The following is a 137812-nucleotide window of genomic DNA, read 5'->3' on the forward strand; positions in this document are numbered from 1 at the left end:
ATTACCACGTTACGTCCTATCATCTTCCATCCTTTACACAACGCTGTTACAGCTTCTAGATTACTGGTAAATCCATTTAATGTAAACAATTTTGGATCACAATATCCTTTGTTAAACCGTTGGAAATACTCCTAAGTATGTTGTTACCTGTCAATTTTTGGTTCCTGCTCGTTATGTTTCTGGCTCATAGCATTTCTTATGCTGTTTGGTTCTACTATGTTTCATTTATATTTCAAATTGGTTGAAATAAATATAGTTGCATGTCTTTTGACTGGTTTAGTATCTGTAACTGTCTGTAATTGATTCTACCTGGACACTTTTCCTAATGAATGTTTTAAGATTCGTATTTTATTCTTTGTAAAAAGTAATTCACATTTTTAGAGAAAAAATATGTTTCATTTATGTTAGCTTTATTCATTGATATCTCAAAGAAAATGCTGAGAAGAATCATTCTTACTATTCCAAATCATTTCCAAACTTTTGCTAAAGCATTAAAAAGCCTTAATTAGCATTAATTAGTTTTTAGAAGCATTTGTACTAGCGGGTGGCAGTTAGTGAAAGCTATGGCTAGTTAGAACGATACTATATCGACGGCTAGTTCGAAACGCAGGTCACAGGTCACAGGTCAACAGGTCACAGGTCACAGGTCAACAAAGTGCAGACCAGAAAAACGATAATGAGATCATAACATATACATAACATAACATCAATACATAACGCATTAAATTACAAAAAAGTAATAAAATGACAATTGAATAAAATAACAACCTAGTGACACTTACTTACAAAAATAATGACAAAATCATAAAATATGATGCCTAACAAGACAAAAACACGAAAAATATTTATAATACAGAATGTGATGTTGATAGTGTGAATGGATATAAAACGGCACCAATCAGAAGCTTGTGAGGTCCCTAAGAGAGTGGTTTTAGAAGGATGAAACTAATTAATCATTCAATTGTTATTTTAATGACTTAATGACAATTTTTGACAAAAATGTTGACAGAATCACAAAATATCATGTCTTACAAGAGAAAAACACCAAAAATATTTAGCATACCGAATGTGATGATAACAATATGGCTGATATAAAATTACACCAATCAGAAGCTCGTGAGTTCTCTGAGAAGGTAGTTTTAGAGCGATGAGTTTTATTATATGTAACCATCATATAACATTACAAACATTACAATATGTAATATACCTGTTATACGTATAATATGGTTTTAAATTTTCTGGTCTGCGTTATACACGGCGCAAACTGCGAAAGATCGATAAAAGCACATGGTTAAATTTTGATGTTTGAAATGGTTTTATATGGATGAAATTGCTTGAGAATTATGTTTTTGATAATTCTTTGTGTTTTCCAAACATTTTCCTCTGCAATGACATTGATTAGAGTCAACCTGTCATCACTGACCTGTGACCTGTGACCTGTTGACCTGTGACCTGTGACCTGCGTTTCGAACTAGCCGCTATATCGATTACTTTCTCTGATTTTCGGATGATTCTCTATTCCGATCACTCTACCTAATTCGATTGATTCTCTTTATCGATTACTTTCTCTGATTTTCGAATGATTCTCTATTTTCATCACTCTCTCTAATTCGATTTGTCCTCTATATCTACCACTCTCTCTAATTCGAATGATTTCTATTTGATCACTCTCTTTAATTCGATTTGTTCTCTATATCTACCACTCTCTCTAATTCTAATGATTTTCTATTTCGATCACTCTCCCTAATTCGAATGATTCTCTGTATTGATCACTCTCTTTAATTCGATTTGTTCTCTACATCTACCACTCTCTCTAATTCGAATGATTTTCTATTTCGATCACTCTCTCTAATTCGATTTGTCCTTTATATCTACCACTCTCTCTAATTCGATTGATTCTCTATATTGATTGCTTTCTCTAATTCGAATAATTCTCTGTATTGATCAATCTCTCTAATTCGAACGATACTATATCGATTACTTCCTCTGATTTTCGGATGATTCTCTATTCCGATCACTCTACCTAATTCGATTGATTCTCTTTATCGATTACTTTCTCTGATTTTCGAATGATTCTCTATTTCATCACTCTCTCTAATTCGATTTGTCCTCTATATCTACCACTCTCTCTAATTCGAATGATTCTCTATTTTGATCACTCTCTTTAATTCGATTTGTTCTCTATATCTACCACTCTCTCTAATTCTAATGATTTTCTATTTCGATCACTCTCCCTAATTCGAATGATTCTCTGTATTGATCACTCTCTTAATTCGATTTGTTCTCTACATCTACCACTCTCTCTAATTCGAATGATTTTCTATTTCGATCACTCTCTCTAATTCGATTTGTCCTTTATATCTACCACTCTCTCTAATTCGATTGATTCTCTATATTGATTGCTTTCTCTAATTCGAATAATTCTCTGTATTGATCAATCTCTCTAATTCGAACGATACTATATCGATTACTTCCTCTGATTTTCGGATGATTCTCTATTCCGATCACTCTACCTAATTCGATTGATTCTCTTTATCGATTACTTTCTCTGATTTTCGAATGATTCTCTATTTTCATCACTCTCTCTAATTCGATTTGTCCTCTATATCTACCACTCTCTCTAATTCGAATGATTCTCTATTTTGATCACTCTCTTTAATTCGATTTGTTCTCTATATCTACCACTCTCTCTAATTCTAATGATTTTCTATTTCGATCACTCTCCCTAATTCGAATGATTCTCTGTATTGATCACTCTCTTTAATTCGATTTGTTCTCTACATCTACCACTCTCTCTAATTCGAATGATTTTCTATTTCGATCACTCTCTCTAATTCGATTTGTCCTTTATATCTACCACTCTCTCTAATTCGATTGATTCTCTATATTGATTGCTTTCTCTAATTCGAATAATTCTCTGTATTGATCAATCTCTCTAATTCGAACGATACTATATCGATTACTTCCTCTGATTTTCGGATGATTCTCTATTCCGATCACTCTACCTAATTCGATTGATTCTCTTTATCGATTACTTTCTCTGATTTTCGAATGATTCTCTATTTTCATCACTCTCTCTAATTCGATTTGTCCTCTATATCTACCACTCTCTCTAATTCGAATGATACTCTATTTCGACCACTCTCCCTAATTCGAATGTTACTCTATATTGATTGGAAACAGGTTTTGAGAAATTCAAGAAATAAAACAGAAATGGGTATTTTTTTAAGCTGGAAAGCTCTTTTAAAAAAATTTCTTCATTGAATGAAAACTCATCAAACAACACAGGTTTCTTAAATCAAAGAAATTAATATCACAAAAATTGATAAATTATCCAAGAATCAACAAAAATGTGTTTCGTATAAGTCACGTAAACCGTAAACATAGCAAAGTTTACGGTGATCTTGCAAAAAACATCAAATTTGGGAGAAAAACTGCTACAAAAGTGTGACAAAATGTTCATTGATAATCTTGGATATTTTAAAAATTCGTCGTTCTTTTTTAATGTTACGAAGTAGGCACTTATCCCCCTCTCTAGCCGACAATCGTTTATTCTGAGCCTAAGGACCAAGATCTTGAAAATTGGTCTTTTTTGACCACATTTCACCAAAAAGTCTTGAAATCAATTTTTTCATAAAAAGGCATTTGGATTGGTCAAATCCGTCAAAAGAAAAATTTCGAAAATGGCCGAAAAATTGTGTTTTTGCCAAATTCTGTCAATCTTGCTTAAAGTTAATCATTTCGAGGTTTAATTAATTTTGTTGCTTTTCGTATGACAAAAGAACGGCCAGGAAAAGAGTTGCAGTGGCTTCTTCACTGTCGAGTTTAAACTGTGACGCTGAACGGGTTTTAAAAGCTAGGACTTGGAAACTCGTCAAAAAAATATTTTACAAGTCAAAATCGCGAGTAAAAGCCCATTTTTTACTCAAAATACAAACAAAAATTGAGTTCTAAAGCTTGATAACGATATGACGACGATAAGGTGTTCGATTTAGAACAGGATAGCCATAGCTTCAAAGTGTCAAGTACGGACAACCTCTCAGCCAAATTTCAGTCATTTTAAGTCACTGGAAGTCCAAAAACTACCAGGATTGCTTCGACCCTCATATGGGTAGACGCTTAATAACCACTTGTGGCTATCTGGGGAATCCCAAAACGACCAAAATGAAGAGAAGGGTCCATTTGGACCAACGGGTTAATTTCAGAGAATTTTGCGATTTTTGCGAATGACCTCTAGATTCGCGAAATTAAATAGCCGCTTGATTCGCAAAAATTAATTCCCAAGAAATACAATTTTTAAATTTCCTTGGTAATTTTTTGCTCGTTATAACTTAAAAGCGGGGTTTTTAATTTAGCTTACCAGTATTTTCGCAGGGGAAATACAATTTCGCGAAAAATCTCTGACATTAAAGTAGTGGTTGAATCTGCATTCACGTTTTTTTTTTATTAGAGCACCAAAATTTGGGTTGAGTCTGGGTGTGCTTCTTTTCAGCAAATTCCATGTTTCATTCTCGAATGTTCTTATCGACGTTCATAGATTTTGAGATCAATTCAATCAAAAAATTAAACCTGAACAAATTAAGCCAATATTACTTTGATAAAATTTGAAATATCGCCAAAACTTTGTATGTACAATCGACGCTGAAATATATTGGGTATTTTAACGTTTTTCAAAATTCAAAGATCGGGCGAGAATTGCAGTTTCAGTACTTCCACTTTGTTTCATTGGATTTTTTGAATTGGGAGGGGTTAAGTGACTACCTCACTATATTCGCAACCTTATTGGAACATTTTTGAGCTTTTAGATCCTGAGATCCTAAGGCTCAAAATTTTAAGTCTCATGTTAAAACTCTACTTTCCAACCGTACTGTAAAGCACTTTAAAGCAGCCGGCGAGGCGATCTTTTTTTCCGATGTGTTCTGAGAGCATATTTGCAGCTAGAAGTTTTGATCTGTTCTGATCAGATCTTCGAAAATTTATCAGCTAGAAATAATGATGTGTTCTGACGAGACAGGGGTATAATCAAGGTCATTTAACGTGTTCTTGTTGTCTAGGTAACCCTAAAAAGCTTCAGAAGACATCTTTTAATGACTTTTAAGGAGACAGGGGTATACTTTAAGGGCAGAAACTTTCGCGGGCAGAAACTTTCGCGAGACCGAAAAGTCGCGAAATTTCGCGGATTTAAGTTTCGCGATTTTTACTTTTTGAAGAAAATTTGCAGAGGAAACTTTCGCGGTTTTTTGTGAATGTTCAATTTTAGCAGCAATGACTTTCGCGAGTGGCTGGGAAAATTACTTTAAATCTCATTCTTTTTCTTAGATCGAATGAGTGATATGCTAATAAATGAAAAATAAACTATTTGCACTTGCTTCTTCCTCCCATTCTGAATCCTGGTCACTGCAATAACATCGATAATGTCGACTCTCCTCGGCTTTTAACACTTGGAAAAAACTTTCTCGATTTTTAGGAAAATTTCCATTTTTCGCGAAATTAACTTTCGCGAATTTCTTGGTTAATTTCCTGGCAGAAACTTTTGCAAAAATATGCCAAAAACGCGAAAAACGCGAAAGTTTCTGCCCTTAAAGTATACCGTGAGTATCACAGCTCGAATAAATTAATATTTTCTCTTTGAAAACTTGGCCTCTGATACTCAGGGTAAGGAGTAATGATGTAATCTTGTCACTTAGCTTAGTGACCCTAGAAATTTTCAGATGGTCTGCTAAATGACGTACCATACGTGCCCACGTCCCCACATTTTTTGACGTGCCTTCGTCCTTGCGTGCCTTAAGTGCTAACGTAACGCAACGCAACGTGCTTTACGAGCCCAACGTGCTAACGTAACGTGCCTACATGCACTCCGAAATTCGACGTGCCCAAAATTTCGACGTGCCCAAAATTTTGACGTGCCCTCAAATTTTGACGTGCCCTCAAATTTTAACGTGCCCTCAAATTTTAACGTGCCCTCGAATTTCGACGCACCCTCGAATTTCGACGTGCCCTCGAATTTCGACATGCCCTCAAATTTAGACGTGCCTTGAATTTAGACGTGCCCTCAAATTACGACGTACCCTCAAATTTTGACGTGCCTTCGTATTTAACGTGCCCTCCTTGCACGTGCCTGTGCACGTGCACGTTGGGCACGTCAAATTTTGGAAGGCACGCAAGCACGCGAGCACGTACGCACGTAGGGCACGTCAAAAAAAGGAGGGCACGTGGGCACGTAGGGAACGTCATTTTTAGCAGACTCAAATTTTCAGAACACATCTTTCGTGGAGAAAAAGAAATATCTTACAACTTTATCTTACTTAGCAAGCTTTTTTTTAGCAAGATTTTAGAGCACATATAGTTTAAATAGATAAGTTTAGGAAGACAAAGATCCCGGGGGGGGCACTGACCTTGACGACCGACGGGGACGTGCCGCTGGAGTTTCAAAAGTCGATCCTGTCAGAAATGAAATTTGATGAAAAATAGACCCTGTCAGAAGAAAAATTTGATGAAAAACCTACCCTGTCAGATTCTACTGTGAAAAACCTTACCCTGTCAGATTCTACCCTGAAAAACCTACCCTGTCAGATTCTATGTTAAAAACCTACTCTTTATACACGTTTTTCGTGTTTTTCGTAAAGCATAACGTGATATCAACATTTCCAGGCTAAAAAACTACAGCATTGCATAAACATTAAACCTCGATACCTGGAAAACCGACCAAAAGAATCGACGACGAGAATTATGCTTGAATTGATTTTTTCAGGCGAAAATCTGAATCGAAGTTGATTGGATACTACTCGAATTGAGACATTTTAAAAATAAATCCTCTCTAAATCGAAATCTATTGGAATTAATAGGGTATTTTCTTATTCCTAATGAACTAAGGAAATGTGGAAAATAGTCCATTTAAATATTTATTGTTCTAAAGTCTATTCACGATAAGTGTGCACTCTTTTTTCTTTTACTTATAACTTTTGAAGGAATTCTTCAATCTTTATAAATTTGGCATCATTGGAAAGATATTAGTGAGTATAACAATTTGAAATAAAAAAAACTTTAAAAAGATCATAAAAATGAAGATGAAAATGAAGAAGAAAAAAATGAAGATCTTGTAGAAAAGTGCTATAGCTATCATTTTCACTGAAGTGAATCCTTAATCATCGAACGTCATTACTGTGAAAAAAATTCTCAAAAATAATCATTCAGTCAAAAGATATCAAACAAAGTTATAAGCTGATTGACGTCTAAAAACGCTGTTTTCTGCAGTTTTTTGCTGTTTTTTGGGGTCAATCACTTATTAACTTTGTATTATAACTTTATATTGAATAAATATTTTATTAAAATTTCTTCACAGTGATGATCTCCTAAGATCAAGGAATCTCTCCAGTGAAAATGAAAGTTATAGCACTTTTCTACAAGATCTTCATTTTTTTCTTCTTTATTTTCATCTTCATTTTTATGATCTTTTTAAGGTTTTTTTTATTTCAAATTGTTCCACTCACAAATATCTTTCCAATGATACCAAAATTAAAAAAGATTGAAGAATTCCTTCAAAAGTTATAAGTAAAAGAAAAAAGAGTGCACACTTATCGTGAATAGACTTTAAGTTAGATATTTTAACGAAAATGTTTGACCTACCTTTTGGGGTTAGTTGACCTACAATTTGGGAGCCTTCATAACCCGACATAAAAATAAGTCTGTCAAATTATATAAAACGTTTTTGTTGTACTTTCATAACATGAAAGTATTACCTGAGAGATGATTAATGTTGGCATGATTTTAAGCTTTTACGACGTGTCCCAGACCAGCTGGGACCCCAGCCCAATCAGAAAATTTGCCTAAGTTTTGAACAATAAAATTTCTATCCCCATTGGGAATTTAGTAGAAATTTTTTGACCCAATGTGGGAAAAGTTCCACCGGGGCTGTGAGGCAGAGGTGTTGTTACATTATTCCATTATTTTAACACAGAATCTTCAACCTACAAAATAAAAACAACTTTCTTGTCTCTTCTTTTCGCCCTTTCTTTTACTTTTCATCATTTGTAGCACGATAAAATTAATATCTTTATTGATTTTTTGTTAGAGTATATTTCTAAAGTATGAATTTCACTTAGAGAAAAAACTTTCCGATGAATACTGAAATTTCGCTCTCAGTAACCGAATCTTTTCACCTACATTCTGGGGGTTAAAAAGCGAAAAAATCCAATTTTCAGAATACCAAAAGCTCTTTAGAATATTGTTTTGGCATAAAATATTTCTAAAATTTCCTGTTATAATTAATTCAATCGAAAAAATATCAACATTTTACCATGGAGGAGGAGGAGGTGGAGGTGAACCTTCCCTTGGCACAGGGAATAGGCCCTAACTTAACGTATGGTTCACAGCGCTAAAAGATTGTAGATTATTTTCCAGCACTGTTATGAAATTTGGTCAGCATGAAAGGAAGTTCTTTATTTTCACTAAAAAGTGGTATTCTATTTGCCAGACTTAATTTTTCTTTACTGTTTCCCCACCTTTTTACCATAAAAGATTTAGCCCAAAACCCTTGGGGGATAGGCATTTTTAAAGGTTGGGGGGATGTCAAGAAGGGGGGGGTCGTTTAAGAAGGGGGAGTCAACTTCAAAGACCAAAAAAATTAGCCTATCTATCAAAAGTAATGAAACTAACCCCTGGGAAAGGATTTTGGGAGTTCAAATTTTGTTTAAAACATTCAATATTTTTTAAAATGCAAATCTACATCTCTCAGGTCTGATTCAAATTTCACCCTATTCTCGGGATAAGGTGCTGTAATGTTTTGATTATTTTTATAATCGGCCAACTTGTTTCATTGTTTTCAACTAGTCGGAACTAACTATCGTCTGTTTTCAAGTGGCAAGTGGAATGTTATAGCAGGAATCGGAATCCTACGTGATCCTACGGTAAGGGTCTCAAAATCAGAACTGATGAAGTCTAGGTTTGAAAGGACTATTTTGTATTATAAGCTTTAAAACGACGCCTTTACAAAGAGGACGAGAGCAAATGCTTGCTTTCTTTGATTACCTATGTTGTGTGGGAGATGCGCTAGACTCAGAAGGTTTCGATTTCGAACTCGAAAAGAATACAAGTTTCAAAAAAAATTTCCAGAAACAATGTTGTTAGTACCACTATTCAGCTGAACATTTATTCTAAATAGTTCAATAGAGATATCGTTGAAATTAGCCTCGATCCCTTTAAGAGGGCGCAAGGGCGGGCGTGTGGTGCGAGACAACAGCAGCAAAGCGCCTGTGTTGGCCGTGCGATAAGTATTTGCAAAAAGCTGTTTGCCCCTCGCAGGGGTCTGCTCACCGCCGCGTCAAAACGATTTGCGAAAGAACTCTACACGCAAAAACGGCAAAAACAGACCCTGTCAGACACACATCATGAAATTGCGCCCCTGTCAGATCAGGATTTTGCAATTTTAGATACCCTGTCAGTAATTCTGCAACACTGAAAAAGGTACCCTGACCAGCGGCACGTCCCCGTACCTATTTTTGCCTAAAGGCCCCCCCCGGGACAAAGATTGTGATAAAGGTTTCCTAGAAATCAGAACACATCATTTGTATAAAAAAGAAGACATATTTCTAAGAAATCTCTCCGACGGCTGCCTCTGCAATAAGGAATCCTTTTTTCATTATGAAGCTTTGTGGAGGAAATTTATCTGTGGTGAAAATTAGCACTGCAAGGTCATCTTTTTAACTTAAATCTTTTTAATATATAGTTACGTTTTATTCATATATTTATATAGTTTTATCTCTTTGATGTACAGGGTGATTAAACAAAACTGCACCCCTAGAATTTTTGACGTAACTTTTTTCTTTTTTTTTATCCTATATCGCTTTGAAGTTTCACACCCTTTTCCTTAGTAAATTTACAGTCTATGTGTGAAATGTGAATGTTATAGCTTATATATTTATGAATGAGAATAAGAAGTTTGAAGAAAAAGTACCAGTCTCACTTATCTGGCACCCAGATGGTGAAGTTTTCATCCGATACGCTAAAGCTCTGAAGGTCGGGAAATTTTTCAACATCTGGAAGGTTTTTTGAATTTTGAAGCGGGAGGTCTGGTAACCCAGCCCTTGTTTTTAAGGATTGACGAGTCCAACCGAAATATTTTAGGTTTACGGGCAAAGGCTGTTGAACCCAACCCGACTGAGGATACGGCACATCAAAGGCCGACTATCATTCCTCTCCGATGGGAAATTGGCCCGCTCCCTTTAAAGCTTTAGCGTGGGCGGCCGCCAATCCGCCATCAGAATATCAGATAACAGTTTCACAAGTGAACAAGGAATTTTATTTTGACGTCAAAAATGAAGAAGTACAAGTTTTTCAATTGAGAATGTGAAATACCGTTAAACATGTTTTTTTTAAACCAACAAGTGAATGGAAAATGAATCAAAGTGAGCCATAACATCAAATCAAAAAGCTAAAGTAGATTTGGTCTTTTTTAACGGTTTTTCTCACATGTAGCGTCTTGTAACATCTGCAATGCATCGACATTCATTTTTCCACGACGTCACGTAAATCTTTTCTCTAAACCAATCAATTGCATTATCCAAGATCAAATAAAGGAATTCATTCCATTCCTCTTTTACTTTCATCTGGGGTCTAGGTTTGCTAACAAAAGCCATGTGAAGCTAAAAATTGGCTTCGAACATCGCCTCCTTCCAGATCGGTACATTGTCAGTAAAAATCGCCGTTAAGGTGTTTCTACCCACCTCTGCTAGAGTACAAAATTTGGTCTTTTTGACCCAGAATTTTGATTCTTCCTGGACTTATTTAAATATATAGGCTTACAATACCTCTCTGTCATTGTGGATTCTTTTAGGGCATCCCTGGGGACTGTATAAACGCACTCTTATGCTCTGATCGCAATAATAGTATTTTCATTTTTGACGTCAGAAAAGAAAGGGTTTGATTGTTCGTTTATGAAAACTGTACTTTTTCTCCAAACTGTTATATTTTAAGATATATCTGAACCTCAAATCTCACATGCAGACTCCAAATCTACTAGGGTATGAGTGTTGAAGATTTCATAGCGATAAGGTAGACAGAAAAAAAGTTACGTCAAAAATTCTAGGGGTGCGGTTTAATTTTAATCGCCCTGTAGCTAATGAATTAGTGATAACTCGTCTGTGACGACAGCCTGGGACCAAAAGTATTTAGAAAATGATTCTGTATTTGGCTACAAAAGCATTCGAAAATTGTTTTCATAAGCCAAAAGAACTTTCGCTATCTTCTTCGAATGTTTTTCAACCGACCGAAACCCAAGCTGACGTCAGCGTGAGTTTCAGTTCCAGGGAAGTGCCACCAAATCCCAGGTCCCCTACGTATTGGCATATTATTTTTTTTAAATGTCACTTTTTAGTTTTTGAAAATTTTGACAATATGTCGTAAATATACCATTTCCGAAATATCGCGAAAATACCAAATAGAATAATTACCAAAATTGTATGTATAACTATAAAATACTGCGTGGTTATTCATAATTTAACTTAGAAAAATAATGACCTATTTTTAATTTACGGGCCCTGAGATGACCAAAATCTTTATCACCTAAATTTTGCGTGGTGTATTTCTGGGAAGCCGTGGTAGCTAAAGGGTTAAATGAATCATGAATTTATTATAGACACTGGAAAAACAACGTATAAAACGGTGGAGAGCGAAGCATTGTCTTTCTTTTGTTTAAGAAAACAATCGAGGATCTAGCTTGGTCCGCAAAGGACAACTGTCATGGCGGCTCGAAGTTCTCTGATTCTGAAAAATGATTAATAATCTATTTAATCTATTTTCTAAAAAGTCCTCTATCTTTATCTTTTTGTACTTTTACTCGCCAAAAATTTGGAAATAAATGTTAAAATACTTAACGGATACATGTATTAAATCTGTTGTGACAAAAATATCATCAGACAAGAAATATCAAACAAAAGGACTAAAATGACACAGAATTTTAAGTTGGCAATATCTCTCTAACATCTTTCTGAGAAGAGCTAAGATCGACATATATGAGACTTGAGTGTCTTGGCTTCACCGTGGTATGAAAATATTTTGGAGGCTCGTGGTGGATCGGTGGTTTTATTGAGGTTAAATTTTGAAAATTTCTGGTGTCAACATTCAATTTTTCATACATAGCATGTTTTTCGTATCTTTCTTGCAACTTGAAACGTCATAACGACACGTAATTAGCAATTAATTTGATGCGTTTGCCTCTCTAAGGAAAACTTAATTTTCATTTGGGAATTGAAATGACTGTGTTAAGATGAAAAAAATGATTAAAATTTTACGAAAAATCGTTTAATGAAGGAAGGAGAGTGAACAGTAATGTCATTACTGCGGACAAGGCTAGAACATGAGAAATCAATGAAAATATAGCTCGTTGGTTATCCAGTGTCTATAATAAATTCTTGAATGAATGCAATACATGCGATGCCTTCTTTTGACATCAATGCCATGACTTCTTTCAATCTAATTCAAACAAATATTTGAGCTGCCGACTTTCCGTCGATCCTCTCTCACATCGAACAAAGACAAGATAGAAAGTAGCCTGTATCAGACGTACATGGCCTTTTCTCTACACCGTTCCGACGGTAACTTTTTACTTTTCGTCCCACCTAAAATCGCGTGGGAAGATTGACGTCACTTTTCTTTTCGAAGTCCTTGTGATACTGTTTCAGTCACTCCCCTGTATTTAAAACCCTGGACTGAGTTATACTCGCCGTATTTGACCAAGGTTTTTAGAAAATGTGGTACCCGCTGGATGTGGGTACGTCAAATACATTTTCTGTGATAACCCAGTTAGTTAGCTAATTATATCTGTTTTGTACATGGCTCTAACAAACCACCGTACAAAGTTAGTGAAATACACACAAGAACTATCTTGCTATAGAAATTTTTCTGTTATACATAGCTCTCTATAACTGACTATTTTGTAAAAGCGTCGTGGACATTTTTGAGTTGTGTTTTCAACGACGCGAATTAAAATATCAACTTTGACTTGGTCTAGGATCTTAGACCGTCGCTATGGTTACTTTTCTTTGCGTTGAATTCGCACTAAATAGAATCGCTACTTGTCGTCACAGGTCAATATATGATTAACAAATAACAAATTTATAAAAAAGATAGGATTCAGCAAGCGGGTTTTCATCGCTCTAGCTTTCCGGGCTAATTTTTGGCCTGATTTGATGAAAAAAGTCTTTCCCAGGTATTTTTGCGCACTTTCCCAAATCCCAACAAGGTCTCAAAAGTTTAACCAAATAATTAAAAGCAAAATTAGCGATCGAACGTGAATTAAGGGTCGACTGGGGGCCTCAATGATATCAGTTTAACGCATTGATGTATGAATAAGTTGATGTGTTGATGTTTGGATAGGTTAATGGTTTCATTATCATGGGTCCATATTATGGTTGCCATGAATGCTAAAAGTATATTTTTCCAATATTGAAAAGTACATTTTCTTCAATGTTAAAAAAGTACATTTTCTTCAATGCTAAAAAGTAACATTTTCGTAATGCTAAACAAGACGACTTGAAGTCGAAAATTTCTCCTAAAGTTTAAATTACATGGGAAAAACAAAAAGTAAGAGATGGAAGCTAATCTGAAATCTACTTTACATCGAGCCTTGATGAAAGAATTTCACAAGAAGAAAGAGGCTCCAAATTGCTAAAAATTAACTAATTTAAGAACAATGGTTGTTTAATTTTTAAGAACTAATAACCGAAGGGTATATCACCGTCTAACAAGAGCTATTAATTTGATTGTTATAAAGTATAAGCTTATTAGAAAAAATAAACAGCGCAGCGTCCCGTGAGTGGAGCGGAAGATCTGCTTGGAGATTAGCTCATATTGTGCCCCATCCCTTGCCTTGTTCACTTTGTAAAAGCTAATTTCCAAAGAGTATATCACCATCTATCAAGAGTTATTAATTTAATTCTTATAAAGTATATGCCTATAAGAAAAATAAATATGCTCACATTGTGCGCCATCCCTTGTTACTTTGCAAGAACTAATTACCGAAAGTCATATTACCGTCTATCAAGAGTTATTGATTCGATTCTTATAAAGTAAATGCTTATAAGAAAATAAAGAAAAAATCCAAATTGTGAAGCTAAAGACACAAATAGGTATGACGTAATCCAAAGAAAACCCACCAAAATCGTCCGTGGTTATACGAGCGTGTAAAGTGCAAATTAAGTTTAGTGAATTCGCCCAACGTATCGGGTACCTTTTTCCGATTCCGCCTGACATTTTTGTGAAGTGACTTATTTGGAATGCTAAATATCGAGATTTCTGAATGCTAAAAAGCGAGGTTTTTCAATGCTAAAAAGTGAACTTTCTACAATGCTAAAAAGTGAACTTTTTGAATGCTAAAAAATGAACTTTTTGAATACTAAAAAATGAACTTTTTGAATACTAAAAAACAACTTTTTACAATGCTAAAAAGGTCACTTTTTGAATGCTAAAAAATGAACTTTTTGAATACTAAAAAATGAACTTTTTACAATGCTAAAAAGTTCACTTTTACAATGCTAAAAAGTTCACTTTTACAATGCTAAAATGTCAACTTTTCGAATGCTAAAAAGCGAGATTTTTCAATGCTAAAAAGAGAAATTTTTCAATGCTAAAATGTGAACTTTCTACAATACTAAAAAATGAACTTTTTACAATGCTAAAAAGGTCACTTTTTGAATGCTAAAAAATGAACTTTTTGAATACTAAAAATTGAACTTTTTACAATGCTAAAAAGTTCACTTTTACACTGCTAAAATGTCAACTTTTTGAATGCTAAAAAATGAACTCTTACAATGCTAAACAGTGTTTTTTTTTGTAATAAAATCCATGTTTTTACCAGCAAACGGAAAAATTGTTTTTGCAACATACGGCACGTCATACAGAGGTTAATATTTTCTTTTTGAAAACTTGACCTCTGATACTCAGGGTAGTAGAGGTACGCTACGATAATCGTGAGATACACTCTGGTACAGAGTACCGCCGTACCGCCGCCACCACCACAGACTTCAATATGAAATATAGCCTCGTCAGCAGAAAAAAAATATTCCCGCGTGGGGTAAATGGTAGACTGAATGTGAAGGGAAAGTGTTACTAGCCCAAGTAAGAAAAACGTAAGAAATGAGAGGTCGAGAAGGGATAACATCCAGAAGGAACTTGGTCATGGAGTGACTCAAGAGGCATTCCAAGGTATAACTTATTCTTTTCTACGTCATAGTTCTCTTTATCTCTATTGATATTGTGTAAATATTGTGTTCCCTAGTAATTTTTCAAAACGCCTCTGGCATCTGGCGCTAAAAGCCAGACCCGATCAATCGAACTTGTCGAACCAATCGAACAATCGAACTAATCGAACTCCATCGAACGATTAAAGTTCGATTAAAAAAATTAATCGAACCTAATCGAACACTCACAATTTTTGAAGCAACAGCAGTTCGATTAGTTCGGTCAGTAAAAAGTTCGATTAGTTCGATGATATTAAAATCCTCATATCTTCCCTCGCTTGCAAAAACTTTGTCCTGGCACGCGATTGCCAATTTCGACAGTTCCCGGACTTAACAGCTTGATGTTTATTGTACCCGGATATTTGTCTATCCGGAAAAAAAGTCCGTAGCCCCTCTGTTGCGATTTCGCACGCGGCCGAGTGGCAGAATACTACGTCCGCCCCAACAAACCGCTTCTTCTGGCGCTAAAAGGATGCAGAAAAAGTGTGTGATCCGTTATCGGAAGTAATTTCCCGATTTACATTCCGAATTTGGCTTTGAAAAGAAGCTAATATACGGTGGCGGAGCAGTACAAACTTGTCGAACAAAATTGGTTTATCGAACTGATCGAACCGAAACCCATTGATCGAACTTAATCGAACACTCACAATCTTTTAAAAAATCTTAGAGTTCGATTAATTTATTTAATCGAACTTTAATCGTTCGATGGACGGCTAGTTCGAAACGCAGGTCACAGGTCACAGGTCAACAGGTCACAGGTCACAGGTCAGTGATGACAGGTTGACTCTAATCAATGTCATTGCAGAGGAAAATGTTTGGAAAACACAAAGAATTATCAAAAACATAATTCTCAAGCAATTTCATCCATATAAAACCATTTCAAACATCAAAATTTAACCATGTGCTTTTATCGATCTTTCGCAGTTTGCGCCGTGTATAACGCAGACCAGAAAATTTAAAACCATATTATACGTATAACAGGTATATTACATATTGTAATGTTTGTAATGTTATATGATGGTTACATATAATAAAACTCATCGCTCTAAAACTACCTTCTCAGAGAACTCACGAGCTTCTGATTGGTGTAATTTTATATCCAGCCATATTGTTATCATCACATTCGGTATGCTAAATATTTTTGGTGTTTTTTTCTTTGTAAGACATGATATTTTGTGATTCTGTCAACATTTTTGTCAAAAATTGTCATTAAGTCATTAAAATAACAATTGAATGATTAATTAGTTTCATCCTTCTAAAACCACTCTCTTAGGGACCTCACAAGCTTCTGATTGGTGCCGTTTTATATCCATTCACACTATCAACATCACATTCTGTATTATAAATATTTTTCGTGTTTTTGTCTTGTTAGGCATCATATTTTATGATTTTGTCATTATTTTTGTAAGTAAGTGTCACTAGGTTGTTATTTTATTCAATTGTCATTTTATAATATCTTAATAACATGTATTACTTTTTTGTAATTTAATGCGTTATGTATTGATGTTATGTTATGTATATGTTATGATCTTATTATCTTTTTTCCGGTCTGCACTTTGTTGACCTGTGACCTGTGACCTGTTGACCTGTGACCTGTGACCTGCGTTTCGAACTAGCCGGTAAATATATTGATGTGCAAAGTGAGGGGGTATGCAATGTTGTGTACTGCAATATTGGGCATTTTTTTATGTGGACAAGGTATGAAAAATGTGTGTAAAGGCTGTGGTGGTTGTCTGTTTGTTGTATAAAAAGGGCTCAATAAAATATATTATGATTCAACAGATTCAAATAAAGACCTTCAAGGAATCAATGATAGACAAAAGATTTTATGAATAAGATACATAGATTAGGGATCTTTTCAACTCAGCCAATGCCGTTTTCAATTTTCTTTCAGGTCCAGACCACTTTTTACATTTCACTAGATGTGCGTAAATGATTCCCTGCGCTTTTTTTCTAAGTTGACTTAGTACGTACTCCTAAGTTGACTTGATACTCCTAAGTCGACTTAGCGCTTCTGCACTTCTAAGTTGACTTAGCGCTTCTAAGTTGACTTAGCACTTCTAAGTTGACTTAGCACTTCTAAGTTGACTTAGCACTTCTAAGTTGACTTAGCACTTCTAAGTCGACTTAGTACTTCTAAGTTGACTTACAGTATGTGGCCCCCAAAATGGCGATCAAATTTAAAATTTCTCTCAAAGCTAGAGGAAAAGAGATTTTGCAAAAGTTTTTCTTGCATGCAAAACTTTAACACCTCTACTTTATTTCCCGACAGTTCTTTTTCAAAATTTCCAATTTCAACAATATTTTTCAATCGCTTAAAGATAGGTAGCTTTTTTCTAATGGCCCCAAAACGGAGGTTTGCAATTTTATCGATTTCTCGAGATATCTTTAAGATATTAATACAAGATTTTGACCATAGTTTTGAAATGTGATTTAGAGGGTTTTGGGCATAAATTTGTTTTATAAAATTTTTACAGTATACCCCTGGTATAATAGGAGGAAAAACTATGAACATATTTGTGTTTACCCTTAAATTCACGACCCGATAGATGTAAAATTTATGATTTTTATGAAATATTTCAAGATTTTCAATATTGCAAAGTCCAAACCGAAAATTTAGAAATTTTCAAAATGACAATTTAGATTTAACAACGTCTTAATCAAGTTTCTGAAAATCAATGTCTTTTGAAAATAGTTCCATTCATGTATGGAAAAAATTGGTGAAAATTTGAGAAGAAAAGCTTAACTGAAACTGAAAATATTAAGCTTTAAAGGTATTTTTCTCCTATATTTTGCAAAATAATTACAGAATTTGCCATTTTTGTTGATTCAGCGAAAATTTTTATATATAATGTTAATTTTTTGTTATAAGCTATTAACTCAACCTGACAGGAATGGAATTCCAAGATTTTTTGCTGTTTCTCATATTTAGAATTTTCGGTTTTATCAATGCTGATTCTAGGGTCCCAAAATACTGGTTGACCTTTAAGATGCGTTGTTACTAAAAGTGGTAACGGTAGGTAACGATAGGTAACGATAGGTAACGACAAGTAACGGTAGGTAACGACAGGTAACGATGAAGTAACGGTCGGTAACGATGAAGTAACGCAAGTATGGAGGGGTAACGAAAAAGTAACGAAGTAACGATGGGGAAAAAGCTGAAAATGGTGGCCCTGAGGTGTCGAACCCGGTGATTTTGGTAGAACATAACATAACGACTTTGGTTAATCTATTCAAGATGATTGTACAGCAGGATCTGATCGTTCTGGTGAATATGACTGTGGAGATAATAAATCCAATCGTTTTTATTGTAAATTGATGTTTGTGAATAAACTGGAAGATTTGACGGCTTGGTGAATCAATGGTCAATACAATGATGGAATCAATGGTGCTGGTCAATGCAATGATGGAATCAATGGTGCTGGTCAATGCAATGATGGAATCAACGGTGCTGGTCAATGCAATGATGGAATCAATGGTGCTGGTCGATACAATGATGGAATCAATGGTGCTGGTCAATGCAATGATGGAATCAATGGTGTTGGTCAATGCAATGATGGAATCAATGGTGCTGGTAAATACAATGATGAAATCAATGGTGCTGGTAAATACAATGATGGAATCAATGGTGCTGGTCACCACAATGCTCGAATCAATGATGCTGGTCAATACAATGATGGAATCAATGGTGCTGGTCAATCCAATAATAGAATCAATGGTGCTGGTCAATGCAATGATGGAATCAATTGTGCTGGTCAATGCAATGATGGAATCAATGGTGCTGGTCAATATAATGATGGAATCAATGGTGCTGGTCAATGCAATGATGGAATCAATGGTGCTGGTCAATGCAATGATGGAATCAATGGTGCTTGTCAATATAATGATGGAATCAATGGTGTGCTGGTCAATGCAATGATGGAATTAATGGTGCTGGTCAATGCAATGATGGAATCAATGGTTCTGGTGAATTCAATGGTGGAATCGATGGTGGTGTACTGGTGGATGCAATGCTGCACTCACCAATGGTACTGTTGTGCAGGTGGATGCAAGTTAGGGATTGTGCATTTTTTGTAAGCTTCATCTTTATAAGAAATCCATCGATAATTTTCGATTCAAGGGGTATTGACTTTCTACGATGGCTTCTTTCAAAGCAAGTTAGGGATTGTGCAAAATGTGAGCATTTTTATTTTTCTTATAAGCATCATCTTTATAAGAATACAATCCGTAACTTTTAATTCAAGGGGTATTGACTTTCGGCCGTTAGTTCATTCAAAGCAAGTTAGGGATTGCGCAAAATGTGAGCATATTTATTTTTCTTATAAGCATCATCTTTATAAGAATATAATCAAAAACTTTTGATTCAAGGGGTATTGACTTTCGGCCGTTAGTTCATTCAAAGCAACTTGGGGTTTGTGCAAAATGTGGGCATATTTATTTTTCTTATAAGCATCATCTTTATAAGAATACAATCAATAACTTTTGATTCAAGGGGTATTGACTTTTGGCGATTGGTTCTTTCAAAGCAACTTGGGGTTTGTGCAAAATGTGAGCATATTTATTTTTCTAATAAGCATCATCTTTATAAGAATACAATCCGTAACTTTTAATTCAAGGGGTATTGACTTTCGGCCGTTAGTTCATTCAAAGCAAGTTAGGGATTGCGCAAAATGTGAGCAGATTTATTTTTCTTATAAGCATCATCTTTATAAGAATATAATCAAAAACTTTTGATTCAAGGGGTATTGACTTTCGGCCGTTAGTTCATTCAAAGCAACTTGGGGTTTGTGCAAAATGTGAGCAAATTTATTTTTCTTATAAGCATCATCTTTATAAGAATACAATCAATAACTTTTGATTCAAGGGGTATTGACTTTTGGCGATTGGTTCTTTCAAAGCAACTTGGGGTTTGTGCAAAATGTGAGCATATTTATTTTTCTTATAAGCGTCATCTTTATAAGAATACAATCAATAACTTTTGATTCAAGGGGTATTGACTTTTGGCGATTGGTTCTTTCAAAGCAACTTGGGGTTTGTGCAAAATGTGAGCATATTTATTTTTCTAATAAGCATCATCTTTATAAGAATACAATCCGTAACTTTTAATTCAAGGGGTATTGACTTTCGGCCGTTAGTTCATTCAAAGCAAGTTAGGGATTGCGCAAAATGTGAGCATATTTATTTTTCTTATAAGCATCATCTTTATAAGAATACAATCAATAACTTTGGATTCAAGGGGTATTGACTATCGGCGATTGGTTCATTTAAAGCAACTTAAGGTTTGTGCAAAATGAGAGCATATTTATTTTTCTTATAAGCATCATCTTTATAAGAATACAATCAATAACTTTTGATTCAAGGGGTATTGACTTTTGGCGATTGGTTCTTTTAAAGCAACTTGGGGTTTGTGCAAAATGTGAGCATATTTATTTTTCTTATAATCATCATCTTTATAAGAATACAATCCGTAACTTTTAATTCAAGGGGTATTGACTTTCGGTGGTTAGTTCATTCAAAGCAAGTTACAGATTGCGCAAAATGTGAGCATATTCATTTTTCTTATAAGCATCATCTTTATAAGAATATAATCAATAACTTTTGATTCAAGGGGTATTGACTTTCGGCGATTGGTTCATTTAAAGCGACTTGGGGTTTATGCAAAATGTGAGCATATTTATTTTTCTTATAAGCATCATCTTTATGAGAATACAATCAATAACTTTTGATTCAAGGGGTATTGACTTTCGGCGATTGGTTCATTTAAAGCAACTTGGGGTTTGTGCAAAATGTGAGCATATTTATTTTTCTTATAAGCATCATCTTTATGAGAATACAATCAATAACTTTTGATTCAAGGGGTATTGACTTTGACGATTGGTTCATTCAAAGCAAATTAGGGATTGTGCAAAATGTGAGTATATTTATTTTTCTTATAAGCATCATCTTCATAAGATTACAATCCATAACCTTTGAAGGTTTTGAATTTTGGTGATTGGTTGATTCAAAGAAAGTCAACGATGTCACATAAGAATAGCATTTAATTTTAATTTTTTTCGGTTTCGTTTTATTCCAAATTGAAATATGACTAAGCTCTTAACAATTCGATCGCCATTCACTGATTGCTCGTTTCTTAATTGATTCTTGTGCAATTGACATTGTAGAAAAATTTCAGCATTCCATTCTGCAAATCAAGTTAACAAAACAATATTACATTGAGGATAAGATACGTTTTAAAATGTAAAGTACTTTGTGAAAAGGAGGTCAAGTCATAATTAGACTCGAAAATGTTCATAAATTCATTGAAAGTCAACCAAAAAATGCCAGTATTTGCCCTTTCCTTCGAGTTAAAAAATGTTTTTTTAATTAAAAATGTCAGATTTCAAAAACAGCTCTTTTAACTTTTAAGAAAATAAGTGAATAAACTAACGAAATTAAGGACATTTTGAGATTTAAAAACATTCGAGCCTGAAAATCATGTGGTGAAATCACGAAAATTTACTGGTTCTTATATAAAAAAGTGATGATGATTCAAGAAAAATGCGTCGGTATTTTGGTGTTCGCGACCCCCGTGAGAAAATCATGATTCATGGGAAAAAGCATGCAGTAATAATAATAGGCTAGGTCAAAAGAAGAAGTCTACCCTTAGTGTTATGTAACTTTCTTGACTATTGTAATATACACGATTGTAGAGCTCCACGTGCAGTATGATACAAAATATGCTTACAAGTTGTAAACAATCCTATTTAGAAAGGAAAATCTCATGTTTATGTAAAATGTTTTCCCTAAGAAACGTACTTTCACACCTTTTAACACGAGGTAGCAGCTGTATCTTTTTATTTTACATCGTATTGAGTATCAAAGAAAGAGATTTGTGTAAGTTTGTAAATACACTCCAAATAAAGCAAAATTTGTCAAACGGAGGAGAAAGTTGATGTCTTTTGTCTTATGAATGCTTGAGTGAAAGCGTACTGAGAAAAAAAGGTAGAATGTGATACAAAATTGTATTCTTATAAAGATGATGTTAATAAGAAAAATGAATATGCCCACATTTTGCACAATCCTCAACTAGCTTTGAATGAACCAATCGCCGAAAGTCAATACCCCTTAAATTAAAAGTTATGGATTGTATTCTTATAAAGATGATGCTTATAAGAAAAATAAATATGCCCACATTTTGCACAATCCTCAATTCGCTTTGAAAGAACCAATCACCGAAAGTCAATAACTCTTAATTAAAAGATCTGTATTGTATTCTTATAAAGATGATGCTTATAAGAAAAATAAATTTGCTCACATTTTGCACAATCCTCAACTTGCTTTGAAGGAACCAATCGCCGAAACTCAATAACCCTTAATTAAAAGATCTGTATTGTATTCTTATAAAGATTATGTTTATAAGAAAAATAAATATGCCCACATTTTGCACAATCCTCAACTAGCTTTGAATGAACCAATCGCCGAAAGTCAATACCCCTTAAATTAAAAGTTATGGATTGTATTCTTATAAAGATGATGCTTATGAGAAAAATAAATATGCTCACATTTTGCACAATCCTCAACTTGCTTTGAAAGAACCAATCGCCAAAAGTCAATACCCCTTGAATCAAAAGTTACGGATTGTATTCTTATAAAGATGATGCTTATAAGAAAAATAAATATGCTCACATCTTGCTTTGAATGAACCAATCGCCGAAAGTCAATACCCCTTAAATTAAAAGTTATGGATTGTATTCTTATAAAGATGATGCTTATAAGAAAAATAAATTTGCTCACATTTTGCACAATCCTCAACTTGCTTTGAATGAACCAATCGCCGAAAGTCAAATACCCCTTAAATTAAAAGTTATGGATTGTATTCTTATAAAGATGATGCTTATAAGAAAAATAAATATGCTCACATCTTGCTTTGAATGAACCAATCGCCGAAAGTCAATACCCCTTGAATTAAAAGTTACGGATTGTATTCTTATAAAGATGATACTTATAAGAAAAATAAATTTGCTCACATTTTGCACAATCCTCAACTTGCTCTAAAAGAACCCATCGCCGAAAGTCAATACCCCTTGAATCGAAAATTATCGATAGATTTCTTATAAAGATGAGATGCTTACAAAAAATGCACAATCCCTAACTTGCATTCACCTGCACAACAGTACCATTGGTCAGTGCAGCGTTGCATCCACCAGTACACCACCATCGATTCCACAATTGAATTCACCAGAATCATTGATTCCATCATTGCATTGACCAGCACCATTGATTCCATCATTGCATTGACCAGCACCATTGATTCCATCATTGCATTGACCAGCACCATTGATTCTATCATTTCATTGACCAGCACCATTGATTCCATTATTGCATTGACCAACACCATTGATTCCATCATTGCATTGACCAACACCATTGATTCCATCATTGTATTGACCAGCACCATTGATTCCATCATTGCATTGACCAGCACCATTGATTCTAGCATTGCATTGACCAACACCATTGATTTCATCACTGCATTGACCAACACCATTGATTCTATCGTTGTATTGACCAGCACCTTTGATTCCATCATTGTATTGACTTTCACCATTGATTCCATCATTGCATTGGCCAGCACCATTGATTCCATCATTTCATTTACCAGCACCATTGATTCCGTCATTGCATTGACCAGCACCATTGTTTCCATCATTGCATTGGCCAGCACCATTGATTCCATCATTGCATTGACCAATACCATTGATTCCATCATTGTATTGACCAGCACCATTGATTCCATCATTTCATTGACCAGCACCATTGATTCTAGCATTGTATTGACCAACACCATTGATTCCATCATTTCATTGACCAGCACCATTGATTCCATCATTGCATTGACCAGCACCATTGATTCCTTCACTGCATTGACCAGCACCATTGATTCCATCATTGCATTGACCAGCACCATTGATTCCAGCATTGTATTGACCAACACCATTGATTCCATCACTGCATTGACCAACACCATTGATTCCATCACTGCATTGACCAGCACCATTTATCTCACCATTGCGTTGATCAACACTATTGCGTTGATCAACACTATTGATTCACCAAAGCCGTCAAATCTTTCAGTTTATTCACAAACACTAATTTACAATAAAAACGATTGGATTTATCATCTCCACAGTCATATTCACCAGAACGATTGGATCCTGCTGTACAATCATTAGATTTCCAAAATTCTTGAATAGATTAACCAAAGTCGTTAGGTTCTCTCAAAATCACCATTCACCATTAGCTCTGCCGCAGAAATCTACAAATTTTGATAGTTCGACACCTCAGGGCCACCATTTTCAGCTTTTTCCCCATTGTTACTTCGTTACTTTTTCGTTACCCCTCGTTACTTGCGTTACTTCATCGTTACCGACCGTTACTTCATCGTTACCTGTCGTTACCTACCGTTACTTGTCGTTACCTATCGTTACCTATCGTTACCTACCGTTACCACTTTTAGTAACAACGTTTAAGATGCTATATCTTTTACCCATCCTCTAAAGTCACAGATGTATCTGTATTTTCTGAACGGCATTATGTGTAGAAAGTTTCCTATACCCCATTTTCATAAACTTATTTTCAATATCCAAAGAGCTAGAGTGAGTTATATGCAATTTTTATATAATTTTGGTGTTAAAATATCTCCTTCATACGCAAATATGTTATTTTGAATCTGTCTCAAACCATGAAAAACATGCTCATTTTTAGTATAACCATCATTCTTTCTAAATAAACAAAAATCGTTTAATTCTGATAAATCTACAAGTCAGAATCCTCATTTTAATGACAACCTCCGTTTTGGGGGCCGTCTCCGTTTTGGGGGCCATATGCTGTACAACTTAGAACTACTAAGTTGACTTAGTGCTTGTAAGTTGACTTGGAACCCGTAAGTATAAGTAGTTTATACATGACACTAACAAGCCACGGTATGAATCCTTCCTGATCATTTTTAACTTGAGAGAAAATTAACTCGATCTGAGGACATAATTTGACCATTTTTTTCAAATATGGTTAAAAGATACCTCACCCAGGATGAATCAAACTTTGAAGCAATAGCTTAACCGACGAGTGACACTGGGTACCAGCGGCTAGTACAGTATCTAATAACATAATATGATTCTTCAATGTGAATCAAAACTATGAGTGCACTTACAAACATCAATTTTTCAGATCTAACAAAATTAATAATGGCACTGTCATCATTGACAAAGGGTTTTCTGTCAAGATCCTTGTAAACATTCCAACAACTTTCATCAAAATGATCTGCCGCAGCTAAGTTCTACCATTTTAACGGGGTCCAAGGATGAGCCGAGAACGCTCGCAAAATGCCCATGAGCTCCCGCACGAGTGAATGATTTTAATCTGTCAATCATTTTCTTAAGCGAAGAGTAGGCAAAGCGATTCTAGCTTCATGATAGTGCAGCAGATCATCAGTGGATAGTATTCAATTATAATTATCCCTTTATTTTTATATCTGGAACTTTAGTTTAAAAAAAAGAAAAATAGAAAAGCTCTAATCACATACTGAATTTGAAAGATCTTCTATGTGGCGTATTTTTGCAAACTTCAAAAAACTGATTTTTGTCCTGCTTTTGCAGGACTTTTATCTTAAGTGCCTGCGTGCAGCCTTGGGTACAAAGTCCAAATATGCGTTTCCCATAAACTTTATATGAAGAGTTAGGGCTATGCTGTCATATTATACAACTCAAATGAAAAAGTCATGGTTAAGCAATTAGATTGATTTCTCTTTAAAAATTTTCACAATTTTCTTTTGAAATAGGGTGGATCATGGTCAAGTCTCCCTGGAATGTAAATCAATTCAGTTTACAAACACTTTATACTTTATCTTCTAGTTGACTTCTGGAGGGATTTGTATGAAATAACAACCTCACACTATTTTAAAGGGATAATCAGATGGTCTGAGATATTTTGCCTGCAGATAGCTTCTAGGATTTTAGGAAAAACCTCTAAATTTCTCGGTGTACTTATTTTCCTAACTAAAGTTATGCCACTTTGAAATTTTGAACCTTTGCTTGAAAACAATAGAAAAAAGTGTGAAAAGTCCCTGAAAAGTCCCATTTTTCGAGATTTCAAATTGGCATAACTTGAGTTAGGAAAATAAGTACACCGAAAAATTTAGAGGTTTTTCCTAAAATCCTAGAAGCTATCTGCAGGCAAAATATCTCAGACCATCTGATTATCCCTTTAATGCTAAATTTCAAATTAAAGATGAACTGACAAAAAGAAGCTAACCTGAAAATCTTGCACAAGCTCATTTCAGGGAATTTTCCCAGACTAAAACACACATTTACACTTGCAGGATTATTTTTTAATTAATTCATTATTTAATCAACCTCAACGATCCTTATTTTGTGTGTAGTAAGGCCTGAAACCCTTTTAAGAAGACCAAACCTTACCAATTGATTGATAAAACTGTGCTGTTCTAAAGGTGGAATATTGTAAATTTTCATTATTTTTGAGCTTTAAACTTTGCTCATGTCTTTTTAAGCTCTATTTCCACTTGACTCTTCCACTTTACCCAGTGCAGTGTAAACACTTACATGCTTACCCTACTAATACCTGGTCCCAGCGAGACAGCAACCTGTCCAGCATGGTTAAACATTTTACATTGTGTGCAAAGGGTGGCTTAAGGTTCCATGAAAATGTTTTTATTTTTATTCAAACAATACTGTTGGACAAATTCCTTTTTTCTTGAAAAGTTAACAAGATGAAATTGATCTTTAAATGTTTGTATTTAGTTAATCACCTGAAAAGAAAAGGTCCTACCCAACCTTGTCCTCCACTGAGATCTAAAAATTTGTAAGTCCAACCTATAGTAACGGAAAGTAAATCCAATCGACAGAACAGAGTAGGGGGTGCAGACTATGTATTACAAACACATACCTGCTATAAATCTTTACGTTTTCTTTCAGGTAAAAATCAAAATAATGGTGTTTTAATAAAGGAAAATTTCTAATAATGGCTGGTCATGTTTTAAGAAGAAATAGAGGAGCTTTATTCAGTTTGAGAACAATCTTTCAACAATTTGGAAAAAGCACAGAAATTCGTAAGTATCAATTTCACTGATTACTCTTAAATGTGTGGGTGTGTGTGTGTGTGTAGTTTGAGATTGTTATCTCTACGAATTCCAAAATCTGGCTGTTAATTTCTTTTCTCGAAATTCAACGCTTATTTATTAAAAATGGTATTCAGATGTTTCTGGTTTATGTTTCTTTATTTAATTAAATATCTTCTTTACAAGGGATAAATCCCGTGGAGGGGGGGGCACTCAAGTTAAACGACCTACCGTAGGTGCGGCCCTTAAGGGTCCCTTCTCCAAGCTTACCAAAATGCACTGTAAGGGTCAAAATGAGCAAAGATGAGAAAAGTACACTCTAAGGAGTAAAATTTAGAAAATCTGACCATATTGTGCCTAAAAACGGTCAAATGTCTTAAAGAAAATGCACCGTAAGGGGAGTTTTTATGCCCAAATTTACTCAAATTTGGCTAAATTTTCTTTGCACTGTAAGGGTCTGACTTCAAAGACCTAATTTTAGGCCGCACGTATAGTCGTTTTTTAATCGAGTGCCCCACCCCCACCGGGACAAAATTTGATAAGTAATTTCAGAAATCTTATAATCTTATTACATGCAAATCTCAAAAGATTTGAAATATACTCCATAACAAATTATAAATTCTTGGATACAAAAAGTTTTACTAACACAATACTTGTCTTATAAATAATTTTTAAATTTTCATAATAATTTATTTTGCAAACAAAATAATTCATCCATACAACGTCACGTGACGTGGTATTGATTGATACGATGGTAAATGAATTTCGAAGGTATCATAGGGATCTTTAAATTTGTTTTCGGGATGTCTTAGGATAGAGGCTGCCATCGCAATACACAAACTCATTATGGAAGAACACTTGGCATCGGTGGCAAAAACTATCCTTAGGATCGTAGGTTCGTCCTCTGCACCTCTTTTCCTTGCCAAAGACGAAACCATTTCGACAACCCTCTGATTCGATATCATAAAGACGCTTTCTGAAATTGTAATAATTCGAAATATATCGTAGTGAAACATCAAAATCAAACATCTTGATTTTGGGAATTGTGGTTTAATTCTAAAAGCTAAAGAAAATGATTCTTACAAACATTTACTCACCCACAGCACCGTTTGAAAGGTTCTTTTGCCAGTTTCACACCATCACAACAAAATTCTGCAACTCGATCATATCTCTCTCCGCCACCTACAAAAATGTGCGAAAAAAGCTATACAATTTAAAGTTATTCAAAACTTAACCGTCTGAAGCCTTCGGAGAGTCCCTATTTTATATTTAAAATTTTTGTGTAGACTAAATTTTACCAATCAATATCCTCTGGCAAAAATCACGTAAAACAATGGAAAGAATTAGCAAATGTCGTGAAAGTTATTCCACATGCAATTAAAAAAGATTAAATCCACCAAAGAACAGTATATCGTGTATCACAAAAACCTCGATGTAGTTGCAGATAGCAAATAAACAGTCGGTAGAGTCCTCAAAAGCAAAAAGTCGCCTGTGGTTCTTGTGCTACATTCACGTGATTGGCAAATACTGAAAGGTTATCTTACAATATCTCCACTTCTGCTTTGCTGCAGGGCATCGGTGGATCAGTGGAGTCATCACAGGTGGAGTCGGACGAATCTGTTCTCCGAGAGCTATACCAAATAGAAGAACCACCAAAGATATTGATAGAACAAATCTAGCCATGATGATAGAATGTCGCACTTTGCCTATTATAGCTTGAATAACTACACTTAAAAGCACTGGAAAATTTTATTTACCCGTACTTAAGGTTGAAATTAAAGCAAGCGATGTGTATCTATGTCTACAGGCATTGGCCTTTTTATACTGATCGTTCTACCTAGAAAAAAGTTTTTTGAACAAACACTATGTACCATATTATTTAATGGTCTTTTTTCGTTCCCTTTTGCTTCATACGATTGCTTCATAATTTTTGAACAAACTCTATGTACCATATTATTTTAATGGGCTTTTTTCGTTCCCTTTTGCTTCATACGAGTCAAAGGTCGATATGCCTTTCTCCTTCTTTCTTACTCAATTTTTTTGTCACTTTTTCCTATCCCTGATAAAAATATTGTTAATGTCGATCCAACATCCGTTAAAATGAAATTCGAAATAACATTTTGTGACAGGATTTTCTTACTTTAGTGGGTGGGGTTACCACCTTACCTAAAAGACGATGTTGGACTTGATTCTCCTAGAAAGTGGTTCCACAATATTTCTGCACCCATTGACCTTTTTTCCTTATAATTTTCCCATATATATATATCTGCTGTTATTTATTAAGGAATGACTCTTGATGAAAATTGACCTACAGACCTTTGGTGCTTTAAAGTTGTTATACCATTAGTTAAATAAAGATAGTAGTATTTTTGTCCGGGTAAACGTTTTCATCGTTTAGTGTATATCCGCACTATGCTCGGGTGGGAAATTGAAATTTGGTGGGACTAGAAAGGGACTTTTTGGAGATCTTTAAAAAAAATAATTATCGTATTAACCATGTTCACACTATACCGGATAGCTTTTCGTGACGATAGAAAGTGGTTAATGTGAACACCCTATCCGATATGACGATAGAAAACCTATCGAACCGATTTTTGTAGCGGATAGGTGTTGAGACGATACGATGTCCTAAGTGCTACGTCGCGTTCCGTCACATTCTGGACCCGTGTATCTTTTGGGTTTGAACACCCTATCCGATATGATTTTCGAGACGATAATAATTTTTTGAGATATTATTATTACTCTTTTTTATCGTTACATCGCGTCTCAAATGTGAACACATTAAACAAAGAAAGTCCTTTGTAGCGTTTCATACCGAAATTATATCAATTATATCGGATGGGCTATCGAACCGTTTCGAAAAGCTATCGAGTATAGTGTGAACATGGTCTTATTCTCAGCTTAAGTTCCAACAATATCAATCCAAAATCGTTAAACAATGCTCTAAATTCATTTCCAAAACCTGTCTGTAACTAACAGCTTGAGTTTTTTTCTGATATTAGGCTACAGTATATGGCCCCCAAAACGGAGACGGCCCCTAAAACGGAGGTTTTCCCTTAATAAGCCATGTTGGTACTTTAAAACCTGGAAAAGCTTCAGATTTAATCTTAACACATTTCTCTTTAAAAAATATCAAAATTTCATTTTTAACGTGGCTAATTTTCTTCTTCCTTTTGTTTTTTCAAAAATTAGTTTCGAAAATTCCTTTGTTTTGACTAAAATCGTCAAAAGTCAAACAAGATCGGAAATTAACCCCTAAAAACTTGGTAAATCGGGAAAGTATAAACATATACCAACAATACAATTCAAATTAGATACTGCTAGTATTTTGCACGGGATTTTGCACTTATCCTGGCCTGAAACAATTATTGTTTTGGTATGAATTTTTTTTGCCAAATTATCAAAAAAATAATTATTTTATCGTTTCATTAGTTCGAGACATGATTAAATGATGGTTTTTTAACAATTTCAATTTAATTGAATCGACCTTTTGGGGCCATTAACCTCCGTTTTGACAACCATTTGTATGAAGATAAAGAGAAAAGTAAATTTTGACTTTTTAAAGTCGTAAAGCATTGCCTTCATACCTATTGATAGTAATTTGATTTCGGTACTATGCTTTTTGATTAAGATATTTCGAAAAAAAACAATTAGAAAAATGTCACTCAACTTTGACTGAAAAAAATCATAGAAAAACCTTTATTCTAAGAAGATTGCATTTTGGGAAGGAAACTAGACATGTTGAAGCTTGTTTCGCAAAACAATATTTAACTTTCCTTATTTTCTGATTTCACTAGAAAGATTTCAATTTGGATAGACGTTTTGGGGGCCACATACTGTACTAACTTCTTTGAAAGTCGTTAAAAAACTTTTATTTAGTTATGTGTTTAAAATTAGATTTTTTATTGGAATCAGCCTTTACTTGAGGTAGGACATAGGAAGCATTTCATGTGGGGGTTTCTGAAGAGGCGAGCCCTGGGAATGTGTATTTGACATGGAATCCCTCCGCGCACTCTCTCATCGGTGACCAGCAGATACTTTTTTCTAGGCACGCCAAACGCCCGGACAATATTAGATAAATTTCTACACAAGAACAGCACTAGTGTGGTCGTGTTACAAAAATACAGGCTGTTTGTAGAGAAAAAATAAGATCTAGATGAAATTTTCTCCAAACCTTCATGCGCAAGTTCCACTTTTCGCCACATTTTGGTCTAAAATTGACCATAAATTGCATTTTCTGCTTGATTTATCTTGAGTAGTCTTCCATATAGTTTTTCGAGAGCTTTCGAATGGTATACTTGATAATGTTTGAAAATGAGTTTGAAATTCTCAAAAAATTTCGCCCTTAGGGTTTTGCCTGGGGAAAAAAGAAATGTCCTAAAAAAGGGATGTTCACCAGTGGGATTTTAGGGGATTTTTTCCTGGGGCATAACCATCCTATAGAGAAGGTCTGGAGAAAGTTTCAGCTAGATGTTATTTTTTTTCCCGTAAATTATGCTAAACGACTCCACTACATACCATATTTTGTGAGACAGGGTAAAGCTCAAGAGCAGCAAGTCAATTTTGTTTGAGACAACCTGCAAGATAAGTAGTCAAAGTATTCTGAGACACAGTGAGACAGGGTACAATGTAAGCACAGCGGATCAATTTGAAGTTTTTACACATCCAGGGTCTGTGGAATCGAGAAAAAGAACATATGCTAATTTCTAAGATTAAGAATTTTCCTGGACAGACTTATACTTAGAGATCGAAATTTATATGTCGGACATGTGAAAACAGCAGGTTCAAAGAAGATCGTCGCAAACTAAATTTTTAACTCTAAATTTCTTACCCTTTTGGGGACTTTGTAAAGGCTATCCCAGTGTTAAAGTACCAAGTTTTCAAGATGACAAATGGACGTGTTGTCTAAATCTAATATGTTATCCAAAACTCAAAATCAATTCTTAGAGGAACTCGACAACTGAATCTTGAAAAGTTTACTTTTGGTTATCTTCGGAGGGCAAATACCGAATTTTTTTTTGATCTTGTGAGAAGTGGTAGCAAATAAGACTTGTTCTACAAGGGATTGGTATTAAATTTTGATAGCGCTTCCTTTTGTTTGGGTATCTTCCGGATGAAATGAAAATACAATGATTGTCTTATGTAAATTTTATTGCATAGACAAATTTAAATTATAAGTAACTTATATTCCTTTATATAATATTTTGATCCAATTACATACAGTCTAAGATATAAACAAGACGACTTAAAGTCGAAAATTTCGCCTAGAATTTAAACTACATAGGAAAAACAAGAAGTAGAGATTGAAGCCAATTTGAAATAAACAATTTTACAAGAAAAACGAGGCTTAAAATCGCTAAAAAAAGAGACTAATTTAAGAACAACTGTTGTTTAATTTTTAAGAACTAATAAACAAAGGTAATATCACCGTCTATCAAAAGCTATTTATGTGATTCTTATAAAGTAAAGAAAAATGAATATGCTCACATTATGTGCCATCCCTTGTTTACTTTGTAAGAACTAATTACCAAAAGGTATATCACCGTCTATCAATAGTTATTTATTTGATTCTTATAAAGTAAATGCTTATAAGAAAAATAAATAAGGTCATATTGTGAGCCATCCCTTGTTTACTTTGTAAGAACTAATTACCGAAAGGTATATCACCGTCTATCAAGAGTTATTGATTTGATTCTTATAAAGTATATGCTTATAAGAAAAATAAATATGCTCATATTGTGCGCCAAACTTTGTTTACTTTGTAAGAACTAATTAGCGAAAGGTATATTACCGTCTATAAAGAGTTATTGATTTGATTCTTATAAAGTATATGCTTATAAGAAAATAAAGAAAAAATCAAAACTGTGGAGCTAAAGACACAAAGATATATGACGTAATCCAAAGAAAACCCGCGAAAATCGTCCGTGGTTATACGAGCGTGTAATTTGTAAATTAAATTTAGTGAGTTCGTCCACCGTATCAAGCACTTTCGTTTTCTAATTTTTTTTCCGATGACACCGCCGCCGCCGCCGCAGAAAGGCTATCGTAATACTTTCGCTAAGCGAAATTAACAAGACGACTTGAAGTCGAAAATTTCGCCTAGAATTTGAACTGCATGGGAAAAACAAGAAGTAGAGATGAAGCTAATCTGAAATCTACTTTACATCAAGCCTTAATGAAACAATTTTACAAGAACAACGAGGCTTAAAATTGCTAAAAATAAGACCAACTTAACAACAATCGTTGTTTAATATTTAAGAACTCTTATAAATTATATGCTTATAAAAAATAAATATGCTCTTATTGCACGCCATCCCTTGTTTACTTTGAAAGAACTAATTACCGAAAAGTATATCACCGTCTATCGAGAGTTATTGATTTGATTCTTATAAAGTAAAGAAAAATGAATATGCTCACATTATGTGCCATCCCTTGTTTACTTTGTAAGAACTAATTACCGAAAGGTATATCACCGTCTATCAATAGTTATTGATTTGATTCTTATAAAGTATATGCTTATAAGAAAAATAAATATGCTCATATTGTGCGCCATCCTTTGTTTACTTTGTAAGAACTAATTACCGAAAGGTATATCACCGTCTATCAAGAGTTATTGATTTGATTCTTATAAAGTAAATGCCTATGAGAAAAATGAATATGCTCATATTGTGCACCGTCCGTTGTTTACTTTGTAAGAACTAATTACCGAAAGGTATATCCCCGTCGGTCAATACTTATTGATTTGATTTTTATAAAGGATATGTTTATAAGAAAATAAAGAAAAAATCAAAACTGTGCAGCTAAAGACACAAAGATTATGACGTAATCCAAAATTGTCCGTGGTTATACTAGCGTGTATTTTGTAAATTGATTTTAGTGAGTTCGTCCAGGTTATCAAGTATTTTCGTTTTCTATTTTTTTTATTATTACACCGCGAAAGGCTATCGTAATACTTTCGCTATGCAAAATTAATAATAATGAGCAAATACTAGTTTTACTAAACTAATAAACTTGTTTTCCTATATTTTGCGGTAAACATTTCCATTACAGAGGACGTAGTAATAGTGTTGGTATAATTTTCCGTTACACATGTTTGTTTTGGTGGTGGCGATTCCATTTTGGTAAGTTTGTGATAAAATGTCATATATTCCGATTTATGTATCATTATAATTCAATTATTGATCAAAATGAGCAAAGATGAGAAAAAGTGCATTCTAAGGGTGTAAAATTTTGAAAATCTAACCATATTTTGCCTAAAAATGGTCAAAAATCTTCAAGAAAATGCATGGTAAGGGTCAATTTTTCGCCCAAATTCGAGTGCCGAGTGCCCCACTCCCCACGGGACAAAATTGGATAAGTAATTTCAGAAATCTTATTACATGCAAATCTTAAAAGATTTGAAATATACTCCATAACAAATTATAAATTCTTGGATACAGAAAGTTTTAATAACACAATACTTGTCTTATAAATAATTTTTAAATTTTCATAATAATTTATTGTGCAAACAAAATAGTTCATCCATACAACGTCACGTGACTTGGTATTGATTGATACGATGGTAAATGAATTTCGAAGTTATCATAGGGATCTTTAAATTTGTTTTCGGGATGTCTTAGGATAGAGGCTGCCATCGCAATACACAAACTCATTATGGGAGAACACTTGGCATCGGTGGCAAAAACTATCCTTAGGATCGTAGGTTTGTCCTCTGCACCTCTTTTCCTTGCCAAAGACGAAACCATTTGACAACCTCTGATTCGATATCATAAAGGCGCTTTCTGAAATTGTAATAATTCGAAATATATCGTAATGAAACATTAAAAACAAACATCTTGATATTGGGAATTAGTGGTTTGATTCTAAAAGCTAAAGAAAATGATTCTTACAAACATTAACTCACCCACAGCACCGTTTGAAAGGTTCTTTTGCCAGTTTCACACCATCACAACAAAATTCTGCAACTCGATCATACCTCTCTCCGCCACCTACAAAAATGTACGAAAAAAGCTCTACAATTTAAAGTTATTCATAACTTAACCGTCTGAAGCCTTCGGAGAGTCCCTATTTTGGATTTCAAATTTTTGTGTAGACTAAATTTTACCAATCAATATCCTCTGGCAAAAATCACGTAAAAAAATGGAAAGAATTTGCAAATGTCGTGAAAGTTATACCACATGCAATTAAAAAAGATTAAATCCACCAAAGAACAGTATATCCATAGTGGGCACCCCCCCCTGGATTCTGGGGGGGGGTTGAGGATTTTCAGATTTTAAAAAATAGGTGGGGGTTGGGTTGATGAGAAATTTCAGGTGGGGGTAACCTTATGTAGGTGGGGGTAACATTTTTCAGGTGGGGGTTGTCAAGTTTTCTGTATTTAACTCCGTTTGATTTTGTACTTTTTTGTCTTTTTCAACTTTCCACATATATACTATACTAGATAAAAATATAAATAAATGACTCTCATAAGTTCTGAAGGTTAAAAAAAGTTCATTTTTTCTCCAGTCTTTTCCTTTCCAGTTTGTAGTCCTCAGGACTTTTAACTGGGATCTTTAGTGTTCCTAAAAGGAACAAGACCTCCAAATTCGAAGGTGTGATTCGATTGCGCCGTTTTGCGCATATGAGTTGGAGTATGGTGTAGCCCCTTTCTACCGACGAGGTTGCTGAAAAAGGTGGGGGTTGGGCTGATATGAGATTTCAGGTGGGGGTAACCCTATGTAGGTGGGGGTGACCTTTTTCAGGTGGGGGTTGGAGGGGTGTTGCCCACTATGATATCGTGTATCACAAAAACCTCGATGTAGTTGCGGATAGCAAATAAACAGTCGGTAGAGTCCTCCACAGCAAAAAGTCGCCTGTGGTTCTTGTGCTACATTCACGTGATTGGCAAATACTGAAAGGTTATCTTACAATATCTCCACTTCTGCTTTGCTGCAGGGCATCGGTGGATCAGTGGAGTCGGACGAATCACAAATGGAGTCGGACGAATCTGTTCTCCGAGAGTTATACCAAATAGAAGAACCACCAAAGATATTGATAGAACAAATCTAGCCATGATGATAGAATGTCGCACTTTGCCTATTATAGCTTGAATAACCACACTTAAAAGCACTGACAATTGTTATTTACCCGTACTTAAGGTTGAAATTGAAAGCAAGCGATGTGTATCTTTGTCTACAGGCATTGGCCTTTTTATACTGATCGTTCTACCTAGAAAAAAGTTTTTTGAACAAACACTATGTACCATATTATTTTAATGGGCTTTTTTCGTTCCCTTTTGCTTCATAAGAGTCAAAGGTCGATATAATACCTTTTTCCTTCTTTCTTACTCAATTTTTTTGCTACTTTTTCCTATCTATCTATGATAAAAATATTGTTAATGTCGATCCAACATCCGTTAAAATGAAAATCGAAATAACATTTTGTGACAGGATTTTCTTACTTTAGTGGGTGGGGTTACCACATTACCTAAAAGACGATGTTTGACTTGATTCTCCTAGAAAGTGGTTCCACAATATTTCCGCACCCATTGACCTTTTTTCCTTGTAATTTTCCCATATATATCTGCTGTTATTTATTAGGGAATGACTTATAATTAAAACTGACTTTCAGATCTTTGGTGCTTTAAAGTTGTTATACCATTAGTATTTTTGTCCGGGTTAACGTTTTCATCGTTTAGTGTACATCCACACTACTTTAATGGGATAAAATTTCGCGGGGATTAAATTTTGTGGTTGGGCCTATCTGCGAAATTCAAAAATTTCGCGGGGACTTAATTTCGCGGGTGGCACTATTGGGTGTCTATATTTTCACGATTTTTTTACTTTCACTGTGAAATCATACATGTTGGTTGTTGAAATACACATTATTTGCGCCTCTTTGATGCAAGTAACCATTCAAAAAGCATTTATTTGACATATTTTGAGTTTTGTTTAGAAATATTTCGCGGATGAGGCCCTTCCAAATTTCCATTGGAACTTAATTTCACGGATTTTCGCGGATGACACCCAAATCCGCGAAATCTGCGAAATTTAATCCCCGCGAAAGTTTATCCCATTAAAGTATCTTGAGGTGGGAGATTGAAATTTGGTGGGAGTAGAAAGGGACTTTTTGGAGATCTTAAAAAAAAAAAATTATCGTATTAACCATGTTCACACTATACTGGATAGCTTTTCGTGACGATAGAAAGTGATTAATGTGAACACCCTATCCGATAGGACGATAGAAAACCTATCGAACCCAATTTTTGTAGCGGATAGGTGTTGAGACGATACGTCATCTTAGGTGCTACGTCGCGTTCCGTCACATTCTGGACCGGTGGATCTTTTGGGTGTGAACACCCTATCCGATATGATTTTCGAGACGATAATAATTTTTTGAGATATTAATATTACTCTTTTTTTATCGTTACATCGTCTCGAATGTGAACACGATAAACAAAGAGAGTCCTTCGTAGCGTTTCATACCGAAATGTGTTCACATTATATCGGATGGGCTATCGAATCTTTTCGAAAAGCTATCGAGTATAGTGTGAACATGGTCTTATTCTCAGTTTAAGTTCCAACAATATTAATCCAAAATCGTTAAACAATTTTCTAAATTCATTTCCAAAACCTATCTGTAACTAACAGCTTGAGTTTTTTTCTGATATTAGGCTACTCACTTCTTTGAAAGTCGTTAAAATACTTTTATTTAGTTATGTGGTTAAAATTAAATTTTTATTGGAATCAACCTTTACTTGATGTAGGACATAGGAAGCATTTCATGTGGGGTTTTCTGAAGAGGCGAGGCCTGGGAATGTGTATATGACATGGAATCCCTCCGCGCACTCTCTCATCGATGACCAGCAGATACTTTTTTATAGGCACGCCAAACGCCCAGACCATATTTTCTCAAAAAAGGGCAGGTAAATTTCTGAGCCATTGACAGGCCACTGTTAATTTTTTTAAGAAACCATATTTTTTAAAACATTGAGACAAGGTACCGAAGAGCAGCAGATCAAATTTATTTTATTCGTTGATCAATTTGAAGTTTTTACAAAGCCAGGGTCTGGAATCGAGAACAAGAACAAGAACATATGCTAATTTCTAAGATTAAGAATTTTCCGGGACAGACTTATACTTAGAGATCGAAATTTATATGTCGGACATGCGAAAACAGCAGGTTCAAAGAAGATCGTCGGAAACTAAATTTTTAACTCTAATTTTTTTACCCTTTTTGGGACTTTGTAAACGCTATCCCTGTGTTAAAATACCAAGTTTTCAAGATGACAAATGGACGTGTTGTCTTAATCTAATATGTTATCAAAAACTCAAAATCAATTCTTAGAGGAACTATCAAAAGATTACTTTTGATTATCTTCGGAGGGCAAATCACGAATTTTCTGTTGATCTTGTGAGACTATTGAAGTGGTATCAAATAAGACTTGTTTTACAGGGGATTCATATTAAATCTTGATAGCGCTTCCCTTTGTTCCGGCTGAAATGAGACTAAAATGATTGTTTTATGTAAATTTTATTGCACAGAAAAATTTAAATTATCAATAACCATATTCCTATACATAATATTTTGATCCAATTACATGCAGTCTAAAATATAAATAATGAGCAAATACTAGTTTTACTAAACTAATAAACTTGTTCTCCTATATTTTGCGGTAAACATTTCCATTACAGAGGACGTAGTAATAGTGTTGGTATAATTTCTTATTATGACAGAATCTAACACGTGGGTTATGGGTTTTTCCGTTACACATGTTTGTTTTGGTGGTGGCGATTCCATTTTGGCAAGTTTGTGATAAAATGTCATATGTTCCAGTTCTGTAAGAAAAATTGGAAATGCAGTGAAATAAGTAAAGCTATGAAATTTTTATCAAACGAATTTAGTCAAAAATTCGAATTCACTTCTGACACTGTGGTTGATTGGTAGGTCTGTCACCTGGTGTCGAGGTGATTAGGGTTTCGGTCAGAAGTCAAGCGCGTTACCACTCGACCACCGTTCCCAAAAAGGAGAAGAAAAACTTCCACTTACCCACAACAACGATAGAAAGACCTTTTTCCATTGACACGACCATCACAACACCATTCTGTCACTGGATCGTAGAGGGTTCCACTACCTGAAAGATTGATAAAGTGAAAAAATATACTTTCAACACCCTCGTACCGTGGTTGCTGACAAAGTGGGATCCATGGTCATTGACCTTCCCGACAGGAGATCTGAGATGTATATATTTATTTCACTGGAGGCTGACCCGCCGCATACATTTCAATTTGTAATTATGTAACTCTCCTTGAGAAGAATAACATATGAAAAGTTTTCAACAAGCTTCGCATTACTATCACTGTTAAGAAAGAAATGCAACTTACAATATTGCCAAGGATTTTCTGAGTCGATCAGAGAACTATCATTGTTTTGTGATTTCATGTTGCCCGTTTTGTCCATATCACTGCCATAATACTATGCCCAACAGAAGGACGGCTAAAGAAATCGAAGTCACCAATCTTGCCATGATGAATTGATCTGCTCGATGAAGAAAAATTCTTATGTCTTTGCTCTCTTGAATTTTCTTTGATATCTGTAACCAGTAAATATCTTGTAGTGATTTTTTTTGGCTTGGAATATAAGCCTTTTATAGGTATGTGTATATGTTTCTGTGAATAAAGTTATTCAGTAAATATATACGTCATATTTTTAATGGTTTTTTTTCTACTTTTACTTCCCAAATTCGTTTTCAATTTTACTTCAAATGCCAAAAGGTCATTCACTCTAAGGAAGTTTAAATCTTACAAAAAAGGATTTGAAAATAAAGGTTTTGGTGGACTACTAGTTTGTATGACAAGCAACGTCATGACAAGCAACGTCATCTGACACTCTATGCAGTGACAATCATGCAATTTAGAATTTGTTTTAATCTCTAGGCGAATTTTATGACATGGGCTTTCTAACATCCCTTGTTAGAAATGGTGTGTTATAAAAACATCTGAATGATTTAGACCTAAAGAAAGTTAAACAAGACGACTTTCAAGTCGAAAATTTCGCATAATATACTCGAACATCAACGACGAAGACGCTATGCATTTTGAATGAAGCCTTACAGAAAATATACACAAGTTATGTTACACAGTCTGATCCGTTTTTTTTTTATGAAAAATCTCAATCTTAAAAAAAAGATTCCTTCAAAATGCGACAAAGAATTCCATTTATAAGCGTAAACAAAATCTTTCAATTCAATAATCAGAACTGCATATACTTGAGAAAAATAACATCATTTTTTTTGAAAATGAAGAAAAAAAATGACTTTCATTCTTTGATTCTAAACCTCGTTTGCGCTTTGCGGAACTGTGATAAAGATTCTTTCACTTTCAATTGTATTTTCCAGAAAAAAATTGAATATTGGGGGGGTGGAGGGTATACATTTTTGGAACCCTCCCCTCCCCCTAACATTGGCTTTTGATCCACCGGACACAGGTAACCCCCCCCCGCCGGACAAGCATCAGTTGATCCATCGAGAGAAACCCTACCCCCCCCCCCCCAGACAAGGCAAATTTGTAGATTTTTCACTACCCCCCTCCACCACCCCCATATACGGTCATTTTCTGGAAGAGCCAATTAAAGGCAAAAAGCAGTTGGGTAGTTGAGCTCTAGCTTCTGGACTAGAAAATTGCAGGGTAAAAACTAGCCAACTTTAATACTCCTTGAGATTAAACTTTGACTCCTTCATAACTGCTTTAAACTGCATCCCATTAAACAAACCCTTCCCAATATCTTGCTGTTTATCCCGTGGAAAATTATAGAGGAAAGAATCCAGAAAAGTAGTGCGGAAGTGGGAATCTTATACAAACAACGGTACCATGATTCAAAATGAAAATCCTAATTAGCAAAAGGTGTATCAAGATTCGTGAAGTTGATTGAAGCCGATTAGTTTGATTTATACTTCTTGCCCTTCTTTTATTCCCACGGCTTATTAGCAGACGCGTACGCAAGCTTAAAACGAGCCAATATCATCATCCTCGAGGAAAAGCTGCCCTGTTACTAACCAACTCAAACCAATCAAACTTCATCGGATAAAAACTGTCATCATTACGATCTAACTGCGTGACATAGCCGTTTCAAAGAGGCCACCCTGTTGAATAATTACTGTCCAGCGAAACAATGATAAAACCTAATTATTACAATAGGCGATACTGTTATTATGGCTTCTATAGGTTTTTATGGCTGGACTACATATTATTAAGAACGTCCGCTTTGAAAAAAGGGTCTATTGTGCGGTGGTGTAATGGTGGGATGGATCTAAATTCTTTGACGACGGTGAAATAGTTAACGAAATTCTGTAATGTCACCCCGCCTTACCCAACGTAATCACCGTCAAGACAATGTACGCAGTGCTGCAGGGTGTTTCAACTATTATACAAAAATGATTTATGCTCATTGACAAAAAAAAAAAAAATAGAAATTGTTTTGAATTTTGCTGCTTTGATTGGTCGTCATTTGATGGCTATGCATCATTACCCTCCACTGAGCAATCCGTACCCGACTCAGGCAGGGATTGCTAAAACTGACTGTTTGTCACACGGGTCACTATTAACACAAACTTTGGTAAAAAAAGAAAAAATATCTACCTGTGCTGTTTGTAGTTGGTGAGAGAAAGAGGGTTAATGTTGTTGTCTGGAAAAATAAACTTTGTACACTTTACAGACATGATCAATTGGGTCATTCACTAACGCACAAACATAAAATCTTGGTAGTAAACAATGTAATCTCTTTAAAAGCTAACAACAAAGAAAACTGATAAAAATTTACAAGCAGCAAAGTTCAAAAGCATGTGCAATCAAGCAGCCATAAAAAGTTCCAATGAAGTTACAAAGGCTGGTTCACTTCTTGCACTAGCGTATTTATTTATTAAGAAACCCTGTGTTTTTACACTTTTTATCTTTGTGAGTGAGTCCACCTTTAGAATATTGGCCGTAGTACGCCCGCAGCCAAAAGCCCACGCCATAATTTGCGCCCCAAAAAATGTCTCGCCACATACATACACGGAAGCCTATCGTAATACTTTCGCTAAGCGAAATTAAAAAAAAAAAAAATAATAATGTTTAACCTAAACACTACACAGAATTTGGAATCCCCAATTATCACAGCCCGATTTTAAATTTTAAACGTTAGAAATTAGCATTCGTTTTTATCTGAATCAACCCATCGTTTCATCCTGTTTCATCCATCAATGAAACATGACAGCGGGCAGGGGATAAGCGAAGGGAGAACTGTTTGATCGAAATGACATTTGAAGTAGGATTTCATGCTTTTTTAAGGAGTTGGCACAACGCTGGCTGTTATTTATACGTTTAATTTCTTTTTTTAACGAAGAAAGGCTCAAAATGGATTTGAAATCAGTATTTTCTTAGATACTTCTGAGATCTAAGGCTTGAAATCGTTAGATTTGGCCATTTCATTAAATTTCCATTCACTGGGGGGGGATGGACGAACCATTGCAAGTCAAAAACATTTCTTCGAGATGTGTGGATATCCCCTGGAAAATGGCAAAACCTGTAAAAAATACCTTGGGAAATTTCTATTCATTTAAGGGGACGGTGGACGAACTTTAATCAGTCTTTTACCCCTGGAAATTTCAAATTGATTTTTTACCGCCTGGAAAAATTAAAAAACACTCTTTTAGACTACTGGGAATTAATTTTGCTCAATTATCCCCTGGAAATGTTCGTCTACCCGGCCCTTGTATGGATATAAAATGGAATGACCCAGTATCATTTAATCATGATTAAAATGATTGGAAAAATGCAATTATTTCACCTCTAGGTTCGATATCAACAAGTCAGATTCCTCCAGCAAAGAAGTACATCGACCACACAAAATATTCGATCAATGATGTCTTTGTGCTCCCTAAGAATGACCCAGTAGGTTTCCTTTTATTTCCTTCTTACGAAGCTTGTAGATATAACACTTTGGCGGCAGACATGGATTTAAATTATATTCTATCCGTTTTGATGGTTATTGTTCTTTAGGGAGTTTGAATTTGATACTTAACTTGTGATTTCGATTCAACCTCATCACATAGGTGAACACGTGCTACGTTAAGCGGATTCGTTCTGCGAAAATTGATAAGAATGTTCGGAGGACGTCTTGACTTATACCATACCATTAACGCATTATCACAATACCATAACATTAACAAAGGATTATTTCTTCCACACTCTGCAAATATTAAACTTCAAATTGCAATTTTCTATAAAATACAAAACGTAAAAACATCGCCCCGTCGAACGACTCCAGGTTGAGTTTTCTATAGAATTGTGAAGTTTGATTGAAAATGTTCATTAAGGGAACTTATTTTGGCGAGAACTTAAATATTTTGGCGAAATTGGCGATTTTAAACAAGCATTTAGCCTGTTATTCACCAAATTTAAAAACTTCGACCATTCGCCAAAATAAGTTCTCTTAATGTAGTACACTCTGGTACACTTTATAATAATGTCAATGATGAAAATGGCTAAAAAATTAAGAATAATACTAAGAATATCACCTTCATGGCATTTTGCTAGTCAAGCTAAAAAAGCCATTTTTAGACCATTTTCAGTAAGGCTCGCTCCTTTCACAAAAGTGCAAATATCTGCTTGAGACGTATGTACTAAACAGTCAGGATGTATTGCAAATTAGGCTATGATGGCAAAACTAGGATATTCGCCTAATTAGGCCAGAATTTATATCCTAGTTAGGATATTAATGGCTTAATTTGGATATATGAAATATTCCAACCTAAATATCTTGAGAACAAGTAAAATCCGCGTCAATCTTACTACATGGACTTGTTACTTGTACTAAGAAGAGTATTTAAAGCGAAAAACTTTTCTATTTTTAGAGCGGAGTAAAAAGATGTGATTTATCTTATTAAAATTAGCTTAATTTGGCCATGATAGCCAAATTAAGCCGATTTAAGTTCTACATGCAGCGCGCCATTTTTTGTCTGAAAAATGAAAAAAACTTAATATCATAATATATTGTTGTTATCGTGGGCTTTAAAAGTATAGTTTTTTGGTTTTCCTGATCTTAAAGATATATTATTAAGATATTAAATTTACACTTGATAGATTGATTAAATATTTAAATTGAGGAAGGTCTTTTTTACGTTTTTTTATATATTATAGCTGACAAGGTTGTTTATAAAATCTAAAAGTGTACAAAACAAGTTTATTATGAAGATAAAAAATAGATAGATAAAACATGTTTCTAAAGGGAGTTTCTAAACATCGACCATAAATGGCGACCACGACCAGCGACCACGACCGGCGACCAGATAAATTTGGGTTATCGAGTTTTTCCTCTTTATCCACCTTAGAGTCTTTCTCCTATGATCATTTATTTATCGAATTAAATAGTAAAACTCACCCCTGTCTCTTCTACAGTAATTGTAAAGCCATTTCAACGCTCTTGGAGCATGAATGGGGTGTCAATTTCTATCCTTTTGTATTTTCGGCATCAAATTAATTAGTGGCAAATTTTTTGCTGAGATTCATTTAAGAAGCTTTATATTTGATCATCAGATCATTATTTTGTCAAAATAAGTCATTTTGACAATGTAAGGACAATAGAATAATTGATGAGATTGATATCTCTAAAACTGTCCTTCCCAGCTTTTCATCTATTCATACTAAAGACATCTTTCAGCATAATTATAATATTTGGTGTAATAAAGTTTACAGGCATCACACTTAATTGCCCTGTCGATATTTTTGTCAAAAAGTGTCACTTTGTCTAGAAAATGACTGGTAATGTCAAAGGTCACTTTTAGTATTCTAAGCTATAGTAATTCTCAGCCACGTGATCAGTGGTTCATTTGAAAGTCACACCAGGACTCAATTTGGATGTTCTCTACGGTGGAGAGAGCAGATAAACTCGATAACACAAATTTATCGGGTCGCCGGTCGTGGTCGCTGGTCGTGGTCGCCATTTCTGGTCGATGTTTAGAAACTCCCGTTTCTAAAGCAAAGTTCGGATTACGTTTGTTTACATTAATCTTGAAATAATTTCGACTGTACTGCTGGATATATGTAAACATAATTTTGCTGTAACAGCATAATATTTAAAAAGTGAATATTTTCTCAGTCCGCTAAAATTTTACCCAAAAAACATTCGGAACTTATTCAAATAAATAAGAATTTGACATTTTAAGCTAAATATTGACGCGGATTTTGAAATCAAGGTCAAAAATTGGAATTTTGTTCCTTCCAGCCTAACTAGGCTACAATTTCTGGCTTAATTAAGAATCGGCGAACATAGCCTAATTTGCAATAGTTCCTGACTGCTAGATGCTAAATCTAGTCTGAATAAGAATCCTGACTTAATAATGCTGTAAGAATATTATACGATGATTTTCCCAAAAAAAGTTAAGAATATCCATGATGAAATGGATTTACATCATTCTTATAAAAAATGCGTGTAATTTAATTTTTCTTCAGAGTGAAGTGCAAATCATAGAGAAGCATGGTAAAGCTTGGCATTTATTCCAAGAAGCAAAAACGTCTTCGATTGTGCACACTGTGAGCGGTGACTTTGATATGTACAATGGTTTAGCTCGTGAATTTGCTGTCAATTTCAAACAAACTGATCAAAAGGCTCTCAATGAACACAGTAAGAATTTTTTAATTCATTTTAAAAACTATTTAAAACTCAAGATATCCTATTGGATAGTTTTAAAAGGGCTTGAACTCATAACAATTTACAAGAAATGATTAAATCAACAGTGTATACTGTACAAAGCTAGGTAATCTAATTGTGTTATTGGACCTACCCCGGTGGGGTGGAGGTCCTATAAATTAACCTGTGTTCGTTCGTTCGTCCGTCCGTTCGTCTGTTACCAACTTTTCTCAGGATGAATCTTAGGAATCTTTTGATTTTTGGTACAAAGGTGCAAAATGGTAATGGCCAAAATGTGACGGAGCCCGATTTTCGAAAAAAAAATTTGGGGGGTAAATTTGGGCCAAAAAACGGGTTTTTTGGACTTTGTGAAAAATTGGATCATTAATTTTTTCTGATTTTTTGCATGAGAGTAGGGTACCATCATAGGTAAAAGATGGCTCAAGCACATTTTTGCAAAAAAATTTTGTCGGCTCAAAAAACGCATGTTTATCTATAAGAATCACTATTAACTAGTCATAGCTTTCACTAAATGCCCCCACATAAAGATCATGTCAAGCACTTATAAAGCTTTAATGCATTAAAGATTAAAACATTAAAAAATAATCAGGAATAATTGATTGATTTAATTATTGATTGATTAGTTGATTGATTGATTGATTGAGGCATTTGCTTGAAAAAAAAAATTATATTCCATTAACAAAATACTTGAAGAATTCGCAGCTTGATAATTTAATAAAATTTAAGGAAAAGCTGGAAAAGCTTCTCAAAAATATATTTCAAAAATTATGGTATCATTAGCTTACAGGTTTTCACATCTCCTGTTTGTTTTTTCTCCTAGTTTCTTTCTTACAACAATATATATCGTGATTATTATTCACTAAATAGACCTTTTCTGATAATGCCGCAGACATCTTAGATTGTAGGCAAAATATATAGTGGTGAATAAATCAACAAGGTAACCAATCAGAAATAGCTGTTTTTTTTCATTGGCTGCTATATTTCAACAATTCTCTATTGCAAATCAAAAAGTTCTGCGCCATCTTAAATAGGGTGAAATACAAAACCAATCAATCATAGTTAAGGCCCGGCCTCCACTTGTGTACACTGTGATTACACTTCTCAAACAAAATCTTCTACTTTTTTGGTCAAAAGAAAAATAAAGGAATGCCATTGTGGTCCATTCAGATGTACAGTCGAGAAAAGTTGAAATGCGCTTAAATTTTTTTTCAAGTGTAGGTATAGAACTTTTTCATGATGCAATCTTTTCTCCAAGCTGAAAGGATTGAAGCCATTAAGATGTTCGCAGCCCTTCAGGAAGCTAGACTTTTTGAGTTTATAGCTATATACTTTCACTTTATAATGTTTCTATATGACTGTCTGTGTGCCTAGTCTAACCACCGTTAAATGCCTTCAGGAAGGTCCCTCCTAACTTGGAAAGCCAGAATTGGGGCTATTTCACCAAACCACTGGAGCGTAAGTTATTACGTAGGCTATCACAACTGTATGAAAAAGTCAAAGTTGAATGTGCGCCTATAAAGTTAAACGAAAACGAACGAAACAAACTTTTTTCAGGTTTTTAAAATAGATTTACCACACTGAACAAACAGTGAAAACACTAAGGTAAATCTATTTTGAAAACCAAAAAAAAAAGTTTGTTTACATTGATTGACATTCAATTTTGGATTCATATGCGTACATTCTACTTTTTTGTACTTTGCTGGTATCTTGTTTTACCAAGTTAAGAAAGACCTTCCCGAGTTACGACCATATGATGGACCTTAAAGCTCAAGAAGCTCTATGAACAATAAAGGTAGTTATTAAAATAACAGACAAAGATAAATTACAGTTTGAGCAAAAATATCAAATGTACATTTGAAAACTTGAGCAAATTTCTTTAAAGATTCCGGAAAAAGAATTGAAATCATTGCTGAAGTGAACTTCTGACTAAATTACAGTATTTAATATTCAGTTTCAAAGACAAGAAACAAAATTTGACATACAAAACACTTTTTCCAGTCAATGAATCAGCTCATCATCATAACCAGTCTGCCATTTTGTTTGTTTTGATTTGCACAAGTAATATTGTAATTCGTGTTATGATGTAATCACTATACTTTTTCTATAATTTGCATTTATAACACTCGCTTCAGCTTTTCAATGCTAAATCAAAACTAATAAAATATAATACGTAATACTTAATAATAGTAATAGCATATAACGTAATATGAAAATATGAATACTGCCGTCCCGAAAAAAACCGAACATTTACGGAAGAGACTAACTACGGGGATGCTTGCGCGACAACAAACAACAAAATTTCGAGATTCCAGTCCAATATCTATGCGTGAAGCTATGAGTGCCTCCTCGTCGCTACGCTCCTGCGGGGGCAATAAGCATACATTGTTTTTTTCAGATTATTTTGCATGAAAGTATGTAAAAGATGGCTCAAGCAGATTTTTGTTAAAAAAGAATTTTTCAACTCAAAAAACGCATCTTTATCTATAAGAATCACTATTAATAAGCAATGTTCTTAGTCAAATTACTCAATTTTTTATGAGATAGCTGTTTTTTTTGCTCATGAGGGCTTTCTTTTGAAGAATATGTGTGTTTAGACATAAAATTTTGGTTGCTTGGCGTGTTTTTATAGAGAAACTGGCCAAATTCGATATTTTTTTATAAGCACATTATCAATTACTTAGGTATTAGCTTTTCTCAAGATTGGCTCTTTCATTCTTTATGATTTTTGTCACGTATTTTTATAAGAAACAAACGACTAATTTTAATAGATCGTCACTATTTGTGTTCTGAATGATTGTTTAACGGTCATGCTCACGTAGATATCAATTATATATGTGTTAAATGCATAACCAGGTAGGTCCATAAAAGTATCACTTGTTTGAAATTCAAAATTAGCAGAAGATATTAGACTGTATCTCATGTGTACGTAGCATCGTGAATGAAAGAAAATTTTGAATCCTCTAACGCCTTGTCTTGTTTACTTTAAATATTGCGTGTGCATCGTTTATAAAAAATAAGTCATTTTTTAACTTAACCTTTTTTATGTTTGTGTTTGCGATTTTTTCTTCATAAGCGTACACAGGCTCAGAACTGGGTTTTGAAAAAACTGCTTTTGTATAAGAACATTGAATCGTAAACGTGTGGTGTGCCTGACCAAGGGGCAGATACTTTTATAAGGAAAAAACTATATCAAGTGGCTGTATGAAGTGGCAATCAGAAAATATGACACTTCGTTAAATTTCTGATGTTCAAAAATGCATTTGAAGGATCGATTTTAGGGATGTACAATTCACATGAGATTTGACCCTGCGTTTTCGTCTCGAATATCATTGCGAAATGCAACTTCTAATTTTAAGTTTGTGGCTACAGATTTGTTATTGATGTATGATCAAGTGGCATGTTTAAGAGTGCAAACATCTCTAACATTGCGATGCATTTGTTCTAAAAACTTCATTGTCCCCCAGCAGATCCCTACTCAATCCTTTTTATTGGCAGTTACGTCCCTTTGTATTCCTACCCTATACTGAAAGAATAATTTATAACCCCGACTTATGGGTTTATTACTTCATTTCTATTTGGTCATCCAATCTTCTACGTCATTTTTTGTAATGAAAATTATCGGTAAGACCGTGAACATATAAACAACTGTCATCCATCTATTTTTGTAGAACGCGCCTGCTAGCTTAATAAATTTTGCTTGGAAATACCTTGCACGTTTTTTTTGTAAGAACATCCATTTGAGTATTTTTTGTCTATTTTCCTAAGAAATTGGATGTTTTAGAGTCCGCGAAGCCTTAAAATGTTCTTAACTTGTTCCTAACATTTTGGCCATCGAAACCTTATGCTCTTATATAGTTTGTTTTTATAAAAAAACGTGTGCTAGCTGCGTTAAAACTTCGACGAAAGTCTCTGTTGTTCTACTCTACTCAAGTCTTCTATTTATATCATAACGAAGACAGTGGCAAAATCATCGTCAGTATAAACTCCGACTAATATTTTATAAAATTTTGACTTAAAAAGTTTCGAATAAGTAATTCAAAGAAATAATTTTGTGACGGACGGCAACGAAGCTAGCTTCAAAGAGACAATAGAAGATAGACGTCCAGTCGTTGATATGTCCATGGCAAGAGCGGAAATATTCAGTAATATTTTGTTTCATCTTCGTTTAGATTTCCCACTTGGAAGTGTAGCTGTGCTACCGAACGGTGATCATTTCATATACTACTTGGTAAGAAGGTTTACATTCTTTATTGCGCCATTTCAATGTTTCAGCAAACAACAACACGTCTCGTATTTCAAAATGTTTTTGAAAGTTATGTAGTATTAAGGAGATAACAATTTCGAACCATTGTAGCTCAAGTTACACTTTTGCCTCGCCATTTTAAAGAAACGTTGTAAGGTGAATAGATAGAATGGGGATTATGTAACCTTGTCTCACTTCATTGGTACAAGAAGCCAAATTTACTGTTAGCAAAACTTTATACTACTGTTTAAGTAACCTCATGAGAATTTTTAGTCACAGGGTATATAAAATAAGTTATTGAAAATTGCTTTGAATTAGCTTGGAGCTCGAAATTATTTGAATTTGATCATTCTGTTTTTGAAGTAGAAATGCGCTTAAACCTGGCCCTCACTTAAAAATTTCAGGAATCGTACTATCGGAACTCAATCGAACTTTGAGCACTTTGAGCGTTCTGTTTACATTTATAAATTATAAGATTCTACCTGACGATCGCATAAGCATGAAACACAACAAACAAACACACAAATTTTGAATAATTAAATTTTGATGATACGATTTTGAAAAATATATTTGAAAAAATTCAAATTACTTTTTTAATGAACGATAACAAGGTTTACAATGTGGAGAATTCTCATTGTGACACTTTTGATAAACTGTGCTCAATAATGACTCCTTTTTAGGTTATCCGTGAGAGTTGGTGGGATCGTGGAGCCTACAGACCCTTACGTGAAGCGCTAAACTCCATGCGAAAACACGCTGCGGAAAACGATGTCAGGTCGATCGCTATGGGACGCTTAGGAGCTCAATGTGATGGATTGAATTTTGTTGAAGTTCTAAAAGAAGTGAAAGATGTATTTTATGATTCGAATATGGAGTTAATTATTTATTCCCGAAGGACGTGAAATATTTCATTGATCACTTATTTTGTGTACATTTTTAAAATTTTTATACATGTAAATTTATCGACAAAAAGAAAGAAAGAATTGATAATTGATGGGTAATATTGTTTTTTATTTCCACGTCAACTTTCCACTCACGTAAGAGGTTATTATAAAAGTAAAACACGGTTTTTAAGACTAAAAAGCCTCAAAAAAAGAAATATTCTAAAATGAAATATAAAAGTTTGGAAGTTTTTCTCGAGCGATGACTTAATATTATCGTAAGCCTAAGGGAAAAAATTTCACGGAATTTAATTTCGCAGCATCAAATAGTGTTGAATCAATCTGGCTTAGATAAATTTCTAGGCTATGTCAAGTGTACGACACGACAACAAGCCTTAGATCTACGGCCTTTATCGAAAAGTGAAGCAAGTTTTGGTAGGATTTCCTACCAAAGAAATTACGTGACAGCAAACAATTTCACTAATTTGAGAGATGCGAAATAGCGTTTGTGTTTCTGCCTACTTTTTTTGATTGATCTCATCACGACGCTCCAAAAACAATTAAAATCCTACTATCCGCCATCGGCACGAAATTTAAAAAGTCAAATTTTTGAAAACCCTAGTTTTTCTAAAGAAGACACAAAATTCAAATTTTTTGATAGAACATGTCTCCTTTGGTCAATGTTGTTTTGATGAAGACAAGAAATCTCGGTTGACACGAGAGATAAGATTTGGAAATACTTATAGAATGACAAAAAAGACGGCGGTAATGCTATTATGATATGGGTAAAATTGCCCCTTTTTTAACCTGACTGAAATTCGAGCCGTTACTAGCAATCCTGCGGGGCCTAAGGCGCCGAGTATGCACCCGGCACAGTGACTAGCCGTTAATTAGCAACCCTGACCTAAGCAATTCCAAACAACAAAACCCCCGGAAAATTTAAAATGTCGGAATGAGCAATAGACAAACATAACCATGAATTTCTGGAAAAAAAGACCAATACGCTTATTCTTTTCAGAAAATCTAAGTTACTTATTCGAATTTTACGGCAGACAATTTTTCGATATTAAAAAAGCGATCATTTAAAAGCGCGATTGACAAACATTTGTTTTCTCTTGAAAATTTATAAGCTCCGGGAAAACCGGGAAAACCTAGGTTTTCTACAGAAAAACTAGGTTTTTCACCCGAAAACCCAGGCTTTCTGCAGAAAAGCCTAGTTTTTCTTGAATTTGTGATTGTCGCTTGCTGCTTTAAACAAGCCCACTTTTTTGTGAGGCTTTTGTTTTTCGCGCGCTTTATTCGAAATCGGGAAAATCTCCCGATTTTGATCATTCGGTATACGGTATCTCCATAATATTTCTTTTATCTCCTTAGTGCAATCAAAACAAATCGCAATAGGATTGTGAAGCAATCCCAAATCTTTCATTCGCGTCTTGGTCTTGGTGGGAGCACATCATCCAACAACCGAAAGCACTTTACAAAAATCTCAAAATTTCCTTGCCTTTTAATTCTTCAAAAATTCCTCCCAACAAATCTTTGAGGAGTGCGCGGCAGTTCGCAAGGAGTGGACTTGTAAGTATTTGAATGAATTATTCCCTTCATTTCTCAATGTTGAATAGACCTTTGTCATTAATGTTTTTTTCATATTTTGGTATTGACCCTGCCCCTATTATGTATAGGCCATTTCACGGTCGAAATGGATCATGGGTAATCAGGACTGATTGCGCCTCCATTACGGCTTCCCGTTGGCTAGACGCAAAAATCTTCAATTTTTTTCAAAACTTTGGACCAATAGTAAGTCGTCATTAGCGCGCAGTGGTCCTGATTACCCTATTATGTATTAGGGCCCTCTAGTAAGTGGCCATTAATTTTGATTACTGTACAGAAAAGAAATAGGTTTGATTATCATTTCACTGGTCTTCAATACCGTGAAGTCAGGGTAACTTGCATCAGTAGAAGGAAACTTACATAGCCAGTCAGTTACATCAATATGCCAAAAACATTTTGTTCAACTCCACCTTCACTTCAAGATAGGCCACCATAGAATGAACTTCCTTTTATACGATGAACCATATTCATGTGGCTTTCAGCCTTGCACTTCATCACAGAGCCTATTTGAGATATTTTACTAACTAGCTCAGAGAAAAATTTTAAACCTTTATTATTATTTGCAAATGCATGCCTTTTTAATACTCGAATATAAAAAAATTAAAAAATTTTAACTTGGCCATTTGTAAAAAAAGTCATTAAAATTGATTAGCCTCTGCGATTATCTTGAAGTGAAGGTGGTTGAACAAAATGTTTTTGGCATATTGATGTAACTGCCAGTCAGGGATGGAAATTCCTCAATAATTGCGGTATACTGCAATTGATTGCAGTAGTTTTCATTTGTCGTGGTTAGCCTACAATGGCTTATAATGGCTACAAATAGTGCTGGTCAACAAAGATAAATAAACATCAACAGTAAAAAATTGTACGAGAAATAAGTTTTTCTTTATTAAAAGAATCTGATCTACGAAAAAAAAATTTGTCTGTGCGTTAAAAAGATATGATCGATTATGTAAAAAAATTGCCTGTTTTCTCCTTGAATCTTGAATTCTGTTTCTTGAATATACTGTATTGTACGATATGAAAAATGTAAAAGTGACGTTTATACCGTTTATTTAATTGCAGTAAAAAATTACTACCGCAATTGAGGGATTTCCCTGACTGATAGCTATAGCCTGACCAATCAAAGCAGCAAAATTCCAAAAACGACCCTGGACAGCATCATACATTATAAGGTGGGATGTACAGCAGATTTCAAGTTAACCTATTTTCACCACCACCGTACATAGTTTGGTGATCCCATCGGACATAGTACGGTGGTGCTTTCCAGGAAGTTTAAATTCCACCACCACTGCTGTTCCCCTCAGGCAAATCATCAATTCTGTAGAGGTCACAAAATTGCCGAGTACAGACATATAAAAAAACTCAAAATGGCTGCCGAGCGAGCACTAACAAAAAAAATTAGGAGTTTTCAATTGCATACTACAGCAGAATAAGACAGACAAATTCAGTAATATAAAAAGTAAACCAACCTTGAACCTTTTGTTTGTCAAAATAAAGAAAATATTCTAGCTGCAGTAATGTTTACATTTAGAAATAAATCCATTTTCCACCATACCTACAACAACCACCAGCAAGGTTTCAAACCACGCTGCGGCGTTACTGGTAATGAATTATTAAAAAATGTTGGTCCAGTTCCCTGGAAAGGGTATGATTAGTACTAGTAATCGTATGGTTTGGAGTGCAATTAACGATTAATCACAAGTAACAAAGGAGAAAATAGTAATTTGCACGAGTCCAAAGGACGAGTGCAAATTACGGTATTTTCTCCTTTGTTACGAGTGAAAAAAAACATAAAAAAAAACATACGATTCCGAGGTAATCGTCATAATATAAACATTCGAAAACCTCCTTTTTTTCTTTTGTTTAAAAAGAAAACATTGCAGTGTAATTTTTCTTTGTTTTCAATTAAAAGAAGCTATAGTAACATAAAATTTCTTTGTTCTTTTTTATATTGAAGAAAGAAATGTCTTTGTTTTTATTATATAGTAAAAAAAAGTCTCTGACACAGGACTTGGGAGAGAAAAGAATAAGGGGACAAAAGTGTCCCCCCGCTGAAGAGTGCAAAAAGTGGTAATAGTGCAATTAACGATTAATCGCACTCCTCTAAACCAATCAGATTCGAGTAATTTTGCACGGCTGACGATTACACTCCCAAATGACTTTTTCTGACAAAACATGGGACGACAATTCGGCCACCATTTCACTGAACCTCCAAAGTCATTTGATTTGAGGTAAGGAACGGTGTATTTAAGAAATAAACAATTTCTCTTTCGATTTTACAGTAAGTGAAAATACAGACCAGATATGCAACAGTCCTATGTTTCGACCAATTGTCCCAAGTTAGAGCAGTTGACGGTAGGTTATAAAACCAACATGGGGGTCAACTTTCTTTGCAACAAACCGTCAGATCAAACTTTATAAAGATCAACCATGTAAATGTCACTAAGAGCGGTTGCTGAGTTGCACCTGTGAAAAATCAACTGTTTCTCAAAATGTTCTCTGTGTTTGACTGGAATGGATTAAAATACAATTTTTATGCTTGAAATATAGGGCTTTGAGATAATAAAATGGCCTAGAATTAATCCAAATTATCACCTTCCACATGTTGCGTCAATGGCTGAAAATTTAGTGTAAAGCTCCTTGTAAACTTCAAGCAAGTCAATTCAAATGTGTTTTCACAACAAAAGCCAAGTATATTTTCACCAATCGTGCCTCTACATCCAGCTATCCACAATTTCTCGTAAATATTGTCTAACTAAAAAAATTCCATTAATACTCCAGTTGATGAAGGATCATCATAGAGCTTCCATAATTCATCACACATAAATTTTTAAATCAGCCTCCAGGCTTTCTTCACTTTATTTAACATTTGGGTCTTTAAATGGATACATCATTGAATATTGAATATGCCATTGTTCTTCACTGTGTTTTTCACAAAAAGTTCATGTTCATTGATATAATGTAAGTTTGAGAATCAAGCCTTTGGTTTCAATAAGATCAAGTTTTCTCAGTTGCCAATAATGACATAGAAATAATATCAGCCAATGCAACACATCCAAGTTAAAGCAGGCTCCATAGTAAAAAACATTGCTGACTGCCTCCAAAATATGTACGTTTAAAAAATATCCCTTCTTTGGTTACCATCTTTTCTTTAAGTGTGTTTTTGCTTTGGACAGCTATGCACTCCTAACTCTTCAAGGATTGAAGCCTCTGAGAATTATGTTGTCATCCCACAAGATATCAAATTTGATACTTCCATAAAAAGTTTCAAGGGCAATGGTATTTTCAGCCTCCATGATTGTCCATAACTCCACAAATTTACCATTATTAGCATAACACACTTTTGATTATGGTTGGCTATCCGTGTAATTAGTCATTTTCACCATTTCGATGTACACCAGAAAACCTGGAATCCTTGTTTGGTTTTTAAAAGATTAAGTCACACTAGCTTCTGGCTAAAGTGTGTGTCAAAAATTAATGCTGCAAAAACGCTCTATTGCTTACTTCAATCGCAAGCAAAACTTCTGAGTGAAGGGATTTATGAAAAAATAAATCTGCATTTTCAATAAGATTTACAGAGAAGAAATCCTTAAGAAATTCCCTAAATTTTGAGCCAAAGATAAAGATTTGGCTGGAAAATTTGCATGTGTGGAATTAGTTTTACTTAAGAGAGTACTCTAGGCCTTGAGAAATCGAAGTGCTATCTTGGGAATTAAATAACAAATTTTGGTTGGTTTATTAGCTGGCTGCTGCACACTAGCAATCAGTAATTTAAGTTTTCAAGTGTTAATTAATTGTCTTGGGATCTTTAATTTGATTCAGGTAACTCTCATCCTTGTTGTTGCAAATAAAACCATGATGTTGTTATTTTTGAAACCTTGAGATCCCTGTGTGACTAACCATGGTTTCAGCCCACTTTTCAGGTGCCCCATTGAGCATGGTGCCCCCAGCAATTTAGGTCCCCTTGAAAAATTGCTTTGAGTTAGGTACCCCTATTCAGCAGATAATTTCTTTGAATTGACACTTTTTGTTCTTTTGTCATTCCTAAAATCATGCTCACGCATGAACGCCTGCTAATAAGCTTTGTTGTTATGCTATAAAGATGGCGGCTGTAAATCAAAACAATCACATTAGAAAAATATAGCAAAAGACGGCGTGATGGGAAACGAAAGAAAAATTGGATGGGAAACTAGGTGCTGGGGTAAAAAAACTAAATAATTTGAAATATTTTGAAATATTAGATTTGGAAAATATAACCAGCCCCCAGAGCCTCCATCAAGACAGTTAGGTACCCTTAATGAATAGGTAACCCCAAAGAATTGCAAGGCATTAGCCCCCCTCTACTAACCTGGCCTAGGTGCCCTTCAGATTTCTGGGGGGGCTGATATGGTAACTAACTGTAAGGGATTTTATTCAGTGCAATGCAAATTTTTCTTTTCAAAAGACTTTCAGAATCTAATTTTTTTCTCATTGTTTCATTCAGGGCCTGAAAGCAACAAAGCTTCTGCCACCTGTTGAACTCTCCTGGGACAAAGCCTACGCTGGAATTAGCTGATATTTGCTAAGCTAACAGTAAGAAAGTTTGGTTATTTTAATATCTCTTTTCATTTACCTTGGAAAATTTTTTTATTCTCCTGGTATCTCAAAAAACATGCTTAAATGATTCTTTTTCTCACGTTTGTAGCAAGAACTACTGAGCCAAAATGAAGCAAGTAAAGCTACATACAGGATCAGTAATTGACGTCTGTGATGACAAATTGAATCTGACAGATTACATTCACACCAAACTGAACTCAGCAGGGCGAGAAGATAAAGATGATCCCTTTTTTGTCTGTGATCTTGGTGATATTGTCAAGAAATGGAGACGATTCCAAAGAGTACTTCCAATGGTCAAACCTTATTTTGGTAATTTTTTTACATGTTTTTCATCTGTTCCAATGGCTCTCTTTTTGATGACAAAATTTACTTCACACTATATAATTCTTTTTCTAAATTTCTGGTCTCATCATACCTTCATCATTTCTAAATTGTGTTTTAGTTTTGAATTAAAATTGCATACAAATTCTTCTAATCATTGTAGCCATGAAGTGCAACCCAGACCTAGAGATCATTAAACTCATGATCAAATTAGGTTCAAACTTTGATTGTGCAAGCAAAATGGAGATCAAGACCTTACTTGATTTAGGGGTGGCTGCTGATCGAATCATCTTTGCAAACCCCTGCAAACAAACATCATTTATCAAGTAAGTGTTTATTATTAGCATGGCTTTAACTCCTTTCAAAGGAATTGGAAAGGGAAAATATTTTTAGTCTTTATTAAGGCTTAGGGACACGAGAAGTTTTTTTTGCGTTGATGCAATGCAACATGCTTCATCCCACCAACCTGAAACGCTTTCTCGTGTCTCCACCCCATTTTCTTTTTATAACATTTGTGCTTCTCTCACATTTGTCCCTGGGACAAAATCAGCGTGTCTTTTGGGCATTTCCCTCACTTTTTGTCTCATAAAACAAAAAAAAGAAACCACAAGACACGCTCTTTTTTCCTTGTGTTGGTGGGATAGAGCATGTTGCATTGCACCAACGCGAAAAAAACTTCTGGTGTCCCCAAGCCTTTACTCTTATTTTTTTTGAATTTTTATTTATTTTCAGATATTCAGCAGCAAATAATGTCAAATTGATGACTTTTGATAATGAAATGGAACTGCGAAAAGTTAAGCAATTTTATCCTGATGCAGAGCTTGTTCTTCGAATCAGAGTTGATGATTCAAAATCACTTTGCAAGGTAAAAAAATCATTCCATCTCTCTAGGGTTGATGCTTTAGTGCTTTTTTGTATATTTATTTTTAAGATATTATAATCAAATATTTCCATAATCAACTTATATTTCCAATTTTCTAGTTTGGAGTTAAGTTTGGGGCAGAACCTTGCAATACAATGCACCTTTTACAAACAGCCAAACAGCTTCACTTGAATGTTGTTGGTGTTAGGTAAGTCTTTATGTCACCCATTTCAGATATCTGGTACCCTGCAACTGCAAGCTATTATGAAAAAATCATTTGCAGATAGCTTGAATAATGATTTCAAGGGTAGGATAAGATGTCCAATTTTAGCTTGAAAATTTTGATTTGCAAAATTTGAAGCAATCATCTTACTGTCCTTGTAACATTTTCAAAAACGAAATGTTTTTTATTGATTAGTAAGAAATTGTACAGCATTTCGTATCAATAAGGAAAATATTTAAAGAAAACTAAAACTGATCAAAAAGTTAGCATCACCTGTAATAACATGCTCTGAAAGTGTGAATGTTTGAATTGATTCCATTGTTTTATTTTCAGCTTTCATGTTGGAAGTGGTTGTTATGACGCCTCTTTGTTTTATGATGCCGTCAAGTTGTCAAGGAAAGTCTTTGATGAAGGAGTAAGTGAAAAACAGAAAACTTAATGATTCTGTACTTCTCCCTAATCGTTCTAAGCATTTTGAGCTGATCAGCTTGTTTATTTCCAAAGCTGATCTACTTTTAATCTTTTGATTTTCTTTTTTAGCGTGAAGTTGGATATCAATTTTCTATGTTAGATGTTGGTGGTGGCTTCCCTGGAGATGATTTAGCTAAAGTCTCATTTGAAGAGGTATTTTTAAGATTTCCTTTTAAATGAACAGATTTGACAAACCTGGTCTAGATCTATTTGACAATACTCGCTATCAAATAAAAATGAATATTCTTAGTAGGAAATCCTTGTTAATGTACTCAGAAATATTTGATAATAAGAGTGTTTGTATATTTCTTTAGACTGCTGAAAAGTTGAAGGATGGTTTCAATGCGTTTTTCCCACCAGAAATGAATGTGAAATTTATTGCAGAGCCTGGTCGATATTTTGTGGCATCTGCATGTACAAACGTCTGCAACATCACTTCTGTTCGGAAGTTAGAATCAGGTAATGAAAGCAATTTCATGTACTACATCAATGACGGTGTTTATGGATCATTCAACTGTGTCATGTTTGATCATTACAACCCAACCGCAAATGCCCTTCATGTCACCGATGGACCTGTCTTCAAATGTAGTGTTTGGGGACCAACTTGTGATTCTCTGGATTGTATCTCCAAGTCTACACTTCTACCAAGGGTAAGTTTCTTAAAACATTATTTTCTTGTATGTGTTTAAGAATCTCATCGGTCAATGATACAGATATGTTCAGTAATCCCTTTTTAAAAACCTTTACATTGTCCCTTTAGATGAACATTGGCGATTGGATGTATTTCCAGAACATGGGAGCGTACACTATCGCGGCAGCATCTAAATTTAATGGCTTCAAACAACCCAAAGTCATTTATATGTGTCGTCGCAAATTTGCTGATACTGTCACTGCTGAATCAGTGAATATTGACACCAAAATGGAATTGATATCTAAGAAAGTTTTACATCATCACCCTCAAAGTGTTGTAAAAAGCGCTGCAGTAAACTGAATATATTGTCATGCAGTGCCAAGTAGATTAAATATGAATATAGCCGTATAACTCAGCAAATTTAAATTTAAATGGAACAAATTAATGGACAGTTCATATAATTGAAACTGATTCGAACGAGAAAAAAAAACATTTCAAAAATGAAAACAAAAATAAAAATCGTTTTTTACATGACTTTTATTTTCTTAATTTTAACTTTTTATATTGGAATAAATTATGAATTTTTGGAACTAAATTAATCTTATTTTTTTTAATTTTAAATTTAAGTATTTTAATAAATATGAAGCAATACAGGTTTGGGGAAATTAAGATATATTTCACTGTATGAATCTTTGGTTCGACACTCAAATTTGAGAGTTAATCTTACTACATGCTTGTTTCCTCAAACCTAATATATAATATGTTTTGACTAATTCGTCTAACCTTACATTTTTATGATGATGTTATCTTTAACATTTGATTGTATTTATTGTATACAGCATTTGTAAGGTTTTTATAAATGGGTTTTATTGAAAGATTATTATGATAAAATGTTAAACGTATGTCCTCGTTTTAGTTTTTTTTTTGTCCGAAGCTCTAAATCGCTACAATGCTAATTTTTTTTAAACTTCTTTCCGAAGTTTAAATAAGTCAAAACATAGTCACTATAAAAAACTCCGATCTGGAAGTCTTTTGGTTCTTTCTATTATTAACAGTTAGAGCTTGCTTACCTTAAATTGATTTCTTTTGTATACCTTTTGATCATGTGATTGATTATGAAATTAACCAAGAATGGCAACGTGATCAAAAAGTATGCAAATCGCAACTTGTCTTTTATTTACTACAAAGGAAAAGTTGACAATAAAGCTTAAATAATATATTACCAGACCAGGGTTTTTTATAAAGACTATTATCTAAGTGCTTTATCCAAATCTCACAAACCATCTTTTAAGTGTTTATCAGTAAAGATTTAGATAATTAGCACCCACATCTGGTTCTCTGACTTCTATATATTTTTATCTGTGTTTGTCTATTTGCATTAGCTAAATTTCCTCTCATTTTTAGGCCAGTATACTTTAGGCGTACAAACTATCGTGAGCCGAAACCTTCGCGATTTTCGCGAAAGTTAATGTCTTTGAAAATTTTTAAAAGGTAATCCGCGAAAGTTTATGCTCGCAAAAAATCCTAAAATAATCTGAAAATCTATAGAAATATAAATGTAAATACTACCTGGGGTTTTGGCAGATTATTTAATTACTACATATATCCACATAGCTTTACAATTCTTCCGAGACTTGTGAATATGACTGAAATAAATTGCAGTAAAAAGAAATTCTTTCTTTGACTCTCAAGTGTACCGTGTATCACATCTTGAAAACTTGGGTTGAGGCTAAATTAACTTACGAATCAGAAATACTAATTCAATAACTTGGCGCTTGCAAGTTTGACTTAGAAACAATAAGTACGAGTTTTTGTTAACACATGACACTAACACCACTACTAGTGTCCTTTATAATTTCACGTCATCAAAGGTCCCCCAAATTACAAAAATCGACTCCCTAAATTCTCGTAAATTTGGAAAAAAAATTGGCTGAAAAATAGGAAAAAGGGTCGTAAAAAAACATTAAAAAAGGGTCAAAAACTTCATTACTCTCAAAGGGTCGAACTTTGGCTTGGCCACCGACATACCCGTCACCCGCAAACCTATAATCGTCCTGATCGTCTAATGGAAATCCTGCCGACAACACTAGAGCGTTAGACGGTCAGTCAAGAACACCATCAAATTAGGTAGTCTATCTAATTAGTCGAAAATCGACAAAAATGTCAATTTTTGTTTCATTGCCTGGGCATTGCCTAAAGGACCAGAAGGACTAAAGCCAAAGGAAACTCCGAAACTCGTCAAAAAGGCCCGAATTTCTGACTCTGTTGTGCACACGACGCACGCATGCGCGCAGTAGCAAAAAGTGGAATATATCGTCGGGTATGACCGGCTCATTAGAATACGGAATTCCGGATTTTTCCGTGTTCTGTTTACAAGAAGAATTTTATCAAGGCGGAGGGTTAGTTTGCCAATATGGCGACGTTACAAGAGGCAATCGAAAATGTTCGTCGCCTTGAAAACTTGAGCCTCAACCTCGATGAACAGGCTAATATTGAAGCCCCACCGGCTTCCATCACATATACATGTGATTTCGACACAAATTTCGGAGATAAAGAAGCTTTCATCACTGGTATAGCAAGATACATGGAAGAAGCTGGCCTTCATCAACAATTGGTATAATTTTTATTTTTACTTTCAATCCAGAGGTTCCCATGTTCATTTCTTTTAATTTTTTCCGTTGTTATCTTGTTGAAGAAACAGCAGACACAATTAGAGTGAATTGTGTTTTCAAAAGTAAAGCCTTATATCCTATAAAATGTACAATGTGTCCTGGAAAAGGCGAACAAATTTTTATATTTTTGATGTAAACAGTCGGGTGTTTAAAGATAAAAACGGCAATTTTTTCAACGATGAAATACTGAATCAGCAGAAAAATAAAAAAGTAAATAAATGAAAATTGCCGTTTTCGGCAATTATTGTTGTTTTGGAAATAAAAGTTGATTTTATTATTGAACACGTGGTATTTGACACCCTCGCGATCAGTAGGCCCACTGTGCCTCGTTTAGTTTTGTTTTCAACTAATTTTTGTTGTTGGAAATGCAGATAGCAAAATCGAGTCATATGTAAACAAATTTACAACGGGGGTTTTGTTATCTCTTTCTGGCTGTGTTTCGGCGGCGATGCAGGATCTTTTAACATATTATTTTAGAACTTTTCATGTTATTGAGCAACAAAAAATTGAAAAAATCACTTTTAAAAATCCGAAAAACCTTTTTCTCGATGCAATTTTACTATTTTCAAACACCTCTGACATCTTTGCCCTTAAAAGGACAACACATTTTGCTGATTCAGCATTTCATCGTTGAAAAAATTGCCGCTTTCGGCAATAATTGCCGAAAAGAGCAATAATTGCCGTTTTTATCTTAAACACCCGACTGTTAAAATCCTCATAATTTATACCAAATTCTGTGACTAATTAGTATACTACTAGTTTTCCATCTCATAGTAGAGGGAATTTTGTAAAATCGCTCGACTGTTTTGTTAGAAGCACTTGTTATACATTTTTGGAAAGCTAAGGGGTAGGGGAATCGAAATTCCTATGTTTCCAATTTTTTTTCGGACACTTTGGTGTGATTTTCGGACAAATATGACGGTCTCAGGCAAAAATCATAGGGTTAAAAATTAATGAAAATTTTAGCTCGAGAAAACGGAGACCTGTTGTATATTTTTGGAGAGCTCTCAAAAAATTAGGATTAGAGATATATTGCAAGTATAGGTGATTTCAGTACCTAACTCGAGATATTGAGCATCAAAAAGCGCAAAAACTGGACAAAAGCTGTTTCCGGCTGAAAAACACGGTTTTCAAGGGTTAATATCTCGAGTTAGGTACAGAAATCACCTATACTTGCAATATATCTCTAATCTTATTTTTTTGAGAGCTTTCCAAAAATATACAACAGGTCTCCGTTTTCTCGAGCTAAAATTTTCATTAATTTTTAACCCTATGATTTTTGCCTGGGACCGTCATATTTGTCCGAAAATCACACCAAAGTGTCCGAAAAAAAATTGGAAACATAGTAATTTCGATTCCCCTACCCCTTAGCTTTCCAAAAATGTATAACAAGTGCTTCTAATAAAACAGTCAAGCGATTCCAAAAAATCGAACGAAATTCCCCCTACTATCAAGACCTTTCAGATAATATCTATTTATTGATTACAAAGAGAATTATAATCTTATTTCACTCATTTTAAGCCCAGCTAGGTAATGAGTTTTAGGAATTTTCATCTGGTGGACGTTATATTAAAACAATTTCGTAAGGCTAGACCAATTTAATTTGTTGTTCTACGGGCCCGGCCGACCCTATTTTTGCTAAAGTCAAAAAAATAATAATTTTGAATTTCCACTACAATATATTTTACACACTACTTATTTGTAAGGATCAAATTTGAATAAAGCTAAAAATTAATTCAAGAAATTGAAAAATTTAGAAAATCTAGAAAATCAAGCATTCGATACACTAAGATTTTATCACGATCTTCATAGAAGATAAACAAGACGACTTAAAGTCTAAAATTTCGCATAATAATTGGAACATAAACGACGAAGACGCATGAAACGTGACTCCTGCAGCATTATGCATTATATATTTTAAATGAAGCGTTACACAAAAAATACACATTGTATTTTACATACAGGTCGTGAATACCCTGTAATCTTATGAAAAATCTCAATCCATTAAAAACAAAAAGATTCCTAAAAAAATGCGACTAAAAATTGTTTTTATTATTTTTTATAAGCGTACAAAAACCTTTCAATTCAGAATAAATCAGAGAACTGTAATAAACTTGAGAAAAATAATTTTAAAATTCTTTGAAAATGAAGAAGAAAAAAAAAACTTTTCATTCTTTGATGCCAGAAACTTCATTTTGTGCTTTACTTGGGCAAAGTTTATATCAACTTCCTTCTATAAACGGTAGAATTTTTTCTAAAATTGGGAAAATGGCTTGTCAGAAAAATCTGTTTGTATACTATCTTCGCTTTTTGATATGAATGATGGTGCACCACCATCAAAATCATAGGCAAAAAAACAGTTGAGTAGTTGAGCTCCAGCTTCTGGACTAGAAAATGGCAGAGTAAAAACTAGCCAATTTTAAGCTTTAAAGAAATAATACTCCTTGAGATTAAAATTTGGCTATTTTTGCCAAAAAATTCCAAAATCTCAATGCAATAAGTACTGCATGATTTCGAGTGCAATACGAGAAATATTTTACGAGTTCCGAGATTTTTCCGTAATATTTTTCCGAGCCTTTAGGCAAGGAAAAATATCGGTAAAATCTCGGAACGAGTAAAATATCGAGTATGATTGCACGAGAAGTCATGTGATAACTAATTTATTGTCGACTCAAAAAAATTGTCCTCTTTTTGTTTCAAAACTTACTTCCGCCTTCTTCTGCTTCTGTGTAGTTTCGAATGTTTTTATTCGAAACTCTAATTCGAACGTTAGATTCGAACAAAAACATTCGATAACTTCCCGCTGAAAATATTCACACAAAAACAAAACTTTTCGATCATTTTCGATCCAGAAGTTTTGTTTTGAAAAGTTGCAGATTTTTCAGAGATGTTTTGAAAGTTTCTAGATTGATAATTCAAAAATGCAGATGATGTAAGTATTGTTTCGATGGAGAAGAAACCCTCCATCATTGGATTAATCAGATTGATAACATTCAGTCTTTTCTATTTTTTTGTTTCGATGACATATGGCCATGGGAAGAAGAATAGCAGAGGAAAGGAGTCCCACGATGGAAATGTATGCTTGTAATAATGGTTAAAGAACAACATTTTTTCAACAGCAAAACAATTTGGATACTTTCTTGATTATCGTCAAGCTCTAAATGTTTCGAATTTGAGTTGAAAAGTCAAGGACATACGTTGTTGTCGAGAACAAGAATTAGGAGAGAACTTTTATAAAAATCACTCGTCATTTGGTTTAATACAAGACATTACACTTCCCTTGTTATGTTATTAGAAATTTTATTGGCCAACATTCAAGAATCTCAAGTTATTTTGTATGCATTGATAAAAAAACGTGTTGGTTATCACACGGACAAAATTTGCCAAAAGTTGAAAATATTTGGGTGGTGTCAAGGAGTTTTATAATTTCTTAGTTCATCAGATTTGATTTTAGTGTCTTTTATGGAAGAACTCCAAAGTAAAAGTTAATCTGAACATATTTTTGTTGCGTTTTTCCCTTTGATTCCCAAGTCAGTTTCTCCGAAAGTCAGTTCTTTTCGGCTGTTTTGTTTTGATTTTTCTCCCGCCGCTTACCCAGTCCCCCAAAAGTCAACGCGGTCATATTTCCAGACTAAAGAAATATGAAATATCGCAAATACCTCGATGCTCTCGACCAATCAAAACGCTGATATTTTTTTGGGTCGGCAATAATCCATATGAAAATATATTAAGAAAAGCTTGTAACTAAGGATACAGACTTCGGTCAAGATTTATTTACTACTGTCACTCAAACTTTCCCACCAGATACAAATTGACTTAAACCTCGCTTATAAAGTAATGCAATTATTCTTCTGATGCTGTAATAGAGACCTTTAAAAATATTTAATTAATTATTTCTAGGTTGACCGTAAACCTCACAAAATCATAAAATAAATGTTTACATACAAGTGAAAGTAGTAAGTGCTAAAAACAGTAAAAGAATCAATATTATACGTAATCAATTAATGGCCCTTCTAGCAAATCACAACAATGACCCATCTGTACCGTCAACTGCTCTAACTTGGGACGATTGGTCGAAATATGGGACTGTTGCATATCTGGTCTGTATTTTCACTTACTGTAAAATCGAAAGAGAAATCCTGTATTTTTAATACGCTGTTCCTTAACTCAAATCAAATGACTTTGGAGGTTCCGTGAAATGGTGGCCGAATTGCCGTCCCATTTTTGTCAGATAGTCCCAAGTTGGAGCAGTTGACGGTAACTATTTAAATTGTATCCCATTAAACAAACCCTCCCCAATCTCTTGCTGGTTATCCCGTGCAAAATATATAGGGGAAAGATTCCAGAAAAGCAACAAGAATTTTAGTGCGGAAATGGAAATCTTATAAAAATCTTATACAAAATAACTGTACCACTGGAGTTTTTTCATATATCAAAATGAAAATCCAGATTAGCAAAAGGTGTATCAAGATCAGTGAATTTTGATTGAAACTCGATTAGTTTGATGTCCATTCTTTTTATATTCTGACGGCTTATTAGCAGATGCCCACGCTAAAGCATAAATAGCAGGCCATTATCTATCATCCCATCGGGGAGGAAAAGCTGGAAAATTTTACTTAACAAACCCATCGAACACCAATCAAACATCATCGGATAAAAAACTGTCATCAAACTTATATAATCAAACTAATCAAAAAGATTTCTTACCAAATAAGGTTTGGTAATCGAACAGCTATTGTTTGTTTTCGATGGATACTGTGAAGTCGGGTATAACTTGCATCAGTGGAGGGAAACTTATATACTAGCCATCAAAATTTCAAAACAAAATAACTGCGCAGCTCTGTTCGCAGCTCTTCTCTACCATTCTTGTTTTGATTTAACTTCATTTGAGGAGCTATGCATACTAGCCTCCACTGATGCAAGTTAAGTTTGACAGTTCGATTACAAAAATGATTGCTGAATTTCAATTAACATGATTTCTAAAAAATACTTGCTAGAAATGACTGTTTGTCACAACTGGTTTCACTATTAACACATAACTATCTGGTGAAAAAAGGAAAAAAGATCATACCTGCGCTCTGTTTGTAGTTTTAGTGAAGAAGAGGGTTTTATGTTGTTGTTGTGAAAAAGTAACTCTTTTTATTCTACTTACCACTGAGCATTACCAATTTATTGGTGCATTCACTAACTACACAAACATAAAATACTTAGTAGTAAATGAATAATAAACCTCTTTAAATACTCTACAAAAGACCAGAAAACATGATAAAAATTTATACAGCAGCAGCAGCAAGTTTCAAAAGCAGCCATTAAAAAGTTCTCAAGATGAATGTTTACAAAGGCTTGGTTACACTAGCGTTGCACTAGCGTAATTTTAATTATTAAGAAAAGCGCTATTTTTTATCTTTGTGAGTGAGTCCACCTTTAGAATATTGGCCGTAGTACGCCCGCAGCCAAACGCCCACGCCATAATTTGCGCCCCAAAAAATTTCTCGATAGACACGCAGAAAGACTATCGTAATACTTTCGCTATGCGAAATTAAAAAAAGTGAATTTTTGAACCAGATATTTTTTCGAAAACATTATTGGTACTCTACCAACCCTGATGAATGAAAAATTTATTTTTATTTTACTGACCGACCGACCCATATTTTGCTAACGATCTGCCCGTTCGTAGAACAACAAATTAAATTGGTCTCGCCTAACTTGAAAAAATACAAAAAAACAAAGAGTGCTCTTTAATTTTTGATGCAATGAGTAACAGCTCTTACTTTTCAGTGTAACTAATTCAAGATTTTTCAAGAAAAGAATAACCGTCAACTGCTCTAACTTGGGACCACCTGATAAAACATGGGATAGCAATAGTCATCTGGGGTGATTACGGGATGATTTTGACTTATTTGGGCCTTACTCTGAAAGTATTATCCTAGAGATCCGATTTTTTGATGTCTTGATTATCAAAGTATGAACTTTTATCAAAGTATGAACTTTACACAAGATTTATTACTTTTCCTTGAAATTTAGTAAATGTTCCTAAAATTTATTTTAAAGGTGTCCTGTAAATATACCATGCATTTTGGGGTAATTACGGGACACCCTCTGGTAAATATGGGACAGGTATAAAATGTTATTGAAAAATCCAGATATCTTTCCAAAAGGTCATGATATTTGAGGTTTTGCATCCACTTGATGACTTCAAATCCAAGTGCTATCATTTAAAGGACTTTCAACAAAATTAGTGACAGTGTCCCATTTTTACCCCAGCTTTTTTCCCATTTGGGGGTAATAACAGGACACTTCAATCAGTAATATTTGTATAGAGCAATCTAGACCAACGTATAAGCGGTTAGTGTAAAACACAGGTCACGGGTCACGGATCACTGGTCAGGTCACAGGTCAGTGTTGACAGGTCAGCTTCAATTAATGTAAAAAACAAAGAAAATGTTTGAAAAAATATAATTCCAAAGGTATTTTATTGATCTAGAACTATTTTTATTTAGAATCTACCCACGTGCTTACCACGTGATTTCGCGTTTTATGCCGTGTATAATGTACGGACCTGTAATACTTGTATTATATTACATCTATATTACACATGTAAAAAATTATCTTTTCAATGTTATATTCATCTTATGTATGTTATACACAAGAATACGCTTAAAAAAATATTGATCTCACTTTTTGCTTTAAACAGCCCCCTAACAGGAAAATAGCTATTTCACAATCACTTTGTCATATCTCATTTTTTATCTCCTGCATCACCTTGGGTATGATAACAAGAATTGATGAGAATAGCGTCAATGGGATTATATTTTATAAATGTTTCAATATTTTTATCCCCTGCTTTGTATTTTTGATAAAATGACGTCACTATTTTCATATCTCTAACACAGCTCTCTTGGAGTATTTGTTGCTTTTAAAACCTGCCAATCTATATCCATTTGCAGCGTCAGCATCCTATTATGCATGAAGAATATTTTATTGTTAATTGGTGTACAAAACCCCATAATTTGAGATAACATCATTATTTACATAATTTAAGTGTCATTTGTTGCCAATATTTGGGGTTGATGATTTGTCATTTAAGTCTTCTAAAAAACATATTTTGATATTACATTTCCATTACATATAATAAATTTTTAGGAACTTATATTATGAGCTGTATGTTATGAGTGCGTTACAGTTTTCCGGTCTGTAATTTGTATGACCTGTGACCTGTGACCTGTGTTTTACACTAACCGACGTATAAGTATATTTAGATGCAAACCTTTGCAGGTTTTGAAAGACCTAGAGTGTAGTCATGATACCATTGAACTAGAAAATTAAGTTTGTAGTTTTCTTATAAAAAATAAACACTAACTAAAACTAGTGTCCCATAATTACTTGAGATCAGGGGGGGGGTCATGCGTATTATATAAACACTATGACAATTAACGTGGTGGTATATAAACAAAATTTGGGAAAAAGTTTCCACCGGACTAACTGCAACTGGTGGTGGCCTAACCAAAATTGTTGATTTTGGTAGGATTGGACTAAGTGAGCACATTTTTCAATTTTTCACTTAAAATTTTAGGTTTTTAAAAATTCCGGAAGTAAAACAAAAAAACATTTTTTTTCAAAGTAAAAAAAATCACAATTTTTTCTTCATCAAGCATGAAAGATATTTGAAAAACTTGGAATAATTGATATTTAACTCTTGAACGGTCGTTAATAAGCGAACCCAGTAAAATGTATAAAAATGAGAATTCAGTGAAAAATTCAAAATTTGGCATTTTGGGCTGGTATACACAATTTTGAGGGTAAAACGTTAGTACACCATGGAATAACTGCAAGGGTGGTGGTGTCTGTAGAAAATGTCCAAAATTGCAGTTACTCCACATAGTGTCAAGGAGTAACTGCAAGACCCCCCCCCTGTTGAGATTAAGATTTGACTACGGGGTATATATGGGACACACTTTTTAGAGATAAGGTGTCTTGTTTGATAATGAGACTATCATGATTTCAAACCATAGTAACTTGATGTCAGAATTCAGTCAAAATATAATCAAAGTGATTGCGGCTCTTCCTGGCATAAAGCTTGAAAAGTTCCTTCTAAAACTACGAAATTTGATTTTTATGGTGACATGTGAAACTTTTGTTGAAACATCAAAAGTATAAGTTAGAATAATCTAACTAGACTGAACTAGACATTTTTCTAGCAGCTAGAATGACTCTCTCCAAAATCCTCTCCATCTGAATCAAAATTTATAATAATCACCATTTTTAGGGGTGTCCTGTATTTACCCCTTTATTTTAACTGTCCTGTAATTACCCCAAATGACTATACATCGTTTAGGAGTCTCGCTATCTCCACCGTGTTCCACCATAAAAACGGTAGGTAAAAATGCGCACTTTAGTACTGTAGAAGGTTTGAAGAATGTGAACATTGTCAATTTTTTTCTTTCCTTTTAAAGAGAATGATTTAGATACTTGAACATGATATCAATAATAATTTTATAGATCTCTCCTGAAGATTTCACAAAAATTCATTAAGAGAAAAAGAAGTTATGATTAAAAGGAGTTCTTTACCTATCATTTCTCTGCTATGTTTCCTTACGAGATAGCAGAATTTTACCTACCGTTTTTTTTACGGGAAAGAGCGTTCGCTAAAATCAAAACAATGGAAAATTGTCTGGACGCATGCGTAGTTGACACTACTAAACGGTGTATTCGGCCGCCATTACACCTAACCGCCAAAGTCATTTGATTTGAGTTAATGAACAGCGTATTAAAAAATCCACAATTTCTCTTTCACACCAAGTAGGCTTTTAAATCGAAATATGAAAAAAATCCATAGTGGAACACACGCAAATGTCTGGAACGAAGAAGACCATATTAGTGGCAAAAGGATGGAGCTTTTGACGTCACTTGCACGGCAAGTTACACTCTCGTTATTTGTTAATCCCATATAGACGGTTGTTAGGCAGTGTTCTCTAACTCTCCAATCAGCGTCTGTTCATTTTGAATGAAAACAAAAAATTTAAAAAGGCCGTGCTATCAGTGAAAGCTATTGTGACATGTTATGACAGAAAGTATGATTGATAAACTTGGTGGAGTTATCAAAACAAATTTTTTGTCAAAGATATTTAACAGTTAGTGAAAATACAGGCCAGATATCAACAGTCCCAAGACCAATACCAATCGTCCCAAGTTAGGAGCAGTTGACGGAGCATTACACAAAACTTGCTTTTTCTTTGATTCATTTGAATTTTTTTTTTGGTATATGGTTGAATGGGTCATTCACAAATATGTAAATTTGCTAAGTTTCGCGACTTTTTTGCCTTGCCAAAGTTTCTTCTGCAAAAGTAAGTTTTATTCAAATAAGCACGATACTACAAAATACTACTGTAAATGTATACTGTCTTGTACTCAAACATATAAAGAAATAGACTTTTGAAGTTCTAAATTCTGTCATAAGATTAAGATTGAGGACAAATTAATTAATTGTCTAAAATGTACCGTGAAGTCAGGTAACTTGCATCTTGCATCAGTGGAGGGAAACTTGCGTAGCCATCAAATGACTGACCGATCAAAGTAGCAAAAATTTCAAAACAAATGAACTTCACAGCTCCACTCGCAGCTCTACTCTACCATTCTTGTTGGACCTACCCCGGTGGGGTGGAGGTCCTATAAATTAACCCGTGTTCGTTAGTTAGTTCGTTCGTTCGTTAGTTACCAACTTTTCTCGAGATTGGCTCATTCAATATTTCTGATTTTTTGCACAAAGGTGCATTACTATGAACCCTCGAATGTGACGGAGCCCGATTTTCGAAAAAAAAATTTTCCGGCCGGTAGAACCGGAAATGTCCCGAAAAAAGCGGTTTTTTGAGATTTTCTCGAGATTTTATCATTAGTTTTTTGCGAATTTTTGCACATAGATGCACATTAGTACTGCCGAAAAGGTGTCGAAAACCGTTTGCCGAAAAAAAATTTTTTCCGGTCTGTAGAACCGGAAATGTGCCGGAAATGGTCGTTTTTTTCCACATTTCCGTCACATTTTTTCACTTATTTACTTGTCTTTACAGAAAAATGTTCTTTATGAGATGCCCCAAACTTAGCTTGTTTGATTTCCAAAAAAATCCTCCTTTGAATCCGGAACTCCTTAAAAATCGCCGGAACAGGCGAACCGGCGAAACGGTTTTCCTTCATTTTTCAACTACTCGACAGATTTTCACGATTTTTTCAATGATGTAAAATGGCAATGCCCAAAAGTGACAGAGCCCATTTTCGAAAAAGAATTTTTCCGGCCGCTAGAACCGGAAATGTCCCGAAAAAAAGCGGTTTTTTGAGATTTTCTCGAGATTTTTCATTAGTTTTTGCGATTTTTTCAATAGATGACCTTAGACTGCCAAAAAAGGTGTCGAAAACCGTTTGCCGAAAAAAAATTTTTTCCGGTCTGTAGAACCGGAAAATGGCCGGAAAGTTTTTTTCACATTTCCGTCACATTTTTCAACTATTTAATTGTTCTTACAGAAAATGTTTTTTTGATGAGGCCCAAAACTTAGCATCGTTTGATTTCCAAAAAATCATCCTTGAATCCGGAACTCCTAAAAATCGCCGGAACGCCGAAAACCGGCGTAAAAACGGTTGTCCTTCATTTTTCAATTATACTCGACAGATTGTATGATTTTTGCACAATGATGTAAAATGCATGCCCAAATGTGACAGAGCCCAATTTTCGAAAAAGAAATTTTTCCGGCCGCTAGAACCGGAAATGTCCCGAAAAAAGCGGTTTTTTGAGATTTTCTCGAGATGAATGATTGATTAAAGTGTCGATATTATTTTTCTTTCACCGTTAAACATCGATGCGTTTCTTAATTGCTTTCTCCGTTCCAATAGATATATAAATCGAAATTTAAAATTATACATTACTTCCATTAAATTCTAATTATTCGTTTTATAAATAGGTAGGTCCATTAAAGTATTACTTGTTTTGATTTAACTTTGTATTTTAATGGCCAGCCAGGTCATTCATTTGAGTTGACATGGCTGTCAACAAATCTTTACCGAAAAGACCAGTGTCCTCTTCAATATTTGACTTGATATAACACAGTGGCGACCAACACGCATCTGGACGCCATGTTATCAATTTACCTGCTGGTTCGTTACATCTGGAAACATGACCCGCAAGTCTGAGTCAACAAAGTTTGAGTACAATGGATGTGATACGGGGGAGATTGCCATATATTTGTTGAATTGTTAGATGTTGTCGCCAAGAAATATTATAAAAACTACATAGCATATTAATTAGTGTAAATTTCATCAAGACATTTACTTTGCTTGACATTTGGAGACCAGGATTCAGATCCGTAGAGGAGAATGTTTTCTATGCTAGCTTTAAATATGTTAGCTTTTGTAGATTTTTGATGGAGGTTTCCAAACATTAGAACATTAGAGCTTGACAGATTCGTACTTCCATGTCGTGTTTGGTGTCAGTGAATCTCACAAGATATTTGAATCGTTGACCAGTTCAATTTTGGATCCATCAGAGGAATTTAATTGTGTGTTTGATGGATTGTGTGATCGATTGAGATGCATGTATTTTGTTTTTGATGCAATCAGAAAGAGACCAATGTCTTGGCATGCTTTCTCAACAGCTGTTAACAACTTCTGTGCACCAATAATTTCGTTCACGATTAAAACCATATAGTCAGTGTAATTTAAGTCGGAGAGACATTCAAACCATGGTTAGAAGAAATGGAAGTTCAAAGAGCATAACCCAAGATGATGACGAAAAGAAAGGTTGTGAGTGGATCCCCTTGTAGAACACCAGTTTCAATAGTAAAAGGTTCGGTTTTCCCGGAGTCACAAATGAAGTGGTTCTGTCTTTGTACAAGATTTTAATGCGGCTAATAATAGTATAAAGAGGAATTTATAAATAAGGCGGTAAGAATTTGAGACATTCTAGAGCAATTGACGGAGTCAAAAGCTTTTGGAAAATCGATAAATGAGATGACTGCTTCCTTCTTATGGTCTTTCAATTCTTCAATGATTCTTCTGAGGGCTAGGACATGAGCAGAGGTCAAGCGGCTTTGACGAAATCCATTTTGATTAGGACTGATGACCTTATCGATAACAGGACAAATTCTGTTTAGAATACAACGATATGAAATCAGAAAGCTGCATACAAAGCATAATAATCAGAAATCTTAATAATGACATACTTTAGTAGCCATTCACAATTTCAAACAGACACTCTTTGACATAGGATTTAGAATTTGACCTGATTTGATAAGTCTTCTTTATTTTGAAGAGCTTATTGATTTGAATAAGAATACAGTTAGTAACCTACTGTTAATATCCTAAAAGTAACATTGTAATTGACTCAAAATTTATTTTACATCATCCCTCACAGCAGTTTGTAACCTAGAGGTACCATTTGATGGACTTGAAAATTGTAGCACACCATCCCTTACAGCAATTAAGAAGCACATATTATCAGCTAATAACCATCATAAAGTCTCGTTGCAATTATACCAGGTGCGCCACAAAAAATTTGATATGTCTATTTTTAACGTTTTTGACCACTTTCAGAAAGTTACTTTTTATTCAATTGAGCATAACTTTCGATCTAATGAACCGAATTTAAACAAATGATCCATCAAAATTTAAGTTTATCTTTCCTCTTACCAATGGAATAGGTATGGTTCTCTTAAAATTTTCAGATTTCAAGAATATTAGTTTTAAAGAGAAAATTTTTTGTGGCGCACCCCGTACTTCAATTGTCATTATACTTTGATATTCTATATTAATAAAAGCCTTACTATCCCAAACAGAGCAGTTAGTTGAAGATAAAGAGCTTAATAAAAATTCAACTTTTTGTGCCTTCTTGCTGTACAATCCATTTTTGTGTGCTTCTTGTCAGGCAGTATCAGAACAAAAAAGAGACAATGTGAAAAATAATTTTTTTCAAAGGATTTTTCACCACTTGGCACCAGAGTAATAGTTTGTTAGAAGGATTTGGAGATATTGAAATTTACTCCCTACCAGCTATCTATATATTAATAGCCGCAGTCTGTATGTCTGTCTGTTTTCTGTCTGTATGTGTGTCACTTTCGTTTTTGCTAGCAATGTTTTTGTTCTCAATAAGTTTTTGATTGACAGATCGTATAGAGCTTGGTTTAAACTTTATTCAGCCTTTGTTTTGAAATTTAAGGCCCATCTAGATCTACATTTAGTAATTTTAATTTCTGCCCAGGCTTGCCTTTTTCTCTCTTCTTTTGTTTTAAATGTTTTCAAATGTATTTAAGATCGTGTTCATTAATGACATCCAAATTCTTTTCAAAACAAAACAATTCCATTCCATAGAAAAGAACAATTCAAATCTAAATCAAAACATAAATATCAAAACGTTTGTCAGACAACAAAAGCAATTAAAGGGCAATATAAAGCATAAGAAAAAATGTGTTCGCCTCTTTCTTTCTATAAAAACATTCAAGTCGTCGTTACTGTTTTAAAAAACTTTTTACGTGTACGTCATTTTACATGTTTAAATTCGAAGAGTTGTGACAAGGGTTTAAAAAAGCAACTTAAAATTGTCTTATCTTTTTGATCTGATAAAAACAAAGAGTTGCACTATTCTTTGTGACTTTCCCATTTTTTCCTGAAGAATTGTCATTTCAAATGGACGGCATATTTAACGCGAGCGAAGCGAGAAAAATAACTACCTGCTGAGTCGTTTCAAACAACACTGGTACAGTAAACGATGCTCTTTCTGATAACTTTTGACTTAAAAACAAAAAATATGTCACAGGGGACAGTACACAATCCAAATATGGTTAAAACATAAGACATCCGGGGAAGGTTAGTGTCAAACGTTGTAGAGATTTCTTTTTTTTATTTGATCGTTTTTAAGCCAGCTTCAACACCCAAAGGACTTTAAGTGCGTCCAGCTACAGCTTAACCAGCGTGCGACGCCGGGTACCGGCTAGTACGTTTGTAATATAATATTTCCTTTAATTTAGTACATATAGAATAAATCACTTTCCTCTGTTAAATGAATGAACTCTTTGTATTTTCTAGAGTGAAATGCTTGAAAGTGGTGAAAGTTATGCATGTATGTTATATACCTGGAGATGTTTATCAAGGGCTGTACCGACTGTAAGATTTCATTTTGTTTATTACTTACCATTTTTCTTAATTCTGTGAAATAACTTTACGAGATCTCAAAATGGCTAAGCCATCAATACTAAATATTTAGATATCAAAAGTTTTAATGTATTTTTAAAGCCTTTTAAAAAACATTTTGGGGAACTAATGGCGCACACTTTTTATATCTTTTTATATAAGTTTTTTATCAAAATTTGTAGTTTGCAATACAAACTGAAGAGTTAGTTCCTTTAGGTTCTTAAAAGACAACAACTGTAATTTTCTAAAAAATTGACACAGTTTGATATGATTTGATGTTACTCAAATGTTTATCACTGTGATCACTATTTTAGGCCAAAAGTGATGAACAACAAAACAGACAAGAAATGTACCAATCGACTCTTGATGTAATGAAGCCACACATTCAAAGACTGAAAGATTTCATGTATTTTCATGAGAGTTCGACATCAGCTTTCTGTAAAGAAGTGAAACGTCTTTGTCACCCTGAAAGGCGGAAAGATTTTGTATCTGAAACACATCTTTTGACATTAGGAAAATGCATCAACATGTTCGCAGTTTTGGGCTCATTGAAAAATATGAAAGCTTGTCTGAATAATGATTTTGCTTTCTACAAGAGGTAAATTTGAATACATTTATTTTCTGTATGATATAGTGTTTTTATTTAATACGATAGTATATAATAATTTAGTATAATTTTTCACTATGTTTTTCAAAAGGAATTTCTCAAACTGTAATAAACTGTAATCAAAACGTGCTTTGCTTTATTTTCTAGAGCTGAAACTTTCTTGAAGCAAACAACAGGTGATGAAAAAGCTCTTCAAGAGTCACAAAACTTGACAATGTTTCTTGCAACTCATGATATTATCACATCAAAACTGAAATCCTCATTGGAAGAGATAGAAGGCTATGATGAACTCCTTGCAGACATAATTAACCTTTGTGTACATTTTTATGAATTCAGAATGTATGTCTTACCAAAAGAAAAGCATTTACTACTCAAGGTAACTATGATTATTGTAACTTTGTCACCGCGAGTTAGAAAACTGCCCCATTTGAGGCTTTCAATATGTCGTTCAAAAACAAGATTTGCTAGTTCCAGAATATCTTTCTTGGTTTGTTTGAAAATGAGATTTTTTTTCAGGTTATTGGTTTCACACTTTTCCTGTTGGATGGAAAAGCTTGCAACATCAATAAACTAGATCAAAAGAAGAAAATCAATATCAGTAAAATTGATAAGATTTTCAAAGTAAGTGGTCTTTTTTTTACTTTTTAAATTTTTGGTGCATTTTTTAATTCCTGGAAATTCATATTTTTCTAAAGCATCCCGTCCTTTTGACGAAGGAAGCCTGTACCTGTTCTGGAAATTTTGGAAATGGGTTATCAAGATATGTTTTTGTTGAAAAATGGGCGCTTTCAAAAAAAGGTAGACACCAGAAAATCATCCCATTTTATTCACAATTGCATCCTCTTTCTAATGGTAATAATGCCAGTTACTGGAGTTTCAGAGATGTGCACTATTGAATTTTGCACCTGAGGTCATTAGTCACTGGGGATTAAAATCTTTTTTATTAGATCTAACAGAGCACTTTCTAACAAGCAAAATGTTTGGAAATGATAAGCTAGGTACCTCTAGTTTTAAACTTTTTTCTTGTAATTTAGAGTCTTCCTGTTGTTCCACTGTACGGAGATATGCAAATATCTCTGATCTCTTATGTAAAAAGTTGTCCACATTTTGAATCTGCTCGTTGGAGTTGTGCAGCGGATAATGCAGAAGAAAAGATTGGCTCAACACAGTACAATTTGACTGGGAAAATAGCTTTAATACAAGATGAACATTTGCGCTTTATGTGTGAAATTTCAAAAACACATAATGAGGTAAACTGTAAACAATTATTTGAGATTAAGGTCATAACTCAAAACACTCATAAGACTTTCTGTTTTCTTTTTCTTCAGTTTCACCCATTCCAAGATGAACACTAAATTATATTAATATAAAGATTTTGCACCCTTACGATAATTTCACTAATGATAAAACAATAATGTCATTCCTTCTTCCATTTTTCTTTTGCACAGTGTCAAAGGAGGCTGTATTCTAGTGATCAGGTAAAATGCATGTTTAAATGAAGACAATTGACTTGACACTCAGAGACAGACATGTGACATAATTTCTAGCTCTTACACACTTGCATGCTGACAGCAGATTTAAAAGTTACAGTTGATGAAAGATTTAGTTTTGTACAATCAGACCAGTTTTACAGGAAAACAGAAAAATGGGGAATGGGAAATAAAACTAAATTCACCTGTTGACATGACTCATAGACTGTAGCGAAACTGACACTCTAGATAATTTACCATCACTTAACTTACTAATTGACAGATACTGAATACATTCATTAAAGTTTTTTGCTTACTGTTGAAATTAATGCAGAATATATCTTATATTTTTTATTTAAATTTTTCCCAATTTATATCTATCATTTCCAGATCAATCAAGTTACATCCATCCTCTTATTCAATGGATTTCTTGTTTTAGTACTCCAACAATAATCCCAGAAGGATCTTATCCCCAGAAGAATGCAAAAGTTTGAGCGACCTTGCTCTCCGTGGTCTTCGTCTCATCTCTAGTTGGAATGCTCAAGTCATGGAACTAGTAAGTCAATTTCTTTCAGACGATGCTATTATTTCATTAAAACTTACCTCTTTTGTGTTAATAATTCCTGCCCTGTTTTTGTTGAAAATGAAAAAAAAAAGAAAAAAGTTTTCATTATCCTCAATAATTTGTTCTGGTTTTAGTTTTACTGGAAATTACTTCATCTGACAGATCGATACTCCAACCCGATGTGTCCTGAAGATGCTGAAAATTACGAAAGGGTAAGACACCAGCTTCAAAAATCAAATATATAATTTTATCATTAATGTGAACTGTACCATGTCATATCCAAGCCGAGATAAAATATACTATTGAAGAAGTTGAAAGCAAAGTCGATAGACGTGTTAAGAGTTCACTCTGTCATAAAAATTATGACACTAAACAAAAAACTTAATCTCAAATAATTCAAGAATTGATATTGCATTTTAGTACTTTCACTTTTTAGGCGACAAGATATAATTATGACAGCAATGAAAAATATGCTTTAGTACAGGTAATTAATCGATCTTCTCTTTATGCACAGATATCATTCTCATGCCTTATCAATTTTAGTGAAAAAAAATCGGTAAAATCAATAATCATAAGCGTCAATTCTGTTTTCGATCTCAAACAAAAATGATATTCATTTTCTATTCTATTATGTACAAGATCCTTTTGCTTTCCTCTGCTAGGTTATTGCAATGATAAAAGGTGTTACTGGTGCCATGAGAAGACTTGAAGCTGTCTTTTCTTCAGCTATTCGCTATTACATTCACGCTGAACTTCAAGAATTTGTTCAAATCACAATGAGAGAGCCTCTAAGAAAAGCTACCAAAAATTCGAAGAAAACACACATGAGAACGTAAGAAGAAAATTCAAAATGCTTCCAGTAGTAGAAGGGTCGTTTGTTAAATCATTGTTTGTTTTTGTTCGTTTGTTAAATCATCGTTTGTTTTTGTTCGTTTGTTAATCTCCTGTGTCATTCTTTCTTTAGAATTCTGAAAGCTGTACGGGATACAGCAATAGATTTATCAAAAAATGCAAAAGAAGACCCTGCACTAAGAGGTGAAAAAGATCCCAAAAGTGGCTTCCATATCGATATTCCAAACCGTCCAGTTGGCCCCTCGACTACACAAGTGAGTTATTTTTTGGACCTACCTCAGAGGTCCTATAAATTAACCCATGTCCGTCCGTTCGTTCGTTCGTTCGTCCGTCCGTCTGTTACCAGCTTTTCTCAGGATTGGCTCATTAGTTTTTTCTGATTTTTGGCACAATGATGCAAAATGGCAATGCCCAAAATGTGACGGAGCCCGATTTTCGAGAAAAAAAAATTTTCCGCCCGAAAAACTGTTTTTTTGGCATTTTCTCGAGATTTTATCATTAGTTTTTTCTGATTTTTTGCTCATGATGCGTATTAACAACGCTCAAAACATGGTCAAGTCCGATTTTTGAGGAAAATTTTTTTCCGGCCGAAAATGCCGGAAATATGCCGGAAATCGCCGTTTTTCTGTATTTTCATTGGACTCTTTCCTTATAATTGGTTGTTTTTTCATTCAAAAACATTATTAATAGCAATGCTCACCATCAAGCATGTTTCAATTTTCAATAAAATTGATTTTCGAAGCCGGAACTATTCAAAAATCGCCGGAACAATCTATTTTCGCCGGAAAGACAGTGTTTCTTGAATATCTCAAGCTGTACTTTATATTTTTTTTGAAATTTTTTGCACTGATGCAAAATGACAATACCTAAAATGTGACGGAGCCCGATTTTCGAAAAATATTTATTTCCGGGCGAAAATGCCGGAAATATGCCGGAAAAACCGGTTTTTTGACATTTTCTCGAATTTTCATCCCTAGTTTTTTCTGATTTTTTTGCAGAAAGATGCGTATTCGCAATGCTCAAAACATGACCGAGTTCGATTTTTGAGAAATATTTTTTCTGGCCAAAAATGCCAGAAATTTCCGTTTTTGCAGATTTTCATTGGATTTTTTTGTTTTATGTCTTTGTTTTATTTCAAACAAAAACATTATTTATAGTCCACGATTAAGCATGGTTCAATTTTCAATGGAACTGATTTTGGTACAGGAACTTTCTAAAAATCGCCAGAACAGCCGAGAGTCGCCGAATTTCTTGAATTTCTCGAGTTTTTCTTGTATTATTATTTTTTTTAACAAGAACGTCATGATTATTATTAACAAAAACTTCTTGTATTATTCTGCATTTTCATACTATTGATGTCATTTTTCAATTGTCTTATTATACATCAATCTTCAGGTAGGTCCATTCAGCATGTAGCTTGTTAAATTTGATGTTCACATAAAACTCATCAGTTTTATCAATGTCTTCTTTTCAAAAAAATGATATACTGCATCAAGTACATTTCTAATAGTATCGTCATCCTCGCAAACTTTCTCTAGTTTATCATCATAATATTTTTGTACAGAAAAATGCAGGAAAAATGATTATTTGAATTTTTTTTTTTTTGCAGCTTTATATGTTAAGAACAATGTTAGAATCACTGATATCAGAAAAATCTGGAAGAGGGAAAGACAAATCCTTTCGCAAAGACTTGGACAGTGCAACTGTAACAGCTATCGAAGCTTTCCTCAGGAGCTCCCTTTTTTATCCTTATCTCTTGAAATTTGACCAAATGTTAAAAGAATGCGGAGACTTGTCACAACTTTGGTATCGTGAATTTTTCTTGGAACTGACAATGGGACAAAGAATACAAGTAATTATTTTTCATTGCTAAAAATTTTTGAAATAATTCCCTGTTAAAAATAAAAATACAACAGTTTTTTGGACCTGTTAAAAGTCAATGAACTGATATTCCTAGCCTAAAAATATTCTTTTGAGTTTCCGTCTATGAGCGACAAATCAATCCACCTAGAGAGATGTTGATCCGTCTCTTTTGATTATTGAGCTTTTCTTTCAAAATATCCTTTTGCTGAAATATATTTCACCTCTTTCTTTATATTTGCATTCAGTTTCCAATTGAAATGTCGATGCCATGGATTTTGACGGATCATATTCTTCAAGCAAAAGATGCTGCCATGATGGAGTGAGTTAAAACTTTGACGTTGGAACTGTTCACTTGTTTTTAAACTGAGATTTTAATGAACAAGCTCCATGGAATCTGCAAAGTGATCCACATGTTAAAGGATATTATGGCTTACGTTTTAAAAAACTGTAAACCATCTTTTTAAAACTTATATAAACTCTTTCCAATAGAATATTATTTACATTTCCCTGCAGGTACGTACTTCTTCCATTGGATTTATACAACGACAGTGCAGACTACGCATTGAATGTCTTCAAAAAGAGATTCCTCTACGATGAAGTTGAGGCTGAGGTACGTTCTATTCTTCATCACTAAAGACATCTCTTAACAGAGGACTCTCAAGTAAAGGAATCAAAGAAACGATTCATACTCATTCAGGCGACACTTTTTGTGTAATTTAACTGAAACTTGATTTTTATGAAATTTACAGGTCAATTTATGTTTCGATCAATTCGTGTTTCGTTTGAGTGAAGATATTTACTCACATTACAAACAAGTCGCATCCAGGTAAAATTTTCACCTTTGGTTTGCAACAATTTTCAAATGGTGTACTTATTACTTATTAGGAACAAGTTACACAATAGACAGAATTTCTCCTCGTCAGTTCCCGAACCACTTCATCGATCTTTTGTCCGTCCTTCTGTTATTAGGTTTTCTCGGGATTGATTTTTGCACAATGATGCAAAATGGTAATTCCCAAAATATGGCGGAGCCCGATTTTCAAAAAAAAAATTTCTTGCCCATAAAAATCACTATTTATAGATCCTTAACCAAATTACTCAAATTTAAGTTGAGACGGATTTTCTCTTCCTTCCAACCCCCTCCCTTAATACCATCCCAATGACCACGGTGGACAATCAATGATGAAAACAAACGACGAATTTTAATAAACGGTCACGCTCACATAGATATCAATAATACGTTTTAAATGCATAACCAGATTGGTCCATAAAAGTATCGCTTGTTAAATTCGTAAACTTACTCTTTTTCAGTATGCTTTTGGATAAAAAATTTCGATCGGAGCTTGAACGTCGTTACGTGGAAGAGAAACGTCCTTTCCCTGCAGACGGCATCATTCCGTTCCCGCCCACCAATCGTTTCCATACGCTAATTCTTCAAAGACACGTACAGGTGGGTATCTGCCCTTTCTCCTGACACTTTGGGTACCTCCACCTAGATTTCGGTCGCAGGTTACTCATTTTTTCATTTATTTATCCAAACGGGCTTAGGCTTTCATATCTGTGGAAAACCATAGAAATGGAATTCCCTGGGTGTTAGCACACGTTTGGAGTTTTCATAAGAAACAACAGTTAACTTCAAGATTAACCTTAAGATTTGTGAATAATCACACTTTCGTTTACCTCTTTCAGCTTCTTGGTCGTTCAGTGGACTTGAATAAATTACTGGAACAACGTTTAACGATCTCTCTACAAAAATCACTGGATGTCATCATCACCAAATTCGAAAGCGGACCCCTATGCGGAATAATGGTAAGGCTGGCTGCCGATTATCTGATCTTTTATAACTTGTGTATATGAGCAGAACAGGTTTTACGAATATCAATGTTTAGACGTACTTAAGTTTTTCAAAACCTGTAAACGGCAACCTTCTTGATATCAAATAACGTACTTTTAACATTTTTTAGGAACTGGAAAATTTGATTGAAATCAATCGTCTAACTCACCGAATGTTATCGAAATACGTTCAACTACCCGAATTTAGCTCTATGATAAGGGAGGCAAATCACGCCGTATCTGCACCATACGGACGTATCACGCTTCACGTATTCTGGGAATTGTACTACGACTTTTTACCCAACTATTGTTTCAATGCGGCTACGGATCGTTTTACACGGACGACGTATTCATTCGTCAGTGAAGTAACGAGAGATCAACCGCCAAAAACTATACAGTGTCACTTTTACGGAAATAAGGTAAAAGAAAGCTTGTATCCGAAATTTCTTCTAATTTTAATTAATAGCATGTGGAAAGTTTTCACTCGGGTGTAAAATCCTTATTCTTTTGAATTTTTAGGAGTTACACAGTGCTTATACAAGCGTGTTTTCGTTATACGAGAACTTTGTTGGCACGGAACACTTTGGATGCATAGTTCGACTGTTAAGTTATCAAGGAATTGCCGTCGTCATCGAAGAATTACTTAAAATTGTACAAAGCCTGGTAAATATTCATTGCGAATTCTATATAATATTAATTCTCTAGGAAAGGTTCTCACTTTCAATCCTTTTCTGGATTAGTTAATTACTTGTGTTCTTTTATTCTAAAGTAAATTTCGAACAATAACCTAACCCTAAATTCTGTCTAGAAATGCTCTGCAACGGGTTGTAACTTTTGATAGAATTCGAATAAAAATAATAGCGGTCTTGTGCTCGTTGAAAGGATACTTAATGAGCTTGTTTCAACTGCAAATCTTTTTGAGACAGACTGGAATCAAAATTGTACACTAGATTTACCGTCATCAAACTAGTAGTGCTTTTTTGGTAGGAAGAAAAACTGAGAAAAACTACCTACAAAAAGCTTCTTTAACTTAAAAATTTTTTTCTTTCAGTTTCAAGGGACCATTCAACAATACATTCAAGTCTTGATGGATGGTATGCCTGGCAAATGTGGTTTACCGCGATTCGAATATGGGTCCGCTGGTAAGATGGAAACTGATTCTTGCTAGAAACTTGTTTTAAACTATTGAATCTTAAATCTCTGGAAATTTTGGAAATCTTGATTTCCTAAAATTAAGCAGTTTACTTGAATAACTGAGTTACCAAAATTAGTTTTTCTTTTGTCTGCGTTTCATTCTTTACCAGCATCAGAATTATGTGTTTTATTTTCTTTTAAAGGTGTATTGGAGTTCTACAATGCAAACTTGGAATCGATCATGCAGTACCGGGACCTGAAAACCGAAGTGTTCCAAGCTTTCCGTGAAGTCGGCAATATCATCATCTTCTGTTTGCAAGTCGAAGAGCTTTTGGTCAGTCATATTCTTTTGTTAGATTTGTTTAAATTTGACCCCACATCTCCTACTTCCAATTCGTCTTTCAAGTTCAACTTTTCAGATAAATATGAAATCTGATAAAAGTCATATATCTACAGTAGCTTTCACTTTCTACTTCCGTCAAACATTTAGACACAAGAAGAAATAGCGGATTTATTACACGCGGCACCATTTCAAGGAATCATTCCCAGACCCTACGTCAAAGGTAAATCAAACTAATGTATCTTGTGTTAAGCAGTTTATCAAGCAGTTTATCAAACGGTGACAGTACATTTTTCTCTGGGAAAACATGTATCTTCAATCTTAAACTTTAGAATTTCACAGTCCAAATTTGCACTCGTGAATCTTTTGAAAAACCTTATAAATATAAAAAGATTTTGACACCACATAACAAGCACATGTGATAAGTACCCATAATCGAAAAGAAGGGTTACTCAAAGTAAAATGGAAGGTTCTTGACAGTTTGAGAATGTTTACCCTCTTTTACTCATTAGATAAAGATTCAGTGGAACAGAAAATGAAACGTTTAGAAGCTCAATACGCAGCATTTCAAATCGTCTCATTGGTGGGAAGATATGGCAGTGACCAGGTATGTCTGTTTTCCATTCATATTCTTGACAAAAAGGTTTCTATTTTTGACAAAAAGGTTTCTATTTTTGACAAAAGGTTTCTATTTTTGACAAAAGGTTTCTATTTTTGACAAAAGGTTTCTATTTTTGACAAAAGGTTTCTATTTTTGACAAAAGGTTTCTATTTTTGACAAAAGGTTTCTATTTTTGACAAAAGGTTTCATTTACAAAAAGATATTGGTGCGATTAACAATAAACATTACACTAGGTGTCCGGTGTGAGCTTGTGTGCATTCTTGGAGTTTTATTCTTAAATGAAAGCTTCAGGATCAATACAGTAATACTAGTTATTTGAACTGTATCCGTTATCCTGTAAAAATGTTCAATAATCAGGCCAAATACTTTTGACTTATCCAATTTCTTAAATTTAAAATCTTTTAAGCCTTTGTTAGCTCATTTGAGTCATTCTTTGGGTTAGCTTTATACTTTGGAAATACCCCATCACAACATCTATAGACAGTCCTGATGGTTGTGCAGAAGGGGTCACGATATGTTCAATCGACTCCTTTTAGTAGAAAGTCGATCACCGTGCTTTGAAATCAGGTTCATCGACATCGAAATCGATCAGATCATCCAGGTCTTGATCCTCAAAATCGTCACCAAACGAGTCATCTCTTTCCTCTTCATCCAACGCCATGATTTCATCCAAGTTTGTCTCCATATCTCCCTCCTTCGCCTCATATTTCACCTTCATTTTGATCCCTTCTAAATGTTTGAAACGTAAGAAGCGAATCCTCTCTTTGATCCTTCGATTTTCCTCCAAAGCGTCGGCCACCGCGTCATTGTCGCTGAAGTAATAACTCCACATTTCCCAACTCAACACTATGTTGATGAACGGTTGCGCCAACATCAAAATAATCTGCGTCCATCCGTCCGTCCGTAACCCGTACGTGCCAATCACCCAAGAAGCACCAACGGTAAGCAACACAGCGGTGCCTGATTTGATACCTTTGCCCGCGCGGATGAAGTTGATGTCTTTGTCGGCTTTATCTGGTGATTTCTGCATTTCTTGAGTGATGAGAAACATGCCACAGAATGTGCTCAACGCGATAACAACTAATGGCCCTGCATAGTACAACCATTCCATACCAGAAAAGTCGAGCCAACAGTAACGCAATTCTCCGTAATGATGATGAGGAAAACCTTGCAGTGCGATCAACACAGCGATGGGGATGCACCAACCGAGGATCAAATACAAAGCATCGACGTTCGTTTTACTATTGAAAAACAAACGCAATCTGGATAATTGATGGATGTTTTGTACTAGCACCCACGTCACAATCTGCACTTGGAAAACTTCCAAGAAGCTGGTGATGCTTGTGCACTTGCTCCAGTTCTTTCGGATGAGGTAGGAGTAGAGGAAAGTGATTTGGAAGAGGATGACAGCGAAAGCGGTGTAGATAAACAAACGGCAATAGATGTCAAGTTGCATACGAAACATGAACATGAAAGCGATGAAAGCACCACTCAACAAGATGGCCACTACCATCCCCAACATCATGATCAAACCCCAAATATCAAACTCCTCTGGCTCTTCGATGATCTTTTCCATCAACACCGCATATATTCCATGATGGTACGCCTTACAAACAGTCATGGTGCTGTTCCCGTTACGATATGCCATCCCATAGTTACTCCAGTATCCAGCGCTGGGAACTTCGTCTGGGTCATCGGGTTTGATGTATTGCCAATACACACAGATGGGGTTCTTCATGTTCTTACGCTTGTGGTTGAAGGCGATGACGATTTCTCCAGGGAGCGGGATGGCAACATCGGGCTTGATGTCGATCTGTAACAGAGCTGTGTTGATTTCCAGATTCTCAATGTAATACAATCCTGGTTCAGCCATGTAGTCGATGTACGTTCCTTTCCATATGGAATGATGGTCTGGCCAATCATCCATCAATCGAACTTGCTCTTTATCTGTGATCTGTATATTGGCCAGGTTGTCGTAGGCGAAGAAATGGTATTGGTATTCATGACGTTTCGGGAAACTACCATACGGTACAGTAATGGAGTCATTACGTTTGTTCCATTTACCTTTCGGCCTTATTCGCTGGAATTGCGCGTCTTTGTAGTCGGGCCACTTATAATCACCGTAACGGTACTGTAAACCTACTGAGTAAATGACATTCGATAAAACTTGCATCGTTCGTCTCGCCGAATCTCTGGAAGCGAGGAAAGGGTTGACTAATTTGATGTGCTCGAAGGAATTGATCATGTTTCGACCCATTCGGTACAAGTAGGATGCGACGATCATTGGGTCAGTATTGCGCACCAATTTTGATGGTTGCGTTTCATTCAAATATGTTTTACATGTTAAGTAAGTGTTTATTGTATCCATTACATCATGATAACAAAAATCGAACGGGTTATCGCAAAGCCATGCTTTGGTCGGTAGCCAATCTTCGTAATCGAGACATTGCTGGTGATATTTCTGTTGTGGACTGAGAGTGGAAGTGGTTTGGGGCGTTGTGGTGGTGGTGGTCGTCGTTGCATTATTGGTTGTGGTGGCGTATGGAGTCGTGGTGAAATTGTTGCTATTGTTGTTTATGTATGTTGCAGAGGTAGTATTCAATGCAACCGTTGTGTTGTTCTGCGCATGTGCAATACAGACCACAAGCGTTAACAGCCCCTGTAATGATAATTGAATAAAATCCATTTTCTCGAGAATGTAAGGCTTGGGCAATGATTGTGGAACGAATACTCACACATCTTTTTTTTCTCAGGAAGAACTTTTTCTCCGCTCTTAAGCATAGGAGAAAGCGATAATTTAAAACTGTAGATTCGTGTATTTGGTCATATTTTATGGACAGAAAAATAAATGAAGATACAGTTGGCTTTCCATATGTGAGTTTGAGTGGGACAGTATTTGGACTATTTTTTCTCTCTATCAGTCGAACTTTCTATTGCTTGAACGATCAAGGACTCCCCTCGTCGTTCGACTTCTCAAATTCAACTGTAGTTGTGTTGAATTCAGTATTCTTTAAATGAGAATATTCTTCTTGTTGTTGGAACTTACCGTTAATGCAATAAACATGTTTATCTTATGTCTGTTATTTCTCTTTCACCATCACGTCAGTATATTTTCAATTACAAGTATAAACTGTCACTGTCTTTCACGAATTAGGATTTTTTTCGTTTCTTTTCCCTTGTGATTTCCAATTCATTATTTCACAGTGAATTGTTTTTCATTGTCACCTGGTAACCTTTCAATGTTCGGATTCAATCCTGATAAAAATAGAATGAACTAACCTTAGCCTTTTGATTCATACCATTTGAATATATTAGTGGAATGATTTATTCATGACATCTATGTACATCAAAAGTTAGCTACTCACTACTGAATAATAAACAAATTATAACATGGAAGAAAAACCCACTAAAAGATTTATATGATTTATATTATATTTTGAAATAATTCATTCAACTCGAAACCTTTTTTCTCGTTCCATTTCAATTTTTGCTTGCTCCGCACCCATAAACATGCACTTTCTAATATGTATCTTACGCAAAGTGTTAAAAACGGTATATAAGATGCAGTTCTTTACTCAGTGCAAGTTCATCAGTGTTTCTCAACAGTGTTTCATACAGAAGGTCTGCTTTAGACTGCTATTACTCGTCTCTGTCTAACAAAATTACATTAAAAGGTTAAATGAATGAGATGAAGGAGTCAATAAACACTTTCGTCTAACATGATTTCATCGCCAAGAGATGAAGATGAAGTGTATCTCATTTCGTACGAGTCCTCACTTTTCTCCTCCATTGCGTCATAAGGATTGTCCTTGTAACGTATACGAATGGGAAGTCCTTTCAAGAAAGATAAGGTGGTCAACTTCTTTTTCTCCTTGATACGTTTCTCCTCAGTCATCGCTTCCACCACCCAATGGTTGCGGTAGAAATAAAAGTAAAGCACTTGCAATCCAAGACATACTTGAGCGATAGATGCTGCGATGAGAAGAAAATTCTGCAATTTTGCTTCAGTGCGCACTGACACGCTCATCAAGGTCCAGCCGATCAGGAGGGTGGGTAAGATGGCTCCGGTGGCAAACACACTCAACTGCGCTTGCTGGTAGTTGAAATCATTCTCTAGAAACTTATCCTGGCCTTGATATTTCTTGAAGGTGATGAACTTGATTAAGAAGCTGGCACAAATGATGGCTGTGATAGGGTTGATGAAATACCAAAGCCGTAAGTCGTTGGCGTACACCCAACAGATGCGGAGTGAGCTGTACTCGTCATACGGGAAACCTTGCATTGCAATCATATTGGAAAGGGGGATACCCAGGCCGACGATGTGATATAAGAAATCTCTGTTGGTGTCTTTGTGGAAGAAATGAAGGAGATTCGACAAGCGATGTACACTCTCCATCATTAGCCAACTCAATATGTTGATGAAAAAGAACTGTATCCAACCTGTATATATAGCACACTTTTCCCAATCGTCACGATGGCGGAAGGAGAAAACGATCAATACTTGCATCATGAACAGACTGAGGTTTGCGTAAATATACAATCTGTTAGCGCTATTCTTATGGCACTTCAAGGAGAACATCCCCGCCAAATACACCAGTTGAAGGAGGGCGGAGAACGAGATAAACGCTAGGAAGAGAATCTCGGTGACATCCAGAGGTTGGCTGTTATTTTTTGATACGTATGGTTCCATCAGTACAGCGAACGAACCAAAAGTATACGCTTTGCAAACGGTCATCGATTTGTTGGTTTTCAATATCTTCATATGGTAATTGGTCCAATATCCTGCTTCTGGGTCCGCTCCTTCTTTGCCAGCATTCAACGGTTGCCAATATACGCAGATTGGATTGACCATTTTCCGATCCTTGTGTGTAAACGCGATGGTGTTGTACGTGGGAAGCTCAGCCATCGCTGGCTCGATATCGAAAGTGACCACTATTGAGTTGATCACGTGATTAGTATAGTGCTTCCATCCGGTTTCGCTTCTGAAACTGATGTATTCTCCATTTGAGATTGGATGCTGGTCAGGCCAGTTGTCTTTCAATCGATATTTCTCTTTTTCTTGTTTTGCCACGACCACTTGATCAAACATGGCAAAGTTATAGATGAAATCGCCACGTAGGATGTTCCCGTAAGGCACGGTTAGCGTATCGTTAATCCCGTTCCAACGTCGCCGCGATCGTTTGAACGGGTTCTTATGATAACCGGGTAATACAATATCAGACATGCGGAACGATTCTTCGCCATACCAAACCAATTTTTTGAAGACCTCAATCGGGAAAGGCGTTTTCTTGATCATTTTCAGCACTTCATCCTTCATAAAGACTTTGGTATATTTGATCAAATGGTAGATTAACAACATTGGCGCAGCAGGGTATTTGTAATGTTGAGTTCCCTTCTCTTCTAAGCATTCAATATGTTGACTCATATTGAGAAAGACGTCCTTTGCACACAAACTGAAGCGCGACGAACATTTGTTTTTGAATAGCCAGTATTTGTATTGGTCGCACTCTTCTTGGCGTAGTTGTTGCATGGATTTTGTTGTTGTGGTTGTAGTCGTTGGTGCAGAGGTTGAGGTTGGTTTTGGAAAACAACTGATGTCTGAGATGGTATCTTCGATACAAGACGTGTTGAGACATGACATTTCGACACAACTTTCCTTCATCGGTAGCGACACTGTTTGTTTGAGGTATTGTTGAGCGCACTTCAAATCCATACAATCTGCTCGAAAGCATGTTTGGTTGTCCAGTTGAAGAAGGGTGGATGTTGTAGTGTTGAGAGTAATCGTTGTTGAACACTTCTCACTGCTGTTGCAAGTGATGTTCCAACATACTGTCTCAGTAACTGTAGTGTTTTGTTGTGAGTTTATTGTGTTGTTGGCCAAGGACCATGAACCACCAACTATAGTTAGAAGTATCGCCTAAAATTAAAAATGAATATGCTTAGAATTTTGCAACTAAGTAGATCCAAATTTTGTACCTAAAAGGTAGTTGATCTGAAACGTATCTGAATCGGAGATTTTGTTTTAGAAGATACAAACAATTAACTGAGACTAAAATTTCGAAGTTTTACAGAATTGGGCTCTAAATTACGCAAGTGAGCTCCCGCTGAGCTTAGATAATTTAAACAACAACTGAAATTGAATCCAATTCAAGTCTAAAATTACCGCACCGCAAATATTAGTAACCGTCAATAACAAAAAACAGACTTACACATATCAGTGCATATTTGTCAGACCTTCTTTCTTCCATTTTCAAACCAAAAATGTTTTCTCTTTTTTTTCGTTTTCATCTTCCCTATCTTCATTTTTCTCCTGGCGTGTTTTCTGACAGCTTCCATGCTTGTTTGTGACATCCCCGATATATTCTTTCCATGGCAACCGCATGTCAAAATACATTTCACGCATGCTCATTCATTAAAAAAGATATGTTCTTTAAAGACAAAAGATGGATCGATGCATTTCTTATTTCTTGATAACTAACGCAGACGAGTTAGATAAAAAAACAATTTGGCTTTTTACTCTATGAAAGTCTATGAAAATAAGTCATTATTATGGATGCAAGAGTGCTTAAATCATTTTTTCTAGTGCTCAAAATAGATAATAAAAAAAAATAATCTAAAAACGAGTAACAAAAAGGATCAATAGAGCGTTGCTAAGGTTGCAGTTTCCTTTATCCTTCAAAATAGTCTAGGGAATGGGATTCCATCATCAACTTTTGGTTACCTTCTTTCGGTAAATACATCATGTTCAAAGAGCTTCGATAGTTCTGTCAGAAATAACCTTCTTGATGATAATTTCTTTAGTCAATAATTTCTTCGACCCAAACTTTTGAAGAAACCAATTCACCACTCTGAAAGAAAGTTCTATCTGTGGATAAACGAGTTTTAAAAGGAATAATGGTTGCATCTGGCTTCCATAAAACGATCTTTCGATAGATTCGATATCCCTTTCATCGACCTTGAAAATACGTTTAGTAGAAATGTGAGCATTTTGGCAATATTGTGGCAATTCATTTCGAAGATTTTGGACATGTTGATTATAAGATTCCCTCGTTTCACCGTCATCGAATTCTATTTCAATTTTCAATTCACCTTCGACCGTGTTTTTCATCTGTGGTTCCAATTCGACTGAATATTGGTCAGTTAGATCTATCCAATGTCGGTACTCGAATTCTTTCTGTTCTCTCCAAATGATTTGTTGTTTTGCGCAGCACGAAGAACGAGGCTCAGTGACTTTACAAATTGTAATGACTTGTGGTTTCAAAGCAGCTAGTTCTTTCATTTTCGTATTCAAATCTTCTTTCCGCTCACTGTACCGACAACAACCCAAAATGAATCGCACAAGGGTTATATGAATGATTGAACCGCCAATAAATGTAAATAAGAAAAAACGTGAAGCTTTGTTTAGATCAATAATTGATCCTAGTGCGAACATCACCCAACCAAACGCATAAACTGAAACATTAAAGAAAAATTTTCTTTTTGATTGGTATGCTACCTAATTGCTAGGTAGTCTTATTCGTTGGTAAAAAAATTCGTCATTCAGGAATAATTTTGTCACTTTTTACCGACGAATACTTTACCAGAGTAACGACTTGAGAATCAAGGCCGAAAAGCACCAATAAACTGAGCAATTATATCTTTTAAAGCAATAAATTTATATGGGCTGCAGTGCTGGATGAATTAGTACATCCTGATATTATTTGGAGTTCATTTTGCTCGACCTTACGGGTATTATCTACTTGTAGCCTTATTTCTAAATTGTATTATTAAATCTTTCGTTGTTTTTCAAATAATGATTTTAAAATTCAAAGTGAAAAACTATTAAATTTTTGATGTACCAGTTAATCCTAGCGTTGATGAAAGGGGATTTTATTTTGGAGAAATTGGATTTGGTAAAATTGACAATACTCACCAAAATAGAAGATTTTCCAGTGGTACCATTTCTCGCGGCGTTTTTGACAGCATAGCCATATCATCGCGTGATAAAAGTAACAAATTAATTGGAAGAAAAATAAAAACCATAAAATTATCTCCTCTTGCAGTGACGGCATTTTAAGTCAGCAAGAACCAGTTTTTGTCCGATTATTTCTCTCTACGTTCCTATGATGTTTTACTCAAAACCTTACAAGATCCTACATTACGACCCCTTAAATTACACTTCCGTCTTGAATGACTGATGATATCGTTTCTTGATAAACGCAGTTCACATAAAAACCTTTATTTTACTAATGGAAGTTAATTAAGACTATTCATACTTAGTTAGATATTTTACATTGAATATGTAAAAAACATAACTCCTTTTTGAAGGTTTGTAAGAGCCTTATGTAGTATTATAAAAGGCAGACGACTATAATCCGACAATAATCAGGGTTGTCACGCATGCTAAAAACTTCCTGAATTCTCTTAAATTTGGAAAGTCTCTGATAAAATCTCCTCTAATCTTCATAGGAAATTGAAATTTTGAATACTCTCCCCTAAATTCTCCTAAAGATATTTTATAAAGTTTTCAAAAATCAATTTACTCAGATTTTTCAAATTTTTTTCATTGTCAAATCGTCCTGCTTATTGAAGTGTCATTTATCATATGGGAACAAATTAGCGTTTTTACAAGCTCTTATTAGATCTGGTTGGTCGTGAACCTTTGATAAAACAATTTTAATACTTTCTAAAGAACGCCTCATCACTATTACTTCAAATGACCAATTAATATCTTATAAAAATCCATCTGGTCCTGCCATATGAGATCGCTCAATTTTTTCGGTCTTGCACCGCGGCATGCTGCCTTGTGTTTTTCCCCGTCTGAATAAAAAGTTTAGCTTGGCTTTTTATTCTTAAAGGTTTTGTTTTTCCATAAGTGTTTCCGTTTTGTATCAATCACATGTTTCATATTAGGACAGTGTCTGCCTATTGTTTAAATTGTTTTTCTTTTTTCTTTCTCTGACCAATCTTGCTCCACATCCGTGTCAATTCATTGTGAAAAAGCTTGTAAATTTAAATTGATGAGTAAGCAAATGATGTCACTCTTATTTAAAAACAAAAGCTTAAACTGGGATATGTACGTGAATTTGTAATTAAAAAATTTTTGAAAATTAAGTTACGGAATGATTGCACTTAATGGGTTCAATTTGCATAAGTTTTGATTTTTAAGATTGACTGCCGTGGAAGAATCTCATTTATAAAGAGTATTTGTCGATAAAAGGGAGGCCCGGAAAACCCGAGTTACAAAAACTCGAGCTACAAAAATCCGAGTTACAAAAACCCGAGTTACGACGAATGTGACGTCATAAGTCTCAAATCATGACGTCATAAGGGGACTTCTTAACTCGAAAAAGTTTTTTACTGTTGTTTTGTAACTCGAAATATTTTTTTAAAATTTTGTTTTAGAGTTACGTAACTCGAAAATAAAATTCAAATTTCAATTTTCGAGTTACGTAACTTGAAATTGTAGTACATTATTTGAACTTTCGAGTTATATTCAGGTGAAACCAAGTCGGCCAAAAATTCTAGAATTCATATCATTAATAAATATACACCATTTCTTTCGAGAAGAATCAATAGATCCGATTAGAATAGAAACTTATTTCAAAGCGGAAATGATAGAAACAGCGTCAAAAGATCTAATTTACAAAAAAATAATTATAATAGACCAGAATTCCCTTCCTCTCTTCTTTTAGCTTTATAGATCAAAAACCTATTCGTAAACCGCCTTTTTAGAATTTTTGGCCAACTTGGTTGCGCTTCAACATAACTCGAAATATATTTTTAAAATTTTGTTTTAGAGTTACGTAACTCGAAAATTGAAATTTGAATTTTATTTTCGAGTTATGTAACTCTAAAACAAAATTTTAAAAAAATATTTCGAGTTACAAAACAACAGTAAAAAACTTTTTCGAGTTAAGAAGTCACCTTATGACGTCATGATTTGAGACTTATGACGTCACATTCGTCGTAACTCGGGTTTTTGTAACTCGGGTTTTTGTAACTCGAGTTTTTGTAACTCGGGTTTTCCGGGCCTCTGTCAGAAATAACCTTCTTGATGATAATTTCTTTAGTCAATAATTTCTTCGACCCAAACTTTTGAAGAAACCAATTCACCACTCTGAAAGAAAGTTCTATCTGTGGATAAACGAGTTTTAAAAGGAATAATGGTTGCATCTGGCTTCCATAAAACGATCTTTCGATAGATTCGATATCCCTTTCATCGACCTTGAAAATACGTTTAGTAGAAATGTGAGCATTTTGGCAATATTGTGGCAATTCATTTCGAAGATTTTGGACATGTTGAATATAAGATTCCCTCGTTTCACCGTCATCGAATTCTATTTTAATTTTCAATTCAACTTCGACCGTGTTTTTCATCTGTGGTTCCAATTCGACTGAATATTGGTCAGTTAGAATAGATCTATCCAATGTCGGTAAATGTCGGTACTCGAATTCTTGTTGTTCTCTCCAAATGATTTGTTGTTTTGCGCAGCACGAAGAACGAGGCTCAGTGACTTTACAAATTGTAATGACTTGTGGTTTCAAAGCAGCTAGTTCTTTCATTTTCGCATTCAAATCTTCTTTCCGATCACTGTACCGACAACAACCCAAAATGAATCACACAAGGGTTATATGAATGATTGAACCGCCAATAATAGTAATAATGGTTATATGAATGACCGAACCAACTACCATATAATATGTCTTGCTTACAATGAAGTTGTGCAAGGGTAAAGCGAATATCAACCAACCAAAAGCATAAACTGAAATAAAGAAAGATTTGATTTGTATTACGGTACTATTATGTAGTGTATAGTGTATTATTATTCCTACCGATGAACTTTTTCAAGACTGTCAATGAACGAGCAACCTAAGTAACGGATGTCATTTCGACTTTCCAACATTTACTTACCGATGTTGCACCTGTCTGCATTGTTGCCCTTTACGTTAAAGATCCTGTTGATATTTTCCTAAAGACCGGCTTGACAGTTGATTTGTTACCTTTAGATTAAAATCATAATAAATATTCTTGGCAAAAAATATTTCATGAAATTGATACATACTACTTATGAAAATAGTACAATCTCCAATGGTACCATTTGCCACGGCGTTTTCGACACCATGGGAGTAGCCATATCATAAATGGTTAAAAGTAAAGGAAGAATATTTGCAAAAGAATTAAGATATAAAAACTCTTCTACCAGCGTTTTTCGGTTTATAGAAGGGTACTTATTCCCTGACGCCATCATCGACTCGATCTTTCTTCCATTTGTGTACTACTGTTTCTGTTAGAAGGTATCTTACGCTTCCGTCTTTGACATGAAACTGTTTTTATCCTACTTGCTTATATATTTGTCAAACCAATTGTCTACGTGTATGATTCGTCAACAAAAGGTTTTACAGAAATAAAATGTTATCATACAATAGAATATATAATGATAAATTATGTTAATCAAAGTGCGTTTTGTCTCTCTTGACTCTCGTATATTCTTTTTTATATTTCTCACTTCAGAACTGTCGTACAAAATCAACCAAATCTGAAAAAATCCAAATCTGAAAAATCGTTAGAGTAACAGAGTGAACTGAATTTATCTTTTTAGCAACGTCAAAACAGTGAAGAATCGGACGTATTAACGCGTGAACGTTTGTGTTGTGGCTTGTCTTTATTTGAGGTCGTATTACGTCGTATCCAGTCCTTCTTGACGGATGACGCTTGGAAAGAACCGACGCCGGCAAACGGTGTGATGAGCATTGAAGAATGTCGAGAATTCCATCGATTGTGGAGTGCTATACAGTTCATTTATTGCAAACCTCTGGGAGAACATGAAATCACCGTTGAGTAAGTTGAACGGTGTTTCTATTATTGTTCATACAAAATTATCAGTTAAAGATCTTACTTAATATGAGCTTTTTTACCATAAAAATCTTTTTACTGACCAGATTTAAAATGATGTTATTTCATTCAGGGAAACTTTTGGTGAAAGTTTGAATTGGGCAGGAATCACATTGATTATGCTATTACGTCAAGAACATCGTTTCGAAGCTTTGGATTTCTGTAATCACATTCTACGAGTGCAAGAAATCGACTCTCGACAAGAAGTCGTGGCTGGCGTGGTAAGAATACTTCTCAATTTTTTTTCGTTTCAACTCAAGACGTATGGATTCGTCCTCCTGCAAATGAACTTAATAATATGAATTTGTGATTTCCTTGAGACATGAGCAGATATAATTCAACGGAATATTTGTAAAATCGTACCATAAGAAAGTCTGATTTACTAGAAGCGCCACCGCCTTTTTGTAATGAAAAATATTTTTTCTTCTTTTTGACAGGATTTGAAACGTTTGATTCGTCGCATCAAAGAATATCAAACGATCAACAAGCACATTATGGCCGTGTTGAAACGTTATTTGAAGTCTGGTGATTCTTCGTCAGTAGAGCAAGTGCGTTGCTTTCAACCTCCCATACATCAAGCCTTCATGTCATCCGTCTGATGAGAAACACAGGAATGAGCTTGTTATGATTTCATAAGTGAGAGAAAGTTAGGTCAAACCTGTAACAGGTTGCTTGCTGGTCCAAAATATGCGGGACGCTGCTTCAGTCAGCTTCACGCATGTAAAATACAGGTTAAGCTTTGCAGGACAATAAGGTTCAAGGACCCTGGATATGGTTGTCCATCATAAGGAACATATAAATTAATTTGTACTATAGACAATTGAATTTCATGAATTTTTTCCTCGTTTTTCACTACGTTTTTTATTTTGATTTTTTTGATTTAATAATTTAAAATTCTGTTTTTTGTATTGCCATTTATTCGCATTTCGTTTTCAGCTGCACTGTCTGTTTTTTCACCGCCACCTTTTTGTACCAGTCCACGATTTCTACTCATTTCGCGTATCTAATATTTGGAACTTAATGTTTTTAAAGCACTGTTGTCGATTTTAGCCCAACTTTTGCACACGTCATCAGACGGTTTCTCTTGGAAACAAAGGTAATTTATTTTAACGAATGTCAAGATGTAGATTTTATCTTTTTTTTCCTTTTGTTACTCTAAGTTTTATATATGAAATTACAATTTAAAATCATCTCTTAATTTTCGATTTCTAATTTGAGCACAAAGAATCGAAAATCGCCCAACTTTTCAGATCGAAGTTTTTAAAAATTGATTTGGAAGGATCCACTTTTGTTGGTCGGATTTTGACAACTGTTATCACTAACCGATATTACAGTCGACTCTCTCTTTAATTCGACGTTCTAATACTTCGTACCCTTATTCTTGAAAATCGAATTGCAGGGCGTCAACTGTATTCGAATTTTCGATCATAAAAGTGCACCACCCTCACAATCACCACCATATTTGTTCATTTGTATATTTTTATATGTTTTATAAAACAAGTACTGCTACTATTATTGTTATTGTGACCTACTATTTCTCCCTACTATCATATCTTGCCTAATATTGAGTTTAGGTCATAGTTTTACAGAATTAGAAAATAGAAAGGTCAGATTATATCTCATCTTTTTGCATAGGGGAAATATAGAATATCATCTTGTAAAAATTTGACTATTTCAATATTCCCTTACCCTCCCTGACTACTTTTCATCACTGGTAATAGTAACACTTGTATATAGGAGCAGCCAACGACGGATATTTCTCAAATGTCTGTACTATTTTTCCAGGAGAGAGAATTTTAGGGAGAAAATCCAGGAATAATTTGTGTAGCGAACAGACATAAAAATCTAGGAGGATGTGAATTTTATCAAAAGGACAGGCACCAATTTCATTAAAATATCTGTTCGGAAAATTCAGGAGCGGTTGAAAAAAGAACACATATATTTTTCCAAAACACATGCATTTTTCCAGGAGCCTGAATTTCCTCATCGAACAGATATTTTTTCCAGAAGCTAAAATTTTCTCATCGAACAGATGTACTTTTCCCAGGAACCCAAAGTCTAAATAACAGATGTTTTTTCCAGCCCTGGGAACGCTTCTGAACAGTTATTTTGTGTTTTCTAGCCGTTGGCTGCTCTTGTGTATAACTTCTCTGAATTCCTTCCTTTCGAAATGTTAGTCTTGAAATTCGTGATGCAAACACTCCGAAAAATCTCATTAAGATCTTCAAATGGCAAATTGTCAGAAGGTTACTCTTAGGTTCCAAATAAACGGGAGGGGGGGTTGTAAAATTTTCGAGATTTTAATAAACGGGGACCTATTTGCCAGGGGGTTGGAAATTGTACTTCTGAAAACCCAAAAATAAGGTAAATATAGGCTAAAATCACACTATTTAGAGCAATAGCCTTCTCTTTGACAGCTGAACATATTTTTAAAAATTAACAAACAGGGGGGGTCCTAATAAGGTCCGGGGGTTGAAAAATTTTCGAAAAATTAACAAGCGGGGGGCGGTTATTTGGAACCTAAGAGTAAGCTAAATTAAAGTCTATTTCAAATTAGCTGGCAGTCTTATTCCAAACCTCAATAACTTTTGATAGAATTTGAATTAAGTAGCGATTTTGTTCTCGTTGAAAAGACAAACAGGAGTGGGATATTGTCATAAAGAAAAAATGTTCACACGAGTGATTCTTTGATCTTAGAACATCTTTAATGTGAAAAAGTTTTTCAAAAAGATTTATTCCATCGAAAGATATAGTCCAAAGTTTATCAATGGTTGACTTCAAAAATCATCAAAAATCAACAAAAAAGAGCCCTTTTTTAAGTCAACCAGGGCAAAGTTTTAAGCTGTATCTTTTGATTGAGTGAATATTTTTTGAATATTTTTTCGCATTTATGACGTTCTAAGATTGAAGAGTTTTTGATACAAAAATGAAGATCATAGCATTATTCTACAAGAAGTTGTTTTTCTTCTTTTTCATTTTTCATCTTCGTTATTCCATGTTTTAATTTTTTTTCTTATTTGATAATATTCCACTCCCGATTATCTTTTTAACGAGAACAAAACCACTAACTAATTCAACTTATATCGAAAGTTATTGAGGTTTGAAAAAAGACTGCCAGCTAATTTGAAATAGACTTTAGGAATTGCATAACATTCCACTTCAGAAACATCACCTTGAAAGTGCGCAAAGGTTCGAAAAGCAGGAAATGGAAAAATTTAAGATAGAATTATCAATAATGTCTTTCTTACAATTTGAAATCAAAGTTACGTAAAATTACTTGAAAATATATCATACACGAGACGAGAAAAGAATCCCTACCAAAAAATTCCTATCTAAGATCTAAAGAACCTTCACAAAAACGACATTCATTAAAAAAGTTTTAAGATATTAGTTTTCAAAAACTACGATGCACAGTTCTCCGGCCAGGAGCGTTGAGCCAATTATTATCAGCACGCTCGTCCGTTTGTTCATCAATCACGTTACTATTGATTTGTTCACGTTTGCACGAAACACGACATTCACGTAAGCTCACGAAGCAAGTAATGACAGCTTCGAATGTTTTAGGTGCCGCTTGCCCGCACTGTGTATACATCCCATCGCAGTCTCTCCAACATGGGCGATAAGCCGCTATCTTGCATGTTGCTGATAGCGTCAAGATGAAAATAGATAAGATCCAACCGCTCATATTTTGTTAAGGCGTTTTCGAAATAGAGGATATGTTCTTCTTTCTGTTTGAAGTCTTAAAGTGATGGACGAAAAAAGGCGAAGTTTGAGTAAAAAATTGTATTTTTCCTTTTTTTTCAGTGTAATTTAGAAAGACAAAAGCTTTTTATCAGTGACCGTATGGAGAAAGAGCTTTGCAATGAGATGTATTGTATGTCCATTTCACTACCTCTTCTTCTAGAACATTTCTTTCTCTCCACTTTTCATGAACTGAAGGAGAAGACTCTATAGAAGAAGAAAACCTTCATTTTAATTAGATTATTTGAATGCGTGAGTTTTCGCGAAAGAAAAAAACTTCTGAACTAAAATTGATTAATTTTCCAAAACACTCTTAAACTCTTCTACGTATCCTCGTCAAAAGTATCATTTTCAAGCGCAAGCTGCAGTGAAATACAACCGACGTGGTTTACTAGTCTAGTTCGCCACCGATTACGAATATACTTTGGTTTGAGGGTAGACTATGTTATAGTCTAAGACGAATCACTATCTAAGAAAAAAGCCCAAAGCCGAAGAAAATTCGCAAACGGGTTTTTTTGCCGAAAACATAATTTCTACCCCCCCCCTACATTCAGGGGGGGTCTTGGGTTTTGATGAACCAAAAGCAAGGGGGGGTGTTAAAAGTATGACTTTCCTAAGGGGGGTTGCCAGTTAAGGGGGGTCTTCTTACCTAAGGGGGGGGTCTTCTTAGATAAGAATCATCTAACCTAATTATGACTCTTGTACAATTGTTTAATTTATACTGATTTTCTAAGGGAGGGCTCTAGAAACTATGGAAAAGAATTTACAGTCGGTTTTCGAAACTCTTCCGCCGATTTTTTCCCGTATACCGCCATAACGCCAACCGCCATATTTTCCCTAGGCTTCTGTTCATCATCCTCTAGCGAAAAAAGTTTCTTATAGAGACTGCTTAATACTCGGTACATCCTTTTCCCCAGAATATGCCGCTTTTCGCCGAATTTCGGCGAACAACCTATTTTAGCTGGCGAGTGCTTATAATGACTAATTTGCAAAGGTACTCTACCTGTTACGAAGTAGTATAGCTCTTGCAGTTCAAATTCAAGATGACCGTCGAAGCGGGAAGTGGTTTTCGTCAAGCGTGAGTAAGTACTTGTTTTTTAATTGAGGTAGTTTGTTTAAGGCGAAAGAAGTTTTGTATTAACAAAATTGTATTAACAATTACAAGTTTTACAGTATATAATATGTGTACCAAGAAAAAAATTACTGTCTCAGTCAGAGAAAGGTCCCATTCCGAAGAGTTAAAAAATCAGACTTCTGCATTAACACGCATGCGTAATTTGTCGTTCTTTTAGACCACGTAGTTAATTCCCGTGATAAACAATTGGGAATAAATCGGTAGTGGTGGTTCATTTTTGGTCGGGGTTGTGGATGGCCAAAAGTGGACTTCTTTTATTCTTCCTTTTCGACATTTTCGATTATTTCCATCTTATCAGTTAGGGTCAGGGTTGGAGCTCGAAACATTGCGTCATTATTTAGATGATCTGTAAAGTGTAGAAGAGGCTTCCTGGGGGAAATTGTATACTCTTCGGAATAGGACCTTCTTCCCCTCTCGTTTAGAACATTTGTTATCAAGCTTATAATGTGGAATTTTGATTTGTTTCGGTGGACATTTTGTTCGTTTTGAACAAATGCAGAAAAGATACAGTAACAGGCCTTGACAGGTATGTGGTTATTTTAAAAGCTTATGATAGGGAAAGATTGTTGTTGTAAGTATCTAATATTATTTTATGGCTTTATCTCTTTCCAGAGAGCCTTCTTCCCTTTTACTTTGTTTCTACTTAAAATTGTTTGAAAAAGTGCAGCAGATTCTTTGTTTTGTTAAACTTTGACAGGGACGGGAAGAATGTTGGAATCAGTTTTTTTGATGAAACCCAATACGTCTCATTTAACTAACCTGAAGAGGTTCTTTAGAAACAAATAGTTATAGTTAGATTTTCTTTCAAAGTTTTTGAGAAATTCAAATTCGTTGACTCAAAGCTCTAAAGTCAAAACATTCGAAAAGACGTGCCTGTGGCAAAATGCAATCTGTCTGACACAGGAATATCTGCACTTTGATTTCTTTTGCATTCAGACTATATTTTCCCGCCTTTACTATCACTGTAACGGACGATAACATCGTCTAGTTTAAGGGTCAAAACACCGGTGCATCTTCGAGTCAATTTCTGAAAACGGCTCGCCAGTGAACGTTTTAAATCGCATAATTTATTTAGTGAAAATACTTAATTTTTTGTATTCTTAAAGATTTTCGTAAATTAAATTTATCTCTAATATAAAATTTGAAGACAAAATTACAAATAATTACATGACTTAAAGTAGCACTCCTCAATCGTAAAAAAAAAAACTGTTGTATAAAAACCATAATAGAAAAATAAATTTACAAAACAAAAGGCCAATTAAAAGTTATTTAGTGAAAATACTCAACTTTTTGTATTCTTAAAGATTTTCGTAAATTAAATTCATTTCTAATATAAAATTTTCAGACAAAATTACAAATAATTACATTTACACGACTTAAATTAGTATTCCTCAATCGTAAAAAAAAAAAACTGTTGTATAAAAACCATAATAGAAAAATAAATTTACAAAACAAAAGGTTAATTTAATGGATGAAATAAAGTAATAACTGAACAAGAATAAAAACAATGAAATGCATGGTTTGTAGTGCGAAAGTTTGGCATTTTCAGTTTTGTTTTTTTGAGTACCCTTGAAACACACACACACAACCCCTCAAAACATCTTGTAATTTTTCTTTCAAAAACGTAAAATCGTAAAAAGAACAAGTCAATATCAAATGAAGATCAATCTATAGCCACGTATGCTTTATATTCCACGGCATCATCCGCATTCCAAATCAGGTGTAATTTCCACCGTTCGTCAACAAAACAAATATCAACAAATATCAAAGATGGATGGATGTCTCTATGTATCGATGTCTCGTTTGTAGGTAGACGAATCCATTCTTCGTCGATTGTACAAGACGAGGAGAAGGATGACAGCGATGAATAAAACACACGAAACAGCAATCAGGGCTATGGTCGCTTCTTTCCAGCTGTAAATTGAAAAGAGGTTAGAGTAAATACCAGATGCTTTGTTATATAGAATGATCAAGATTCACGAATAATTTTTGAAAAAGCAGAGAGATCTTGTTATTGTTTTATTTTCCAAGGGAATAAAATTAGCAACACAGTTTTCATCAGTTTTAATGTATTTTTGGATTTAGAGCAGAAAAACTTTTGGCAAGCGAGTGGCAAGTGTATTTCAAAGATTTTTTGTGATAACCATTATGTTAAAAAAAAGTTGATTCAAAATAGATGGTTATCTATTCTCCAAGGTGCAATGGCAACTTATGCAGCTGAATGAATATTTATCTACAAATTCATATTTTTATCTCCAATCTAAAACCACTCTTGCTCTTCAATTCTATTCTCTGTTTAGATTCAGTTATATTCAATTATCAATTTCTGGCGTGTTAAGATTTCTATTGGCTTTATTTAAAAAACCAATGTTCTGAAGAAGAAATATCAATAGCGTTTATGAGTAAACTTTCGCCCAAGGAAAATAAGATGAGACAAAAGGGTTTCAAATAAAAACAAGTAATACTTTAATGGACCTACCTATTTATAAAACGAATAATTAGAATTTAATGGAAGTAATGTATAATTTTAAATTTCGATTTATATATCTATTGGAACGGAGAAAGCAATTAAGAAACGCATCGATGTTTAACGGTGAAAGAAAAATCATGAAAATCTGTCGAGTATAAGTTGAAAAAATGAAGGAAAACCGTTTTACGCCGGTTTTCGGCTGTTCCGGCGATTTTTAAGGAGTTCCGGATTCAAAGGATGATTTTTTTGGAAATCAAACGATGCTAAGTTTTGGGCATCATCATAAAGAACATTTTTCTGTAAAAAAACAATTAAATAAGTTGAAAAAATGTGACGGAAATGTGAAAAAAACGACGATTTCCGGCACATTTCCGGTTCTACAGACCGGAAAAAAATTTTTTTCGGCAAACGGTTTTCGACACCTTTTCGGCAGTACTAATGTGCATCTATGTGCAAAAAATCGCAAAGAACTAATGATAAAATCTCGAGAAAATCTCAAAAAACCGCTTTTTTCGGGACATTTCCGGTTCTACCGGCCGGAAAAAATTTTTTTTTCGAAAATTGGGCTCTGTCACATTTGGGCATTGCCATTTTACATCATTGTGCAAAAATCATGAAAATCTGTCGAGTATAAGTTGAAAAAAAAATGAAGGAAAAACCGTTTTACGCCGGTTTTCGGCTGTTCCGGCGATTTTTAAGGAGTTCCGGATTCAAAGAATGATTTTTTTGGAAATCAAACGATGCTAAGTTTTGGGCATCATCATAAAGAACATTTTTCTGTAAAGAAACAATTAAATAAGTTGAAAAAAATGTGACGGAAATGTGAAAAAACGACGATTTCCGGCACATTTCCGGTTCTACAGACCGGAAATTTTTTTTTTCGGCAAACGGTTTTCGACACCTTTTCGACAGTACTAATGTGCATCTATGTGCAAAAAATCGCAAAGAACTAAGGATAAAATCTCGAGAAAAACTCAAAAAACCGCTTTTTTCGGGACATTTCCGGCTCTACCGGCCGGAAAATTTTTTTTTTCGAAAATTGGGCTCTGTCACATTTTGGGCATTGCCATTTTACATCATTGTGCAAAAAATCATGAAAATCTGTCGAGTATAAGTTGAAAAAATGAAGGAAAACCGTTTTACGCCGGTTTTCGGCGATTTTTAAGGAGTTCCGGATTCAAAGGATGATTTTTTTGGAAATCAAACGATGCTAAGTTTTGGGCATCATCATAAAGAACATTTTTCTGTAAAGAAACAATTAAATAAGTTGAAAAAAATGTGACGGAATGTGAAAAAACGACGATTTCCGGCACATTTCCGGTTCTACAGACCGGAAAAAAAAATTTTTTTCGGCAAAAACGGTTTTCGACACCTTTCGGCAGTACTAATGTGCATCTATGTGCAAAAAATCGCAAAAAACTAATGATAAAATCTCGAGAAAATCTCAAAAAACCGCTTTTTTCGGGACATTTCCGGTTCTACCGGCCGGAAAAATTTTTTTTTCGAAAATCGGGCTCCGTCACATTCGAGGGTTTATAGTAATGCACCTTTGTGCAAAAAATCAGAAAAATTGAATGAGCCAATCTCGAGAAAAGTTGGTAACTAACGAACGAACGAACGAACGAACTAACTAACGAACACGGGTTAATTTATAGGACCTCCACCCCACCGGGGTAGGTCCAAAAGCTTTGATTTGGAACAACAAGACCATAATCAAATTTTTGGTGAAAGATTTATCTCATATCTTCCTGTTTTTTCAAGAAACATCTTTGCCGGGAGAAAATTTTCGAAGAAAAAACAATAAAGATAAAGAATGAAGGAAAGAAAACAATACCTTTCGACTTTACTTGCGTTGACCGGCTGGCACTCTCTAGCATCTGGGTATTTCGCACATAATACACTTTTTACCATCCTACGAGAAAATGAAGCAGTGTTTTTTTTCTCCATATTTTCAAGGGTAGATAAAAAAGGTGACTATTAAAAGTATTATCGGATGTGCACAAAAATAACTTTAATACAGTTCACCCTCCTAAAGAGGACCCAGAATGCTAATCAACAAACAAACGCAAGTAGGGAGAACATTTCAATAAAAGGTTTTGGAGAATGGCTTGTTCTCAGATGAATAAAATTAGTTTTTTATATTCTGAAAAACTTTTCTAAAAATCTCAATCCTTAAAAAATAAATTATTCTTACAAGGGTTCATCGTAGCAATGCACCTTTTCAATTCCATATCTATGAGCGTCTTCCACCAAACGTTTAATGGTTTTTTCACCACATGATTCTCTAAAAATAACGATTTAGAAAGAATACTTAGCCGACTTACTTAGCTATATAACTAAAAACCGAAAACTGAAAATTTCCTACTGGGTGCGCCACAAAAAAGTTTCTCTCTTTATTAAAGTGAACTTTCCCGAGATCTAAAATTTTTGAAAGAACGAATCTTTTTTCATCGTAAAGAAGGAAGATTAATTTTGATGGGTCATTTATTAAATTTGGTTTATTAGATCAAAAGTTATGCTCGCTTGATTTAAAAAGTAACTTTCAAAAAGTGTTCGAAAAAGTTGAAAATCAGCCTATCAAATTAAACAGAAGCACGATCACATGATATATCAGTATTGTTGTTTTAGTCATTAAAAATTACAATTAGCTGTCAAAGTGACCTTTTTTTTTACAAAGGAAAGTAGAATTTCAACTCAAGGAAGAAAATTCTTCAGAAAATGCCAAAAATTTTGGCAAAGTGAATCAAAATGCACGAAATATGGGTTTCGAGATAAATCCAGCCAGAGGAATGTAAAGAGATGGAAAAACAGCTTTTCTGATTACTCAAAGTTCAACGATCACTTCTTTTGAAAATTCTATTGTAAAAACGTCGATTAGGTCATTAAATGAAAATCCAGAAAAGACAGCTCGCCATACAAATCGGAGGGTTTCTACATGATTTGCCGATGAAAATGAAGATTTGTTTTTCCTTTTTTGCCGATTACTAGTTCAATTTTTAAGAATAAGGAGCAATATTTTTACCAATGTATAACAAAAGAAATTCTTAACACAATGATATTAAATTGGTTCTTGTAAAACTGTCAGAAGTCGAGTAAAATCAAGATGAAGTTGTAATTTTCTCAAGCTCTAGCTTTCCATATTATGGTGCAGTCATGATGCGGTTATATCAGTAGAATCGCTAGGAAATTCTGAGCAAGAAGATATAGGTACCTTTTCGTATAGGAAAGGTGTACCCAAAATATAAGACCTAAAAGTTTGCGCATAATCAGTCTTGAAACAAAAGAATTTTGTCACAACACGCTAATTATGCAGATTTTTTATAGCGACAACAAAAGAAGCCTATTTACTCGACATAAACTCCCTTAAGGGCAAGAGACCTGGTATATGACGAGCCGTTTTTCCATTGTTTCTAGAAGCTTTTTTTCCATCTCTTTACATTCCTCTGATCCAGCCTTACATCGACTTTATTCAGTCTAGAACCAAAAATCAAATAATAAACTCGGTAAAAACAAATGAAAATGGCTTAAGTTTCAAAATTTATGCGTATAATTGCTAAGAAATATGCTCTTATTCGTACAAAGGCTATTGCGACTGCCAAATTTTAAAATAAAAATTTGATAGGTTGATTTTCAATCTTTTCGAGCACTTTCTGAAAGTAACTTTTTTATTCAATCGAGCATAACTTTTGGTCTAATAAACCAAATTCAATAAATGACCTATCAAAATTTAAGTTTATCATTCTTCTTTCCAATGAAAAAGGAAAAGTTCTTTTAAAATTTCAGACTTCCAGAAAATTTACTTTAAAGAGAGAAACTATTTTTGTGGCACACCCGGTATTTGGGAAAAAGCGACCTTAATTCGGTCCTTTTAAAAAAACTAAGAAATAAATGAATAAATCAATAGATGAGTTTGATTACTTCGGTTTTTCATCGATGTCGTTGATGACGTAAACATTTAACATAGTGACGATTCCTTTCTTTGCTTGTTCTCCCAATGTCGGTAGCTCTACATGACCAAAATTACTGGAAATCGTAACAAAATAAGATGATGAAGAAATTGTCAAAATATTTGAAAAATGAGGTTTATAGATTAATGTTGAAAACTTTCCTGGCAGCATTTGGTCAGCTGTTTTCTTTTAATTGAATTTCAGGAGAAAGTTTTGGGGAAAAACTTACCACTTTTCCAATCTTTCACACTTTTACAACTTTCCCTAACCAAAACTTTGTAAATATTTGTAAAAATTGGGGATTTCCCATGGTTGCAGCATGGTAGCATGAAATAGAAAATATTTCCATAGTTTTTTTCAAGTAAAGGTGACCTTGGAAAATCGTAATTTATGACCGCTATAATTCAAACCTTTGAGTTTTTGATGGGAAAAGTGGGAGAATTAGCAAATTTATGTACCAAAACTTTCTCCTGTTTAATGAATCTAAAAAAAAAAACTATTACTTTCCAATATAATAGGCGGTGTTATTTCCTTTTTGCGTTCCATTGATCAAAACTGAAACAACGCCCTTCGCTTTCAAAGCAAACTAAAAGAAAAAACTTCTTAGAATAAAAATTGCAACAATATACAAACTTCATTGAACCGTAGAATGTTTTCCATCATTTAAATGGTCACAGTTTCTTCTTCAAAGATAAATTGTGAATAAAATTTTCAATAGGGTACGAATCTGCTTTGAGTAAGGTTTATTAAAGAAAGGTTTTGAAACTTTTAATGGACTAGTGGTACATTTAATTTTAAGAGCATTTGAACATACAATTCGTGATGCCTCCGCCCAATACTCCGACGTATAACCATGGAATGGTATCAGTTTATTACATGTCTCATTACAGAAATCATAATCAATTCCTCCAGCACAATTATCACATCCACACCAATTTAAATCATTCGCAAAATATCTAAAAAACAAGATAAAAAACCATCAAAAAGCGGAAGCGCTTTAATGTGACAAAACCATGAAAATGTAATGGTGATTAAATAAAGTTTTCAAATTAAAGATGGATGAAAAAACTATAAAGTCTTACTAAACTATATCAAATCTTTCTTACCCTGCAAAAGTTTCTTCTAAGGTCCGATAGTCATCATTGACATGAGTGAAATCATGAACCACGTCTCGTGTTCCTGTCCAAAACATTGTCTGAAGAAAATATCAGAGGAATTCAATGAACTGAAATCTTCATGAAAGGATAAATTATGGGTTCGACTTAAACTTGGTCGAATGACGACAATTTCTACCATTTCATCATCGGTATCAAATAGAAAGTCAAACCTTATTTGTATAAAAATGCTTGTTATCGATCAGCTCAAAAGTCTTTTTGTAAGCTCCAGTGAAATTGACTTTGCAGGGGTCTTTGTTAATGAATGCTTTTGTGAACGTATTCCATAATTCATTGCAATCTACTTTGACTTGAAGTTCAGGATCTCGATTGAACACTTTGTATTGACTGCACCGCCCTTTCATGATGCTTTCAAGGTCTGGTGTAGTGCCATTGTAATTCGAAGGAGAATATTGTGCATTGACTATCAAGTTGAGCAATGCTAAACATGCAACAATTGATCTCATTTTTTGTTGTTTTTATTAAAGCTCTAAAAATACAAGTACAAGTCTAAAGTATCAACAGACATCGATTTAATATAAAAGTAACTGTTTTAAGTAAGTTTCTCTACAGCTTCGCTAAAACTTAAAATCAATCGAATAAACATGCAATGTCGTCAGTTGACTTTCCTAAGCTTTGACATTTTTTGTAATATAATTATGGTTATTCAAAACCATTACAATAATTTCGCAAGCACTTGTAATTCTAAAACATAAAATAAACACAGAAACGTAATTTTCAGTTAAAAACTATTGACTAAATAAACATCTTTCATGCGCTTCATAGAAAGGAATTTGGCAGTTGTAAGAATTTCAAGTTGAAAAGCTTTCGATTATCGGTTAGTGTAAAACACAGGTCACAGGTCATACAAATTACAGACCGGAAAACTGTAAAGCACTCGTAACATACAACTCATAACATAAGTTTAAAATATTATATGTAATGAAAATATATTTTCAAAATATGTTATTTAGAAGACTTAAACGGCAAATCATCAACCCCAAATATTGACAACAAATGACAATTAAATTATTTAAATAATGAGGTTATCTCAAAGTATGAGGTTTTGTCCACCAATTAACATCAAAGTATTTTTCATGCATAATAGGATGCTGACGCTGCAAGTGGATATACATTGACAGATTTTGAAAACAATAAATACTCCAAGAGAGCTGTTTTAGAGATATGAAAATAGTGACGTCATTTTATCAAAAATACAAAGCAGGGGATAAAAATATTGAAACATTTATAAAATATAATCCCATTGGTGCTATTTTCATCAATTCTTGTTATCATACTCAAGGTGATGCATGAGATAAAATGAGATATGACATAAGTGATTGTGAAATAGCTATTTTCCTGTTAGGGGGCTGTTTAAAGCAAAAAGTGAGATCAATATTTTTTTAAGCGTATTCTTTGTATATAACATACGTAACATGCATATAACATTGAAAAGATAATTTTTATTACATGTGTGATATAGGTGTAATATATAATACAAGTATTACAGGTCCGTGTTATACACGACATAAAACGCGACAACGCTGAACGCGAAAGCAAGTGGTAAGCACGTGGATAGATTTTTGGCTTTAAAATAGTTCTAGATCAATAAAATACCTTTGGAATTATATTTTAGACATTGACAACTGTTTTTCAAACATTTTATTTGTGATTTACAGTACTTGAAGCTGACCTGTCAACACTAACCTGTGACCCGTGACCTGTGACCCGTGACCTGTGACCTGCATTTTACACTGACAGTTTCAATTATCTTAATTTTTAGGAGAATATTATATAAAGTAGAAATCGAATTAATTTACAAAGTACAAACACTGACCGAAAAATTGACTTATAATTTTTGATTGATTGATAGTTTTCCACAACAAAACAGAGTGATTTATTAAAAGATGAACTTATTAGTTTTAGGAAGGACTGATAATGATAATGATAAAGAAATCTTGATCATCTTTAGGTTCTATTTTGATAGCAAAAATCAGTGTTATATTCAGTGTTGTAATCAGTGTTATATGACCTCTACAACTGCTCATATTCACAGGAAAATTTTTTGATTCCCTAGCCTAGGGATTGTTCATTTTCAGATTGTGGTTTTTTATTCGATCACATTAGTCTAGAATTTTAAGTTTGGGAAAGTAAGGAAACTAGGGAAACCTATTTTTCCATGCTGGAAGTGTATTACCAATGTGTTAGTGAAAACGGATTTCCACACGTGGAAAACTAAAATTTTTAACTTTCTAGTTGCCCATTCAGAATTGCATTGGGAAAGTAAAAATCCCAAGTTTTTCTAAACTAATTATGGATGAGCCGGGAAAAAAAAGATCACAAGTTTTTAAAATGATTACTCTCTACAAGCTAGGGAAAGGAAATATCACAAATTGTGACCTTGTTTGCTTTATTCTATTTTTTTTTCCGGATCGGGAAATGTGATTTCTCGAATTAGGGAAATAAAATTTCCCGGATTGGGAAATTCGATTTTCCGAACTCTTTAATTTGAGTGTATCCTTTAAACAATTAATTAAATCAGAACTTATTTTTCAATCCTTCAAATAAGACAATTCAAGCAGAAATTTTAAACTGTCACAAATTAGAGTCTGAGTTCGGGAAAATTATTTTCAGGTTAAGGAAAATTGATTTCCCTAACTTGTATTACGCATGCATGAGAAAAAACCACAAGTAATTTTTCACTCAAAAGTATTTGAGTCGTATTTAAAGCAAACCATAATAAGGTTGTATTCGATCGCTAAAGGTGAGGCGTCCTGCCAGGGTGGCCTCATTCGTTCGCAATGGACTTGCATCGCAAGGGCTCAGTGGATCGGTGAGACGGGTTTGAGGTCATTAAGTTGGCTCTCTAGTGCAGCTCCACTGCTGTGACAAAAGTGCCGGGATTCTCAAAGTAGCGCAAGTACATGTCAGAACGAATGAGAGCTATCGAACCAATGCTCACAGAATGATCCATCAAATACCTTAAAGGAAGGAATTTTGGCAGGAATTTGATTTGGCAGATGGCCAAAAAAGTTTTTTAGAGGGAATTTAATTTGGCGGATGGGCGAAAAAACTAAATTTGGCGGGAATTTAATTTGGCGTTTGCTGAAAGATGTATCCTTAAAATGGCGTATAAACAGCAAAAAAATGCAAAAACACCTTAAAAGAGATCATATTTTCAAAAAGTTTAATTTGGCGGGAATTTAATTTGGCGGATGGAGGAAAAAGAAATTTTGGCGGGAACTTAATTTGGCGGATTTTGGCCAAATTTTCTTTCGCCGCCAAAATTTCTTCCTTTAAGGTATATTTAATTATTTTATCGGCGTTCTATAAATCAAAGGAAGGATTTAATTCATAAATATGGGTAACCCTAAGGGGTTTTATTGGGGTTTACTCGAGAAAAGCACTTTTCAATAATAGGGAAATTTAACATCCCTAGGTTGTCATAAGCTTGGGAAATTTCATTTCCATAACTAGGGATCTGTTGCACCTTCCCTAGTTAGGGATTGGTTAGGGAAAAATCTAGATTTCCAGATCTGGAAATATACATTTCCATAGCCTAGGGAATCAAACAAATTTTCCTGTGATTGAGTCGCCAATTTTGTATCCCATTCAAAGTTTTTGGTCAGAGATGCATGAAAGTTTATATACTTTTGATATATTGACAGGCAGACATCGAAACAACCAGAGAGAGAGTTTAATGATTTTCCTCGTGTAAAACGCAATTATAAAAATTTTGAGAAAATGTTATGTGCTTACTTAAAGTCCACTTTCTGTTTTCCATACAAATTGATGAATTTGAAAAAATACGGATTATATGAGAAGTTTTCTGGCTTTGCCGCATAATTTTACTGACGATTGAAGCTGCAACCTACCTGTTCAATACAATTTTATAACTGTCTAACCTAAAATAGACAATAACACCAGTTTTTGTGAGCTAAATTACCATTCCTTTTTATTATAGCTTCATAAACGAATTTACCTAACCTTCCTGACTGACGACCCTACTAATTTTAAAAAGCATGATATCATTTTGTGTTCAATGCTGGTTTATTAATGACATTTCTGGATCTAGCGACCAGAAATAATATTTTTCTTAGGAAATTAGGCTACATTACATTTTAAGAATTACTATTTTGCATAACTGAATAAATTTATAGCAGTTTTCAGCTGTTCCAGCAATTTCTAAGGAGTAGAAATCAGCAATATTAGAAATTTGGCAATAAAATACTTACATTTTGGCAAATTTAAAAAAAATCTTTTTTGGTAAGATTCAACTTCCCTGATTACGTGATATCATTTTGTGTTCAATGCTGGTTTATTAATGACATTTCTGGATCTAGCGACCAGAAATAATATTTTTCTTAGGAAATTGGGCTACATTACATTTTAAGAATTACTATTTTGCATAACTGAATAAATTTATAGCAGTTTTCAGCTGTTCCAGCAATTTCTAAGGAGTAGAAATCAGCAATATTAGAAATTTGGCAATAAAATACTTACATTTTGGCAAATTTAAAAAAAAATCTTTTTTGGTAAGATTCAACTTCCCTGATCTCTCAGCTACAACATAAAGATAAAAAATAATTAATTTTTCAAGAAATTGACACACTTACAGTACTTTAGGCGTACAAACTTTCGCGAGCAGAAACTTTCGCGAGGACGAAAAATCGCGATATACACGACATTTACTTTCGCGAATTTGATGAAAAAATGTTTTTCGCGAGCATAAACTTTCGCGAATCGTTGGATAAAAATGAGAATTGTCGAATGAAAATTGCCTTAAAAGTGAAAAATATTCCTCAAATATGATAAAGACGGTTGCTCTTCGACTTTAAAAAGGCATTTAAGGATAAAAATATGCCGAAAATTCGATATTTATTACGATTTCGAGGTTTTATAGATTTCTCCTTTGTTTGAGAATTTTTCGCGAGCATAAACTTTCGCGAATTGCCCTATTAAGAATTTTCAAATACATTTACTTTCGCGAAAAGGGCCAAAATTCGCGAAAATCGCGAAAGTTTCTGCTCGCGAAAGTTTGTACGCCTAAAGTAGGAGGATGGGTGGAGAATTCTCTAAATCACATCAATTTTAGAGATGAAAAGATAAACATTTTTTCAACAAAAAGTTTATAATCGTGACACTTCACAACATTATGTTTTTAATGATTTTTTGAAATTTTTGGAAAGGTTTTTGGAAATAACTTTCGAACTACTTTTTCAAATTTAATGTATAATAGCTCAAAATTCAAGTTAAAGCATCCTCTATACAATAAAAAAAAGAATGAACGAAAAATTTAAATCTGAAGTTTTCTTCAGAACAGCTTAAACGGCGATAATACTAAAAATTTGCTCCTCAACCTCCTTCATAAACAAATAAATGAAAGCAAAAGCAAATGTCTCTCGGAATTTCGTGAGTTTGTAAGCCAACTCGGTTTACAATGACAAACTGGAAAGTGCGATGCTAGTCTACACAATAGACAGCTCCAGGCTTTTAGGCCTTTCTCTTGGTCTATAGGCACTGCTATAGGCGTCAACTAGTTACCTTCACCGGGAATTGCCTATTAACAGGTTTAAACATAATAGACAACTTTCAAAAAAGATGTTTATCAATAGAGATCTTAAATAGTTTTTTAAAACACAGCTGATTGACTTAGGTTTCGAAACTCTCTATTGTTTCATCAAAACCTCAGTGCACATGTGATGTATTCGGAGAAATTAAATATTCAAAACAAGACATGGCTCCGAATGGGGTTCTAGGTCCCCCCAACAAATTTAGGTCCCCCCTACGATTTAGGTCCCCCATCTTTTCAGTAAGGTTCAGGTCCCAGTTGAAATATAAAGGTTCAGGTCCCTGCAAAAATTGCTTTCAAGGTTCAGGTCCCAGCAAAAAAAGCTACTGTCATTTCTGATGGTATTATTACTAGTTTTTTTACGTATCAACATGGGACGTCAACCAACTGAGGAAGAGAAGAAAGAATTCATGTACATCATAAAAATGCGGGCTCAAAAAAAATTGGGGGTCCAAATTGAAAATTTAAATAAACGTTGCCCACCATGGTTGGGCAACGAAAAATTTTTGGAATTTCAAGGGTAGAAATCTGCCATTTTAGCCTACATTTTGATAGAATGTAAGAGATAATAAATTCAATAGAAAAATCCTTAACTTATTAACCAAAACAATAGTGAGGGGGTATTTTACAGTTTCTTAATTAGCCCCCCAGAACTTTAGTGTAGCCCTTCAGCTCCCCCCACTTTTTTAGGTCCCCCCTGAGTTTAAAAAATGAGACAGCTCCCACCCACTTTTAAGCCAATTTGAGATTTACACCCCCCCAAATAAGTGGGGGGGGGGGCGGAGCCATGCAAGAGCAGTGCTCATATCTGAAAGAGTTGGAGTTTCACACTCGAAATGAAGGAAGATATGAATGACGTAGCCTACTTGATGCAAAATCCATAAAATAACATGGCGACCAGTGGCGACTGCTTTTTGAGATCTTTTAAAAAACCAAGAATTTGAGAATTTGACTATTACAGTTTTGAGTAAGGAAAAATGCAGTCTGTTTTTCCCTGCACAAGTTGATAAATAGCAGTGCCATTCTCAGTTTTGGATTCATTCCAAAAGGAGCACTTGAATGGTGAACATCAATTTTTCAAATTTCAACATGACTTAGTCACTCAAATCAAGACTTGGTCATTCAATTTCAATCAAGACTTGGTCATTCAATTTCAAGTCAGGACTTAGTCACACTTTTCACACAGTTTTCATACCCAGCCTTAGCCTTGAGATCCATGATTTGATTTCTTATTCTATATACTGATGGCGAAATACATAGCATGGTATGGGCTGAGAGTTTGAATTTCCCAGATCCTAATAACGGTTGAAAACATAGCCAATCAAATTTTGTTATTCTTTTACTGGTCACAATTTCTAAGAGAAAGTGTAACTTCCGAAATTTGGTTTTATTTTTAGTAAGTGAGGGCAGCGCTAAATTCGAATTTCCCACCGTAATTTTTTTGAGGCAGATTTGTGCCTAACAGGTCATACCCGTCCTGTGTACATCAGATTATAAAAAATTACAGGATGGTTCTCCTGTTTAACCCAGGCTAGCTAGTAAGTTTTGCTTTTTCCTTTCAGTGTTTGCTTTTCTTGTTTGCCATTTTGCCTGGGTGTTGCCTTTTTGCACTGCTTAGGATAGTCTACACAATAGACAGATCCAAGCTTTTAGGCCTTACTCTTGGTCTATAGGCACTGCTATAGGCAGCTGCTAGTGACCCCCACCGGAAATTGGTTTAAACATAATAAACAGCATCCACAAAAGATGTTTATCAATAGAGATTTTAAATAAATGAATGTTTAAAACACAGCTGATTGGCTTAGGTTTCGAGACTCTCTATTGTTTCATTAAAACCTCAGTGCGCATGCGATTTATCTGGAGAATTTCAATATTCAAAACAAGAGCAGTGCTCATAGCCTGAAGAGTAGGAGTTTTATGCTCAAAACGAAGGAAGATATGACGTAGCCTATGCTTAGGACTTAACCATTTCAACTTACTTATACATTTACTTTTGATACTTTTGATGGTTTTTTTTTTGAGTCTCTCAATCATCCAATTTGGAAATCTGATGATTCACCATTTCTCTCACACTGTTTGAATCTGCTCTCCTGTAGGGATAATAATTTGGGAGCAGTGGTTCGCCCGGCAGTGTGGAAAGAAAAAGGTCAAGTTGTCTTTTAAATTTAATTTTTGTGCAGTTTGTGATATTACAAATGTAGAATGGGAGAGAATTGAAAAGTTTAGGTCCTTCTTTAGATATTGAGCCTCTCCAAATGTTTTTGTGCTTATAATTTACTTCTTTAAGGTGGCATTTTCGTCCTAGTTTCTGGTTCCTGTAGCAGGTGATACCCCCTTTGTTATCAGAGTGAAGTTCCCCCTGTGGTCTCTAAAATCAAAATAATGGAAAATTGTTTGGACATGTGCGCAGTTGACACAACTAAACGGTGACATTTGTTTCTAGAAAAATAAAAGGGGGCACCAAAATTCTTAACTTCCTAAAATTGCCTTCCCCACCCACCGCGCTTTCTATGTATCTATATATTCAAGTAGCATTAAACATGAATGTTTATTATCACTACATCAGGATCACGCTACTGATCCTAACTAGTAAAAGGTCTGTAAGTTAACATAAAATCTTACTTTTTATCAATGTTTATTATAAAACTTTTTCTTTTCCTTGATGCGTATAACAAGCATAAAAGTCAACAAAAAACAAGCGAAAAAGGGCAATGAAAAAATTTTCTCTACGTAAGCACATTTTCCTTTGACCCCTCCCCTCCCCCTGTACGCAAGCATACGCTTTTGAGAAGACCCCCCTCCCCCTCTTAGTGCGTACATACTATGTGGACGGCCCCTTAAGGAGTGATAATTTAAATAAATGAAGTGAAAATGAGTACTGAGCCAAGGAACCATCCACTTGTGACTATGTTATAATTTGCCTCAGTCATCTCACATTGGTGGATTAAGATATCATTGTAGCCTGGGAATCCAAGCTCATAATCTTAGACAAAACAAAAAATACCTTACCTCACAAAGTTCTAAGATTATAGAGCTTGGTGCAGGTAGATTAGTCTGACACAGAATGTTATGAGCAGTCTGTGTGTGAACTCTTGTTGACAGACTTTCCGAACTCTGGAAACCCAGGCAAACACACATAATCAACTTACCATAAAAACTCTTTCACAAGCTTCTTTAAAGACTTTCAAAACTACTAAAAACCACATCAAAACATCAGCCACATGTATATAGACTTCCTGTTAACAGCCATTTTGTTTCTAACTAACAGTTAGTCACACTAGGAAATCTAGCTTTCTGAAAAAACAACATCAGTCATCTACAGGATACATTTCAACAACAAGGATGAGAGTTACCTGAATCAAGTTTGCAAGACAATAATAATTAAAACTAACAGTTGGAAACAAAATAAAACGTGCAGCAGCCAAAATCAACCAACTAAAATTTGTTTTGTCATTCAATTCCCGAGACAGCGCTTCGATTTTTAAGGCCTTCTTTATACGCTAAAGTAAAACAATTACGCACATGTAAATGGGTCATTGTTTGAGGTCCGGCAAAATTTCCAGGAGATAGCCTATCCGGCAGTGCGCGGATCTAGTTGGGTTCCGCCTCCCCCGTAGATCTTTTTCTTGGGAAGTTGATCTTCAAATTAGTTTTCAAGGTTGGCTTGGCTCAATTTTTTTCATCTATGGCACAAATTTTAGGCAATTTCTCAAAGTTTTTGAAAATGTTAATTTCATTAAAAAGCGCCGGGTTATTTTTTCATGAATCCCTTTAGAAGTTTCGCGGCGCATTGTTTTGCTTGAGAGTCAAGTAAACGATATAGCGCTTTCGCAGCATTAATCTTTGATACGCATTTTGGCGGGACGCTAGTGTGGCTAACTGACTAAATGAATCTATGTTTTCATTTTCATTTGTTTTCCTTTTTTCTGCAGAGTCAGCTTTTTCCATAGATTATGCGCGCGTGCATCGAAATGATCAAAATGTGCGCAAAAGTACTGCTAAGTAATACACCGAAAGCTGGCCAATCAGGCTGAACCTGCATTGCAGGGAAAAATCTCCCTGCAGAGGCGAGTTACCTGCGCCAAGCGTTTAAACAAGCAGCAAAAATATCATAAACTAGACTGTGATTAAAAAGTTTAATGCTTGGATTCCCAGGCTAATATCATTGGTGCATAACTCATTTTTGGGAAATAAAATGGTAAGTTCATGAAAAAACGATCATAGAACTTAAAATTACTTTTTGTGAGTATAATATAAGTAAGGTTTGTAAATTATCTTACCACCGTTGAAGGTATCATTCATTGACATTGCGCTTGCCATTTTCGAGTTAGAAGTCTTGTAAAATCTTTAATATCTTTAATAAATCCTAAGTATTTCTTAGTAGGTCTTGATTGTAGGGTGTCCTCGTGTTGAAAAAGATCATATGATTTATGATTGTGTTAGACATTAGAATTGTTTTTCATGAAATTCCATGAATTAAAAAACAGCGCACCATTGAAGTTACCAATGAGGGTTATTTTTCAAGGCATACTGTAAAACCCGGACCTTAGACCCTGACCCCAGACCCTATTTCGGACCCAAGATCGGACCTCAAATCGGATTGGACCCTAATTCGGACCCCAAATCGGACCCCAAATCGGACCCCTATCTAAAAAAGTCGGACCCCGATCTAAAAAAGTCGGACCCCTTATCTAAAAAAGTCGGACCCCGATCTTAAAAAGTCGGACCCCCGATCTAAAAAACCGGACCCATCCATATGGGGCGCTAATTTAAAGCGGAAATAAATCGCCGAAGTGGCCGGCTATGGCAGGTTATTTTGAGTTTGCCGTCAGGTAGATGTTATATCGGATGGCCAATCGTCACCTTGTTTTCTTTCCTATCTCTTATCCTATTTTTCTCTTTTCTGACTGTCTGAGTTTCTGAGACTTAGTTTCTCATTTCTGACTGAGTTTTCATACCTGTCAATCATTTGTCCATCAATTTCGACCAGTTTAATTTTCGCACCGAGTGGGATTCGAACCACCACCAAAGAAAGACCTTCAAATTCGGAAGCCAGCGCTCTATCCGTTGAGCCATCGCCGCACAGCAAATCCACGCAATTCATAACATATTATACCGAACTGGCAAAAGACGGGGGTAATATTATTATAATATGGGTAACAGTACCCCTTTTTTAAACCTGACTGAAATTCGAGCCGTTACTAGCAACCCTGCGGGGCCCAAGGCGCCGAGTATGCACCCGGCACAATGACAAGCCGTTACTAGCAACCCTGACCCTACCTAACCCCCGGAAAAGTGACTATCAGCGATCCGTGGATAAAAAAATAAAATAAAAAAGTGACTATTGGCCATCCGATATAAGAGCATCCGTGTTACTCACTCTAGCCGCTCCGTAACGGATTTGCTAAAGTCCCGCCCGGCAGATTGTTTTTTGTAGGTGAATTGCCGGGACTCTAGCCAGTCCGTCGCGGAGCGGCGGCTAGAGTAACGGCACCTTTTTAAATTTGGCAAAACTAAACAGATTTTTCATCTTTATGGACGTGCTAGATCAGATGGCCGAGTGGATAAAGGAAGAAGAAACCCAATCTCTGGACAACTTTTGAATATAAGGAGTTCGAGACGACCCAGGTGACCTTTTCTTCTGAGGGTAGTAACATTTCCTCAGTAAAAAAGATCTTTCATGAGATAGAACCATGTGCATGGCAGTTCATGGCGATGATGGATTTCAATGTACTCTGTTTGTGTGGACAAATGCGCATATGACCTGCCGGTACGCTATAGCCACAATTTAGTCAAAGTCACGGCAGATCGAATGTGTTAAAAGTCACACGGTAGATCAATGCTGACGTCACATTTGACCTGCCGGTATTCCTTCTCAGTAGCTAGAGTCACGACAAGATCATGATCAAAACAGTAAGATTTCACTCTAGGGTTTTTTCTTAACCTGCCGGTACTTTAGCTACCCTGAGTATCAGAGGTTTGAGTTTTCAAAGAGAAATTATTCGCGCTGTGATACTCACGGTATACTTTAGCTTGGTCTTAGTGGATTCGTTAGTGTAGCGGCATGTTAAAAGTAACCTGCTGGGACTGTGTAGACACAGCGGAAGAGACTGTAGTGTAGACCAACGCAAACAAGGTCCGACTTTTTTAGATAGGGGTCCGAGTTTTTTAGATAGGGGTCGGACTTTTTTAGATAGGGGTCCGACTTTTTAAGATCGGGGTCCGACTTTTTTAGATCGGGGTCCGATTTGGGTCTGAATTAGGGTCCGATTTGAGGTCCTTGGGTCCGAAATAGGGTCTGGGGTCAGGGCCCAAGATCCGGGTCCAACTTTTACAGTATGCCATTTTTCAAAAGGGTAATCGAAACCAAAACCAAAATGAATCTAGCGAGAGACAGCTGGCACCGGACGGAGTAACCTATATTCCGAGATCGCACTACTACAACATACGGTTAAGCTCAAAGGATCTCTACGCGTAATTATATATTGTATGATTCAAAATTACAGTCAGGCTGGGCACGACAGGAAATCTTAACGACCGGATCTGACCGGATCGTGATTATTATTCTGTAAAGGTTGTATCTTTCATTCTTTTTCTTTAATGTTTGATTTATTCGATTTATTGAATTATGGGGGATAGGGGGTCCTACTGTTCTGAAATATATTGTTGTATAAATAGTTGCAGAACATACAGTGGATGAGCCAATTGGAGCCCACTACTAACTGCGCATGCATTCTTTAAAACCGTTGGTTGACCGTTTAGTTAGTGGTTAAATAGAATAGCGTTAAGAACTAAGGGGAATGAATCGCCAGGGGTGGTACAGTCACTTTCGGTCGGGGTTGTGGGTGGCAAAATACTTTGTTCTTTATTGTCGTTTTTTCCATTTTTTATCATTATTTGTCGTTTACCAGTGGCAGTGATCGTAGTCAAAAATAAAAGGGGTAAATGTGACATTTCAAACTAGTATCCATTTGTGGCTGTGTAGGTTGGGTTTTTGAGGTTACCCTTAGGTTAGGTGATTGATTTAGGAGCTACCCGCTAAGGGCAAACAATTTTTTAAAGAAAACACGGAATTTTGAGGTTGCTCCAAACTAAGGCTATAGTCAAAAACTCAATGTTGGATTTTTGAGGTTCCAAAATCGAGGCTACCTTTTCTAAAGTCAATATCTTTACTATTACAGGGCAGATTATGATAAAATTTCATATCTAGAAAGCTAAAATTTTAATTTTTTGTTTGTTCAATGAGGTCACCTTCCTAGGAATGTTGTGAAAATGAGGTTACCAAAATGAGATGACTTGTAAAAAGTCAGGTGAATGACTTGTTAAGTCAAATGAGATATTATTTTCTATCATTTTAACTGGAAATAAAATAATGTGACCTGTTAACATCTTTCCTCACATGAAAAGATAAAGTTACAAGTCAATTATGTTGAGTTTTTGAGGTTACTTCATTGACACTATTTATGTTTTATGTTGTAGCAAGATGAACTCCATCTTGCTATGATGTTCATTTTTTTAAACGTAAAACAATAATATCTAGATTCTGTAGATTAGTCTCATACCCTTTGCTAGTTATTGGCAAAGCTCTCTCTTCTCAAAGGAATAGTCTGAGACTTTGAAAAATGTAGGTGTTATGAGGTTACTGCACTTCCATTTGAAAGTAAAAGACTTTAACATTTACATTTACAACAGGGGTGTACAGGGAATGTTTCTTCTTTTTTTTCTAGCACCCAATTATTTTAGAGTAACCCAGAGTAACCTCGATTTGGCAACATTTTGTCTTATAGTTGTTATGTTATATTTTGATCAATAATTAGGAAAGGTACTATATTGTTCCCATATGCAATCATAGCAAAATTCTAATAGGTGTATGATGATAATGCAAAGGTTTATTTGATTTTTCACAAGGTAACCTCAAAATTCCAACAAGATAACGATTCTAACTATTGAATAATTATTCAAAATGCTAACAAATTTGACGGTTGGTTCGAAACGCAGGAGACAGGACGCAGGTCATACAAACTACAGACCGGAAAATTGTAACACACTTGTAACATATAATGTATAAAATGTTTCTAAAAACATTATACGCAATGGAAAATTATATATTATACGAAATACGCTATTTAAAAGATTTTTAAATGACAAGCCATCAATCCTAAATATTGACAAAATGACATTTAAATTATGTAAATGATGACGCTAGCACAAAATACAAGGTGTCTACATCAGTTTACAACAAAATGTTTTTTCATGCTCAATAGAATGCTGATGGTGCAAGTAGATATAGATTTATATATTTTGAAAACAATAAATGCTCCAAAGAGAGCTGTTTTAGAGATATGAAAATAGTGACGTCATTTTCATCAAAAATACGAGATAGGGAATGAAAATATTGATATATTAATAAAATACAAACCTTTGACTCTATTTTAGTTAATTTTTGTTATCATACCCAAGGTGATACAGGAGATATAATGAGATATGATATAGCCTGGGAATCCAAGCGTTAAACTTTTTTCACAGTCTAGTTTATGATATTTTTGCTGCTGGTTTAACGCTTGGTGCAGGTAACTCGCCTGCAGGGAGATTTTTCCCTGCAATGCAGGTTCGGCCTGATTGGCCAGCTTTCGGCGTATTACTTAGCAGTACTTTCGCGCGCATTTTGATAATTTCGATGCGCGTGCATAATTTATGGAAAAAGCTGACTCTGCAGAAAAAAGGAAAACAAATGAAAATGAAAACATAGATTCATTTCGAAACAAAATGGCTGTTGGCTGGAAGTCTAAATACGTGTGGCTGATGTTTTGATGTGGTTTTTAGTAGTTTTGAAAGTCTTTAGAGCTTGTGAAAGAGTTTATATGGTAAGTTGATTATGTGTGTTTGCCTGGGTTTCCAAAGTTCAGCAAGTTTGTCAACAAGGATTCACACACAGACTGTTTATAACATTCTGTGTCAGACTAATCTACCTGCACCAAGCTCTATAATTTTAGAACTTTGTGAGGTGAGGTATTTTTTGTTTTTTTTCTAAGATTATGAGCTTGGATTCCCAGGCTAGATATGATATAGCGATTGTGAAATAGCTATTTTCCTGTCGGGGCTGTTTAAAGATGAGATAAATATTTTTAACACATGTATTTTGTGTATAACATATATGTAACATGTCAATGACATTGAAAAGATAACTGCTACTATACATGCGTGATTTATGTGTAATATATAATACAAGTATTACAGGTCCGTTTTATACACGGCACAAAATGCAAAAGCACGTGGCAAGCATGTGGATAGATTTTGACCTTTAAAAAGGTTCTAGACCAATAAAATACCTTCAAAATGATATTTCTAACAATTACAAGTGTTTTTCAAACATTTTCTTTGTCTTTTACGGCAATTAAAGCTGACCTGTCAGCACTGACATGCGTCCTGTGTCCTGCCTCCTGGGTCCTGTGTCCTGCGTTTCGAACCAACCGCAAATTTGATTAATTTTTCACAGATAAAGTTGATTTAATGGCAAATTTGTTTAAAAAGTAAACCTCAAATATCCAACATTCTGTTGAATATTTCGCCCACATGTTTTGATATGTTGTTGATTGAGGTTTTTTTTGACTATGATCCAGTATGGATTTCGTGTAACGTTTTTAGCGCATTGGCGTAAGGGTACTTACAAAGATTGTTTGATTTTCAGTTGACATAAAGTAATAATTCCAGCTCGGCGTGAATGACTCCATAATCCATCGATTTTTAGCTTTCATTTGGCTAAATTTGCATTTGCTCGCATCAATTTATTAATCATGTTGGCGCATGCGCCTCTTTTCCCATCTTGCACCCTTATTGAAAAATTGAATGTTGGTACAAAAGAAATTTTGCTTGGCGCGAGGCTTGCTGTACAGAAAAATATCTTTGGCGCGAGATTTCGTAGAATCCATACTGGGTCGTTTATTGACTATTGTCGTTTTTATTTGTTTCTCGTTTTTTCTTCGTTCTTTCATAGTCTCTTGCTTTATGGTGGTCTCATTTTGGCACTTCCACTCCCTCAGAAGGTCAGGGGACCAGAGAAACCAGACGTAATTAATTGAACAGTTCGATTACCGAACTAATCAAACTTTGTCAAATTTAATCGAACGACAAAAGTTCGATTAAATTCTTTTACAAATCGAACTTTTCAAAAGTTGCTAAAATTGTGAGTATTCGATTAAGTTCAATAAAACATATTAGGTTCAACAAAGTTCGACAACGAGAAATGTTTGACAAATTCGATAAAAAACTCCGTTCGATAAAGTTCGACAACAAGAAAGGTAAGACAAATTTGACAAAAAACTCATATTTGCTCGGAAAAAAGATTACTCTTAGGTTCCAAATAAACAGGCCCCCTCGCTTCGTTAATTTTTTGAAAATTTTCCAAAATATGCTTTCTTTTCTGCATTGCCAGAAAAGGGCTAAATTAACTGCAGGTCGCTTCAGGGTTATGGAATCTTGGGGAGGCTGAGTGTTGGAATTCCTTAAAACATGTTTAAAGGGGACGTCAGCTTTGGGATATCATTTTTACCATTTTTTTTGAGAAGATACCTACGATGAAAAAAAAGATTGCAAAAAGAACGAACAAAAAATCTTTTTTTTTGGCTGAGTTATTCAAATTTTAATTTCTATTGTTTTGACTCTACGATGGAGAAAATAAATGAAGGAGAGTAAATTTGTGACGTAGATAAGGTGTTTCTGTTTCCCCTCCTCTTTCTTTTAATAACAAATCTCTCCGAATAACTCACAAATATCTGATCTTTTTCGCCAGTGATTTCTAGAACCCCAGTGGGCACAGGACGTCCTATGGACGTCCTTAGAAAGTCCATTTTGGACGGGAGGACGTCCGGCGGAGACGTCTATTAGACGTTCTATGGACGTGCAAAATGAAGTCATATCCGTCCGTCCGATTTCGGTCCGAATAAGACGTCCTTATTTGACGCGAAGTGGACGCTATTTGGACTGAAGGACGTTTTACAGACTTCATTTAGATGCAAGTACGAGTGAGTGACTTCATTACTTTGACCTTTTTACAGAGTTCATTTAAATGTCAAACTTTTTCATTGGAAGGTTTTATAGTCAGCTTTCCTCTTTAAAGCATTAAAAAATTCTCTTACGGCCTTTTTAATTTTGTTGAGTATTTATGTTTCTTTTCAAAAGAATTTCAATTTCAATTTCTGTAATTGAATTATTCCAAGTTGACAATATCACTTAATATCACTAAATTCAGTTAGTTTTTTCTCGTCAACACAACAACAAAGGTATTAGAAAAGTAACAAAATTAGGTTTTATACTTTGTCGAATATATTATCTTCTGAAGCAAACAACTGAAACAAGTATCGTAACAGGGTGGAAAAAAACTACGTACAAATTTTACGCCTTGATAAAATATATATAATACTTTTGATTCGTGTTGTACAAGATAATGAAATGTTTTGAAAGCTAAGTGCCCATTCTTAACTAGTTAAAAAAAAGTCTAATAACAGTCTTTAACTTCTACTTTGGTTATCACTTTTTCCTTCAAGTCGACGAGGGATGAAATCGACGTTGGAAAGTTCTTTCTTCTTCATGCACAACCTTGAAAGGAGAACAACAATTTATGAAAATGATTACAAATAGTTTGATAAAATCAAACAAGGAATGTCTTTTATTTGAGGATAATTATTGACTGTAATCCTCCTCAAAGAAGTGTGCCAAAATAACTTATAAATCTATGGGATACAGGGGAGTTAGTTTGTCACAGTTGTTAGGAGAGACTAATCTACAAAGCAAGTTTTTTGAGATCATAATGTGAGCTCCATTTCACCTTTCTTGATATAAATTGAGGGAACAGGTGCCTCCCTTGAAAGGTTTTGCCCAAAATCTTGGTACTTAATAAAGGGGGTATTTAGAAACTATGATCCCAATTTGATGGATGAATCTAAGGTTTACCTGTAACATGTTGATGATATTTTGGTTCAGCTGGACTGACGAGTTAGATTTATCCAATAGTGTTGATCGAATCTGGAAAACAAAATGAGGAAAGAAAAGTTTTGATTTTGGGAAAAAGTAGAAAAACCCTTAAAAACGTCTATAAATGTTTTTAGCTCTTTTTTATAATAGATAGTAATGAAACTACAAAAATTTAAGAACAATGCTATGCTGAAATTGAATTGCAAGGAATGCAAGAGTAAAATTGGGTAAAGAGCCTAAAATATTTTAATCTTGTCCTAAAATAAAAACAGGATGCAGGGTTGAGGGTCAAGAAACCAAAAAACTCTAATCTAATGTTAACTCGATTACCTCCTTCATTTCATTCCTAAGTGGTTAAGAATTTTTCACCGGATCACTGAAACAGGGGTGTATTCGTCAATAATAAAGTTGACTTGTGGTACCTAAAACACACCAAAGAATGGCATACCTTCCTTTGAACAATCAGTTATTTTTGCATTTTCCAGAGGACCAGTAGGGTGGGTACCTGAAAGGTAAAATAACAGTCAATCAGGGTATTCTGATATGAATGAAGCTTTTAAGTTTCTCAAAGAAAACCCATACACAACACCACACGACGCTTTTTTGATTAAATAATAACGCCTTTTGATCGAAAATCTTTCTCTGGTTTTGTCTTCCTCAACAATGGTGGGTTGTTGTCAACTAATCAAAAGTCACAGTTATTGCAAGTCTCCGGTCCCTTTTTGAACAAAATACTTTTGTCTCCTCTGTTGTTCCTTCAAAAAAAAAGAAATTTGTATTTCCCAAAGAACTTATCGAAACGTTAATTTTCAGAATTTTCTAGCCAATTATTAAAGAAAAGATCGTCTTGGAAATTTCACTCACCTGAAAATGATCAATCTATAGTCTTTGCTCCATCTTTTCAGCATAAGCTCCTTAAAAATGAAAGTGGCAAAAATAATAATCTTATCCCAACATTTTATAAACTGAAGAGCACCACATCATGCTTCGCTCACAATAAAGTTTCAATAAAAAGAATCAAAACAAAACATTCGAAATTTGGCGATTCGAATGTTCAAAGCGAATTTCGTATTCGAATGTTTTAAAAAAAAGAACGTCTCTAAATCAAAACATTCGAAATGCACTTTAGAGAAAATATTTTTCTAAAAATTGAAAAGGCCAAACGCTAGCTAATTAAACCAAATTAAAAATGCCTAAAAAACACAAACTACAGAGACAAACGTTTTGAGAAAAGAAGGCCTTCTTTTATTGCCTATCTCAAGAAGTCTTGATTTCTTGTGTCTAATTGTTTGCAAAATAGAATGAAAAGCTTAAACCAAAAGTCGAAAGAGAACACTCAAAACTTCGAAATGGAAAATGAACGGTGGACAAAATCAGCGGTGGAAGAAAAAACCAGGATGTTCAGAAACCAAAATGCAACAAGAAACAAATTTTCTTTAGAGCGCTAGGTTTGCGAGCCTGTGTTACGTTACACTACTGTATGAAAACAAACAGAAAGAAGAAATTTTTTGCCACTTACTCTTCTATAATCTTTTTACTTGCATCCTCCACTTTTAGCAATCTTTTGAACCATAAACAGAAGTTGTCAAATTGCCAGAAATATTGAAAAAGGATTGTCCACGACCATCATTTCTTCGCCTGCTCACGAAGTTTTGCTTTGAAGAGTACTCTGTCGCCTCAAAAAAATTTATGGAGAACTTTTATAACGGGCCAATCAGATGCTGTATTTCATTTTTATTTTCAAAAAGTAGTCGGGGGGTTATTAGAACTAACTGTTTATTAATTGACAGTTAGTAAAAATAATATGAAAATTTTTTTTATGTCTGAATCAAAAAGATATGAAAATGAAATTGTTATATTTGTGAAATTCTTGCTGAACGCTCCATTATTTGCATTTACAAAATCAATGTCATGAAATATTGCACCCCCGGCTACAGTCATGTTTGTATTCACTCGTTACCAGACTTCCAATCGCTGGTCTCAATAACATAATTTTAGACGTTCTAAGGACGCCTTTTAGACGTCCTGTAAAAAACAAGTCCGTTAAAGACGTCTTAAGGACGTCGCAATTGGACGGGGACGGGCTTTGGACGGGCGGACGTGATATGGACGTCATATAGTCGTCCTCCGGACTTTCTGTGCCCACTGGGACAGAGATCCTCCATTTTCCAAGGCACTAATTCTATACTCAGAACAGATCGTATTTCAGCCAAGTATAGATAAACTGGATAAAACTATAATGAACAGATAAAATTTTCTGAAGGAAAAAAAGCAGATCGACTTTTCTGTTTAATAATTATGAAATCTCTCTCTTTTTACTGAAAATCTTGTTTAACAAATGTTGTTTAAAAAATAGAGAAGTAATATTTGTTACGTCACAGATTTAAAAAGAAGGGAAATTTTCAAACGTCTAGTATAACGCATTGAGAAAAAAACTTTCAATAATATATAGCTCGTTTTGATCGTCTTGTTCTAAATTTTCTAAATTTATCAAAAAATGTGTGACAAAAATTTGGGCTGACGTCCCCTATCAAGCCGCTGCACCTGTCGCAAGTCAGGGACTCCAGATTACATTATACTTTTGTTGGGCTTTTGGGTAGCTTTTGGTGTTTGTATTTGTGTGATTGCTGTGTTTATATTTCTGCTTAGCTATTTAAACTTTATATCTTTTGGTCTGTTGGTTCTCTCTTTTTCGCATAAAATTCTCATTTCTTGACAGAATGTTTGATTGGTTTGATTTATATATATTTAGAAAAATTAAAAAAAATAGAAAAAACAGTATAATTATAAAAATATTAGTTCCTTTCTATGTTTCATTTAATTTTTTTTTAGTATTTTTAACATTTGCTCTCCTTGAGGTCAGATCTCTGATTTTCACCATATATATTTAAATATTTTTTTGCTTCGCTTGCTTAAAAGCTTTCTGAAAATCAAAGTTGTTGATGTTGTTGACGTCTCTGATTTTAAGATAGAGGAGTGAAATTATAGACATGACAAGAGCGCAAAGGGCGGGAAAGACATGCAGCCAGAATAGAACAGTGTAGCTCATTTTATAAAATTCACAAAATTATAAGACAATTTTAATTTTTCCTTAGTCATAACTTTTTGTAATCATATAAATTGACTTTAGCAAGTCTTTCATGGCTTGGCAGCAGGTTTTAGGTGCCCCCTAAGAATTCAGGTGACCTCTAAGATTTAGGTAACGCCTGGATGCCAAATATTTTATGTGACCCCTAAGCCAATTGAGCATTGGCTCTAACTCCGTCGAAGCCATTGGTTGGAGCTCGTTTACCAGAAGAAGCTGTTAGCCAAAGCTAACAAAACTGTCCTTGGGGTTCAGAATTAAATAGAGAGCAATCGGATGTGCTTTTTATAGATTTATACTACCATGTCCTAAGTTCATAATGTCTAGTTCCATATTAAAATTCCTCTCTCTAATTAAATAGTTGCGGCTAGATACAAAGAATAACCTTCAGCATAATGCCGAAGGTGGGCCGTATTTCATATAGCTGCCTGACAGAAGCCATTAGTTTCTTATTTATTTCTTAGAAAAAGAAGATAATATATATTTAGCTTTGTACCATTTTATGTTTTATGTAGTACTCTTAGGAATTGATGTTGAAAAACATTTTAACGCGCACTGTTTACATCTATAGTGAAGACGTGCTATTGCACAAATCTTTAGAAAATAATATGAAGACGTGTTATTGGCATAAAGTGGGCCAAAAGTGGGCTGTCTAAAGTGAAATGTTATGTAAAGTCGACACGGTGCCGTCTTTTGATTCGCATCAAGTGGTTTTGCCGATCATAATCAAGAAAGTAGACAAAAAGCGGGCCGACTAAACCAGAGCTTAGCCTATACTAAGCGTCACCCGCGTTTTTATATGCATATAACGTCTATTCTGTCTTTAGTCACTCGTGGTGATATCAACACAGCGCAACCTGGTTGCTGTAGACCTGTGCTTGACCAACTTCTGCAGAAGTGCTTAATGGTACTTATTTATCAAGCAAAATTGGATAGAGAGCTGAGTTGGCTCTGGTCACAAGTGGGTTAGATAACGTATGACACCTCCAGGAATCAAACCTGGGCAACTGCGCCAACCATACCATGCAACACCTAAAATATAGACTTTTGTCTTATCCAGCGTTTGAGACAGTTGTTCATATCATAAGTATATTTTAAGTCTAATAAGATTTCAACCATAGAATTTTGTCTTCGCCAGGGTGGATATTTAAAGTTTAAATTTTTTAGTTTGAAGAATTATGGAATCATTGCCCAATAAAAAATCTATCAGTCACAGAGAAATGTTGGATATTACACAAAAGCAGATTGAGGAGATATTGAAAGACCCCTTACTGTCTGACATCCCAAACCTTGTGACCCCTGAAGAACTGAAAGCAAAAATTGATCTGGAAAAAGGGAATGCTTTTGTGATTTTTTTGAAACGAGAAACAGAAGAAGGACATCAGAATATTGACATTATTGTAAATGATCGGACTACTATCTTGGAAATGAAGAAATTAATTGAGCGAAAAATGACAAGGATCATTGAAATAGAAGATGGACCAAAGTGCCTTAGCTGGAAGTATTTTTGGAAGACTTTCTGGCTTGTCCACAACAATGAAAAGCTAAAAGACGATAAAAAAACCTTGAAAGATTATAACATCAAAAACAATTCTGAACTGATTTTTCTAAAAAGGCTCAGGAGGGAATGACTGTGAAATGACTTATTTCATAACACTATTTCTATTGTAATATTTATCTCGTATAAAAGAACGTTCACCTACCTGTACAATATCCTCCAATTCTAATCTTTTCTGATCTCTCAGAGATATTTGTTTCTCTTCTCTCTTTAAATTTGAGATGTTTGTTGTATGTTTTAGGAGAAAATAAATGTACAATTTAATGTAAAGTGCATACACCATGGACTACCATCAATTGGTCAGTTAAAAGTTGAAAATGGCTAGTGAACAAGGTAATCAGAAATTTCCTAGACAAACGATTTGAAGTTTCTAAACTTCCCTTATATGAATACATACAACAAGACATAAAGTAGAACAATACTTAGTGCTCCTGAATCAGCGACGAAACTTTTAGCAAATTGATATTCCTCTTTTCTAGTTGAGCTGGTTTTATCCACACCGAGCTTATTGCGAAATGTGAACCTCGACAGAAGGAGTTGTGAATTCAATCAAAGACCTCACTACTGTATCAACAAATGTAACATTCACTTGAAAAGACTGGAACAATTTCTAATTGGCTTCAAAAATGAAGTTTACAAACAAGAAATCAATCTCAAAGGTACGTCTGCTTTTGTGTTATGGTTTTAAAGTAAAATCTGTGTGATAATGATACAAAGTATGAATTTTTTAAAATAGTGATGATGTTTGATGTGCATGAATCTATGGAAAGATTAGCTTTATGTTGAATTTTCAACCGTTTGTATTTCGACCAGTTTTATACTATTGTTTGTGAATTGACTTTCCAGAGGAACTAGCCGCAAGCGTGCAAAGCTTCAACGAAAGTGACAATGTCAATCATCAGATTCGCCTGGAACCCATTACCAGTGGTGCGGAATTAGAGGTCGGTGAATTCATAAATTGTGTTTATCAGCCCACCCAACATTCTTTCAAGCCTCTTATAATAACGTTTCTAATTTAAGAAATAAAACAACTTATTGATAGTACCCTGACTATTTAGTACCCTAAATTTGCATCTTCTTTATCTGTAGGTATTCACTGACGAATCTCATTCACTTTTCTCGAGTGAAGAAGGTGACAGATCAATCCTGTCAACGGAAATCAGTATGGACAATGCGCTTTCACAGATACCTCAACAACAAATCGCCATATTACAGAATGTCAAAGCACTGTTGAACCGTTTAGATGAGCAATGTGTGAAAACTAAAGAACAATTACTGAAGGAGCGAGAACGCACTGGCAACCTTCAAGCTCAGATTGATGCGCATGCGTACAGGAGAATTCATGCTCTACCAATGGCTGTGCAAAGAGGTTTTTTAGATTTTTATTTTGCTAAAACATTCTATCCTTTTCAGTGTTTCAAATTTTACCATTTCTTCTGTTCACCCAACTGTTATTATTTTCTCATTACGTTATTCGTGCTATAACCTCATTTAAGTAACTAACCAAACATTGGAGGCATTGCTCTCCATAGTTTGTTGTTATGTATCAAATACTAAACCGAATGTCTTTCATTCTCTAGAACATGAGAAGTGTGCTTATAATATTCAAGAATTGAAATGGCATTGTGCATACGAAGGTCGAAGAATGTCAAGCGTCAAAGAGAAATATCGTATCGCCCGTACGTATATGGTGTTATTGTCAAATCGAAAAGTGTGAAAAATTCGATTCTTTTCTTAGTCTACCCACGAATGATCTTTAAAATACTCTTGATTACAGTTCAGTATTCGATTTACATACGACCCAAGGTCCCTCAGTGACTCCATCATTAAAATTGCAACTAAAAAACTTTGATTGATATTTTAGAGAAAACCAACGAAAGAATAATGGAGGAAATCAATTTTGTAAAGGAAAGCAGGTACTTTAATGGAATAGATTTTCGCGGTGATTAAGTTTAGCAGATCTCGCAGATTTGGGTGTCAACCGTCTAGTTAAGTCCTAATGAAAATTTGGAAAGGTGATATATCCGCGAAATATTTTTGAAAAAACTATTTTTTAAACGTTTACTGGCATCAAAGGAGCGCTGATAATGCGTATTTAAACAACCAACATACACAAGCTAGCAGTAAAAGAAACAAAATTGTGAACATAATTGTCTTCTAAAGTGTATCCAGATATAATTGGCAGTGGAAACAAGAATGCCTGTAACTTTTGATAGTCTGTTATAATTTCGAAATTTTTTTTGTTTCTCTTAGAGAATCAAAAGCGCTATATTTGAATGTATTTTTGGTTGAAAAATTATGATTGAAACACTGTTTCATCATCACTACCCCAGTTTTCAGTAAAAATTTGGAGATTTGATATTTCACAGAAAAGTGCTAGCAATTGGGTATTTCGGGTCCCATATCTTCCGAAGGACTTTTCCGTTTGCCTTGAAATTTCATAATCTTCTTAACCTACTGTAAGGTTGAACTACCACTGGTGTAAAAATAAACGTTGTAGCATAAGTAGAAAAAAAGCTCAATTTTTGCAATCGCAAATTTAACCACTGAAAATCGCGAATTTTTCGGCCAAAGATGCATTCAAATATAGCGCTTTCGATTCTCTAAAAGAAGCAAAAAGAAAATTCGTAATTATATCGGACTATCAAAAGTTACAGGCGTTCTTGTTTCCACTGCCAATTATATCTGGATACACTTTAATAGTGTAATTCGCTAAATTTAATCCCATTAAAGTATGAGGTTTTTTTCTCAATAGATTGCTAGATTGGTTTAATAAATTGTCAGATTGGTTTTCGTAATATTCTACGTGATTCTTTGTACCGTACTTTTAGTTTCGTCCATATAAGATATATTTTATATAGACTGAAGACTGCCTGAAACGGCACGAAATTCCGAATCTCTGATAAATAAATCTCTATTCTTGACTGCTATACCGCCCAATATGGTGGGTGTCGAGATCTTTGTTAAATCGCAAGTCAGATTTGGAACTAAAATATCTTTTACATTCGCAGATTTTGCTAAAAATCTTAAGGTGGTAGTCTACCCAAAAATAAAAAATCATCGAAAAAATTGTCGAATTTTGGTTTTTGGAAGTTTCGAGATCCTTAGGCCTTTCTGAACATCTCCTGAAAATTTCAGAGCGATATCTTTATCATTCAGGCCGCAGTGAGCTTTTTTATCCTGCTGGGTGCTTGAAAAATCGCCCTAGCAACAGAAAAAATCCCGTTGCTAAGGACTTATTTCTTCAATCTTTGCCGGAACATAGCAATGTGATACGCCAAAACCAAAAGAAAGCTCTTTTTACGCCCTTTTCGAGCGTCAAAATATTATTTTCCGTGGCATTACGTAATCCTTAAAATTAAAGATGGTAGCTGCAGTAGTGTAACACATCAAAACCAGCTGAAGAGCAAGCTGTAAGCATGATTCTGCAGATTTCTTGGCAAGTTTTAGATCAAAACTTAATCTCTTTGATTGAAATGATTTATTTAAATGAAGAATGGACTCTACAGAATCTATAAAGTTGCTCTACATTGGTTGTGTTGCTGGATTTCTGCGAAAAACATTTAAGTTGTCGGCATTTTGTTTTGAGCATAGACAGTGTGCTTTTGGTGGCTCACATAATGTTTTGTAGTGGATTTAAATGTAACTGAGATATTTCCAAGCACAACATGATGTAACAGAGATAGAAATGTGCATTATAATGAACTGGACCTAACTTCTGGAGACACACATTCTCATCTGACACCAGCCATTCATAACCGCCTAGGCGGTAACCGAAGCGAAGGCGCCGCCTTCGATCAAGCCAGCTCATTGTCAATTCAAGTCTATGTGAATAAAAATGTGCACTAGAAAAGTTTCCATGTCTACAGAGAGTCATGCTGGAATTTCAATGAACATTTTGTCACACTTATGTGGCTGTTTTCACCCAAATTTGATGTTATCGCAAGATTACCGCAAAGTTTGCTATATTGACGTAACTTTAGCGCAACATGTTTTTGTTGATTTTTGGATAATTTATCAATTTTTGTGAAATGTTTTACTTTAACTAATGAAACCTGACTGGTTTGATGAGTATTCAGTGAAGAAATTTTTTGAAAAGAGCTTTCCAGCTTAAAATGATACCCATTTTTGTCTTTTTCTTTGATTTTCTCAAAAACGCGTTTCCGGGGGTTCGCAAACACCTTGTCAGAAATATCTTAGGATTGAGAGTAGCTACAGACTTGAAATTTTCAGGGAAGTTTCCTTACATGATTGTGCATTGAATGAATGGATTAAAAAGTTTTAAAATTGGTTTCCTGATTTTTAATCTCAAAAAAGCGTTTTTTTCAGTTTCTTACCCCCTGGCAAAAAATTTTAATTTTTTTTTTCACTCATTCCAGACCTTTTCTAAATATTAGTCATTAAAAAAAACAACTAACTTCATAGGTCAAGCCGACTATTCAGAAAACCTGACACAAGCAAAATAAAGTATTTTACCCCCTGGCTGATTTTACCCCCGTCTTTGGTTATTTTTAGAATTTTTTTTTATTTTTAGAAATGTTAATAGTTGATATACATTTCCTGAAAATTTCATTACGAAATGTAAAGAAGTTCTTGAGTTATTGCAAAAAATGTGATTTTTTGACTTTTGAAATCTGGCGGTAGACTACCACCTTAAATGAATTCTGAGAAAAGTAGAAATATTATCAATCTGAAATTTTTCGTATTGGAAAGGTTAGTTTTGAATTTTGAGCTATTGCACTTTTGAACGGACAAGTCAAATTATAAGACATATTTCATTTTTCAGCCCTTTGATATCTGAGAAACAGCGAGAAGAAAAAGAATCGATGAAAGTGATCCAACAAAAACAGAACACAGCAGACATCGAACTCAAAGAGGCTAGAAATAACTTAGATATGATCGAGCGACGTTTCGAACAAACAAAACGCCAAGCGGATCAAGAAGAGAAATATCTGGCTCAACGATTGCTGGCACTGGCTAATGAGCTGAAAGAACAACAGTGTGTTGAAACAAGATTCGTTTTCTCCCTTCTCGTGTTCAAAGGAACTTTGATGTTGAATTTAAAGAGTAGCCCCTCGGGTTTTAAGTTAAGATACCCACTTTTGAATTTCAATACGTTAAAAAGTTTTTCGTCAGACAACTTACACCATATTTGATGAAAGATCTTTTTTAAACAGTGGCTGTCATTATCATTATACATGTTTCCATATCGCTAAAAAGTGTTTTATGATTATATCTATGTTTTTAGGGAGAAGTTTTTGGAATCACAAGAGATTTACTCACATATGACAGAAATGGTTTCGGGCATACAAAACCAGTTAAAAACCAACGA

General features: G+C 34.6%; 9 protein-coding genes and 2 long non-coding RNA genes across 12 annotated transcripts in view; 5 read left to right on the forward strand and 6 right to left on the reverse strand.

The window, feature by feature from the left end:
- The first annotated feature begins 27202 nt into the window (after positions 1-27202).
- LOC136805218 (uncharacterized) lies at positions 27203-51248 on the forward strand. The gene is made up of 5 exons (XM_067061793.1): positions 27203-27336; positions 43156-43253; positions 45813-45984; positions 50181-50239; positions 50935-51248. The coding sequence occupies exons 1-5, from the start codon at positions 27249-27251 to the stop codon at positions 51154-51156; spliced, it is 639 nt and encodes a 212-aa protein (XP_066917894.1). The 5' UTR covers positions 27203-27248; the 3' UTR covers positions 51157-51248.
- Positions 27478-29126, reverse strand: LOC136805264 (uncharacterized). The gene is made up of 3 exons (XR_010846369.1): positions 28890-29126; positions 28443-28527; positions 27478-28321 (listed from the first exon to the last, which is right to left on the reverse strand). It is a non-coding gene; the product is annotated as an uncharacterized lncRNA (long non-coding RNA).
- LOC136805265 (galaxin-like) lies at positions 38849-39954 on the reverse strand. The gene is made up of 3 exons (XM_067061842.1): positions 39708-39954; positions 39373-39457; positions 38849-39161 (listed from the first exon to the last, which is right to left on the reverse strand). Exons 1-3 carry the CDS (start codon positions 39781-39783, stop codon positions 38987-38989), a joined length of 336 nt encoding a protein of 111 aa, XP_066917943.1. The 5' UTR covers positions 39784-39954; the 3' UTR covers positions 38849-38986.
- A 1259-nt stretch (positions 51249-52507) lies between the features above and the next one.
- On the forward strand, positions 52508-60748 carry LOC136805219 (ornithine decarboxylase-like). The gene is made up of 10 exons (XM_067061794.1): positions 52508-52707; positions 57230-57318; positions 57431-57651; positions 57827-57989; positions 58396-58528; positions 58645-58733; positions 59082-59163; positions 59289-59372; positions 59534-59869; positions 59980-60748. Exons 3-10 carry the CDS (start codon positions 57450-57452, stop codon positions 60208-60210), a joined length of 1320 nt encoding a protein of 439 aa, XP_066917895.1. The 5' UTR covers positions 52508-52707; positions 57230-57318; positions 57431-57449; the 3' UTR covers positions 60211-60748.
- A 1457-nt stretch (positions 60749-62205) lies between these two features.
- On the forward strand, positions 62206-99512 carry LOC136805221 (cytoplasmic FMR1-interacting protein 2-like). Of its 2 annotated transcripts, XM_067061795.1 has the most exons (27): positions 62206-62464; positions 76584-76661; positions 77003-77286; positions 77443-77671; positions 77812-77916; positions 78330-78545; positions 78744-78773; positions 79204-79320; positions 79464-79541; positions 79766-79813; positions 79992-80161; positions 80294-80435; positions 81791-82033; positions 82290-82363; positions 82558-82654; positions 82794-82870; positions 83356-83494; positions 83734-83853; positions 84009-84296; positions 84397-84540; positions 84929-85019; positions 85215-85345; positions 85502-85574; positions 85864-85958; positions 97556-97794; positions 97922-98069; positions 98286-99512. In XM_067061795.1, exons 1-27 carry the CDS (start codon positions 62264-62266, stop codon positions 98445-98447), a joined length of 3819 nt encoding a protein of 1272 aa, XP_066917896.1. In that variant the 5' UTR covers positions 62206-62263; the 3' UTR covers positions 98448-99512. The 2 variants fall into 2 exon arrangements, with proteins under 2 accessions (XP_066917896.1, XP_066917897.1); XM_067061796.1 differs by lacking the exon at positions 78744-78773.
- On the reverse strand, positions 86128-89136 carry LOC136805222 (latrophilin Cirl-like). Its single transcript, XM_067061797.1, has 2 exons — positions 89020-89136; positions 86128-88632 (listed from the first exon to the last, which is right to left on the reverse strand). Exons 1-2 carry the CDS (start codon positions 89035-89037, stop codon positions 86521-86523), a joined length of 2130 nt encoding a protein of 709 aa, XP_066917898.1. The 5' UTR covers positions 89038-89136; the 3' UTR covers positions 86128-86520.
- LOC136805254 (adhesion G protein-coupled receptor L2-like) lies at positions 89668-92221 on the reverse strand. Its single transcript, XM_067061833.1, has 2 exons — positions 92183-92221; positions 89668-91890 (listed from the first exon to the last, which is right to left on the reverse strand). The coding sequence occupies exons 1-2, from the start codon at positions 92219-92221 to the stop codon at positions 89671-89673; spliced, it is 2259 nt and encodes a 752-aa protein (XP_066917934.1). The 3' UTR covers positions 89668-89670.
- A 4417-nt stretch (positions 99513-103929) lies between the features above and the next one.
- On the reverse strand, positions 103930-110821 carry LOC136805231 (ADP-ribosyl cyclase/cyclic ADP-ribose hydrolase-like). The gene is made up of 8 exons (XM_067061811.1): positions 110469-110821; positions 110248-110336; positions 109956-110097; positions 109645-109727; positions 109113-109217; positions 107389-107478; positions 107029-107106; positions 103930-104638 (listed from the first exon to the last, which is right to left on the reverse strand). The coding sequence occupies exons 1-8, from the start codon at positions 110760-110762 to the stop codon at positions 104509-104511; spliced, it is 1011 nt and encodes a 336-aa protein (XP_066917912.1). The 5' UTR covers positions 110763-110821; the 3' UTR covers positions 103930-104508.
- Positions 110822-127057: 16236 nt separating this feature from the next.
- LOC136805223 (uncharacterized) lies at positions 127058-129470 on the reverse strand. Its single transcript, XR_010846362.1, has 4 exons — positions 128702-129470; positions 128286-128342; positions 127817-127888; positions 127058-127462 (listed from the first exon to the last, which is right to left on the reverse strand). It is a non-coding gene; the product is annotated as an uncharacterized lncRNA (long non-coding RNA).
- Positions 129471-130919: 1449 nt separating this feature from the next.
- LOC136805224 (U11/U12 small nuclear ribonucleoprotein 25 kDa protein-like) lies at positions 130920-132633 on the forward strand. Its single transcript, XM_067061799.1, has one exon. The coding sequence runs from the start codon at positions 132101-132103 to the stop codon at positions 132551-132553; it is 453 nt and encodes a 150-aa protein (XP_066917900.1). The 5' UTR covers positions 130920-132100; the 3' UTR covers positions 132554-132633.
- An 87-nt stretch (positions 132634-132720) lies between these two features.
- Positions 132721-137812, forward strand: part of LOC136805225 (coiled-coil domain-containing protein 178-like) — a 20276-nt gene continuing 15184 nt past the window's right edge. The window contains exons 1-8 of the mRNA XM_067061800.1: positions 132721-132813; positions 132960-133139; positions 133327-133421; positions 133570-133849; positions 134061-134159; positions 134345-134396; positions 137267-137479; positions 137729-137812. The exon at positions 137729-137812 is cut by the window's right edge and continues 20 nt beyond it. Of these exons, the coding sequence (XP_066917901.1) occupies positions 132798-132813; positions 132960-133139; positions 133327-133421; positions 133570-133849; positions 134061-134159; positions 134345-134396; positions 137267-137479; positions 137729-137812 (1019 nt within the window). The 5' untranslated portion in view covers positions 132721-132797. The remainder of the gene's footprint in view (positions 132814-132959; positions 133140-133326; positions 133422-133569; positions 133850-134060; positions 134160-134344; positions 134397-137266; positions 137480-137728) is intronic.

Source organism: Clytia hemisphaerica, unplaced genomic scaffold (genome assembly GCF_902728285.1).
Source record: "Clytia hemisphaerica strain Z4C2 unplaced genomic scaffold, Clytia hemisphaerica genome assembly, whole genome shotgun sequence".
NCBI classification, from domain to species: Eukaryota; Metazoa; Cnidaria; class Hydrozoa; order Leptothecata; family Clytiidae; genus Clytia; species Clytia hemisphaerica.

What these genes read in the sequence shown, in the direction of transcription:
- LOC136805265 (XM_067061842.1), bottom strand. Translation starts at nt 39,783, where the DNA reads ATGGACAAAACGGGCAACATGAAATCACAAAACAATGATAGTTCTCTG. An exon ending in AGAAAATCCTTGGCAATATT is followed by an intron (nt 39,458 to 39,707) that starts GTAAGTTGCATT and finishes TCAATCTTTCAG; the next exon opens with GTAGTGGAACCCTCTACGAT. An exon ending in TCTTTCTATCGTTGTTGTGG is followed by an intron (nt 39,162 to 39,372) that starts GTAAGTGGAAGT and finishes TTTTTCTTACAG; the next exon opens with AACTGGAACATATGACATTT.
- LOC136805221 (XM_067061795.1), top strand. Translation starts at nt 62,264, where the DNA reads ATGGCGACGTTACAAGAGGCAATCGAAAATGTTCGTCGCCTTGAAAAC. An exon ending in TATCAAGGGCTGTACCGACT is followed by an intron (nt 76,662 to 77,002) that starts GTAAGATTTCAT and finishes TCACTATTTTAG; the next exon opens with GCCAAAAGTGATGAACAACA. An exon ending in TTGGCCCCTCGACTACACAA is followed by an intron (nt 80,436 to 81,790) that starts GTGAGTTATTTT and finishes TTTTTTTTGCAG; the next exon opens with CTTTATATGTTAAGAACAAT.
- LOC136805224 (XM_067061799.1), top strand. Translation starts at nt 132,101, where the DNA reads ATGGAATCATTGCCCAATAAAAAATCTATCAGTCACAGAGAAATGTTG.
- LOC136805219 (XM_067061794.1), top strand. Translation starts at nt 57,450, where the DNA reads ATGAAGCAAGTAAAGCTACATACAGGATCAGTAATTGACGTCTGTGAT. An exon ending in AAACAAACATCATTTATCAA is followed by an intron (nt 57,990 to 58,395) that starts GTAAGTGTTTAT and finishes ATTTATTTTCAG; the next exon opens with ATATTCAGCAGCAAATAATG. An exon ending in ATTCAAAATCACTTTGCAAG is followed by an intron (nt 58,529 to 58,644) that starts GTAAAAAAATCA and finishes CCAATTTTCTAG; the next exon opens with TTTGGAGTTAAGTTTGGGGC.
- LOC136805218 (XM_067061793.1), top strand. Translation starts at nt 27,249, where the DNA reads ATGGCTGGTCATGTTTTAAGAAGAAATAGAGGAGCTTTATTCAGTTTG. An exon ending in TGGAAAAAGCACAGAAATTC is followed by an intron (nt 27,337 to 43,155) that starts GTAAGTATCAAT and finishes TTTCACCTCTAG; the next exon opens with GTTCGATATCAACAAGTCAG. An exon ending in ATCATTTCATATACTACTTG is followed by an intron (nt 50,240 to 50,934) that starts GTAAGAAGGTTT and finishes ACTCCTTTTTAG; the next exon opens with GTTATCCGTGAGAGTTGGTG.
- LOC136805231 (XM_067061811.1), bottom strand. Translation starts at nt 110,762, where the DNA reads ATGAGATCAATTGTTGCATGTTTAGCATTGCTCAACTTGATAGTCAAT. An exon ending in AGCATTTTTATACAAATAAG is followed by an intron (nt 110,337 to 110,468) that starts GTTTGACTTTCT and finishes TATTTTCTTCAG; the next exon opens with ACAATGTTTTGGACAGGAAC. An exon ending in ACCGCCTATTATATTGGAAA is followed by an intron (nt 109,218 to 109,644) that starts GTAATAGTTTTT and finishes TACGATTTCCAG; the next exon opens with TAATTTTGGTCATGTAGAGC.
- LOC136805254 (XM_067061833.1), bottom strand. Translation starts at nt 92,221, where the DNA reads ATGGAAGAAAGAAGGTCTGACAAATATGCACTGATATGT. An exon ending in ACAAATATGCACTGATATGT is followed by an intron (nt 91,891 to 92,182) that starts GTAAGTCTGTTT and finishes TTTTAATTTTAG; the next exon opens with GCGATACTTCTAACTATAGT.